This window comes from Trematomus bernacchii, unplaced genomic scaffold (assembly GCF_902827165.1).
Source record: "Trematomus bernacchii unplaced genomic scaffold, fTreBer1.1, whole genome shotgun sequence".
Classification (NCBI taxonomy): domain Eukaryota; kingdom Metazoa; phylum Chordata; class Actinopteri; order Perciformes; family Nototheniidae; genus Trematomus; species Trematomus bernacchii.
Window position 1 is genome coordinate 3710883 of NW_022987641.1, and position 126680 is coordinate 3837562.

At 39.7% G+C, this 126680-nt stretch overlaps 9 protein-coding genes across 10 annotated transcripts; 6 read left to right on the top strand and 3 right to left on the bottom strand.

Moving 5' to 3' along the window:
• Positions 1-23525: 23525 nt before the first annotated feature.
• dcn (decorin) lies at positions 23526-42925 on the top strand. The gene is made up of 8 exons (XM_034133492.1): positions 23526-23889; positions 32626-32873; positions 36347-36459; positions 37549-37762; positions 38737-38850; positions 39211-39304; positions 40065-40203; positions 41531-42925. Exons 2-8 carry the CDS (start codon positions 32645-32647, stop codon positions 41729-41731), a joined length of 1104 nt encoding a protein of 367 aa, XP_033989383.1. The 5' UTR covers positions 23526-23889; positions 32626-32644; the 3' UTR covers positions 41732-42925.
• Positions 42926-56140: 13215 nt separating this feature from the next.
• On the top strand, positions 56141-59893 carry lum (lumican). The gene is made up of 3 exons (XM_034133637.1): positions 56141-56218; positions 57161-58039; positions 58395-59893. Exons 2-3 carry the CDS (start codon positions 57166-57168, stop codon positions 58547-58549), a joined length of 1029 nt encoding a protein of 342 aa, XP_033989528.1. The 5' UTR covers positions 56141-56218; positions 57161-57165; the 3' UTR covers positions 58550-59893.
• A 7011-nt stretch (positions 59894-66904) lies between these two features.
• kera (keratocan) lies at positions 66905-68099 on the top strand. Its single transcript, XM_034133678.1, has 2 exons — positions 66905-67766; positions 67930-68099. Exons 1-2 carry the CDS (start codon positions 66905-66907, stop codon positions 68097-68099), a joined length of 1032 nt encoding a protein of 343 aa, XP_033989569.1.
• Positions 68100-70574: 2475 nt separating this feature from the next.
• LOC117484830 (polysialoglycoprotein-like) lies at positions 70575-83701 on the top strand. Its single transcript, XM_034133261.1, has 10 exons — positions 70575-70754; positions 73296-73499; positions 78352-78523; positions 78850-79320; positions 79623-79817; positions 80717-80833; positions 81027-81185; positions 81271-81473; positions 82143-82238; positions 83455-83701. Exons 2-10 carry the CDS (start codon positions 73308-73310, stop codon positions 83623-83625), a joined length of 1776 nt encoding a protein of 591 aa, XP_033989152.1. The 5' UTR covers positions 70575-70754; positions 73296-73307; the 3' UTR covers positions 83626-83701.
• Positions 83702-84566: 865 nt separating this feature from the next.
• si:dkeyp-38g8.5 (uncharacterized protein LOC568385 homolog) lies at positions 84567-86564 on the bottom strand. The gene is made up of 4 exons (XM_034133263.1): positions 86407-86564; positions 85736-85829; positions 85453-85540; positions 84567-85373 (listed from the first exon to the last, which is right to left on the bottom strand). The coding sequence occupies exons 1-4, from the start codon at positions 86477-86479 to the stop codon at positions 84702-84704; spliced, it is 927 nt and encodes a 308-aa protein (XP_033989154.1). The 5' UTR covers positions 86480-86564; the 3' UTR covers positions 84567-84701.
• Positions 86565-86863: 299 nt separating this feature from the next.
• si:ch211-244b2.4 (uncharacterized protein LOC541512 homolog) lies at positions 86864-91119 on the top strand. 2 transcript variants are annotated; one of them, XM_034133671.1, is made up of 10 exons: positions 86864-86952; positions 87830-87948; positions 88271-88478; positions 88618-88762; positions 88844-88976; positions 89093-89213; positions 89663-89741; positions 89822-89924; positions 90014-90134; positions 90377-91119. In XM_034133671.1, exons 1-10 carry the CDS (start codon positions 86937-86939, stop codon positions 90436-90438), a joined length of 1107 nt encoding a protein of 368 aa, XP_033989562.1. In that variant the 5' UTR covers positions 86864-86936; the 3' UTR covers positions 90439-91119. The 2 variants fall into 2 exon arrangements, with proteins under 2 accessions (XP_033989562.1, XP_033989563.1); XM_034133672.1 differs by having other exon boundaries at positions 88271-88469.
• A 794-nt stretch (positions 91120-91913) lies between these two features.
• Positions 91914-97348, top strand: si:ch211-244b2.3 (uncharacterized protein LOC557230 homolog). Its single transcript, XM_034133413.1, has 11 exons — positions 91914-92104; positions 92186-92225; positions 92575-92704; positions 93360-93504; positions 93883-93991; positions 94081-94159; positions 94288-94387; positions 95425-95530; positions 95652-95733; positions 96159-96331; positions 96448-97348. The coding sequence occupies exons 1-11, from the start codon at positions 92102-92104 to the stop codon at positions 96507-96509; spliced, it is 1029 nt and encodes a 342-aa protein (XP_033989304.1). The 5' UTR covers positions 91914-92101; the 3' UTR covers positions 96510-97348.
• Positions 97349-97554: 206 nt separating this feature from the next.
• On the bottom strand, positions 97555-109591 carry scyl2 (SCY1 like pseudokinase 2). Its single transcript, XM_034133412.1, has 18 exons — positions 109458-109591; positions 107497-107693; positions 107198-107355; positions 106630-106774; positions 105745-105894; positions 105427-105648; positions 105138-105254; positions 104880-105005; positions 104239-104415; positions 103713-103835; positions 103025-103138; positions 102685-102817; positions 101580-101698; positions 101391-101491; positions 101063-101132; positions 100852-100929; positions 100632-100754; positions 97555-100124 (listed from the first exon to the last, which is right to left on the bottom strand). The coding sequence occupies exons 2-18, from the start codon at positions 107671-107673 to the stop codon at positions 99504-99506; spliced, it is 2754 nt and encodes a 917-aa protein (XP_033989303.1). The 5' UTR covers positions 107674-107693; positions 109458-109591; the 3' UTR covers positions 97555-99503.
• Positions 109592-110127: 536 nt separating this feature from the next.
• On the bottom strand, positions 110128-115508 carry depdc4 (DEP domain containing 4). The gene is made up of 9 exons (XM_034133531.1): positions 115429-115508; positions 114127-114550; positions 113385-113539; positions 113076-113271; positions 112408-112655; positions 112126-112268; positions 111867-111992; positions 111661-111739; positions 110128-111532 (listed from the first exon to the last, which is right to left on the bottom strand). Exons 1-9 carry the CDS (start codon positions 115502-115504, stop codon positions 111333-111335), a joined length of 1647 nt encoding a protein of 548 aa, XP_033989422.1. The 5' UTR covers positions 115505-115508; the 3' UTR covers positions 110128-111332.
• Between the last annotated feature and the right edge of the window lie 11172 nt (positions 115509-126680).

Consider the following 126680-nt stretch of genomic DNA (forward strand, 5'->3'; position numbering starts at 1 on the left):
AAGTTATGTAGTTGCCTGTTCCATGAATAAACAAGAAAAAGTAGCTTTGAGATGATTTTATTGCCAAAAACTGACGTGTTTTTTTGCTAGTGCAGCATATACCTGTGGTCACTCTTTCTGTCTCACAAAGTTCCCATGCAGTAAGGTTTTGTAAACGTGCTGATATAAAAGACTTAGTTATTACATATGAATGTGTTGGTAACAAAATGTCCACTAGATGGCAAGAATGTATAAGGAAATAGTTTTGATGTGTGCCACCATACAGAAAATATGAGGAGCTTGAATGTGACTCTTTTCCCAGTCTACAAATGAGAGATTGTAGAAATTAAAACGCATATTCGTCAGGAGGTTTATCTTGTGGTGTGGGGGGAGGTATATTTAAACGCTTACACCAGACTGGAAACTCAGCTATGCTAGCACAACACATTTAAACACTCATCGAAACACAGGCATGAGTCATTTTTGGAACATTTTGGGGACTTTTGGGGACTTATTTTGCAATAAAGTGAAATTATTTGACTTAACCACAATCCTGAAAAAAATATTACATAATAGAAAAGAAGAAGTGAATAAGGGTTTTTCCCCGATTTGAGAAAAGCAGATGAAGGCAAACGTGGAGAAAAATGCATAAGCCCATGTGGAGGTGTTTAGCGCTTTTTCTCTCTTTTCCCCTCTCTTACTCGCTTTAATAAGTTCACTCAGCAACGTGGCACTGCACCCATAGGGCCTGGGAAAGAGGAGCAGGAGGAGGGGGACGAGAGGGAGGGCTGGGAGAAGGGAGGAAGAGGAGAAGGGGGGGTGAAGAAGAAGAAGAGAGTGAAGGGGAGGAGGGAGGGCTTGAAGGATGGATCCAGGCTCCACTGGCTCAGCGCGTGTCCAGAAGGGAAGAGCTTTGGCGGGGCAGGGAGCTCCCCAGCACCTCCCTACGGTCCAGCAGGACCAGGACCCTGTATCACTGCACCACATGTCTACCTGGATCCACTGGAATCCTCCTCCCCTCTTTGTGTCTCCTTTTACTCCCTCTTCCTCGCTCTCCGTCTGTTTTTTCTCTCTTTTTCCCTCGCATATTTTCTGCTTTTCGCTCAATCACATTAGATTGTGTGCATGCACTACCTGCGTGCACACAGTCGTCTGGTGTGCGTGCGTGGGAGTCTCTTACGTAACGATCATGTGAACTGCTCCCTTGACAGAGAATGAAACCATGTGCTCATTTAAGTAGTTTGGCAGATGGTGAAATTATTTGTGTTACTCTGAATCCTGTGCTGGATACAGTCTGATATTAAGCTTATCCCGACAGGAGGTGTGAGGGATTGGTAGTAGTAAGGGTGCACACTTATTACCACCATCTCTTAGTTTGTTTTTGTGTCAGTGTATAACCCATCTGCCAGAGTTACCTGTGTTCCCAAGCTTTTATTCTCTCTGGTTGTCTATTTTCTGACCAGAAGAAACACAAAATTCAAGCCTTGTTGAGTTTCTTTTGTTTTAATGCTGACCACGTTCTTACAGGAATTAGAGCAAGAAAGTGGGAACACACAAAAGGAACAGAGGGGAACAGGATATTAAACCACACCCTACATGAGAGCCAGCGGGACGAACAGAGAAGCAGACAGAGTTGTGATACTATTCAGCTGACATTCCTCTCCTGATATTTTTTATTCTTAGAGGCCTACTTGCCATGATTCATAAGGAGCTGGCAATATAGTTTATATTTCTTCATTAAATGTGTAGGCCCAAATCGACGGCTTGTTAACACGAATACTGTAATTCTAGGAGGTAACTGAGAGACATTTGAACTTGTTTGCTGCAGCTAGAATTGTATAGATAACTCATAAATGGGAAGTTGATTTGTTGGTACGGTGGCTGTGATTGACAGTATGTAATTTGTGGCAGTTCTTTTACATACAGTAATTGAATACAGTTTTAATAAAGGAATAGAAATACAGATTCAGTTCTACTGTGTATAGATGATTTCCCATGTGTGTCTCTCTTTTTCTCTTTCGCACACACATTTTTCTTGCTGTCCTGTACTGTGAAAACCTCCCAGTGACTTATTTCAGCCCAACCCAAGATCTACACCCAGCTATCTCAACCAATTTAGCCTTAAACTTCAAATCAAAACAAGCCTTAACTGTAACCTCGAGCCTGAACTCCAAAGCTGGGATTGACACCAATGACCTCATTCTTCACTCAAACTAAAACTTAATGTCAAAAGGATATACAAGTCCCTGTGAAGGGTTAAAATGGCTGACTGTCTCCTTCTCACAGCAGAGTGCTATTGCATGTGTGAGAGGGAGGTGGCGCCTGAGTTAGCCGAGAGAAAGGGGTGAAACGGAGAAGGGAAAAATAAGGAACAGAGGGAGGGGAGAATGAGAGGGAGGAGGGGATAGAGAGAGAAACCATGGGAGCCAGAGGGACCTCAAGACACACACACATACACCAACAGCCCATCATCTGCTCCTGGTCTGGACCTGCACTGACAAAACACACACACGCACACACACATGCAAATACGCACAGGAGCATAGCTTTTACAGTTTTCGCACAAGGTCACACAAGCACATGCGTGGAAATCTATTTCATCCAATTGTACTGATTTAAATATACAAATATACAAAATATACATTTAAAAAAAGATATCCAGTGAAGTGTCCACTGCCATTGCTCGCATGCATGCACACGTTGTACACGTGCACTCTGTTTTCAGGGGCTCCACAAGAGGGCCTGCAGTATTGTGTTCCTCCTCTGTAAGGCAGCACAGCTTGGTAAGGCAGCCCGAGCAAAAATAAGTCTCAAAAGCTTCTCGTTTGAATCCCCTATATACTTCAATCAGCCATTATAGAGACGGAAAATCATTAAGATAATAACTGCTGTTGAGATGGGTTCTGCATTTATCAGCTGGCTATTTAGAGAAAGCAAAGCATTTGTGGGAGACTGTTTTGTGTGGGTTGCATAATCATTCATTTTAATGTGAGATATTGTAAATTGAAGGAGACTGGCTTCAAAAATGATTTCAAGTATCAAAGAATCTTGCAGGCTTGCATTCAAAATGTTATGCATGTATTTGGAAGTAATTCAATGTATTGCCTTAGATTGACATAACATTAAGTTGGCAACTCTCAAATTGATGGCTGTTTACCATTAAGTCAATATCTGTTTAGCTTAGATGTTCCTGTTGCTGGTTTCTTTGTGATTGTTTGCACAGGGACTCCTGCAAAATAGAAATTACTGAATGTGCATGGAGCCATGCTTAGTCTGAGTTATTTTTATTAGGACAAGGACGATGTTGGTGCTTTCTTGTAACATTTTGCATTTATTATTCCAGACTGTACTGCTGCACATTTATATTTTAACTTTCCATTACATCTTGCATTTTTTGCCAACATTTTGATTGCAATGACCTGTAAGAGCCATTGTACAACTTCCAAGTTCTGTTTTTCAGAAATCCTGAAATAATCAGCTAAAGACTCTCCCCTTGGATCAACATCAGTTCACATCAGGTTGGTTTTGAGATCAGAGAATGTGTATTCGCTACTGTTAAAGTATTGTTAAAAGGATTTCATTCGTTTTTAGGAGAATGAGATATATTTACACATTCATTTGGAAAACAAAAACATATGATAGTGTGGTCGACTACATTAATGAAGTTTAGGCAACTTGGGTGTTCCACAGGAACCTGTGTTGGTCCCTATGCTGTTCAACATTTACACTATACAAGATGCAATATTTGTCAAATACATCTTAACTCAGATGATACTGTTCTTTGTTGTCTTGTAATAATTAGTATAAAACCACTTGATATGTTTAAATATTCAGAGGGCCACTGATTTGATAACATTATATTTTGTTACTGAATATGAAACACTTGATTAGGAAGTATCAATAATCCACCTAATATGTCCATCCAGTCTGAACATCTTCTGCTTGGATTTGCTTTATTCTGTCAGGCAAAGGTTAATCTTCACTTCCTAAAAATTCCTGTCTTTACACTGGCAGGTCATTTGAAACGAATAACCCCGTAAGCTCTTCAGGTGTCCGGCACACAAGGAAAAAAAGTAAACCACAGACGGGCTTTATTGGCATTCCACTTGGTGCTCGTAATGAATTTTATAAGGTTCATTAATGGACCAACTTTTAGTAACTCCTATTAAGGAAGAGTGTTTAGGTTTCAGAATCTCATAAAATCTCCTTATCTGGGTCATCTGAATGAGCCAATGTGTGTTGTCACAATCAGTTGTCACAAACAGTCGGCAATTCAGGTGGTCTCGGTCATCTCACTTTATTGTCCTCCATCATCTGTCTGCCCCAGGCACAGGACATGCTAAAAACCATGTCACCGCAGGAAGCATATCCCCTGTTTTTTCAGCTTCCTGAGTTGGCTACCATGGTTACACCCTTAATGAAAGTCTACACAGGTTAGTATGAAGCAAACCAGGTCACAAAAAATAAAAGAGACTTAAATAGTGGAATAAAGAGGCAGAAATTGAAGAACAATGAGCAAAGCCAATACATAGTTAAGAAGGACTTTTAATGGTGCTTGTGTGTTCTGAAGAACTTTTCCATGCTAAGCATGCAGACATTAACTAAGCATTCACTGCTTGACTCGCATTTTTACTGATGTCTGTTTTGAATTTCAATGAGCAGAAAGTAAGGCAGACAAAGCCACTAGAGTCATTAAAGGTTATACAGGGAAATAAAAACTATCAAAGACAGCTTGCTAACTTTATTCTGGACCTCGGTATCTGCAGCACAATATTATATGACCCAAAAACAGTAAAAGGGCTTTACAGTAGTCAACAGATATCCGAACATCTGACATGAGAGTTGATTCCACTTCCTGTTCTGCCTCTAATTTCACTGCCATAAAGTGAATTAGTAGCACAGGGAACAAGATGGCAAATTAGAGGTGATTCCTTTCTCTGATCACAGCGGTCATATTACACAGTTGCAGTGGCGAGCCGTGAGCTTTATACCTAGGCCCTCTGACCCCCACCCCTTCCCTCGAAAAAAAGAAAAAAAAAAGAGTTATTACGTCACAGCGTATACTTCAGCGGAATATCAAAACAACGGCCCAGGGTGCAAAACGCATCAATGACAGCGACCCTCTACCACACAAAACAACACCTGTGAACCCAATTTGTGTTCTTTGACATTGAAAATGATATTGCATTGTGTTTGTTACTTTCGTTGCAGTTGTATGTCTTAAGTGTAATTTGGCATGGTTTTATTTTGAAGGCGAGTTCACGCTGTTGACAGGAAGTGGTTGTTGCTATGGAAACAAGAAAAGTTTCACAGCGGGCGGAACTTGTCATCTAGTCCGCGATAATAAAACCCACCCATTTAGAGGGAAGATATGATTGGTCAATTGTACTGTCATTTGACATTACTCTCTCGTTCAGTTACTATAGCGGGCCCTCTGTGAATCGCAGAGAGGGCCAGACGAGCTTCTTTCATGTAACCCACATTCAAACAGAGACTGAACAGGCAGATTCGAAGGATTTATTTATTTGGAAATGTTATTTTATTAAATCAAGTTTTTTTTCGGTAAAACTAATGAAAAATATAACAAAAATAATATTAAAAAAATATATATTTAAAAAATATATATTTTTTTTTAATGTTTTTAAATATTTTTTTTTGGAATATCTTAGGCCCTCACAGAGGGCCTAGAGGGCCCTGACGGCTCGCCACTGCACAGTTGTTTTGTGAGCAGTAGGGGAGGAATGTGACGCAGAGTGAGGAAGGTTCGTGAACGAGAGGGACTGGAGGCTTTGATCAGATGGAGGTAAGTTTAGACACAAGAAGATACGATACAAGGGGGTTGGTGTGTAGTATGAACATACTCTACTGTTGAATTACCTGGGAAATTGTATAACAATTGTCATGGCTTTAGTGAGACTAACACATTTGCTATTGTGTTAACATAACTGCTATATCACCTGAATGTTAATATGACAGACATAAGAGTAACGGGAGGATTTAATGCATCATAAGGCAATCTGTATAATTACATTAAACTAAAAGGTTAGAGATTTACCCAATGCTACTCACTGCTAATGCTATCGAAGCTAAGATCCTACAGACATGCTAGCAGCTCTGCAGAGCTTTGAGCTAAATGCTAACGTCAGTGTGCTAATATGCTCAATATAACTCCAACATGCGAATGTTTAGCAAGTTTATCATTCCAACACTTGACTTAATGGTGGATCTTAATGATAAGTCCAACCAATTATGAAACTAGTTTGTAGCTAATTTAATGGGAATTCATTGAATATACACATTTTGTTAAAACCCCAACAAACAAACATGTCCGCAGAGTCACTTTGCTAGTCTACATTTCATTGCTTATAATTATAATTGTAACAAGATTATATTTCTTACATGTCATAAAATATTTTTTATATTCAGAGTCACATTTGGCAGTTTCTGTTCAATTCTATTAAAATCTAGGTAACACTTTTGTTATAAAACATTTGGCGCCATCAACATATAATTCCTTTTAGTTTCCTGTTTGTAACTTCCTCTATCTTTCATATTTGACTTTGTAACCCCGATTTCACACATTCAACAAGTTCATGATAACTTTGATCCCCTTTCCAAAGGTTAACAGCTCTTGCTGTGTCAGCAGGGAGTGAAGCTTCTCTTGGCAATAACATAATGCTCTTAACTATTCATCAGGGGGAAGGTTTCCAGGAAGCAGATGGAAGACAAAAAAACACGTGTCAAATGTTGTGACTTGTAACTTCTTCTGTGGGCATAAGGCCAGAGCAGTGAGTGAGTCCCGAACTGCAACAAAGTCATGACATCACACACTTTCTGTAGTAGAAAGTCATATTTTATTACAATCTTGTTTCCACTAAAAAGAAAACAATCTGTTAGTTATGACAATGCAAATCAATGTGGCAGGTCCTGTCTTATCCTTCAAACTATTGTAGGCTGCCTTCAACTTTAGCATCTTTCACAATATCACGTTTAAAGAAATGTCAGTAAACAAATAAAGCCTTTGAAAACAAAGGACTTACTGCATCTCATTGTTTAACAACTGAAAACGTTTCAAATTTGTTTTTTTGACACTGTCTGTTTGTTTGTTACTCACAATAATTATGTTTTACGGCACTGAGGAACACACCAATTACAGTGAAAGTGAGATGATTTATGATTGTTTGCGAACACAGCAAAGTACAACAGCCAACATACCATAAAAGCTAGCGAGCCTTGAGTAATGTGCATTATACGGACAGGCCAACTGCTTATGCCAGGTTATGTGAAACAGTGACTTGTTGCCAAAAACTTAAACAGCAGTTGTACATAAATTCACAGATACTGAACATTATTTAAATCTGATAATTTTACATGTTTTGGGTTCAAATGTTGTAGCCAAGTTTAACATCTGCCCATTTGTCTTTTAGGCAAAGAGATGTTACAGAAGGATTATGGAAAACACCCCAATGGGTGTCCTCCTGGATGTCTTATTTCTCACGCCAATTTACATTTACACATTTAGCTTTATTGAAAGTAGTTCAGGTCCAAACATACAGTTTGTACTTTCTACGTTTCCCTATTCAGATCAGTGGAAACATAACTCCCATTTGGAGGCTTTAATCAAAACCTTTGTTGTAATGCTGATAATAACACTTATACGTAATCCGTTACACATACGTTATCTGATTTGAGTCTGTCAGTTTTGGTGTTGAAAGTGTTATGCTCTTTTAATGGCTTTCTGGTGTACCTACACACGTATGTTAATGGTTTGTATAACATTCTCACCCTGCAGCATCTGAATCTGTTTAGGGTCTAATCACCTGTTGTATCCTGATTCTATAGAATTTGAATCAGAACATGACATTGTCTGGCTCCATTGCCATCCATTGCCTAAATCTCTCATATGGTCAAGGCCTCTCAAAACAGCTTAGCCTGAAAGATTGCAAAATGGGAGAATTTAGAAGAGGAAAACGTTGAATTATTTAAATGTATCGCCTTAGTGAATTTGTTGCATTGTCAAAGTGAACTTTAATGTCAATTTTGCAGTTTGTGTGTACAGACAGAGAGATCGAAATACTGTTTCCCACAATCCTGAATATAAAAACAAATGTATATAGAATATAAAATATAAAAATATGTGTGCAAATATGTATGTATACACAGTCAAAGACACATTTTTACATGTGCACACATTAAGAACTAAATAAAAACACAACAATAAATATATACAAAATAACAGTCACTTCAATATTTTGAGAATGTACATTAGTGCAGATTGTCCATTGAATGTGCAAAATGTCCATTGAATGTGCAAAATGTCCATTGAATGTGCAAAACAAATGGTTGCAGAAGAGTTAAACAGCCTGGTAGAGGAGATATAAGCATAACCACCCTGCCCTTTAAGGTAATCCTGTCTGTATTACCAGACAGCCAATATTAAGGTGGAAACATTGTGACCACACCTCTGCTTTTGTAGATGGTCACTCCAAAGAAACATAAACTTGGATTTCAAAATGTAAAGTATGTGGAAAGAATGGGAGTCAGACTCTTGAGTAAACTTAAAGAGATCCAAGAGAAACTGAATGATCCTCTGCCCTGCCGGTCTTTTAAGAGCTATAATATCCAGATTTAACCAGTCAGACAGAGGTTCTGGATCGAAAATGCTGGCCCAAATGAGTACAATTTTAGTTTGTGTTATTGGATTCTTACCCTCTGATTCCCTGCCATACGTTGGCTGCTGTAGCACCAGTGAGTTGGTCAGAGATGGCAGCTCCCAGAATATTTAATTTCATCCAACACTGACTTTTTTTAAGTTTTGGATTGTTCGCTGCCTTTTGGAAAGCTTCATGAGAACACTGGAGAAAAGTTTGACTACATCTCGTCTGTTCCATGCAAAGCTGCTGTGCCATTGACCACAGATAAATTATCATGAGTCTGGGATAGAACAGATGTGGCCGACAACTAATTGGCTCTACTAACTCTCTCTCCGTCTTTTTATCGTTTCTTCCCTCCTGTTTCGCCAACTCCCTGCCTCTAGCAACAGCGTTAATTTCTACTCTGCACCAAAATCAGTGTAGTATTCATCACTTTTTGTGCTGACCTTAACATGTGTCTTGCACATTACAAGCTCACAAAAGCTCTTTCCATCTGCCAGTGAGTGTTCCCTCGTGTCGCTGTACAAACTGTTCCTACCACCTGAAATGTATTCATATGAAATACTGAGGGCTCCTACCAATTCCTTCACTGTCCCGTATGAGTTGCGGAATTCATGAAGTGTGGACACGTGGAGCAGTACGTGAGATAGGATATCACTTCATAGTTTTGGTATGATGTCACCAAGGAATTGGGAGTGAAAAAAAATGTCATGGTCGGTTGTGCTATGAAGAATGTACAAAAGGATGTAAATTGTATCACCAGGAGTAGTAAATAAAAAAAGCAAGTGTTTCCTGTTTTTGTTCACTTTCTTCCCCCAGAGTCACATATTGTCTTCAGGTTCCTACCACACGCTAAAGAAATAAACTTAAAAGCTTAAAAGGGAAGTTGGACTGCTACTCCTCTGGCACACACAATGATAAATGTGGATGAAACAGGAGAACCTTTCTGAGGATACAAACAGGGCCATCTGTCTGTCTTAGTGTCAGTCTGACTGGAAATGGGCCGCCAACGTATACAAAGGAAGTGTTTTGTCTGGTGAAGAGAGTTACCCGGCACTCTCTGTTCAATTACGATCAACGCTGGCACTTTTAGACTCATGGCTTAGATTCACAGTGAAGAAAGATGGTTGACCTTCTATTCACCAAAATCGCTGACACATGCTACTCCTGCCAGGGGTGGACCCTATGATGATGAATAAGGGACTATGTAGGCCAGATACCACATCTCAACCTTTTGGTATGTGGTATCATGTCTGAACAAGAGGCAGGAAAAGGTTTGATTGAGTTTGAGAAGTTTGGATATTGTTGTTTATGATGGGCCAAATTTAGAAAAAAGTAACTGCAGTTTCCTTGATATTTTATTGACATCAGCAAATTAGTTAACAAATCCTTTGCGCAGAAGTCTTCAGGTCTATAAAAAGATCAAGACAGGCTTCACTGCCCATGAATAATGGTTCAACATGTTTGGTAAAAGATGTTCCATTGAATCTGCTATGATTTTAAACCAAATGTAGCCAACGCTATGCCAAGTCAGTGATAAAATCAATAAGACCTTCAGTGGTCTGCTCTCATTAACCAGGCAGGAACACTAAAACCCAACTTCCAGAATCCCCCTGAAATGGCAAATTTAAAGCCAAATAAACTAAAGCATCCACAGAACTCCTGAGTCTCGGTTGCTTTTAAACCTTTTGGGACCTTTCAGCTGCTGTGGTTCTGATTTCTGAGATCCACTGTTGATACTTCTAGGAAAGAAGAGGCGGAAAAGAACATAGCGATCCAAAAGTCTGCAATCGCAGGATACTGACGCAGAGGTAGTAGAACAGGTTTATTGCAATGTCAGTGTGAATGGAGATTGGTTGGAAAGGGGGGATGACTGGAGAGAGAATAGAGGTGTGACGACAATACTAAATCGAATAAACATATGTTAAACTATTACTTCAAAGGTTGCAGGTTTTTTCGTTGTTTGGTAAGCACGAGCTGCAACTTGATTCTAGCACTGTTTCTAATATCTTGATCATTCAGTGTATGTCATGGAAAGGATGAGCTAGAAGATATTACTTTGTTAACTCGAGGGGTTACTGTGTTATTTTCCATTTGTATTATAATTCATTGTTTACAGCCATTCAGTTATTGGAAGAAACAATGTGTTCCTCAAAAAATCCTCCTGCTGTGTTGGCTAGAATCTTCGTTCCAAAGGGAACGTATGTTGTTTTACTGATTCAGGATCATTTGTCCTTGTCTTGTTGACAGCATGTTTATAATCCATGTCCTGCAGCCATGTTCTGTTGGTGGTACAGTGTTACATGGAAAGCTGCATCTGGACGTCGCTGGAAAACACTACAAATATTTGACATTTTGAGAAACAACTGGCTAGCCTTTCACACAAACATCTGCACTGGCCAAACAGGACTTATCTCTGTTGGAACGGTGCATATTGCTCAATATCATCATCCCTGTGTCAAATGGGAACTTTTTCAATATATTTTGTCTGTAGTTTCATATTTTGTGGTTAGAGAGAAGGTTTGAAAAAAGAAACATACTTGGTGACTTCATTTAGTCTCTTGTCACTTAGTATTTCACATCTCTTTTCATAATATCATCATCACATTAGCTCTCTTTAAACCCATAAACACTCACTCATACATACTCATTCGCCATCAGACACAAACCAGTCCTTGTTAGGTACGAGTGTTTCTGCCATGCTGAGCCGATGATGCCATGCTGGGGTTTGGCTGCTAATGTCTTTCCCAGTCAGACCTTTTGTGACTCAGGCCGGCCAAATGACACCCGAGAGCTTTGGATCGCCTGGTGAAGACATCACCCATTTTAAAGTCTGAACAGCCTGAATGTTTCCACTGAAGCACTCGTATAGTCTCACTATATTCCAACGTTAATCTGCATTATAATAAAATCTGCATTCACACATAATAGGCTCTGTCATAGTAACAATGGCACATTTCAAAATGAATGAAACTCAATAACCTTCTTAGCCAACATCTCAAAAATATTTTTTGTTTTTAGATTTGAGGGCATGGAGGCTTTAATACATTGTAATTGTTTCAATTGTATGCCTACTACTTTGCCCCTTTCACTTAACAAAACACATCTGGGGAAAAAACATAAATCAATCAATCTGTGTAGTCAGTAAATCTGATCCAGGCTTTGCAGAATCAATGCCATTCGATCGTTTACTGCATCAGCATTATTTTAAATCATATCAAATGTTTTGCTCAACCCTTCCACATGATAGCTGTTGAATAGGAAACAGATTAACCCGGAGAGGACAATTTGAATAGAATGATGCAGAAGGACTGGTAACTCTCTTTTAATCTGAAGATCATAATGGTCAATTATCAGATTCAATTTAAGGAAAAATGTATTTGTTTTAAGTCCAAGGGGGAGAAATAAAAAAACATCTAAAGGGAAATATTATGTTATAACAGTTTTACGAGGTGTATTTGAATAGCATGCTTTTTACTGTGTCTTCTGATCCGTATCAACACGGGTCATTAATGAATTCACTTTGGCAGGATGCTCCGATTCACAAATGACACTGCTACTAGCAAACTGCAACCACTCATCTTTCTGCACTGATTTGGCAGCTTGTTTAAAAGCCTTCACTCTAATTTTCACCATATGTCCCTTTTTATTTGTATTGGCTACTGCTGCTCTTGCTATTAGCAAAAGCCTTTGCGCATCATGTTTGTATTTCAGGCTACAATGCTGAGTTTCTGCAGCACGTCAAAGTGCATTACTCCCTTCATTTTTGATACGTGACGTGAGTGATTCTGACATAATTTGTCCTGTTCAGGTTGATTCCCCACCCTCCAAAAATGCTGATTTAGGCTCTTCCTTTGCTTACTCATTATTCTCTGTCATGATGGATTAATGCAACCTCTAAATAGGGTCCATCATTTAAGTCTGGATTATGAAGAATCATGTCCGCTTCGCTGACACTGAGGAAAATACCTGTTTGAACATGCAGACAAAATACATATAAAAACGTTGTCCAAGAGAATAAATTAGCTGCATTACAGAGTAGTGAGGGAAATACAGCTGTGGACAGGATGGTCTGTGTTTCTCCCAGTGTTGAAATTAAATTAAAACAGTAAAAGACCCGAAAATAGCCACAATATAAGGAACGTTTTAATGTTGAGAAACTCACAGCTGAAAATAATTCAGCTTCTTAGTAATAATTTGTGAAAGACTGGAGTGTTTCATTACATAGATGTAAAAATAAATAAAGTGCCTTGATGCTTTGATGGTTGGTGATTTCAACAGCTCATCCAAAAGTGAAGGTCCAATCACAAAACATGTGTCTGGTGTTAGGTAATGGTAGAGGAGTGCAAAGTGAAATGTATCCCAGGCTGCTTTTAATCATATAAAGCTGCTTCCTCAGTCAGTGATTAATTTCCATCACAGAGATCTGTAAAGCATCAGTTGTTGTGCCTCGTGAATATAGAATATTCAACTTTTCCAAAGTCCTATAGGCTTCTATGAATATAGATTTTCCATCCTTGTGTATAATTGTTGACGGTTTTGGCAGAAGCGCCCTATTAAACCGTCATATAGGCAAACTGAACTGAGATACACAGTTTGGAGGATCAATAGCAACTGTAAATGGACCACAGTTTTAACACTAAACTGTACTATGTTTCCATAACATTTAATTATAACATTTAGGGAGAATGTATAGATAAGTAAATCTCAAAGCTTTCATTTAAGAACTTGCCAGCTAACATAAACTTGAAGTCTTTGTTGGCAGACAAGGGAGCTGCTTGGCCGGTCACCTCAGCACAGTAAATCAGAAACAGACTGAAATGGAAAGAAAGAAAAATGCCCAAAAAACATATCCAAACCCATGCAAGAGATTAATGAAGTCTTGGGAAGGCCCAGTAAGTCCTTGTACGAGCAGAAACTTGTGTTGCAGCCCTTCACTAACTCTAAATTGCAGATTTGTGGACATGGGTAATGAGAAAATGATGTGCTGCCACAGTAAAAGAGTTATTTGACAGCAGCATATATTCCACACCAAATGTTTATGTGTTCATCATATAAAAATAGGTAACTGGCAGCTAAGCTTATAGGGGAATAAAGCAGTTTAGGTCAAAGTGACAATTAGGGTTTGGTACCTCAAACCACAGTGGTTAGAATTAAAGTTACAGACGTTTTTAAAGAAGAAAAACAATTGGTCCCTTTGACCTCCACTTAAGGTCTCTCACAATGTTTAAGTGTTAAGTGCCTACTTTTTATTGTGTCTTCGACATAATCCTCTTGTGGTGTAAAAATAAATTACATAATAGAATATATTCCTTTTTCCTGGAATAATGGCCTCAATGGTTTGGAACAGAAAAAGTCTATGGTATTCCAAAACCGAACACCTGCCAATGGATGTCTGTATTTTCGTCTAATAAGCCTAAATTCCTCCACTCTGCATTTTTATAAGTGGTAGTCTTGTAATAAAGTTCCAATATAACACAATGGGCCCTTTCACACGTCCTTTGGCACGGATCTTTCAAACTTTTCAGTTTGATTCAAAGGAAATATTACAGGTGTGAAACCTTTCACAGACGACGGTGAGAAACAAACAGTCAAATCTTTCCAATGGAAGGGAGTGATCTCGGTCCGTTTTATTATGAAATGAACAATGGTTAATTTATTTTCTAGATGGACTTTTTTTATCAATTGGGCAAGTATAGGGAGATACTGTTCACATAAGTTTTGACAGGAACAGCAGGTATGAATTATTCCTTTAGATTTAATGTATACAACCCAACAAAAAGTAAAACCTTGGTACTGACTTTAGGGTGTAAAAAGGCCCAATAGCATCCTAACTGCTGAGTTTTTCTTTACCGTAGTACAGTGTTTTTCAAAGTGGGGGGCGCAGAGGCATGACAGGGGGGGGCGCGAGAGACCAGGAGGAAAAATGGTTTTGAAAAGAAAAAAAGAAAAAAAAAGAATGATAATTTGAAAAATTATTGATTCGAAAATAATATGATACAGTACAGTACACGTACGTTTGGGTCTCTGTGTTTCATTCAAGCTCAGCTCTGTGTGTGTGTGGAACAAGCCATTTTGTGTGCGTGCGCGAGCGAGAGAGAGAGAGAGAGAGAGAGAGAGAGAGAGAGAGAGAGAGAGAGCGCACCGGTACCGGAGATCGTTGTTGTTAGCTTCTGGTGCTAGTGAGCTAGTGGCCAGGTCTCAAACGTTTTGGTCATGATTAATGTAAACAATGATTTCCGAGGCACACGTTTATATGATCATTATAGTTATAAAAAAATAAGAGAATAAATGAAAAACAGGTATGAAATACTATATGACAGTAAAACAAGAATAAAGTTTAAAAGGGGAGTGATTTGTAAAATATCCATAAAGAAAAAGTAAATCTGTTTACAGTTCTGTTTCATATGGGTGTTGAGAGAGGTCTCCATAGATCTCTTCATTTTGCTCTCAAAATGCACCAGATTGATGCTTTTAACTTCAATATTTAAAAAAAATCTTCCCGGGGGAGCATGTCCCCGGACCCCCCTAGAGGATGTTAGGTCCACTCCCCACTTATAAAAATAGCACTTTACCCCTGCTTACACCTACATGCCGTGAGCTGATTATCGAGCCTTCATTGTAACAGTCGCGGGTGCACTGTGTATGTGCGTGTGGGGAGTGTTGCAGTAGAACATTCCACTGTAGCGCCCGGTACATTAATGGGAAACCCTAAATGTTTGAGCACCCTCTATGAAACCTCAAGCTACCCCACAGCACCCCCAAAAGAAATCTCTGGCACCGCCACTGAGCCTGCAACCCCGTTTTGAAGAAATGTGCAGTGCAAAACAGGCTCATTGCAGGCACTAATGCTGTGATAAGACACACTTTGCCAAATATCAGCATTTTCTGAGTGGCAAAGTATTATAATTTATTGTTCTAGCAAAGGGATTGCACAATTGTATCTATTTTTTTGACCACACAGACTTATGGAGCATTGTTTTATTATCACTGTTCTGGCAAAGGAATGCTCACGTTCATATTGCTGTATTTTAATAAATGTTAACTTGGCCCATTACGTGACTATTTGTGTTGGGGGGGCCCGACTGTTTTTTTTCTCCAAAGGGGGGGCCTGACAGAAAAAGTTTGAGAACCACTGCCGTAGTAGGACTTGAGATTTTAAATTGGGCCTTATACAACATATACTGGAATTTTATTTCATAACTTCAGAGGAAGTAATCCTCCTTTAAACTGTAAACTGTTATGTGTATAAATGCAGAAACCCCTATTTCTGGCTATTATTTGATCAAAAAAATATCTTTGTTTTAAATAAAGCCTGTATTGTTGTCTATAATATATTTGATGAAGAGATTTTTAAGGAATTAAGAGCTTGCAGAGACATCCAATATAACATTATAAACACTCATCACATCAAACAAGAGCAGTCATTTAATGAGGTGTGGATTTAATAATCATTAATGGATTTATTTCATACTGATTCATGCTCATATCAAATTAATAAGATATGATTTGGTGAATCTCTTCATGCAAAGGAAGAGTGCATTCCTTTCTGGTCATTTTAATAAGACTGCATTTGTGGATTTAAGTTCCAGCCCAGCCTTGCAGCGTATTAAGACGGTACATGTTGTACACCCACTCCCTGCAGCTTACATTCAAAATACATAAAGGTTTGAACTGGCATAAAATAAGGCTGCAAAGACCAGGTAATAACCAAATTAATAGAGTGGGGTTTAGAAGAATATTACAAAAGATCCAAATAATTATGAAGAAGTAACAATTAGTTTTTTTGCAAAGTAGATTTTTTAAATTGTGGTCATAGGAAAGAGTCCATTGCACAATGCAAATCTGCTCTTGTTATTCATAAACCTAATCCCACATCCCCATTTCAAAACCATGCAATTACATGAAATCAGTGCTTTAATGCTATAATATATAGCTGCCAGACAGCTGTGTTTGACTAGGTATTTATAATAAGACTATCTGAATGATTGCATTATGTGAAGGCTGCACTGGGAAGGCAATAACATTATGAAGACTGCATATTAACTAATGTTTGTTATTATTTTGTTCTTTATTCTACAGAGTTAGTATGTACATGCTCAATCTATAATAACCCATATCCTTCCTCTCTTTTTCAAACCGTGAATCATAATTAATCTATATTTTAATTCTACGCTGCTCAGTGGCCCGGCAGCTGTGTTTGCGTATTTCAACATATCCCTCTCCTTTATTATAGGGTGCAATGTAAACTTGGCCGGTTGGGAAGTGTTCCCTCTTTCACTTTGCTTACCGCCGAGCAGGAGTCTGTAACCATGGAGACAAAAAGTCCCGTCGGCCCTGAATGGCCACGTTTAAACCAAAACACCACTTGAGAGTGTTTCCGTCGCCTGTGTGCCTTTTTCAGAGCCATGTGGGGCTCAGGGGTGAGTGAGTAGGGATAATGAATGACAGAGTAGCCTCCCTGAAAAGGTTTTTCTTTGTGTGGGTGTACATTATTATGACAATAGGTGATGAACGTTTTCTTGGGTTTAAAGAGATGCTATTCAGCTGTGTTGTCATCATGATTCTCACACATTCAGTGGGGTTTATTCGGGGAGCCATCTTAAAGAAAAGTGCATGGAACAAAGTGTCAGACCTGTACTATTGCATTCACTGTGTTTTCAGGCTCCATGCCAGTGTCCACTTTTAAAGAAATTGATGCTTTGATACTTCTTTTCACCCATCAAAGAAAATGTTACTATTTCACAAGAGAAGAGAGATTGGTTTTTTATTCTGCAATAATGGATTATCAGACTGACATCAGTGTGTTTATGTAAAACCAGAAAGTGTATATACCAAGTTATAGGTGGGATATGGACCCTACGTATAACTTGGTTCCTGTCCACAGGAAGCTGTTCCTTGTTGGACCATGGACCTCTACTTTGTCTGATTGATCATTTGAGATGACTTTTCTGTTTATGCCCACTCCAGGATTACTGTTTGATTTTTTTCAGTGCTGTACAACCTTCCAAAAGGGAGGTCCCCAAAATGAATGTTCTGTTCTGGTGCCCCCACAATACCACAAACACAAGAATATATGTGGGTGTGCTTTTTTGTGTCTTTGTGTCCCCTCGTCTCTGTAAGGAAAGTCTTTAAAGTGAACTAAACTGACGGGATTCCTTAAGTGTGATTATCATATGAATAAGTATCACACACACAAGTAACACACAGTCTCACTCAGATGTATCCAATAGGTCATTTCCCACAGTACCACTAGCCCAGATCCCAATTGTTGGCCTGTCACTGCCATCACTGGTGCCTCTACTCTGTATGTGTGTTTGAGCAGTATGTGTGTGTGTGTGTGTGTGAGCATGAATGTCTGTGTGCAAGGTCTGTTTAGTCCATTACGGCTGAGACAGTCAGAGATGGGAATGACAGAGCTCCTCTGCCTCCCTGCTGGTAAATTACTTAGAGAGTCTGGGATGAGATTTGTGTATTCAGACTGCACTCAACTTTAAAGGCTTCCGTTGGTTTGTCATTGAGAAAGACATATGGGCTATTACAAATACAACTTTTTTTAGTGGAATGCTACACATGTGCAGGTTTACTATAAAAGTTATAATGCAGGAAAAAGGTACTAAGGGTATTTGGCAATTTTTCAGAATTGTAGAAAAAGCATGATAAATGCAAATTGTGGTATTTGGCAGAAAAATATGCAACTAATTGAACCTTACTTGGTAACTGGGGACTCCATTATGAACCATCTGGCTTTATGGTTTCACACATGCAGCAATGCAGAGTCCATCACATCCCCCTTCACTGGTAAATCAACCACATCAAGGCTCTCCTTGCACTGACTCTCTAAATGAAACATAATTTTAGCTCATAATGGTGAAGTCAAGTCAGCTGACCACAAATAGCTGGGTCATTCTGGGTATATGAGAACATGACAAGGATTTTTTAGTTAGTGACTGAGCGGGTTTCACTGCTGTCCTGTTACAGTATTTTGACTCTACAGCAATTTAGAAAAAAGGGCTTTAGATGGTTTTGCAGCCAGTATGTTCACATACAATTGATATAACATAGATGAAAAAACAAACAAACGCCTTCACTTCATCCATGGAGCTGCAACACTATGGTTTTCACTCACAACTCATTGCAGTATATTGCAGTTGGAATATACTTGGTTATCTCCACAGGATTTAACACGATTTTATCAAGGTGCACACATCTATATGAAACACAATTTTTCCACTTACAGCATTAGAACTGCTGACACAACTAAAGGTGTTTAAACAAGTTGTTTATTGAGACACCCCCCGGGGCTACTTCTTTTATATGAACCACACCCGTTACCCAACTTCCATTGATCAAACCTGTCCAGACCTCCAAACACAACCAGTAATTCATTTTTTACATCACTATAAATATTTAGTCATTAACATTCTCATAAATCATATCACTTCATAGGGCTTCAATGGATGACTTTAATAACCCTAAAAGGATTTCTGCCCAATCTATTGTAAAGCACTGGTAGAGATGGAGCTTGCATGAGAACGATAGGAAGTGTTGTTTTGAATGGTCCTTCAGTATAGGTTGATTTTAGAAAGTTTGATGTTTAAGTAAGAGAAAATGAAAGACATTCTCCTTATACATAAAATAAGTTGTATAAATGGTGGGCAGACGGCCAAATATTAGATATACAGTGGATGTATAGGTGCGTAGATATAGCCTCCCTTTTCATTAAATTGTGTGTATGTGTGTGTGGGCCTGTTGAGTGATAGGGGCGATGAGTTGAATGTAAGTCTCCTTTACAAGCATGTCGGCACAGGCAAACAAACCTACAGACGTCCCCATATGTCTCTATATGTCAACGCAACTGTCTACAATAAGATCACTGCAATGATTTTTCACTTTTGGCAAATCCTTTGAGGTATACAGCAAAACAAAAAGATGCTGGGGTCAAAACTTGATGGGACCCAATGACCTCCCTCTGAAACCACTTTTATTCTAAGCGCAGGTAATAATGCCTGCGAACCCCAGCTCATCTCTCCAAACTAAACTTAAGGCCACCTGAAATCCCACTTTCAAAAAAGTAACTTTTTTTTACTCCATCACTTATAGGTATTTTTCTGTGCTGGATTAATTTGTTAAGCCCTGAGCCTGTTTTTCAGGTCTCAGGCTCGAAAATGACATTCCCAGAACAAATGACCATATGTTTACTTCTAAAAGGGGTAAATTAATAATATTTTTTCTCAAAGTAATGATAAACCTGTGAGTTGGATGTAGAAGTGTCAGAATCAATATAGATGTTTTTATTTTAAAGTACATTCAGATTGAACATAGTAAAAACATTTAAATTATAGTGTCCGTCCAAAAATAAAGAATTACTTATAGTGAAAACCACCCTTGAATGGTGGGATAGTAGACTAAAAGCTTTAGGAATCCAAACTATAACATATAATAAGTACCCTGTATCAAGATTGATGCAAAACAAGTGACATTTGACCTTTTTAGAGAGATTTAGAAAAATAAACCACTTCTGGGGTCATTTGGGTGCATTTTCCATATCTCTGGCCCCCCTTGTTCGATTTTGATGATTGACATCTCTTTTTAACCGTTAGAGCCAATAGAATCGAGGGGAAGTTCCTAAAATTCATCTAAACATTACCCATTGGTGAATGAGTGCTGCGAAGCCAGAATGCCAAGGAACCGGAAGCTGCGATACACTCTGGTGGCTACCATTAGCAGCTAATTTAAAATCTCCGATTTTTACATAAAAATTGAATTATGGATTATCAATAATTTTTTCAAAGTGACAGACACATTGGATTAACCTTCAGCAGCGTTTTTATCGTTTTAAAGCCATTGAACACGACTTTTGATCAGAATAACAGCTAAAGTGAGACGATCTCCTGTGTTTGCTCCGTAATGCTACGTGTTGTGATGTCTGTGTTTGCTTCCCCTGTCGCGAGTTCTGATTGCTCAGTGATGATACTAATACCTATATAATCTGTGGAATCTCAGCTTTAATCGGATATCTTGTATGTGCAGTTACGATAAGTAATAAGGCTATTTTTACCTTGAGTTCTGTGCCAAGTGCGTTAGCATTTTTTCGCTCAGGGGTCATTTAGACGCTTCTTATGAGACTTGTGTTTTGTTTTGGTAAAAATAGTTTGTATTGTCAGTTAGCTGAGTTTCTTCCCGTTAATCTGGTATGACACATTAATAGGTTTTTAAATATTAAGAAGGGGGCTCTCGGGCTAAACAGGTTTCTATTTCTCTTAAAAGCTCTATTCAAATATTTTTGTTTCTGCAGTGGGATATAATGAGAACAAAGGTGTTAGCTTTAAGAAATGTGTTTGTTCTACAACACTTTTAACGGTATTTTGCTTGTGTCTGCCTGAGGGAGGTCGATCATCAGTTTCAACAACAAAGACTCTTGTTCAAGGCCCCCCGGTTACCAGGAGGTCACAGGTTAGATTTCCATTATACCTCTGTGTCTCCACAGCAGCCACGTCTCATGGCAAAACTGCCTCCTCCCTCTATTATAATAGGCCTGCTTTCCATCAACTGCCAGATAGTGAAGGATCCAGACCTTTTTCCCTCTGAATCCATTTTTTTGGTAAAATATGCCAGGCATGATCTCATAATTTTAGTTGGACACCTGGCTTTATCCAATACTTCATATCATGCTGTAATCCTCCTGGACTCTGACCTTTTTCCATTCTTGTATTTTCCTCTTCTCGTTCCATCAATCTGTTGACCCAAATCAAACTTCTCTGTCAAGGTTTCCTTGAACCCTCGACAAATGCACTCTAGTTAAAGTCATTATTTGGTACAAAAAATCGTTAAAAGCAAAGTGCTTATCTACCCAAAAGAGTAGTCTTTTTGAGACAGAACTGGAGCGCTTCGACACACTTGGGGCCACCACTTGTGTGGTCCCCTCTTTGCCTTCTGCCGGGAAAAACTGTCAAGTTGAGGGAGGAAAAGCAAAACAGGATGAAACCTGCTCTTCAGAGTGAGAGCAAAAAGCAGAGAAAAAGCTGATTAATTGAGCATCTGAAGGAAGTAGAGTATTTCTTTCATGCTACAAACTCATCCAGTTATTGTGTTTTTCATCAGTGTTATCAAAATCCAGGGATCAAAGGAAAGTACAAGAATAGAAGTGCTGAGACACGGATTTGATCGAAGTAAACAATCTGAAAGGATGCAGCCGCTTCAATTACTGCTGCTCTTCATGGTTAGATAACCTTCTTGTACTGCTTTCACTCATTTAAAAATAACTCTATTAGACTGGAACAACAGCAAACAGAGCCCTGCTGTAAGATAACAATTGGTATTGTGTTGTTGCTGCTATAAAAACACCTTTTTGGATCAAATATGATAGGGAATTGTCAACTCAACATGGCTTGACAGGGCTGCATCCGACTTTGTTAGAGTTATCAATGCGGAACTAAATCTGGATTAACACAAGAATAATGATTAGTGATTTGAAAGCTATAACCATGTATCATAATTTCCATTCAAAGTTTTATGACCCAGAAGAAATTAAAACAAAGGAAGCAGATAGAGGCAGAGACTTGCTCGCCAACTGAACACATGGCTGCTGATGGAGATATTGCCTAATGCCGAAGTTAAACTTGTGACCTGCCTCCAACAACACAACACAGTTTCTCTTAACACTTAACTTCCTCCAGTTTCCACAAGATGCGGTTCAATTGGGGCTTAAAACAGACCCCACTAAGCCCCAAACACTATACCTTCTCTGATGACATCCATCCTTGACAGGACCAGTCCAGCAAGTGCAATATGCAGCAACTCTGCTTATTCAAGAGTGAAAATAATTAAAAAGCAATATCCCCATGAATTACATCCATATTGGTTTCTTTCGCACCTTGGGATTTAAGTTCAATACTAACTTCTGCTGACTTGACTAGAAAAGTTGATACAGACGTCCATGGTGCCCAGATGATGTATTTCTAATACTTTGAGAATCCCCTTACAATGCTTTTACTGTCACTATCAGGGTAGCATTAGTGGTTTTGAGTTAAATGTCTGTACATTTATTGGATGGATTCCAAAGAAAATAGGTACAGACTTTCCTGGCCAACTAAATTTGAATAACTTTTAATATTACCTGACTTTTCATTTAGGGCTATCATTACAATTAGCATGATAGGTCCACTTTAATTGTCCAGTACTTTGGTTTTGATGAAATAGCTGCAGAACTGATGACAATCTCATCAACAACAGATGTACAAACTAAAATAGTTAACATCAGCATGTTAGCATTGTCATTGTGAGCATGTTAGCATACTGACATTAGCAACACTGAGCAGCCTCACAGAGCCGCTAGCTTGGTTGTAGACTCATTAACCAAAACAACAATCTTTCCCTAACATTAACCATATGGTAGTTGCCATGCACATTTTCCAATAGCAATGTTCTGTTGATAGGGTTGAAGAAAAGAGGACTGAGAATGAAGCCTTCTACCTCCCACAAAGTCCCCAAAAGTGCCTAATGCTCTGTTTTGGGCAATACATTCCAAGAGAACACCTAATCAGGATTTGGGGAAAGGGGTTAAAACTGAGATTGAGGCTTCCTGGGAGGAAGTGCCACTCTCAATAGATTTGAAAAAAGTTTGTGTTTGTGTGTTGTCTTTGTTTTTTTCCCTGGGGGTATTCAGTAAAGAGGTTGAATGAGTATGAATGACAGAGTGTGAAAGAGGGAGAAAGAGTTTGTGTGCAGCGTTCTCTGCTAAGCTCCACACAGGACCTATCATTACCAGATGTCACAGTGAGGGTGGCTGCCAGGCGAATCACTGCTTATTGCTTTAAACTCCGTCTCTCTGCCTCTTTCTCTTCGGTTCCTTCCTTTTTTCTTATTTTTCCCTCTCCCTGTCTCCCTTCTCCTGCCCTCTCTCTCTCTCTCTTTTTTCTCCCTCGTTCTCCATTTCCAGCTGTTTTTGGAGCACACAGCAAGAACCAGGGAAGTTCTCCACCAATTGTTTCTGTCCTCAGAGGAGCTTGGCGGTCGGACCCTCCCTCCTTCTATCTCTCTCCCCTCTCACTCCTCTGTCTCTCTCCCCCTCTCTCTCCTCCCCTTGTTGTGACAGAGCACACCTGCTTGATCTTGGCTGCACGCGCTCTGAGTCCAATTACCCCATAGGCCCTCGCAGCCACTTCACAGTCTCATCCCCCCACTCGACTGGATTTTTGGGAGTCAAGCTCATCTCGCACTTAAACTATCTTTGCCTTGTTTCAACTGAGAACAGGTATGTAACTCCTTTATCTCTGACATAAGAAGAAAGTATGAGTAAAAGTGGGTGAAATTAGTTTAAAAAAAAAAAAAAAAGAGATTTAGAATAGTCTTAAGAGAATTCTGCTGTAAGGTGACCTTTTTTATGACTAAGTCTAGTATTCCTGATTCAAAAGTCAGACTGTTTGCTGATGATATGTTATATGATTTATGTTTGTGAAGATAAGAATCCTTCTTTTTCTCTTTGTGTAGTTTGTTAAACTGGGATTGAGTATGTTTGTTCCACCTCTTCATAAACTCATGTATGTATATTACGTATATGTTGCCAGGTCTTGTTCCCACAGCTCTCTTGGCTTTGAGATGAGAGACCTTTAATCATTTCCAGTCCAATCTGCATACAGCTCAGTGAAAAGAGCAGCGGCTATAGTGAAGGGGGTGTGGTAGTGCAGTTGATGCTGGTACCTCACTCCTCTGCCAAAAAACGTATTATCCTGGCCCGTCGTTAATCTGCAAGGTATTCAACGTTAAGTGCCAAATGATGTGTTCAGCTTTTATTCAGATAGCATTTATAACTTTGTTGCTTTTTATTAAAAGTATTTGGACACAGTGTTTGTTGATTGTTTGGATGCAACCCATATGGAAGTGCATAGTTTTGTGAGTGTGCTGTTTTAAACATGGCACTCTGATTTGTATTGCTTACATAAAGACAAGGGTTTGAGTGAGAGGAATGCATACAATTAAGATTCTAGAGAGAAGACTTTAGTTGGAAGTTTGGAAAATACTTTTGTTGCATTTATTTGTTCCCTTTCTCTTTGTTTAGCTTCCTTTCGTTCTTTTCCTCCCTTTTTTTCTTTCCCTCTGGCATTCGTGCAGTCTACAAACAAATGAGAGGGAAAGAAACTGAAACAACAATGAGGATTTATTTGTGTTTATTCAGCTCATAATTGCTTGTCAGGACATTGATTTGGAAAAAGTAGTTTTTCCTGCTTCTCACACTTTCCATGTCAGCAGTTCACTTGAGAATGCAACCAGACGGTTCTTACCCCAATCTCTTATCTGTCTGCTCTGCGGCCCTGTTTCTTCTCAAAGTCAAGCTGCCCACCGTGGCGTCGGCTGCTGGGTTTTTCACAGGAGCAGAACAGGAACTAAATTGCTAGGAGCAACATAAAGTGAGAGGCTTTGAAGAGGCAAAAGAAAAAAAGCTGTACCTGGCAACGCACGGTTCCATTAATCCCGTAATGGTACAGCTTCCTCTATCAAAGAGAGGACTGAAGGCTTCCCGGCAAGCCACCACACAACTCTTAGCTAACTCATTACATCCTCTTTGCCAGAAGGGAAAAAACCTAATAAGGCTCAGCTGCTCTGAATTGAGTGGAGTGAAACTGAACAAGGGAAAAAGTGAGACAAACAAACTAGAATGCAAAAGTGGGACTTATAATAAAATACAGACTATACATGAAGGCATAAACACAGTTCTGAAATAAACTCAGAACAATGAAAGTACTTCAGTAGTTTATACTTCTAAGCTGAACTGATGTTTAACATTTAAACCAGAAATGAGTGAAAGGAAGGTTGGAAGGAGACAAGGCCCAGATTTGCTCTCAAGGCTGAATTTTTTTCCATCTGGATTTCAACTCTCTGGGTCAAGAAGAACAATGGAATTGAATGGGCATCAGCCATGAAGGCTTTTTCCCCCATTGCTCACTGGAATAACAGAAAGTTCCACATGTCAATCTTTCTGGCCAAAGGTTTAAAGGTCAGACAGGGAAAGAAAATACCATACGCTCGGGGAAGGAAGGAAAAGAGCACAGAAAGGGAGTAGGAGATGGAAAGAGAAGAAAGGTTGGGCAGTTGGTCCACGTCTGTGCAGCGCAGACTGTTGATAATGGGACTGAGGTTGATGGCAGGCCGACAGCTCTTCTCATGGAACAGCTGAAATGTGGTTAAACCACTCGCTGGCTTTCTCATGCCATGGCTCCAAACAACAAGAATGCTTTAGAGACCCTTAAATGATCCTTCAATAATAGTTATGGCTCTGACACTATTTTTCTGCATGAAGAAATGTTACTGATTGTAGTATCTTGGGCATTGTTGAAGCCAAGAACATCCAATGCAAACATACATGGGAGCTTGGATGGCTATCTTCCAGACAAGATTGATTTGGCCTCTCACTCCTATTACAAAAATGCGTTGGCTCTGAAATTGTTTGTTGGCCGTGTCTTTGCATATTTTCAGATACACATGTTCTCGCTTATAAAATCCCCTGATATATCAGACATTCGTTAAAGAAGAAAGACCACTGACTCCTCACACCACTGCCAAAAGAAGGGCTCGTGAACTCCCTTTTTTTACATTTCTACATGAATATTGATCAGGCGTTGGTGTGTAACTGTGTGGGAGGAGAACTCATATTTATGTGCTGATGGGTTAACAGGGCCACACGTGTTTTAAACGTCCTGTGGCCTTGTAAATACCTTTCAGTGATTCATTGCTGACAAACACTCAGCAGAAGCAGACTCAGGCCAGAGAAGAGTTGGAGAGGAGGGGATGGAGTGGGGAAGGGAGTACAGGATGGAGTTGGTGCCTGCTTTATTTTTCTTCCATTTAGTTGTTAAAATCAAGACATCCCATGCTCAAGTCTCTTTCTTTCATGCTTCAGAAGTGTGAGTGTTGATATGGTAAACGTTGTGCGGATATCTCATTCATTTTCTAAGCTCGATAGTTTCAATGGAAGGCAGTGACAGAGGAAAAGTGACAAAGCAATGGAGGGGAAATTACTTTACTCCCTCATGCGAGCCCTGCTTCCTGTCTGGGAATCATTAGTAATGCTGGGGCCAGACATGGGGGAAAGTGGAGAGAAGGGATGAGACAAAAGAGAGACACGGGAGAATTGAGAAGGTCGCCGACACCACAGGATATGTCAACCTCCGCCCATTTTTGTTCTTGGTCCGACTTGGGATGATGAATGGCAGGTTTCAGTGACGCGAGAGAAGAAGATAGAGATGGTTCGTGTTGCATTTAACACACATCCTTTTCTGGGATGTGGTAGATTGTAAATCTTTTGAAAATACAGACTAAACTTTCTCACGGCTGCTAGTGCTTTTAACTTTTTGATACATATTTTCTATATCCACCATAGTTCCACGTGCAGTGCTTCAACAGGCATCGGCTGACCATTTGAAGACCTTTCAAATGACTACAAATCCTGTTTCATGTCACCACAGCCTTATTCAGAATTAGACTAAAATAAAAGATGAATATTTATTCTTCTGCATGTTTATGTACTCCATTAGTGGGAATGCAGTGTTCCTGCTACTTTTGCACTGATTATTGTCAGCCCAGTTCTTTTGAATAAAGCCTGTCCCATTTCCATCTTGTAAGGTGTCATACGGTCGTACCTTAATGTGATGCTCATTTCATAAAAAACTTTGGAGATAAAGACTTTAGAATGATAGACTTAATACCCTACCCTTAGTAATACCCTATACCCAAATAGTAAAACCACATTGTAAATCTTTACAGGGTGAACATAAATACAAATATATTAAAGTTTCATCTCAATATGTAAAATTTAGGAAATGGTAAAAAAAAAGTCAGATCATGTTTATTCTAGGCTGCAGGGCACACACATTGTAACATCAATGTTAGACTTCCAGCTTTGCATAAGGATTGCTCTGTTATGGGATAAAAGGTATTCCCCTTATCGTTTTCAAAGACATCTTCTTCAAGGGGATAAGAAGTGCTGATACTGGAGAGATGAAGTGTGTTGCAAGGTCAAGTCATGTTCCAGCATGCTGAGTTGGCAGCCCTCGCTTTAGCATGCTCTCACACACACACACACACACACACACACACACACACACACACACACACACACACACACACACACACACACACACACACACACACACACACACACACACACACACACACACACACACACACACACACACACACAGACACAGACACAGACACAGGTGTGAGGAGTCTTGTGCTCAGTAGATTCTTTAGGTGTGTATATATGTGTGTTTCTGGGGTAGGGGGGCATCATTTTAAAGCAGCCCGTCCCGCAGGGCCAGGTGTGGCTCTGGAAATGAAAGATCCAACGCCCTGGGCACAGCAGGTTGTCTCATGCATGGAGGTGCATCCCAGCTGTGAAAGCTGCTAAAGGTCTTGAAATTCAGGTTTTGAAAAGAAAATTGAATTTGACCATAACTCCTTGTTCTCTGTTTGGAATTAGAGTGACCTTCATGTTCACAGGCACGCCTTGGTTGACCGTGTACCAATTAATTCACAACTCTTATGTTCATACATAGCAATCCCCTCAATCTCCGAATTCAAAATCCCTTAACTCAATTATATGTATACCATCTATAGTTTATTCTGAAGATGTGTTCACAAATTGTTAGATATTGTCCAACTTTTTTTCGGAAAATCCCTTATACTCCCTTTCCCTGAGTTTATCTTGAAATCTGGCTTTAATCTCATCACGAACAATTCCTGGTCCTGATTATGACTCATAGAGTAGCAGTAATTCTTGTTTTTGCAGTAATTCTGCAGTCATTAAATGCCCATAGAGCTTAGCTTGAGATCACTCTCGTTCGGTTATCCTTTGGCCTGTCTGGATCACATTAAAAGCTGCTGAAGCATTTATGGACAGAGGTTGATGGATTGATGGCAGCACACATGGAGGGTCATTTGAAAATGCACATGTGCATGTACATATTTATGTGCTTTTGGCCATGGGTCAAAGCAGGGGGATAAGGTTCAGTACCCAGGGGTGAGACCTCTGGTATATTGTATGCATTACTCTTCCTTTAAGCAGAGCTGGTACTCCGTCTTTGAAGATAATTCTGAATGTTCCAACCTGCAAGATTTGCCAGATGTGAAGAGTTCATACTAGTAACTTTTATCAGAAGGGATACACTGGCTTTCAAATACTTTCCAGAATTGGCAATTAATGTATTATACTATAAAATAAACTAATCTGGCAACCAAGCAGGATACAACAAACAATCAAAGGGATATACAGTCACTTTATTACCCAGGATTGTTTTGCATCCCTTAATCCATAACGTCGGCTGCCAAGTCTGCAGACAAGGTTTTTGTTTGATTGAGCTTTGGGCTGCGCTTCGATAAGAGAGCCTGACACAGCCAAGATTACTCAGTCTGCTGAAGACTGGAACAACGTGTACTCTGGGTCTACTGTATGTTCAGACCGGAGCTTTGTTTCAACGCCCCCTAAGTACTTCATGTTCCCAAATGGGATAAAATGGCAAAAGCTTGCATGGAAAACTGCATCTACACTTCAAACACTGTCTGACACAACTCTGGGCTCTTAGTGCCAACTTATGAAATCACCTTTTTGAATGATTTTCATTTTTTTCCGCTTCATAGCAACAGAACAAGAGTAGAAAAAAGAAACATTAAGAGCCAGAGCTATCCCATCCAACACAACTCCCCTCTGAATGGAAGTGATTCCAGGCTTTGTCATACTGTATGCAAGCACTGTAACCACTAGACTGAGCTGTACAGTGTGTCAAAGTGGTGGCTGTTTTGTGGACAGGAACTATAATTACAGCCTGTGTAGAGAGTCCCTCTGAGCCTTGATCCCATGACCCTATGTGACCCTAACCTGAATATATACTGCATCAGCACATCTCTTTCTCTTGCTTTTCTCCCCAAAGTCACACACTTTGGAACACTTTTAAAAATATTTAACCCTTAACATGTATTAGTTCAATCAATCAATCAATCAATCAATCAATCAATGTTTATTTATATAGCCCAATATTACAAATGTTACATTTGTCTCAGTGGACTTCACAGTTTGTACAGAATATCAGTATGACAATACGACACCCTCTGTCCTTAGACCCTCACATCGTACAAGGAAAAACTTCCGGAGGAAAAACCCCACAGTTTAAAGGGGAAAATGGGAGAAACCTCAGGGAGAGCAACAGAGGAGGGATCCCTCTCCCAGGACGGACAGGCGTGCAATAGATGCCGTGTGTAAATTGAAAAGATAATACATTTACAACATAGGTAGTCCAAATGTTTGGAAATGCATGTGTCTATACTGTAATAAGAAGATGAATCCACAAGGATATCCATCCAGGACTTATGATCCAGGACCACAGCAACAGGCACAGCCACGACTGAAGATGCAGGGCTCGCGATCCAGGACTCAGGACCACAGCAACAGGATCAGCCACGACTCAGGATCCCGGCGTAGATAGACACCAAAAAGAAATGTTGGGAAGCTGGGTTATTCGGAACATGAGAGTACACAGGTACAGACAGAGAGAAGGAAGAAGTAAGGTGTCCCCCGACAAACTAAGCCTATAGCAGCAAAACTAGGGGCTGAATCTAATCAGCCCTAACTGTAAGCTTTATCAAAAAGGAAGGTCTTAAGCGCACTCTTAAAAACGGATAGGGTGTCTGCCGCCCGAACACAAACTGGAAGCTGATTCCACAAATGTGGAGCTTGATAAGAAAAGGCTCTGGCTCCCATTGTACTTTTAGAGACTCTAGGAACAACCAACAACCCTGCATTCTTGGAACACAATGCCCTAGTAGGACAGTAGGGTATAATGAGTTATTTAAGGTAAGATGGCGCCTGCCCATTAAGGGCTTTGTAGGCGAGAAGAAGAATTTTAAATTCTATCCTTTGTTCTATAGGGAGCCAGTGTAAGGCAGCCAGAACAGGAGTAATGTGGTCCCTTTTCCGAACTCTGGTTAGTACACGTGCTGCAGCATTTTGAATCAACTGAAGCCACTTAACTGACTTCTTGGTACACCCTGATAATAAAGAGTTACAATAATCCAGCCTTGAAGTAACAAATGCATGGACTAGTTTCTCTGCATCGTTTTGAGGCAAGATATGCCTGATTTTTGCAATGTTACGTAGATGGAAGTAGGCGGTCCTTGAAATTGATTTTATGTGGGCGTTAAAGGATAAATCCTGATCAAATATAACACCAAGATTCCTTACAGTCTCACTGGAGGCCAAATTAATGCCATCCATAGTTAGTATATCTTTAGATAATTTGTTTCGTAGATTCTTTGGGCCGAGTACAATAACTTCAGTTTTGGCTGTGTTTAACATCAAAAAGTTTAAAGTCATCCACGTTTTTAAGTCCTTAAGGCAGTCTTGAATTTTATTTAGATGATTAATTTCATCAGGCTTGATTGATAAATATAGTTGAGTATCATCCGCATAACAATGAAAATGTACAGAATGATTCCTTATAATATTGCCTAACGGAAGCATATATAATGTGAACAAAATAGGTCCAAGCACTGAGCCCTGTGGCACTCCATGGCTAACTTTGGTTTGCATGGAAGATTCATCGTTGACACATACAAGCTGAGAGCGTTCAGATAGATAGGACCTAAACCAGCCTGAAGTTTGACTCATTCCTACAGTTTACACATATAAAGATGCACACATAACTTGTGCACTTGATTTCATGCACTTAAAAACCAAATATCTTTGCTTTATTCACACCGATAAATATGCAGATATTAGCTCAAATGACAGAAAGTGATCAAAAATAGCACAAGCTTTTCACCCATGCACACAGTCCTTATAAACATGCCCAGAGTCCCTTTCAGCTCTGGCCAACTAATGGTTTTGGATCAGTTTCATCATCTTGGTTATGATTTTCAGGTCAAGGCCTGCTGCAGACCGGATTCTCCCAAATCATTTGTTAGCAGCTGCGGGTAAAATCCGCCCTTCAATTATTGTGGCACCAAGAGGGAAGTCAAATTTGGCTGAACGCATGACAAGCAGATTGCTGGGTCTTTAAGACGTGTGTAAGGTCAGGGAGTTTTGTGGATCTCTACACTGAGTTTCAGAGGGTGTGTCGATGTATCAACTGGTCTGTGGCTGTGTTAAGAAATAGAAGACAGCATACATGTAAAGGAAGCAGGACTCTCCCAGTGGCTCCACTAGCAGAATAGAAGCTAAGGACTTTAATGGCAAATAAATGACTACTGTGATTCATTGCTTTTGGATAGAAAATGGAGCACAGTGGTGTACAGTGGCAGCCATGACATTTCAAATGATGAATCCCCTGTGTATTGAGTGTAATAAAGCCAATGCAGATGTTATGCATCAGTCAGTGTGGTTTCTATGTCCTTTGCCAAAGAAAGTGACATTCACAAATTGTATTATGGTATCAAGATAAGTTGGTAGCTAGTAAATACAATGCATTTTATAAAAGATTGAAAGAGTTAGCTTAAAGTGAGGGATTAATACAGAAATATAACATAACAGTTCAAAACAATTGGCATTATCCATAGGTATGGGCATGACCAGAATTTAACCCAGACCATATTACTTTTTGAAACAGATCTTTTTTGTTTGCTTTCTATTTCTTACTAACTTTCATTTGGTGCTTCTAGGGCTTGTCCCTGTGGACAGAGTAATATTGTGTAATTATCTCATTTTGGTTTGCGCTAACCCACGCTTAATCTGCTTTGCCTTAAACGGACCAGTTAAATCGCTTATTTGACCACCCTCACAAAATTGTTGCACCCAAGTGTTTAACCTTCCAGACCTCAGCCCTCCACCTCTCACCTCTGCCCTTTGCTTCTATGGACTTCAATAAATGTCCTTCTTCTCTCTGCCCAGTAAAATGAGAAACAAACAGTTAAGAAGAGTATCGTATTTTCCAAACTAATCATAGACAGACTAGTTTGAAAGTGTATCCACCCAAACCTTTGAACTGTGTGCTCTCGTCCTCAGGCTCCCTGCTCGCAGCGCCATGAGGTCGGCCTGTCTCTCTCTGCTCCTGGTCACCGCCTGCTGGGCCCTGCCCTTCCACCAGTCCGGCTTTTTAGACTTCATGATGGAGGACGAGGCGGGATCAGGTCTGTCTGACAAGACAACAGATGCCTCTCATCAGGGTCCTTCAGTCCGTGCCTCGCCAGAAGGACCAAAGTGCCCCTTCAGATGCCAGTGCCACCTGCGAGTGATCCAGTGCTCTGACCTCGGTAAGAAACGGGACCCCCCACTGAAGGTTCATACGGTTGTGTGTTTTCCCAAACATCAGTCATCTTGATCAATCGTAGCTCCTTATAGCCCTTCAGCCGAGTCTATTTTCTCAACACGCCTTCTTCCAGTTTCTTGTCTAAAGCAGGCCTAGATTTAGCTTGACAATTGAATGGAAACACAGCTTATGTGACTTTATTTAAATAATGGTTGAGAAATGCAACAACCTTCTTGTTCACATCCATTTCCAATAATGATTTCAATGAGCTCACTTAAATGGATGAGATGGGATGAGGTCAGACCAGTGTCTGCAGTAGTTGTATTTTACTTTTATAATTCAGAGTGACATTAATGTTTTAAAAAGAGCAGAAACTGACTAAGACCCAGACTTAACAAATCGCTCCACCGTCCACCCAAAGCCACAGGATCATTCCGGAGGTATGTTATGTCACGCATAATTGCAAAGTCCTCCAGAGAACATGACTCCGATGTTGACACCTTAAATGCTAACAGATGGTGTGAGACATTTCACTTCCTGTAACAATTACATTATTTGCCCATTTTTGCCCAAACAGTTTTTTAAACATTGTTGGTGATTGAAGGTTAGATTGGGGATTTGGAAAGTCCCGAACAGTCCCCAATTTTAACAAGCTTATTTCCCAATGTAAAACTTACTCACCAAGGTTGAAACTCTACAATGACTTTGTCGGCTTTTTAATTCAGCGCAATCACAACAATTTACTTCAATGTCATCTTTGTTGTTTGGGGCTTATGCACTCTGTTTGTCTACAGCTTGAGTCATCTTATACACTTTGTCATAGAAAAGTCCCTGACCTCATTTATTATTGTATAAAAGTGCTTCGCTTTGCAGTTGTGTTTTTTGGCTTAGCTTTAATTTGGAAAGGATGGGCCACAGACTTTAAGGAGGCAGATGAAGGACAGAAGGGAGTGACACAGATGGATAAATGAACAAACTAAAAAGAGAAGTAGACAGACATAACCAGCTCATAACCTTCTGGATTAATAGGCCTAAAAGGGCCGGGGTTGAGACTGTTAAACTCAGTTAGGCAGGTGGCGCAACAGTCAGAGCGACAGACAGTTGGAGAGAGTGATGTTCAGGAAAAGGCCGGTTCCATTACATCAGTCCTCCAGCGGGCCCCTGTCAGCAGCAGCACTTTCTCCACAGAGCTTTATTCTCAACTCATGCATCGGCATTATTGGCTTCGTGCCTGCATCTGTTCCCCAGACCTGCTGGCCCGCACGCAAACACACACACTCGCACAGGATTAAAAGTTATATGTATATATTAGGGCACACACACAGGCCTGGGCAAGACAGAAGCATCTGCTCACCATCCCAACGCACCCTCTTGTCTTTGTAGATTTTTCTGAGTTAGTTTGCATCTGGCAGTATGACAGCTAAAACATTCAGGGTAGAAAATGTAGCCTCAGGTTCCGATTAGCTTATATTTGCCAACTCTGTTAGAAAGAGGTTCTAATTATACACAGACTGGCACAACTGCTTAATGTCAGTTGTCTTAAACTTACCAAATGGCACAATCAACAGCCTCACTGGTTTAAGAGTGATAATGGAAGATGTGTAGTATAAATCAAAACGTACTCATATCCCATGAGGCAAGCAGGCCATTGGTGATGCAGCCATTAACTCATCTTTCCCGGACACAGCGCCAGACAAGAAGAGGACATTATATAAACAATGTCGTTAATGCTTGAAAGTTTCCAAGATGGCTAAATGAGTACAGCCCAAAGCAATCATCACTTGATTTCCTAGTCACCTTTTTTAAAATAGAGTGATTCATAGTGACTATAGTAATGAGTGCCAGACTTAAGGTCACGAGCCAAGTGGCTATCAGCTGAAAAGTGAGATGCTGACCGAGACATGACACTCAACAATATTTATTTGCACTAGTCAGCTCATTTCATTGTTGTTAGAGTGTTATTTGTGTATGTGTTATATACTGTAACCAAGGGTTTGTACTAGAAGTACAACTGTAGGTCTTTTTAATTCTTTGTATTTTTACTAAATGGTGAGAGTAGGTCAGGGCTAGGGTTAGTTTATGTTGGAATGTCATTTCGAAAATAATTGTATCGTTTTGGTGTTCGCAAGATACAGATAAAAAACGGGTGAAAAGTAAAAGAAAATGTGAGCATCAAAAGCTGAGTCTTACTTTGAGAGGAACAATAGAAAACAAAGTGTGTGCAAGTATAGAGGTAGACAGTGTGGTGCTACAATAATGGTGGTGACCACAAACAGCTGTGATGGTTTGTGGGTCATCTACTGCCGAGTTGGAAAGGCTGACAGAAAAGCAAACGTAGCTGAAGGTATTGTTTGGGTGACTGAGCAGAAGTCTTCACAAGCTTTTAGGACAAAATGTCTCCAGACGTACGTATGTGGACTGGAGATGAACAATGTAAGCTTCTTTGTTAAACAGTTTATTCTACGCCTATTCCTCTGAAATGTAAACTGCCCATTATGAATCTCTGTGTATTTTTTGGGTTACCACGGATGCAGACGACCATTCACCGTGACTCCCAGCTGTCTTCTTTCAATGTTTTCTAAAAGCGATCCACTCAACCAAACAGGCTTCACTACAGATGCCATTTTCTGTGTCACATTAGCCATGACGTGACTTACTTACTCCAAAGGAAATGTGTTTTAAGGTCCATTTCCACCATCTGTGCCTTAGAGCACATCAAATACTTATTTGGTCCCTTTGGAATGTCATTATAAAACCCATTCTTTCCTAGACTCCCGAGATTTTATGGAGCATGCTACGTTGACAAAGCAGACTTTGTTATTTCAAAGTGTCGCTACTGTGAACTCAGTAACTATTTTTCTGCTCATCCAGGTTTCTTATTCTCTGTTTTTAAGGGCTTTAAGTTCCAGAAAAGTAAGAAAGTACTTAAACAAAGCATTAAATATGTATAACTTAATAAGCAACAATCAAGGTAAAGTTCAGAAACTTTGGTAGTGAGCTTTTGATCAGATTTAGGCCAACAACTAATCTCTCACTCAAAAAATGTCATCAGATTTTGTCTTGAATGGTACTTGTGTTATTTGTGCACGAAATATTTAAAATCAATAACTTTTCATTTCAAACTAATGTGAAAAGCTATACTGTATAAGAGCTATCTCTCAAATGAATCTCTGCAACTGGTCCAACTTTGGCAGAACATTGTGTCAATTCTCAAATTAAAACATTGAAAATGAAATATATATAGACCCTTTAATATACAATGGACATGATTTACAGATCTATACGTCCTTAGTATTTCGGTAAAACTCTACAACTGATGAAACAGAGCACTAAATACTCTAATCATGATCATAAAGATGAGTAGGTAGCTGTTTAGTATCCATTTTATGTTGAAATCAGAGTGAAGTCACCACCAAACCTCAAGTTTAGTTTCCCATTCTCAATCATTCTGATGTCTGTAAATATATTCACCATCAGGTCTGAAGGCCGTCCCTGAGGACATCCCAGCTGACACCACCATGCTGGACCTGCAGAACAACAAGATCACTGAGATCAAGGAGAATGACTTCAAGAACCTCAAAGGACTACATGTAAGAGAACTGCCATCTGCATATGCAGAGCTTCCTGTCTGTGTATCAGTCCAAATGTTATGTAATGGTTTTTGTATGTAACCTTTAACCAAACTGCAACCCTTTATCAATATTAACCTTCATGATCCCCATGAGGAAACATGTGTCATTATTCATTTATTAGGTTGTTCTTAACGGAAGAGTAAAAGGGCAAAGCCTCATGGGAAATAAAACAGATTGATGATGTCCGATTTTGTCATCATGAGAAAAAAGTTGAAATGTAGGAGTAGAGTCAAATGTCAAACATCCAGCTTTTACAAAAGATTCATTTATTATACATGTACTGAAAAGTTTAACTTTATTCTCTGCATTTCAACTTTATTCTCGACATGCCTGGCACCACTTATTTCTTACTACATAATAACAGTTTTGTGTACCGTGTCGTCAAATATTTCCGGAACAATTGCTCATTTCACAAACATGGACTGCACTTCACCTCCCATCCCAAATTATTTTCCGTCTCCTCCATATATCCTCCACTCCCCCAGTCACCAGGTGCATGGAAACTATTCACCCGTAGGCCTTACACCCTAACGCCTCCAAACTTCTGGAGATTTCCTGCTTGCAATAAATACCTCCGTCTGACGGCCAGGGCTGTTTCCTCTGTAATGTAACTGGCCTCTCAAGGGAAGGGACCACATACTTCACATTTCCTCGTGTGAGAGTCCTCTGAAAATGCTTTAGGGATAACTCTGGAGTGGACTTGAACTCGACCCTCAATCTTAGGACAGCAGCCTAGCTCAAAATGTCCTTTTTTGCAGAATCTCATCTGGAAATAATTTTTCTTTTACAGCCCCATGGTGCATTTGCAGCAGGAAATGTTTCTGAGTGAAAGACAAAACATCGAAAGCCGTTTAAGTGTAACGTTTCGAAATGCAGTTCATATTCCATAACAATGGAACAGTACAACACTGTGAATTCAAATAAGGAACAGACTGAAAACATCCTTTTAAATTCCTGAGTGTTTGTACTCCCCTGGAGAGTTTTGGAGATAGTGGTAAAACTCAACAATATACTAGAATCTAATCGCCCTGGTTTTCTTCCCTGAAGGCTCTGATCCTGGTGAACAACAAAATCAGCACTATCCACCCCAAGGCTTTCAGTCCTCTGTACAAGCTGCAGCGTCTCTACCTGTCTAAGAACATCCTGAAGGACATGCCCGCCAACATGCCCAAGAGCCTGCAGGAGCTGCGCATCCATGAGAACGAGATCTCCAAGATCAAAAAGGCTACCTTCCAGGGCATGTCCCATGTCATCGTGATGGGTATGAGAAAAACAATATTATTTTTGCAGATATTTATTTGGATAGCAAGCCGTTTCAAGAGGTGAGAGTGTTATTCTTCAGCAGCTGGTCACATCCCCAGATGTATGTCTGTGATTTTAAGCACGTATACACTTCAGTGAAAGTGGTGAAAATATTTACATAGATAGAACCAAGTGTTTCAATTTAAAAGGAAACTCCACTGCCAAGTTTCTAGTAGTTTCATCAAAACAAGATTCCCTTTTAGCCTAAGTTAAGGGTTGTTCAACGTGCTACAGAAAAATATTGTTTGGATTATTCTCAAATGTATACATCTCTACATATACTTGACAGTGCTTTAGATATTTCAGGGCAAACAATGTACCCTGTCAAATGGTGAAAAATCTCCCTGGGGCCCTTTAAAAGCTGTGAAGGATAAAAACTGTCATTTTAGACAGTGTTTTTTGTATATATTGTTCAAGTGCATCCTTGCATGTGAATAGTACATTTGATTGATTGAAGAGACCAGAAGAGAATTTTGCCTCATGGCATTTCAATGTTGAGACAAGATTTACACCTAGCAGTCTGGAAGTGATGACACTGCAGCCTGTTAATGTGTTGTTTTGTAAGAAAATGTGTTCCTCCTCAATCCTTTTTTTACACTAGTCACTTTGATAACTCATCTCTAACTTCTTGTTTCACAAATTACCAGTTTCATTTAGTTATTGCTCAACTAAAGTGTGGATTCAATCATATTAAATGCAATGATAAGATAACTTTAATCCATGACCAATCAGGAAATCTGGCGTGGAGAAAGGCTGCGTTGCAAAGACAAGCTATTCTGTTGCCCAAGACGTTGTTTACTCATGAGTCAGCTCTTTGTTTCCGTAACACACCCGGAGAGGGATAAACTTCATAGACGTGATCCGTTCCGGCTGTTCTCTCGTGTTTCTCTTCTTTTTGCTCACAATTCTTTGTCTTCTATTCATTTGTTTTAGAGCTCGGGTCCAATCCTCTGACGAGTGCAGGAATCGAGGCCAATGCTTTTTCTGACCTGAAGAGGGTCTCTTACATTCGCATTGCAGACACCGGAATCACAGAGATCCCCAAAGGTAAAGCGCTCAATTTTATTTCCACAATTAGTTTGGCCTAATACAAATTGTATCCATATAGGGTCGACTAAAAGCTTTATATCAACAGAATGCATGGTGGATTTAAGTCCACAGCGAAACTAGAGGCTCAACGTAAACAAAACAAAACTGCATGGTCATTCAAAACTAGCCTGTCTTGGGGAGGGAACATATCTGGTGTGTTTGCTTGAATTATACCTGAAACCCCAACCCTAACCCTAACCCTTGGAGCTGAAATGTAATTCCAATTTCCTGTTTATACATCAAAGTCACTACATAATGTAACTTACTGTAAGTCATCTCTCTGTTTGTCTTGTTAATCTTTGTCTTGTGGGTTGCCAGGTCTGCCAAGCTCTCTCTCTGAGCTCCACCTGGATGGAAACAAGATCTCCAAGGTGACCGCTGGCAACCTCCAGGGCCTGAAGCACCTGGCCAAGTAATAACAATTATGATTCTCTCTTAATATATAGCATTATTAATTCATTATAAAAATGTGATTATTGAACTACTTTTAAACAGCTGTCACTGTGGTGCCAATGTCATTGGGCTGCGGGTGTGTGTGTGTGTTCGGGCTGGGTTTTGCTGTGTCTCGCTGTCTCGCAGACGGCCACTGGGCTCATGGGGGGGGGGGGCAGGAGCTCCAACAAGCCGTGTAGGATAGAGAGTGAATACACATACTATACAGAGATGCTGTATGAGAAACCAATTTGATTTTGGAAAATTGCACAATATAAATCTATTTTAGTAGACCTCAACAATGGAATTATGATCAGTAGAAATGGCCATGACATGGGACCTTTAAGGGCTAAACACAGTTTTTGGATAATCAAAATAACTGGTTTGCTCAGATAAATGTAGACTCACTGTGTTTATAAGATTACTGCTCATTGTGCCAAAGATAGTATACCGTTCTTGAACAATGAGGGCTTTGATGCATGTGTGGATGTTGGAGAGGATATGAGCCGAGGATAGTTTTTATTTCCCCTCTCTCATAATAAAAAATACACTGGGAAAGTAATGGCCTTAATGACAGCTGTAATTCCTTATCTTCATTTCCTCAGTTTGGGGATCATTTTGGCAGCCAGAGACATGTCATTAATGTCTTCAAGTTCCTGGTTTCTCAACTCGCCCTTTTGTTCCTTGATCTTTTACACATGGCACTTTTCCATGTCTCATCTTTCGCATTTTTCCCGCAGGCTGGGTCTGAGCTACAATGAGATCAGCTCTGTGGAAAATAGCACTCTTGCTAACGTCCCCCACCTGCGAGAGCTGCACCTCGACAACAACGCTCTCACCACTGTTCCTGCTGGCCTGTCCGACCACAAGTACATCCAGGTGTGTACTGCATTTTAATTACTGTACTTGTATATCTGCTATTAATCACGGTTTAAATAACAACAGCGTCACAGGAAGATTGGTATCACAACCATTTAGTTCCAGCTAATTACCTCTGCTCGAGCACTATAGTTACATGTGTCATTATATTACAGTATAAAAACAGTCAGCTCATTTTCTCCCCTCTCAACTATACTGGAAAAGTTTACTTTGTTGCTTTTTTGCATTTGATTTGTTTAGGTTCACACTGCCCGATTACAAGTCAACTAAGGCTTTCATAACCAAAGTCACATGGATTCATTTAGTTTGTTTTTTGGGTAAATTGTTGGTAGCCAATCATACTAAATTGTTACAGATTTTGACAGTAGGGGGGAGTGTAAACAGACTTGGTTCAATGCCCTTTAGTATGGCCATCCCATAAAACCTTTTAAAGGGAAATGTCATGTTGTTGGCTCGGAAAATATATTCACTACTGCTGAACCAAAACTGCACACCTGTCAGGCTGTCAACCATCTTTTTGTGGTTATTTTGTGAGGTTTTAATTGCATTGTTCTCAGCAGTCATAACTAACCAAACTATGGTCAAAAACAATAGTTTGGAGAAATACAGTAGGGCCTAACAAAGTTGTGCTGAACTGGATTCCCCCCCTTACAAATTGGGACAATGAAGTAGTCATATCAGGTAATACTAAAAGACAAAGGGTTTATATCTGAATGTCTGAATATTTGAAACTCGAAACCAGCATTTTTTTAAAGTACGATGTTAAACCAAACTATAATATCACATTGTAATATCAGGACAGGCCAATAAACTAAGCGTTCTTAGACATGGAACTATTTTTCAAGTTTTTGTGATCTTTTGCATACATTAAACCATTTTTGTTGTTTAAGATGGCGATTTTACTTTGCTATAACTTTTTTCAATTGCATAGTTGTCTGTTTTTGGACTTCTGACGCCTTTGGAATCTGTAATTAGCATTATATTGTCAGCCCCAGTGAGTTTGTGGCACTTCCCTCCTTTTGTTCTTATTTCCTTGTCACCCCCCTTTAGTGCGGCATGATTAAGGCTACTGTGCTGCAAACACAATGCACAGCTGCTTGGTTGTTTTTAGCCATGTTTATATATGTTTTTTATGTGCTTCGGTTTTTAAAAACATGTAGGCTTGCTTGTTCTCAATGTGAAGCAGCATCAATCTTAGTCATTGTGAAGTTTTCCCACAGTTTTAAGTTAAACATTATAGAGCTATATTATTCAGTGGTGACATGTGATTATCTTCTACTTCCTACTCAGTGACCAAAGGATGTCATTATTTAAATCCCTTCTCTAGGTGGTCTACCTCCATGCCAACAAGATTTCAGCTGTGGGAACAGAAGACTTCTGTCCTCCTGGCCTCAACCACAAGAAGGCCATGTACTCTGGCATCAGCCTGTTCGGCAACCCCGTTCCTTACTGGGAAGTCCAGCCCATCACCTTCCGCTGCGTCTTCGACCGCTCCGCCATCCAGCTCGGCAACTACAGGAAGAAGTAGAGCGTCCCGCGCGCCTCCGCAAGGATGTGTGTGTTTGTAAATGATTGTGTGAAAGTTTTCTAAGTATGCATGTTTGACTAGAGCCCCACAACACTGACCCCCGGCAACACTGCCTCCCCAACAAATGACAATGCCATTATTCACAAAACTTTAGTGGACTTAAACGCAACATATCATTTTGATTGTAGCTTAAAGGTTGGTGCAACAGTACACGGCTTACAGCAAACACCAGCATACTACGGTGATGCTCTCACACACAGCACATCATTCATAGAAACAGCTAGGCAAGCAATAACATTGCAAATATGTTCTTGCATACATGTTATTTTCATTTAACAGATACATTGAAATACAGAGGTGATTTTTAACCAAATGGGAAATGTTTAAAAACCTACTTTAAGTCAGCTTTCTTGACCTTGAGCCATTGTATGAATTTTAAGAAACCTGGCCTGTAGAGCAGGCAGCAAGGGGTTAACTTGTGTTTTAAAATACCTTTAACAACTGGTATACTAGAATGTACTAGATATTACCTGTGTACTAGGAATAGCATTCAGAGTGTATTATTACCATGCTGCACTCCTTGAAAGAACCTAGAGTTTCTATTTGTATTGTTCTCATTTCAAGTAGGGATAAAATCAACCGTGTCTTCTATCACATTGTGATTTCTTGTGCTGATTTAGTTTTGGGTGTTTTTACATTTTTTCTTCATCACACCTCCTATCTTGTTCCTCCTCCTAGTGTATGTTGTTCCATACAAAAAACAAGGTGAAAATAGCTTATAAAAATGTAGAATAAACCATATATGTTTTAAACAGAAGCCATTCCCAAAGATTTATATGCATGCTCTTGTTTTCTTTCTTGCAACTTGAACCTGATGCTTTGTGGAATCCCTTGTTGATGCTTGTCTGTATCTCACGCTAGTTTCCCTGTCATTTTTTTTTTCCTTTTTCAAGAATAATTGGATGGTGTATGTGGACCGGCATGCCCACTGCAACAATGTTGGTGTGAATGTTGTATGTATAGACGCTGTATATAAATGCTGTATAAAAAACCTCTCGTTTTACTTAAAAGGCACAAGCACTTACCATAGCTCAGACTTAATATATCAGCAACAACGGTGTTCCTCTTTTTTTCCGGAGCAGGGGCTCCAGCTAAGGTGTCCTGAACAAAATAAAAATACTAATGGAAAAAGTAGCCGTTTTTGATGGATGTAATGATCACATTTAATTGTGGATGATGTGAATGATGATTTTTGCACCTGGTCACTGGATGGTGCCACAGTAGCTACAGCGCTCAAAGAAAGATGGCTGCGGCTTCCTGGCAAACAAGGTCAAGAGGAGGCACAGGTAAAATGTACTGAGGAACAGGTGAGACATCTTGACGATAAAGAACAAACATATTCATTAGGTGAAGGTGCTTCAGACGCATAACTAGCTTTTCAAGTTGAAATGTCCAATAAGGTCGCCATGTTTGACCAATCAAAAATATTCAAATGTTTAGAACATTTCTTTTTTTATTGCCGAAATATGGCTTGTAACAATTAGGCACCATGGACACTTTTTACAACCAATTATCAATCATTTATACTTATATCAAACACTATGTCTTTTAACTAAAACACTAGTTCTTCTGTTAACAATACGTCACAATTAAAGGTATTACAACATTGAGACTGTACTATAGGTCTGATTCTACATTCTATATACGTACAAGGGGGCCATTGCTCAATTTTATGGGCTCATTTTATCAATTTAACTGAGACTTAGCTACCTTTGCTGCTATAATTAAATCAGCATTAAACAATACATTAATTAAATATGTGTAAATTACACTGAAAAAAAACATTTTTCATAAAATATGAAATGATATAACAAATGGTTAACAACATACAGTACTTATTCCAAGTGCATCCTCCCATTTCCTTTCTGTATTCCCTTATCCTGTGTTGGGCTCAGGGGGGTGGAGCCATTCCCAGCATGCATTGGCCAAGAGTCAAGATACATCACAGGATGTACTGTACACATTTATAGGACACATATGGATCTATATATACAAATAGCCCAACAACTTGTTCAATTTAAAGTCTTCAGTCCACCATGTCTATTGTTTGGGAAATAAAACTGACACATGTTGCTTCACACAGCTTCTATAATACACAATCTTGCTGTCACTGGACAAGGTGAATTAATGAGCCACTCAGAGATTCACCCATGTAAAACGGAAAGTGAAATGGTTGGGTGGAAGGTCTAAAAAGAGTTCTAATTTATGGTAGATTATTTTGCTTCCAGCTACCTCTGCAGGCTCTTATTCATTTTGATGGGTTGTGTGGTCTGAGGTTAAAACAATATTTGCACACAGACCATTCCTGGCCTCTGAGCCACCAGAGATTTATAATCCTTCAGTCATTTAAAAGACTGTAATGGGAATATTTAGGTTAGAGAAGAAGGAATGGAGCTCCCTTTAGACGTGTGGTGGTCGAGACTCCTGCCTCTGGAAACAGGTTTTATGGTTTACTGATTGTTTTATTATATTGCATTGCATGGCTTAGAAGTGACAAATGTCAATAACATGGCATCGGATCAAATGTATTATTAAATATTTGTTCTTCTTAATGGAGCAGTTGATACCAAAACAATTAGTACATTACTGCCACCAACTGTTTATTCTGAACACATTCCTTTCTGTTTCTTAATTTATCATTTGTCACTATTGTTAGACACACACACATAGACCAACCAAACACATTCTCATGTAAGAAACCAAAACTAAAATAACATTTGAGTTAATTATTTATTTAATTAATAAATGCTTGGCTAGAAGTCGTAAATGATTTAATGTGTGTCATAAATGAAGACATTATAACAGATTTTGTATTTATTCTTCAACTTAACTGATACAAATAAACAGTGAAAGTTGGCACTTTTGGCCCTCCATAGAACTGCTTTCCTTACTAAACATTATTGGTGCGTGGCGTTAAATTACGTATAAACAAAAGGCATAAACCGTATGGAGACTCTAAAAAAAAAGAACATTTTATGAGTTGTGATTGGCTCAAAATTCTCCCCCTCTGATATGTTTTTTTTTCAGACCACGACACAGTGAAAAGCATCAGTGTTTGAGCTCTGGCTCTCATCCCAACACCTCAGTTTGAAAAGCAACGTGAATGTACTTCAATCTGTTGCCCCCATGTGGTGGCTATTAGTATAGCACTTAATATTCTTTGTCTCTCTCCCCCTTAAACACACACTTGCAAAAGCCATTGCAACTTCATGTCCTCAACAGACGTCTATCTTTTCTAGACCATGAGCACTTACACTTATTACTTTAGGCCCATTGCCAGTATTTGTGTGTGTTGGTACATGTAGATTGAGGTTACTGCGAGGAGAAGTACTTCGAAAAAAAATTCAGTTGTGTGCAAATATGTATCCATCACCTTAATTCGTAGCATATTTGCACATGCTGTACACTCATTGCTTAGTGTGTTTTCACATGCGCATGATACATGATAGTGTGTGTGTGTGTGTGTGTGTGTGTGTGTGTGTGTGTGTGTGTGTGTGTGTGTGTGTGTGTGTGTGTGTGTGTGTGTGTGTGTGTGTGTGTGTGTGTGTGTGTGTGTGTGTGTGTGTTTGAAGTGCCTGTCTTGTGGCATTTATGAAACCAAAGAAAGCTGGGCAGCTTCACCGTGTTGAAAGCAAAGACTGGTGATCCTGCCAGAGAGCATATGTGATACACATTCATGCAGAAGGTTATTTAAATCTGCAAATCCAAACTATCTTATGCAGCCTACACACCAAAGCCTGGGCTTACCTGTCTATATATATTAAATTATGCAATCAAATTCTCCTATCAACACCTCAAAATGTGTTAAGCCCTGTTATTACTGTGTTTTACTGTTGCATTTGAAGAAAAAAAAAAATGTTATGATCATCCCTTAATTTAGAGATTGTAAGAAGATCCAGGATAGAGATACAGGTAGTTTAAACACAAAGGAATAATTGTGTGAAGCAGATCTTCTCGTGTGATTTTAGTGTCAGCACGTGTGTGCCCATGAGAGACAAGGTGAGAGAATCACTTGGCCTGCATCGAGATGAGCCTTTAAGTTTTTAAGTGCAGTGCTTACCACGTGCCACATGGTAGGACAGAAGGTGATGTCTGGCTGCTGTCTGAGATTTTATTAGAGGCCTCTCTGTGTCCGTGCCAAGAGGTCCAAGAATATCCCTGTTTGCAAATATGCTTGCTTAGGATCTCCATCTGTGTGCCTCTGTCAGAGCATGTGTAGCCCTATGTGTATCTTAGTTGTAAAGTTTTTTTTGTCTGCTCGTGTGCTCGTATTTATGTATCTTTAAATGTGTCTGTGTGTATCATTGACATGGAAGTTAAATTCAGAGAGGATAGTTTACACTGCACTCTTACAAGTGACAGATTGTTTGACATTTCAGTGTTTCTCTTTATGTTTTATCTATGTTATATAGGCTACTATATATATTCTTAGTTGATTTACTAGTTCTGCTAATCAGCCGTGCAGGAACGTTCATGTTTTTAACTTTAAAATCACCAAATGGTAATGTTTTGTTCAAATACTGACACTAACTGATTATAAAACTAATGCAAACATAGACATGAGATAGAGTTTAACATTATTGCATCCAGTTAGCCTAAATACTCATTCTTATGTCAATAATTCTTAGCATAATATGCAATAAACAATGTTTACTACTGGTTTCTTGATTGCAGACAGAGAATGACAAAAGCAGCTTTTCAAATCTAACCCATTTTTCGAGGGAAGGTGTGGGGGTCAGAGGGCCTAGGTATAAAAGTCACGGCTTGCCACTGGTCCCCGGTGTGTAAGGAGACTCACAAAGTGTCAGAAAATACAACCCTCTCTCTTTTCCTCTGTACACACATCTCTAAAAACGGGGGTACAATGGAGCTGATCATGACGTCATTACTAAAATGTGGGCTGGCTTTACGTTGAACTCCTGGCAAAGTTCCGCCCACCGTCCAACCTTTCGTCCCCATGTACAGTCGGCTAGCTGAATCCCCTCCTGCAGCTGTGTGTCTGTGTATTCAGCAGGATGTCTATGGGAGGGACTTGGAGTAAAGTTGTCATATATATAATACATACAATTGCACTGTTCTAGCGGTAAACACTGAATAAAGAACACGTCAAGCTATGTGCTGTATCAGAAACAATGCGCAACGTGTTTTGGAAGTAATATGATCTTTGTTTACATTGGTAAGCATTGCTAACACTCAGAGCTAACGCTGTACTGGAGAGAATATGTGTAAAGAAGCCGGATGCAAAAAAGGTACTCACCTTGTGGTAAACTCGCGAGAGAGAAAGCTTTTGAGCTCCATACTGTTTCAGAAATAATCCTTGATGTGGTTTGGAACATAATATGGTGTTTAATCAAGGCAGCGTTTAGCTGAGTTTCTGCTGGTAGAAAGCCTTCTCTTCACAGAGCTCACCGCTTGCATGCAGAGGCTCAAAAGGGGCGTGGCCAGCAGCAGCTCGGGTTACATTTAACGCTACGGACCCAGAATCAGCACTTTTGTAACAGGGCTGAAATAGAGGGGTATGAGGCATGCTACAACGGGTGATCTGTATATATGTATAGATATGGCCCTGTTCAAATATAGCATAATAGGTGAGCTTTAATATCCATAAGTCCAAGAGTTTAACAGACCTGGTAACATTAGCCATGTCAACTTTGACACTGACGTATCGTACACGCGGTTCCGTCACGTTGAAGCTTGCCAGTGGGCGTGTCTGGCGCACGACCAACAACCAATCAAATTAATCTCCCGCCCCGGACACACAAGCACGCAGTTTGATTGGCTAGCGCTTGTACTGGCATATGATTTGATTGGCTGGCGCTTCCGTCGACGCTTGAAAAGTTGAACTTTTCTCAACTTTCACCGCGAGCAACGGAGGCAAAGCGAAGCAACGGAACCACAATTCAGTTCGGCAAAGCGTGACGTCACCCCATTCAAAGTGAATGGGAAGCGTCTCCGTTGAAGCATTATTTTGTATCCGTTCAGAAAGGATGGAAGTAATCATAAATGAAACATGAGTGGGTTTATAAGTATCCATCGCCAATTTGTTCGAGGATGTCATCCATCATTTCACATTTTTACAAGGAACTCAGCAAAATGACTGTAAAAGGACAAATCAATTACGAACAATGATAAAAGCCAGTCTGAATATGGCGAGAAAAACAGGATGACTAATGTCTGATGTGTGGTTCCCAGCCTCAACAAAGTCAAAGGCCACCAACCCTCAAAGAAAAAAACCTACTCTGCAAGCAGTGGCGGCGCCAGAGCATTTTTGTTGGGTAATCTATGGTAGGGCTAACCCATACAGTGGTGGTGCTCAAGTCAGTATTTGCAATGTAATTACATACACGCTATATCGCCCCCTTGACAGTGAAACGCCACGCGTGAGGTTTAGATTATTTCCCTGTCTCAATCAAAATGGAACTGTATGAAATAAAACGGCACATTTGTCTTGTAGTAAATAAAAAGGGATCACTGTGAACGTGACGTATGATAGTACACGTTGAAGATCCAATGGGGATACTGAATGGCGGTTTCGATTGATCTCAATCAATAAGGCATGACGCAGATCCAACGTTGCGTTGCTCTGATTGGCTGTAGGTCTATACAAATTGCATTCGGAGGCATTTTGATCTGACCGCGGGCGCTGATATTATAACGCCAGAGAATTTCCACACCTTTAGTGTATAAAACTCCCCCACTACTTAGACTATTCCTTGCACCCCTCTTATAGCATAAGCCCGAATGGTCTCAACCATATTGCATCAGTAACGTGCACTTGTTGTTACAGCAGGATCAGTTTGTGTGCTGTGGACACGACCCGTATATTTTCGCAATCCGTGTTCTCAACATTTAGCATTTTGCTTATTATTTAATTGAATTTGCATCACTTTTCATGGTGGGGCTAAGGTGAGGCTAAGCCATTTCTTGGTATGGCTGTAGCCTACCCCAGCCATACCCTGGCGCCGCCACTGTCTGCAAGTTACAGATGAATGGCACAATGTTGAATGTGCAATAAATGTGCAATCTCTTCTTACGTTTATCCCAGGGTCTCGTCTAATTTTCCAACAATTCCATTGAATGTATAAATCAATAGTGAAATCATTAGGAAACAGTACCTTCTGTATTATTGGTAACTGTCATAAAAGTGGAATTATACAACAATACTAAACCTAAACACCACAATATCATAACAAGTAATCCACCAACTGTCAAATGAATTTCATGCATTTTTGCTTTATTTTGCAGAAAAGAATTAAGTAAAATAACTCAGATAACTGATTATCTAAAAACCAGGCACCACCTGAAAAAGCTGTGGATTTTGTTATAAAAATGCACAGATTTACAGAGATGTTGATTCTCAAATCAGCAGCACTGGCCACTTCCCATTACAGGAAGTGATTCGCTTGATTTTGAAGTATATTGCCTAATGTTACTTTGAATCATGTCAATAACATTGCAGGTCCTTTTTCTTTTTTTTACATTTTTACAACAACTTACAACCAATAAAGACTCTGAGATCCGAAGTAACTGTAAGAGGAAGGTTGCACATTTCTGTTGAATACTGCTTTTATTATAAAGGCCTACTTTGGCCATCGGAAGACAAAATAAAATGGGGAAAGAAAAGGTCTAAATCTATCTAGGTCGCCCCTCAAATATTTGCCAAGCATGGGAAACAGTTGTTTCCATGTTTTGTTAATCCATGGATTTATGTTCTAATATAACTCATAACTTGGCATTACTATGAGTAAATTAAACAAGTCAAAGTTGAGTACACACAAAAGTATTAGGAAAACAGTGACAAAAGCCAATGTCTGCGTCTCGACTAATGGAAACGACGTAAGAGCATAAGGCAGACATCAACAAATTGAAGGAAAAGTGAATAAGCAAATGACAAAATGTCTGTTTCCCAGACTGCACTCTGCACAATTTAAGTCTGGCTTCACACAAAAACACTTCCAGTAACAGAGGTAAAAACACCCAACCTCAAAAAATATATATTTTAGGCAGTTTTTTTTTATTTAAAAGCAGAAATGTGAAGTGTGTCTGTACCAATGAGAGCTGTTTTCATTCAATTTGAAGGGTTTGACACTTCTTTGGCCCGAAATGATCAGGGAAAGCAGGGACATAGGGTTGTTTATTTGGAGAAGTTATTATATTTCAAATGAATTAAATCAAAAAAAAAAAAAAAAAAAAAAAAAAAAAAAAAAATCCACTTGTTCATGTATTTTATACATAAACATGTGTCCCCTCACAAGTTTCAGGAAAAAAGATTCTCTCTCTTTTTGTCCTGATCCATTTATATAAAAACCTGTCTGAAAATGAGCTGATCAGATTTTGGCCACTTTATGATGTCATAACGATTTTTTGGCTTGTGTAAGCATTAGCCAAGTTAACCCCCCCCCCCCCCCTTATCACCTGAATCTCCTCCTATACCCCTTTCACACCAACGGTGTTTCAGGGCCGGTTCGGTGCTGGTGCTTGAAAAGCACCGGGTTTTCCTGTTCACACCGCAGCGGAGCAGCGTCATAGCTCCGGAATCCGGTTCGTTTCGAGCACCAAAATGTTGTCCGTCTAGAAGCAAGAACCGCATACGTCACGCTTACGTCGGAGGGGGGCGAGATTAACCTGAGCTAACACTTACAGTAAGGCGAGTACGGCAAATAAAAGTTGTAACAAGCAGTAGTGCTGAGCAAAGTGACTAGAACGCAACCACACACTTTATAAAGTCAGGCAACACTAACCAGGCTTCGTGTGATTCTGTTTATTTGTACCTTACTTTGACCATCCGTTCGCTGTTATTGATCATTGTGGAGAGCAGGCAGACATTTTGTTTGTTATTATAGCAGCTATCGGATGGAATCAATACATGGGCTGCACAGGTTGTCATGTCCGACTATCACAAGTAGAATCATAATGAAAAATACGTCGGTAAAAAGCCGACGTAGAAAACTGCTTAGCAAGTAGTCAGTTTAGCTTCGGTTGCTATGCTAACATCACCCATGTTATACCAGAGAAACTTTCATAACAGCGTTGTGATGCCAAACAGCGTCAATTCAGACTGACACCAAACAGCGTCAATTCAGACTGACACACATTCACTTAAGGGGAACTGGGAATATGTATCAGCTGCTTGTGTGACAGTCAGACAGTGAATACTTTAGAGCCGTGTGAGCTAACCCGGAGCTAACGGGAGAATACACTCCCGTTGAAGAGCAGTCAGCACTGCAGCGGTCGGTAAATGCCGCTGAAACACATTAATAAACAATGAACCACGGCACTCTGGAGAAAAGTATAAGGTTGGAGAAGTCGTTATTTAATTTAATCTGGCTTCGTATGATTAAAAGCAACGCAGTCCCCGGCCCGTTGTTGTTGTGAGGTGAGCTCCGGCGTTGGGGAGAAACTCAGCGACGTAAACTGTGACGTCATGACGCAGCAGCGGCAGCACCAGTCGGGCTCTGAGCGGTGTGAAAAGAGCCGGTGCTAAACCGAAGAACCGGTTCTGAACCAGAAAAGCTCTAGCACGGAGCTTGAACCGGAGTTGCGTTGGTGTGAAAGGGGCACTAGAGCACCTTTAGTACTTTTCACCGTACTTTTCGCGTTTAGTTCCGTGAGTACCCCTTATGTCGCGTTCACACCAAAAATCGTACTTAATCTCGGGTACTTTTACCCCCATTTTTAGAGCCCGCTGGGAGAGCGTACTTTTCTGTGGGTGAAAAGTGCCCCAAAAGTGCCCCAGTGCCTATTGGCTGGGCGAATTGCAAACCACGCCCGTACAACTCTGAAAATGTTGTGTGGAGACGCCATTGTTTTTCCTCGCTACAAAAACACAACGCTCCGTGCGTTGTGTTTGTTTTTGAAAGCAGTTATGGCAAGCATCAAGAAATGATGAGGAGGTGTCGGCGCTTCTGGAGATCTACGCCGAGGACGCGACCCAGGGAATGCTACTGAAGCCAGTTCAGTAGCTTTCACTCGACCTGGGAATTGTGCACAGCCGGCTAAATATAAAGAAACTCAGGACTACAAACGGCGGATTCAGTGGCCAACGATGACTACCACGACGAAGGTAAAATCAACTACATGCACTGGGGTTTTAATCTGCACAATAATGGTCTCAGATGTACTTTTATTTGCTCAGTAGATCAAGCTAGCCATGCTAGGCTGGATAGGCTAACACCGGCCCCGAGCTAGCTACATCTAGCTAGCTAGATATTCTCGGCCGCTCTGAAAACGTTTTGACTTGTGAATAACTGTGTAGTGTTTCTGTAATTTGCTTCACTAACTCATGGCACTAATCGTCTGTTTCAGGCGAGGATGGACAACTCTCGGGATTGGAAACAAGCGAGCTTTGCATTCTAGATCACAGCGCCTCGTCCTCCTTACCAGCAACCAAACGCAAAGGTACACACACTGTAACTTTGTCTTGAAAGAACGTTACGCATCGAACTGATGTTCACAATCATGTTTATTTCATAATATTCATCATATTTTATGTTTAACTTGCCTCAACAACATTAAACAAAGTTCAAGCATACATGAAGCACTCTTCAAAAAGGAACAATCCTCCGTGTTTGAACCTCTTAAATCGCTGCATAGCCGATTTATTTGGACTGGATTATCCCAGAGAGGCTAAACATTCTTTATAACACAGTTTCAGATTTGTGAAACCTTTAATTCTATTTGTGAAAATACAAAAAAGAGAGATTTTAGTGCTTTTTCGCATCCTGGCCACATTAGACCAGGTCCTGATCTACCACTATACCTAGACTCATCAAATCTGGACTGGATTATCCCAGAGAGGCTAAACATTCTTTATAACACAGTTTCAGATTTGTGAAACCTTAATTCTATTTGTGAAAATACCAAAAAAACATTCCTAGTATGTTGTAAAACTACATGGCGACTAAACAGATCTTGTATCTTGCTTATTTTCCCCTCTTAGGAAAGCGGACACGGGATGCGAATTTCTTTGACACCGCCCAGGCGTTGGAGGACCGGCGTGCCGTGGTGAAAGAGTCGATGCACGGGGATCAGATGGTGCTGTTCACCAAGGCCCAGGAAACGGAGGACAAGATGCTCACCAGTTCATTTTATATTATTGTTATTACTGTTATTATATAGTCTTGATACAACTGACACTTTATTTTATATTGATAATGTTAATTTACATGTACAACTTCTATTTTATTTACATTAAAAATGTGAACTTCTATTTACTGTTAAACAGATCCTGTAGCTTGCTTATTTCTCCTGACACTTTATCTTTAGTGACCTGTGTAGCATCCTATACATCACATGTAAGTGATTATTCTGATACCATCATGTTTCATCGGTTATAAACTGGCAAAGCTTTATTTGTCATTTATTTATCATCAATGTTGCAACCTTGTGGAGGAATGGCAGGGGCACATACACAAATATGATAATTTATATCATTTTAAATATTATTTGACCTAAAACTAAATGTTTTTATGATTGTCCTCTGAGGAGGACATGTGGATTTGCAAACTTTTAATTCCCCCCCCCATTTTACACAACACAAAATGGAGTCCACTATGGGCCGAAACTAACATGTATGTTTATGGCAGACGGACGCAGTGGGTCTCAGGAAGATATATATATATACTAATAACGGTGGGTTTGCTGCTGAGCCGATTTACTGTGCATACAACACACCTGGCACAGTTTATTGTTATTATATTGCCACACTGTACACTATTGTAATGTTGCCTGTCTTGACTGGAAAATAAAAGAGAAACAAGCACTGTACAAAAGATTAGCTTTATTGTCAAAATGTTTACAATTTACACGCTGTTCAGATGCCTCATAAAGCTGGGTCGCCCGTAAGGCAGTCCATTCGTCCCTGTACTCATTACTTTCACAAAGGTTATGTAATATGCAACATGCTGCCACCTGGATTGTGATCTTGTAGTCGTTTCTTTTCATCAAGCACCGCCACCTGCCCTTCAGTCTGCCAAAAGCGTTCTCCACCACCACTCGTGCTCGGCGAGTGCTTGTTATTGTACGCAAGTTGCTCAGGCTGCATTAACTCAGTTACAAAGCTGTATAACATGAGCACAAACAGCACAACTTCAGTCGACTCCATCTCCATCATGTCTGAGGTCGGAAGGTAAACAACAGACGCCTAATGTACAGCGAGTGGGTGGGCGTCGCAGTATACGCGGGAAGTTTTTCTTCTTCTTCTCTTGTTTTGCAGCGGATTGCAAACAACTTTAAGGTGCATACCGCCACCTACTGTACTCGCCGTGAAGTGGTTTGTGGCCTGCCAGTAAAGCCAAAGCAGAAGAAGAAGAAGTGACGTCAGCGGCTCATTTGCGTAATCTTCCCTCAGGGAAAAGTACTCCGGTGTGAACGCGATCTGTACTAAGTGCCCTGGGGTAAAAAGCGCCGGGGCTCTTAGTGCCGGAACTAAGTACAGGAAAGTACTTGGTGTGAACGCGGCTATTGTGTTCTTTTTAACCAAATATCTCTCAGAGGGGCGTGGGGAGTGGCTCCTTATTTTCATCTAAAGTAAAAGACATAGAAACAGAACTTTTGGAACAGGGCTGAAACAGAGGGGATTATGGGATGCTGCAATGATCTGTTTGGTATTTCGAGCAAAACACTTAAGAGACATGTTTTGTATATATCTGAGACCTATAATTTATTGATGAACTACATTATAATAGTGACACCTTTAATGTGGCTCATTAACTTGAATTAAAGACAAGCCACATTCAATTCTGCCCTTTACTATTTCACACTGGGCAAGTAGCACAAATATACATGTGAATTCAAAAACAATGCATGATTTGGATATTCACTGAAGAAATAAAACCTATGAAGAAATGTAATACCAAGCAATTTGACGTATATATTGTTGAAATGTAATATATGAGTATAGTAAGATAAGTAAGATAACAAACCATCTCAAAACCTCCGTAATTAGATAATTTGCATGTTTTTGGTGGATGTCTTAGGTCACCTTTGAGGGGTTTTAAACTATTAACACAACAATATCAATTAGTTTCCCACATGGCCTGTGGTACATTGACTCTAAGTCCACCTATCACTGAATGTTAGTGGAGAAGCAGGCCATTGTTATACTTCTGACAACAACAATTTGAGAAGCATTAACTTGCTTTCATATTGTGGAGGTTTTTAGAGGCTCTGTACTTACATGACAAACAGTTTGTTCTGGTCTTCAAACAGCATTCTTTTTTAAGTGTGAGGGGGCACAAAACAAAGTGACTCACAAAATGACTTGCAGTGATGTGATGGATTATCCTCCCTACACCATTTACAAGGAACTTATAGATCAAATGTGTTAAATGTCAATAAATCAACGTGAAATGTCATAGAACTATCTTGGGAAACCGAATATATTGAGTTAGAATGTGACGAATGAACGTTTTTCATACAGGAGAAATGCGTCCAAGATGGCGTCCAAGAATGGTATGTGAGTAGAGTAACAGACCGCACTGCGACCAATGCAATCCAGACGTCAATTCAGGGCATGCTGTGCTGGTGATGGACGTCCACCAACAAATGGGAGAAACATTTGGTCATTTATCTCCTCCACCCCCTTTCTTAACTGTGCCTATCTGATGAGTAGAACAACACCCCCGTGAATTGTGGTCATGTGTATCTGTATTTGTGTAGATAATAAAGAGGGTTTACAGTATTTAACAGAAAGCACCTATTTTGATTGGCTTTAACTTACATTTCCGACCTTACAGTTCCATTTATTTGGCAAAAACAGAGAAGAGGCAATGTTTTCCTTCAAATGTTATGAACTTCTTCTCTGGCTGTCTTACAACCTTTTGTCATATTTTCCAATGCTTTATTGACGAGTCGAGAGGTACAGCTGAATGTATTTCTCTTCAAAACCGGCTTATGGGTTAAATGGCTGCCAGAGATCGTTTTCACATTTTTCCATGCAAAGCTTCTCCAACTCTTTAAATTGTTCCACAAACAGTCTCCCCAACTGAACCCGAGTTTCTGCTTGCACACACTCCAAGGTGGTTGTTTGGAGGACAAGTACCAGAAGAAGAAGTGTACCTCATCAAGAAGTGATTGATCTGTAAAGGTGATAAACATTGTAAAAGGTGAAGGTGTTATTTAGAGCATCTTACTTGTTTCGTGTAATAGTTGTGTTCTTTGTTGCATTTTGGCTAGTTAACAGTAGTTTTTGGATGTTGCTTGCTCAGAAATCCATACCGATGACTCCTTCAAATTATGTGACGACCTGACTAAAGTTGAAGCCTCCCCTCCTCCCTCTCCTTCTCTCCATCTACCCCTCGCTGTCTCTCCTCCCCCTCCCTCCTTCTTTCCCTCTGTGTTTTTCTCCAGAGACCTCCAGCTTTTGAACACCACACTGTCTTACCTACTGGCCTTCCACCCCACGCACACAAAGATAGAGAACCACAGGTAAGCTTGCATGTGGTTGCATGGATTCATGAGTTCCTGTTTGATTGTTTCTCTGTATTTCTGTTTTCCGGGTGAGATTATCAGCTGTCACTGTCAGGCTTTTGGGTAGTGGCTATTGCTGAAACAGAGAAGGCAAAAATCCCAGTGCATGGAACAAAAAGAAAAAACATTTTAGAAGTTTGAGGATTTGCATAATGTTTCAGAAAAAAATGTGTATTTAGCTAGATCTTGCATGTTTATACAGATCTGCAGTGGCTATTTAAACTGTTTAATAGTTTTCTGTGACTTTGGGGAAGGATCTGTTCTGCACTTGGATCCAGTTTCTGCATTTTTTATGTGTCTGGAACTAATCAAACATGTTCTGCATTGTCTGCAGGGTTGATGTTGTACAGTCATGATCCTAAACTAGTTATATGTCTGATTTAAGTTGTTTATTCTGTTGGTTTTCTTTGTTGTTTATAAAATGAAAGGATTAACATCCCTGTATTTAGTGCTTCATACCATCAACATATGTTTAACGTGAGTGCATTGATGTACGTATATCTTTATCATGTACTACTCAAACATCTGTTTTGCATTATTGCTCAATAGCTTGTTTGTGTAGAAATGTACCAAGTTGATAGATGAAGTGCTGCAGATGAAGTAATGCAGTTAGGTTGAAGCTGCAGCTGCAATGATGTGGCTCGACACAGATAATTGAATCAAGAAATCTTGCACTCATTGGACTCTTTTGTGTTATAGTTTTATTTTATCCTTCATTTTTTAATTTGATGCATTAATACATCCTACTTTGGCTTTTACTATGAGGCTTTTATAAAACATATCCATTAATTAGGGTTAGGGTTCAATGCTGTTATAAGTTAACATTTGTTGCTTTTGACCCCTCTTACCATTCTAACATATCTTCTGCTTTCACTTTCCTTCTGTCTGTTGGATCTCCAGAAGTAATGTTACCTCTTCGTCTACCCCTGTTGTTCCTATTGGTCAGTGTGGCCCTGTGCCAGTATGATGATTATGACTACCAACCTGCTTCCCGGTATGGGCCCTCAGGACCTAACTGTCATCAAGAATGCGACTGCCCATACAACTTCCCGACGGCCATGTATTGTGACAGCCGCAAGCTCAAGTTTGTTCCAGTAGTCCCTTCAGGAATCAAGTACCTGTACCTTCAGAACAACCTGATAGAAGAGATCAAGGCAGGAGTGTTCGATAATGTTACCGATACCCTTCGCTGGCTGATACTTGACAACAACCAGATTACCAATGCTAAAATAGAAAAGGGCACAATCGACAAACTCAGTGCCCTGGAGAAGTTATTCTTCAGCAACAACAACCTGACAGAGCCAGTCATCCCTCCCTCAAAGTCCCTTGACGAGCTGAAGATTATGCACAACCAGTTGTCCAAGTTCCCTTCTGGACTGTTGAGTGACAAGGAGAACTTGACCTCCGTCAATGTTCAATACAATCAGCTAACCTCTGATGTCATTGGGGGGGCATTTAAAGGGCCGAAGAAAATGCTGTCCCTGGATGTGAGCCACAACAAGCTGAAGAAACTGCCGGCTGGAGTGCCCGGTTCACTGGAAATCCTCTACGCTGACCACAACGAAATTGAAAGTGTTGGAGCAGGGTACCTAGGCAAGCTTCCCTTGCTGCAGTCCCTGAGGATCTCGCACAACAAGCTGGTGGACTCCGGAATCCCTGCAGGAGTGTTCAACGTGACTTCACTGGTGGAGCTGGACCTGTCCTTCAACCAACTGAAGTCCATCCCTGAGATCAACGAGAATCTGGAGCAACTCTACCTCCAGGCCAACGAGATTGAAAGTGAGTGGAAACTCTTTACTCTTGTTTGACTATTTTTCTAAAGGTGCTTTGTGGATCTCTTTTCATGTTATGTCTACATTTAGTATGCCTCACAAAAGGTTTCCTCATCATAAAATGTGTAAAGTCTACTATTTGGAATATTTGAAATTGTGAACTGTTTAAAACCATGTATGCTAGAGTATGGTCGTCCTATTTGCTTTCTTTGCAGGCATATTGCTATGATTCTTTGGGCGTTATTGTCAAAGCATACCTTTTGAAGCCTCGTATAAGAGGTTTTGATGGTATATAATAACTTTTGAGTAATTTGTTTTTCTGCCAACATCCACAACCTTCTCTCCATTTTATTTGTTTGCAGAATTTGACCTGACAAGTCTTTGCAAGTATGTGTCGACTACAAGCTTTTCCCACCTGAAGCATCTGCGTCTGGATGCTAACATGGTCACTCACAGCAGCATGCCCCCTGAAACCTCCAACTGCCTGCGCGTGGCCTCAGATATCATATTTGAATAAGGACCTCCCTCAAATCTATGCCCTCTCCATGACCCCCTCTCCACTACGATGACACAGATCAGTCCAAAGGCTTCTGGATTCAAATGATGTAATATCTGTAATGTCATCTTCATCATATTAATTCATATCTGGAATTAATCAAGAGCTGGGCAAATTTGAGATACAATATATGGCAATACAAGCTATCAACAATTTGGCAACATATCTCACCAAACATGCAATAAAACGTTTGGATTCATCAAACATCGTACAAGAATTTGGGATATTTGGCTCAAGGTATGATGTGTGATCTCAGTGTTCTAATGAACATGAAGGTATACAAAATACAAACAAATGTAAAAATTAAAGGACCAAACGTTTTATGAATAAAAATGTATTCATTTACTTTGATAATAAACACACACTTTACACATTCCAAACTTGAATTTGGTGATATTGAATACAGACCGAATGGAGTGAAAAATGGCTCCAATGTCTTAATTCAGTCGTCAATCGTGATTTTGTTGTCTGTCTTGTGTGTTCCAATGTTAAGCATGTATAATACAATGTGGGTACAATAATTAATCCATTGCTGTGCAAAGGACCAGTAAATAAAGGACTGCGTTCTCAGATTCCAATGTATAATGCCTGATGTAAGAAATTATGAGCAAATGTAAAGAGCAGTTACATAGACGTATCATTTGTAAACAACTTTCAAAATACCAGTGTTTGTTAGTCGTGTCTGCCTTCTTCATAAATGGTGCATTGGCTGAAATACCATGTTTTCTGAATGATTGACTTCTTTGAGCTATAAAATAAAACAAATCGATAATTAAACCCAACCAATAAACATCCTTAATGCCCAAGAGAAGAAGAGAAGAATGAAGGAGACATGCTTAAAAAACATTGGTACTAACCTTGAAACGACTTACTCTGCTCAGTTAAACCTTGAGGTGATACTGTAGGAGGTTTTTCTGGAAATCATGTCAAATGTTTCTTAACGTGAACTCATTTCTAGCTGTCTACTTTTATGTGCATTGCTGATTTGTATACATTTGCATTACCTGCATGCAACCAATGGTACCATTCTTTTATAATAAACTACAGCTTTTGCAGTTAAGGCGCTTTCATTGTTATGTTGTTGTTCACCATGTTTAAAAATGGCTTCTTATTAATACAACTTGGCAGCAGTGTCATTTGGGTTGATGTTATTAGAATAATGTTTTTTTGAACGTGATTTTTTGTGTGGCCTTTGACTTGGTAACCGCTCTTGGATTTGCTGTGAGGAAACCAAACAGAGATCAATAAACTATGTTTCCAACATATTTGTATGATGAATAAATGTTGAGCATGTATGGAAACAAATTTGTGAAGTCATCTCATTTTATTGAGCATAAACATAATTAACATTAAGGATTGCCCTGTACATTTAATGTATTTGCTTATCTAAATGTACTCAAAATATACTTCTAACAATAGTTAATGTTTTTTGAATAATGGTTTATTAATTGTTGGTAAAGCAAACATTAATTCTATATAAATCCAAAGATTATAAAAGAAACATATATATTTAGCTAATTTAATAAAACTATTAGTTATGCAGGCTTTATAAGGTATGTTTTATTAAAAGTTGTATGAATTAACCAAATGTTAGTATTCTTTGCATTAATGTCCCTGACCACACAGTGAATTTGCTGTACCCAAACCTTGAATAATAATAATAATCGTATTGCTCTTCAATGGTTAAACCTGTAGTAGGAGTTACATTATAAAACCAATCTCTCACAGTCTGCTTTTAGGAACAAGCTGAAGCCAAGAGAAAGCAGCCAACAAACAAAACAACAAGTTAATGGAGAATACGTCCATTACTACTGGGCATGATTATTTCCACATTACTTCTTATCCTGTAAAGTGTGCTTTTTTTGGCAGCTACCATCTTCCTTTCTGGCCTTAATCTTTGAGATTTACAAAAGGAAAAGGCTTTTTAAATGGATGGAATATTTATTTATTCTCTATAAGGTCTGTTGTTTATTTTTCAGGTATACAGTTTACATACAGGGCCCAACTGTTTTCAAGGAGTCATACCTTGTGGCTTTCCCCTGTATCACGGTTTGCCCATATTTACATTCATGTACTGTAGTTACAGAGAGAACCTATGATCTGTCCCCCATTTCGAAGCTGACGAATGAAACAAAAAAACAGCTGGTCCTGGAGGGATGCAGGGGTTGCAGGGTTTAGCACATAACCGCAGTTATAAGCTTTGTTATTTCAATGAAATGAATCTTGGATTATTCTTTGGCACAAATCAATTATTATTTTTAGGAGCACATTAACAAATGTGGTGGTCTGTATTTTGAATATTTATAACTTCATAAAGTTGTCAACTCTTGCTGTGGATTGTTACTGTGAGATTTAGCTGCGGTTTAAAACAAGCTATTGTGCATGTGGCATTGTGTTACTTAGTAATAATGGACACTAAACTGGAGCAACATTCTTCATCAGAAAAAGACTCTGGATTATGTCAAAGCCTAAAATGTCTGCTATTCATTATTAGTTGATGTCTTCCAAACAGTATCAGTGTCCAAAAAGTCTGGGAGCAACTGCAGACTATTCTCCTAGTTTTGTACTTCTGTAATCGTAAGATTTAAATAACGTTTTTATTCCACAGTATTGAAAGACAAGACGTTAAACTGACTATTTCATAGTCAATTTCTTAGGATGTATTTTTTGACATAAACCTGTCACTTCATTTAAAGTATAGATTGTGCCCTTCCAAAACTGTGCACCAACTGAAACAATTACCACTAATTTATGTTGATGTGTACCACATGTGCTGACACCACTAGTTTCTTCCAAAAGTCTTAGTCAAGAGTTCCTTACTAGAGCAGACACTATTTAAGATGGTTAGTTGATTCGATTCCTGGCATTTATACAAATTATGTAAACGGCTTCCAGATGTCCCATTTGATTTAGGCTACTGCTAGGTGTTTGTAATTAGATCCAGCTGTAGGGTTGAGTTTCATTTTATTTTGACTCGCTTATGTAAATGAAAGTCGTCTGTCTTTAAGGTGCCGAGTGGTCATTTAAATACCCAACACTTCCTTATGCCATTTAATACATCTTGGGAGGTAAAGATATTATCAGTCTACTCACAACCACTACCATTACAACATGCTACATGTTTGTTTTAGCAGCTTTCACATTTCCCCTGTTTTAATATGGTCATTCTACCGATCTCCAATCTAGGACCATTTCCTCCTCTTCCTCCTGTGTTACCCTTATTTAAATCATGAGTGCAGCTCCTGCTGCCCGTGTCTAGACAATAAAGTCCTTTTATAAAACCTTAAACCTCACATCCTCCTGCTTGACGATAAGTGAAAGTATTATCAGCTGTTGAAGACTGGCAGCCAAATTCCAAAGACCCTCCTTTAGTCCAGACCACCTCCAGCTGTTCTATCTTTTTTACCGCTGTTGTTATTATTATTCCTTGTCTCTAACTTGTCTTTAGAGTCTCAACTCAGACGTTTCAGAATTGCTGTTTGCTATCTCCCTATCTCTTGTACATTCTCATCCTTTTCCCTTAAAGTTTAGACAGATGTGTATACACACTGCTGGAGAACAGTGACAGATAGAAGGAGGGGTGTCAGCAGCGAAGCGAAAGATTGAAGCAACCCTAACCCTAACCCTGGAGGGTCAATGACCGCTACATAAAAAGAAAGAGCTAGAAACTCCAAACTTGGTACACACAAGCAGGGGGGAGACACATGCACGCAAATCAAATGTGTTGATTGTACCACTTACCGTTCCGCTGTTATATGAGGATCATACCTTTTTGCAAGAATGGGTTTCAATGACCGCTACATCAAAGGAAAAAGCTAGAGGCGCCAAACTGGGTACACGTGACAGGAAGGAGGAGACCATCAGAGACGCCACATTTCATGACTCTTGCACTCACCGTTGGGGAGTTTTTTTTTTTGTATTCTAACCCCTATTCCAAACCCTAACCCTAACCCATAAGGAGCTGAATTATCGAAATAGGTTAAAGGCTCCACGTTTACTGGAATTACACATGTCCATGATATTTTATGGATAAGCCAATATAAAACGAATCAAGTAGAACTTTAGTATTGCCTATCTTTGATAGTGATCTGGGGCTCCTGCTCTACCGCACTAGACAGTGTTGTATTTCGGAGCTGTTTCTGGTATTGACCAGGTGTTCAAATTCTCTACAGTGACAGTCAATCATATATTATCCCTTATAGGCATCATGGGAAAAACTGCAAAAAGAAGACATGTGTTTGAAAAAGAAATGAATTAATCCACCTGTAAAAAGTCTGGTGTGAATGTCTGAATGAAAACCCCCCTAAGCTCCTCTGTAACTTCACCTGACAGCCTACAAAACACACCGAACGGCCTGTGAGCTGAAATGAGCCATGAAATGGTCGTGCACCCATCCCCCCCCCCCCCTGCAAGCCCTCCTTCCTTTGTCGACCAAATGGTTAAGTTGGGTGGAGTGACAGCAGATTCACACTTAACGCCACACTGATGACTTCACATTTTACAAAAAACAAGGGGACAAAACAAAAAGAGGCGGAAAAAACTGCTGGGCTGGCAGAAAAGTAGACAACACCATTTCTGAAAGGACATCCCAACTCTCCCACAATTGTCCTCCCACAGACAACACATGCTCCATCCTCTTGGTTCAACTGGTGTCCAAGGTGCAGCCTTTGGGGAATTAAACTTACAACAATACAAGTGTAACAGGGGACACTCATCAGAGTTCATTGGAAAAACAACAAGAACCAAACAGCACCTGACTGAATGCAGACCTCTCACACCTGTTTGGGGAGCAGGTAAACGTACATACTTAATACATCTGTTTAAAGGCTTGGGCAGTGCAGTTTTCAAATGTTTTTTATCTGAATTATCTTCATCTTTTGATGTGCTGCACCTTGCTAGCATCTGTTCCAGTACTTGCAGTTTAAATGTAAAAGGGGTGAAGGAACCTTGGAAATTAAAAAAAGTATTTGAAAGTGTTTATGGGCATGTTGTTACATGCCGTTTTTCTTTAATTTGGTCTAGTTTATGAATTACAATGCTTAATGTCCGGACATAGATAGATTGATAGACACAATTGTAATCAATCATTTTGCTAAACTATGGCTCAAGTGTATAAATAACACATATCTTGGAAAGTAACTTTCACAGCCAAACCAGTTATTTTCCACATTATAATTATCCATAAACACAGTTACTTTCTCAGCTTTATAGGCAGAAAGCCATGTGAACTTTTCCAAATGTTTCAAAGTCATGTGGATTTAAGTAGAGCCTTCAAATGAAACCGATCCTGCAAAATGTATGCAGTTAATAATGATTAACATAGCTGGCTCGGACACAAAGCCCCTTGCAGGAAATCAGCATTATCATATTCCTCTGCATGTGTTACTTCTCAGTCTACCAGGCAGATTGTAGTCAAGATTTATTCATAGTAATATATATTTATTTAAGATGAGATACATAAAGCCCTGAATGACAATTTTCAATGGTTGGGATGTTCAATTTTAAATCTTCATACGCATTATTAAAGAGTTGTTTGTTGTAAGACTGGAATAAGTATTTGGTTACTTACTATTTAGTTCCCTGTAAAAAACAGATATGTCTCCTTTTGGTGTAATTGCTGACTAATTCATGATTGAATTCAAAAACGTTATTAAGGCTGCTGGTTGGCCATAGTAGTAGAGTGGCTGAGTTATTGGTAATAGAGGCTTCAGGCTGTCCTGTTGCTTTTAGACTGAGACTATTAGTAGCTTCTGCTGCCTGTCTGCAAACTGGTTTGAGAAAACATAATCTTATTTAATTGTTATGCATTCAAAAAGCAATTATATACTTTTTACTTTCAGAAAAAATGATTATGGATATCTCTAAATAACTACACATGCTGTGATTAAAAGATAAAGAAATGGAGAATGGCATGCAAGGAAGTGAGGTTTACTGTCCTAAACAGCCAAGATATTTAGTACAGTAAAGTTTCCATTCATCTTAATAGGAATGTGTCTTCAAAGTACAGTTTCTCTTAATGTGCGGAGGGCAATCACCGTTCACAGACACACCTTGGCAAACAGAGGAGGAGCTCTGATGGGATTGCATGGCTGATCATGGATAAGTGTTGCCCCTATCCTCACACAACTCAACTGGGATTATCCTACTACATTCAAGCCTTTACCGGCGTCATCCCTTGGAATCAGCACGATCTCATGCGAGCATGTTTAAAGGTCACCAATCCTTACGCTGGCTAGTTTCTACATACACAATTTGCCAGGTCAGTGTGCAGTGAAATCCCCAAGATTATGCCTGACCTCCCTCCTATTAAACCATCACCTTACATGTCTGAAGACAATGTTTTGTAGTTAAGCAGTCTTTCATCTTAATGCTTTAGCAGTATTCTCTCTCTTTCAATGTAAACTAAGGTATTCATCAAAACAATTTACCCCTAACGCTAACAGCCAAATATGTATGATGCCCCACTTGTTACGAAAAAAGTAGGTTTGACTAAATTGAACCCCATGACAATTCAAAATGCTGTTGCATTCAAATGATATTCAGTATAAAAGGGTCCATCTTTTTGACACAAGTGAGGTCCATTTAAACATTTACACCAAATCTGACCCAAAATGTATCAAAGTAAGGCCATATCCTTCCAGGTGAATGATGGTGATCATGTGCTTAGAGTCTTGATCTAATTGGCATCTCGCTGGCATTCGGAGACAATCCTCTCTGCACCACAATTATAATGAGCTCTACTTGTTGACTTTGTGTACATTTTAAAATCTCTGTTGACTGCAAACAAGGTCAGACTTTACAACTTGCATAGATTTGCAGGTAAATGAATCCTGAATCCGATCGCACCTTGAACCCTGGACAAAAGATTAACAAAGGACACCAAGGGCCAACAAAAAGAGGACGGGTTGTGAAGCCAACAAACAAAGTACACTTAGGCTTGTATTAGCCTGTTTGTAAGTGGGCCAGGTCTTGGCTTAGCACATTATATACTAACATGGGATTATGACCTTTGATCCTGAGAGAATCTCATTGGCCAGGGGAAGCTTTGGTGTCATCATGAGTCACAGGTTGAATGAAAAACGTGTGGTACAAATACAGAGAGGAGAGAGGTACAGCCTCATCTTTTTGGACTACGCCCAATAACTTGCTGAGGAACAGCAACACAGGCAAAAGGGACTTTACCAAGTTCAAGGTAAGATGGGTTTTTGGAAAGCAATGGACAATGAAACATCTGTTTGACATTGTTAGTAGTTTAGTAGAAGTTTGTCTTTCGACAACTGATTGGATTTTACCTTTGTGGAAGCATGGATCAGGCTTTTATTATTTGCTCCACATTTCGTATCCCAAAGCTGTGTCAAGAAGCTTTGACTGCTGTACAGTGAGAGAACAAATCTTTAAAAGCAGGTGTGCCGACTTTGACTTTGAAGTGCGTCCATCCTTGGAAAAGTGTGGCCTACCCCAAAATGAGTTCCAGACAAACGTTGAGTGCATCAAGAATGTAAACAAGCACCAGATGGCAGCTGAGATGAATCAAGAACATGCTTATAGATGGTTGGAACGAAGATGATAGCTGACTTCAGATTATGTTCATTTCACCACTCTTTTTTGTTTTTACCCTTCTCTGTTACATAGCATTGATTGTATTGCACTCTTAGAACTTTTTGTACCCCTGTTTATAGTTGTAGCATCAATAGCATTGTTGTATCAGCTGTACAAAACAAAGCAAGTGGACTTCCAGATCCATTGTAAACGTAGCTATACATGTTACGATGAACGTCTATTGAATATTGTGCATCTTACAACTGACATGCTAAACCTGAGCTTCAAGATTGTCCTAATGCAATTAAAGTTGACCTGGCTCTGCATCCTGTCTTTTAGCTCAGTTTGTCATTGGCAGGCAAGGCAATGATCTTAAAAAAAATGTGTTACCTCGCTCTGTTGGCACCTGCCATTGGAATTGAACTATAATGACATTAGTGGTAGAGCATGTGAAATGTTGCTAATTTGGGCCAGAGTTTAACTAATTTTGGATGTGTGCTAGCCGTATGATTAACAGCATTTAAAGTGACTGTTTTTCATATTTCTAGAGTGAGAAAGGCTAATCTAGGATCAGGATTCTCAAATGCAAACAAGTATGGGTCATCAGTTACAATGGGGTTATGATTTCTTAGGATCTTATCTGATCCTCTTTACCTTGGATGTCTAGCGCATTCAGATGTCTATTTGCCCTAGTCTGTCTTAAAACCTGTGTAACACAAGGTAGCACATTTTTGTCTATAATATTTTCTCTCTTTTCCTCATAGATTTGGAGGAAAAATGGCACTTCTCCTGGGCCTTCTCTGCACCTTGTGCCTGGTTGGGCAAGTTCTTGGCCAGGACATAACTCATGAGGAATATTTGGCCCAGATCCAAGCCTGCCCTCAGGAATGTAGCTGTGCCCCCAACTTCCCTCGTGCTGTCTACTGTGACAATAAGGGCCTGAAGAGTATTCCCCAAATTCCTCCACACACATGGTATCTTTACCTGCAGAACAATTTAATCGAAGTGCTGTCAGCAGATGCCCTTCGTAACGCCACACAGCTGCGCTGGCTGAACCTGAACCGCAACAAAATCACTAGTGAAGGAGTGGAAGAAGGTGTCCTAAGTACAAAGCCTAACCTGGCGCACCTCTACATGGATGACAACCTCTTGTCCTCTGTGCCATCTGCCCTTCCAGCCAGCCTGGAGTCTCTACGTCTGTCCCGCAATCGCATCTCCAAGATCCCTCCTGGTGTCTTCATTGGTCTGGATAAACTTAACCTCTTGGACCTCCAGGCGAACAAGCTGATGGATGATGCTGTGACCGAGGTGAGCCTGAAAGGTCTAAACAACTTGGTACAGATCAACCTGGCCAAGAACCAGCTGAATAGCATGCCTATTGGCTTACCTCCCACCACTACCCAGCTTTTCCTTGATGGCAACAACATTGAGAAGATCCCCGCTGGCTACTTCAAAGGTTTACCAAAAGTGGCCTTTCTGAGGCTCAACTACAACAAGCTTGGCAGCAGTGGAGTTCCCAGAGATGTGTTTAATGTCTCCAGCATTTTGGATTTGCAGCTTTCCCACAACCAGCTGACTGAGGTTCCCCTCATTCCCGCTGGCCTTGAACACCTTCACCTCGACCACAACAATATAAAAAGTAAGTCGGACATTAACCAAAAGCACCTACTGCTACTTGTTTTGATGCATTTATTGTGTAGATACATAGTGGGTTCGTTCTATGTGTCAATTAAATAGGATTGTGCATCAGAGAGGTATCCTGAAATGCTTTTGTAAGTCATTTATTGCCTTTGTTTTTACAGGTGTAAGTGGCGCAAACATCTGTCCTGTCGCCATTGAGACTATGGAAGACTCCGCCAACGAAAGTGTTCCTCGTCTGCGCTACCTCAGACTGGACGGCAATGATATTAAGCCACCAATTCCCAGAGATGTCATTCTGTGCTTCCGTCTCCTGACGTCCATTGTCATCTAAGATCGAAAAATCTGCATGTTCTAGGAAAATTCAAATTTTCTCAAAAATGGTGATTATCTGTGAATATGGCATGAGTCATATTTGCACCTATGAAAGTTTCTTCAGTTCCAGATACTATTTACATTTTTCAGAAAAATTCTACAAGGAACATTTACAAGGAACAAAAGATTTAAAAACGATTGGCGCTTTGTTGACCACTACTTGTGCCTTATGTTGGTGTAACATCTTTACATACAATTCAGAATTACAATCTGATTATAATGTAGCATGACAGTGATTAAGATGGATAGGAGAACAAAATGTGTTAATAGCAAGTTGAGGACTCATTATTGTATTATTCTTTTTTATAATATTTCAGGAAAACCTTAGCTTTATTGTAGACTTGAAGCCAAATCAATGTCTTATTTACTTTGGACAATGCTCTATTTTGCAGATATGCATATTTACCATAGATAATAATTAGATTTCATATTTTAAGGAAATATGTAGAAACCTGTGAATATTCATGGCCAAAATCCATAAAACAAAAGCAATACATGTTTATGTTTTTAAATGTCAAAACGTATTTTTTAATTTTGGTAATTATTTGTCTGAATGAACCGAGCAAGAGATTGTATTTTATTGTCTTCATTTGAATAAAACATCTGAAAAAAACATGAGAAAATGCCCTTGTCTAATTTGTCATTTTATGTACAACTCCCTCATTTAAATTACCTTAAAATCAACCTTAAATATAAGAAAAATAACACTATTGGTGGTATTATGTAGTTCTTTAACCAAATTCTACTTGAGATATAACATCTTAAAACATCATTAGGAAATTAACATACAGTATATCATCATCCACATACCATCTCAAACCTGTACACCAGTAACAGCAAACTCCTATTATATTTGTAGTCTGTCTTAAATGTTAAATGACTTTTCAAGTTTGTAAGAAATTCCCCCTCTCTGGGGCTTATGGGCAGGGGCGGACTGGCCATTGGGAATACCGGGGTTTTTCCCGTGGGCCGGTCGGACAATTCACTAGCACCCCCCCCCCCCCCCCCCCCCCCCCCCCCCCCGTTGTCAATTGACTAGCGGTACCGAGTTGGGCCGGTCGGCCGGTCGAGTTTCCCGGGCTGATTTTTAGTCCCAGTCCGTCCCTGGTTATGGGGGTTGAACATTTATGAAAAATGTTCGCCACATTTAAGATGTGGTCAGAGAACTGCCATTGTACCTTGTAAAGACTCCATTATCATTTTCCATTGTGCAAAGAAAATACATTCTAAATAAATTTTTTAACATTTGATATATCCGCACCGGTTGATCCAAAAATTACCTCTCAAATATAATCCATGTTTCTGTTGGCATAACAATTTTATCTCAAAGTTCATTACTAAGCTTCTACATAGGGGATTAACTCGACAGACTTCTCATGTCTTTAACAATGCACTCTGTATGGATATTTGTATTCAATGCTTGGCAGAAGAAAACTCCATGAATATGAATCCCAGCCTATATGGCGGGTGCAGAAGGATTTCTGGCTTTCTCGCTACGTCCTTTTCCCCTCACTCATCAAAAGGTCTAGAGTTACCATGGGAGGGAAAGAGAGGAGTGGGCAGGTTGAGACAAAATCGTTGCCAAATAAAGCTGACAGTGCAAATCTGGGCAGTACTGTGTGTTTCTTTTTTGTTTTGTTTTATCAATGCCAACTGAAGACAGTCTATTTAGCATATCCTTGAACACACCCACATTGGTACAGAACTGGAAAATAAGTACTTCCCGAGGGGATCTTCCTCCCTCACCCCGAAGAAGTTCATTCTCTGTCATGTCATGGTATAGTATCCCACGACTGAACTACATTCTGTAGGTGAGCCACGACCTTAAGCAAGCAATGGGGCAAAGAGAAAAGCAGCTTCAACGGAGAGGGAGGGCAGAGGCCTTTCTCCAAGAGGGGACTTCCTCTCAGCACCATGCTAACAGGGGCTCCTCACAGAGCTCCCATTGTGTGCTAGGGCCCGTGGATCCCCCCCATACATGAAAGCAACACATGCCAGAGTTTCACTTCAGGAAAAGGCGGACAAATATTTCAGTCTGATTGAGCTCTTAGAAAAATAAAGGATACGCTTGTAAGGGATAAAAAGTTTTTTTGCCATTGGGGGGGCCTTTGCTCTCTTTTTCTTTCTGTGTCTGGTGTCTGTATATATAACTGTGTGTGTGTGTGTGTGTGTGTGTGTGTGTGTGTGTGTGTGTGTGTGTGTGTGTGTGTGTGTGTGTGTGTGTGTGTGTGTGTGTGTGTGTGTGTGTGTGTGTGTGTGTGTGTGTGTGTGTGTGTGTGTGTGTGTGTGTGTGTGTGTGTGTGTGCGTAGTGTTTAAGGGGGTCGTGCATGTGGGTGTACGGTATGGGGTGGGTGCACTCTGACTGACCAAAAGCAATCTGCTCTGGTCCAATCGGTCTCAGTGCCTACCTTCACACATAAGCAGCAGGGCACTCAGGTCTGCCTAGCGCACAGACCTACACCTACACACACACACACACTTGTCACACACTTCACACACACACCCTCCCCTCGTCAGGGCACCCTGCTCGACCTCTCACCATTGGCCAAATCCCGGAGCCCTCAGCATCTCCATCACGGCTGAAGGGACCATTCGGGAAAGCAGGAGACAGAGGTAAGCGTTCTTGGTGTATCTTCATGCTGGCTCAATGGATCTTTGGTGCAGGGGATTAGGCAGGCAAGAGAGGGTCTACTTGCCCCTCCAAAAACACAGCTATTCAGGATTTGCAGTGGATTGGTTGTTGGTGCAGCAGCTTTATTTTCACTCAGGGATTCGCTTTGGTGACTTAAATGTGGAACTTTGTTGTCCTTTGGCAATAGCAGTGGTTGAAATATGTTCGATGGTAAAAATAAAATGTAAGTTTCAGTAGATGTGATTCAGGTGTGCGTGCCCGACAGGTGTCTTTTTTTTGGGTTGTTAACAACAAAAGTGACACTGAACTATTTTGCAGTTTTGACAGCTGCAGCATTGATTTGACATAATATCTTATCATGCATGCATTTTGCCTCAAGAGATTCTACGAACTTTTCCCTCAATTTCTGCTTTAAAAAAATGGTATATATTTTTTTTTAATTAGCTCCCACTAATTCCAGAAATTGTGCTGATAATCTTATTTGTAGTTCATATTTTTTTAAATTAAGATTTATTTATATGTGTCACTTACTTTATCGCAGTTTTTAAGTTCTTTTAGGCCTATTAGGAATACAAATAAACGTGTTGGCAGTTTGTTGTTCAACCTGTAGCAACAGGATGTGTGTGAAATGTGTTTAAAGGTAAAGACGCTAGAATGAGTGGATATCAGGAATGCCCAACACGGAGCCAAGCATAACACGGAGGTAGTCCGGAGGCTACACTGATACACACACATACACAGTTTGCACACACAGCACACTGTGATGGCCTGTATAAGCACACCTCTGTCTCCAGTATAGTCCCTCTTTCAGTGTAGCCATGCTGGATTTCATAGCCTCATGACAGAAAGTCTATTTCAGTGTGGATGCTGACCAGTAAGCACACCTTTTCTCAATAGGGTGCACTCAGTTCATGTTGGTCATTTCCAAGAGATAATGACAGGAGTGTGTGCATCATTAGTCAATCCATCTGATATCAACAAAGATTTGATTCATGACTTAAATAACCTGTGCTGGTCAGTTTTTTTTATAATCTGTCCTCATCCCAAAAATAGCAGCAGAGGTTTCTTAATATTCTCTCTCTGAAAGATAGGTGTGTTAAGACAGAGTGTGCATCTGTGCAAGGATGTGTCTTTTAAAGTGTGCGTGTGAATGTGTGTGCGTTGTAGCACCCTCACTCCTGAATGAAGCTTTTCCTTGCAGCCGTAACTCACTGCCATCCTGTCCACAAACCTCGGTGGAATTTGGAGTTTGAGTGCTGAGACAGGCAGCCACCGGGCCTCATAAAGGCCCTCTGTAAAGGGTGAGGGGTCGAGTTAGCATAGAAACCTGTCTCTCTCTCTCTCTCTCTCTCTCTCTCTCTCTCTCTCTCTCTCTCTCTCTCTCTCTCTCGCTCTCCCTTGCTCTCTCCCACTCGTGAATCTTTTTCTCACTCTCTCCATCTAACCCTGAGGGCCAACACCTTGTCCACATCTCTTCTCTTCTTTCCTCGCTCTCCGTTTCTCTGCCCCGGCCTAGAGGACTCTCTTTAAACTTTTTTTCTCGGATTTGAAGTCATCTATCCCAGGCTTGCAGTCGTGTAGTTACACCAGCTATCAGTGTGCTATCAAGTTCCTCCACTGACAGATGATTGAATTCCTACGCACAATGTTTGTGGTGCCATCTCATTAGGCATTCATTAACTTGTGCTAATCGTGTAAGCACGTTCCACTAGGGATTTTTGAACTCAACCAACCTCACTAAGCTTGGTAGATCTGTGCTGCTGAGGAAATTAACAAGATTATGACCAGCAGCTATCTGGGTCAGGGTCGTGCAGTAGATCTGCACCCAGTGAAAATCATACATGCTCATTTGAAATGCTAGTTGAAAGACCTTCTTGTCTGCACACCTCAAGAATTTTGTTGAATCTGCCAAAACCTTTATGGTGTTATTAGTAAAAAAAAAGACTTAACTGTGTTTTATTGGAAACAAAGAAACCCAACATCTTTTTTCTTTTAAATACATTTAACGCCATCACCAAAAGATCCTGCACTGAAATTATATTTCCTGAAGACTCATTAATGGTCCAGTGGTTTCTTATCAGATCAATTCTGACTTTTGACCTTTGACACGTCACAGGCGAGCACTGATTTGAGCCAAGATGGCTGCTCCCTGGAACAGTGAGCCTCATATTTCAATCCCTCCAGCTGTCTTCACCTCAGTAATGAAATCACTGACCTTAGTGTTGTGAATCAATGTCAAGCTGGTAGCATAGGCTGGTTGTACATCCAATATCATGAAGACATGCCTTGTTGAAGCGCTTCTGACGGGGGCGGAACAATGTTTTAATACCTTACTCAATTATTACAGACTATATTTTTGTACTGTACAAGTCATGTTTATATATCTTGAATTTCTGCATGTTTGTTCCTTTTTTACTAAAGCATTAAGACACATAAGACAAACACATTGAAAAATGTTTTCAACTGTACATATTTAAATAGACGTTCCCTGTTTGACTTGAAGTGTTTCTGTCTGTGTCAAGGTGGACGACAGTATGAGGATGCTTGTGCGGCTCGTTTGGGGACTCTTCGTCCTCAAAGCGGTGGTGGCCAGCCCCAGAATTTCCCGACAAGCGGACTTGGACACATACGATAGTGCCAACTACGATGTGGATCTAGACAATTCAAATTTGGAGAACCAAGATAACTATGACTATGAAGAAGAGCTGACAATTGATGATCCTCAGGTAAGAAACTGTATCGATCGAAAGAAAATGTATAGGCAAAATATTCAAATACCATGGCCCTCCATTGTACAAAGGCAACCATTGTGCTTTCAACGTTCACATTATCTAATATTCATATTCCTCCACTGATTTAGAAATCGGCCTACACATTAGTCTACGGTTTGTTTTTGGTCACCCGGCAGTTCAAGTAATGAGATGCGTTTTGGCTTTAACAATGCTAATTGGGATTGACAACAGATGTATGCAAAACAATTTATTCATTGTAAAGTTACTGGTGAGTCTGTTTTATGCTGTTCAATCCATGATGCATAGCTGAAGGACACTAGTTAACCCTAACCCTCTAACCATAACCCTAACCCTAGTTGTTCTTGTCACCAATGCAAAGTTGAATAATCACTGGAAAACTTGTGAAGACAGACTAAAAATATAATTGTTTCACAACAACATGATATGTTGCAGGCTCCTCTAACTCCCTTCCTTTAAGGATTCCATCTAATTACACAACTCTGTAATATTGGCAATAATCTGGTTGATTTTTAACTGAGTTCAGCCGGTTCATAAAGCAGAAAGGCATCCTGCTGTTGCCATTTGGAAAATGGACAAAATGCTGTCCAGCTTTGTGCACTATTGTGGCCAAAATATTTCACTTTTATACCTTGGCCAGCCACCATTTAAGTTATATGCAACAGAGTATCTACAGGCTGAATTATTTTGCATCTGGAGTAGTTTTCATACCTGGAAGGAAACCGTATTTATGCCCCAATGATGGATATCTTTGGCTGCAAAATGTAAGAAATATTTTGATTTGTTTTTATGTTTGTTCTTTGTTGTTGGTCTGTATTTACAAGAAACACAGGAAACACAGATGGATTATTTTGCATGTGCTTGAACTCAAGGACTCCTGTGCTCTCTGGGACTTACTTTTCTCATTTTGGTTCAAGCTCCGTAAAGCATAACAGCTTTTTAAAAGATGAGTGCAGAAGAGAGGCAGAAGGTTTGATGGATTCCACAAGTGCCCTTTAAATCAGTTCAAGTTGAGTTTGATGTGGCAATGCTGCAGGGCATGCTGGGAATGCAAGCTTTAGCCAAATGTCATGTTGCCATTTATACCTCTTTGTAACACGGAAATTAGTCCAAGGCAATGTCAAGATGTTGGATTTTCAACAGGCTTTCTCTTAGCCAGGGATTTAACTTGATGTGGATAGCACTCACACCAGTGCTGTTATCTCAGACCAATCCTACAATCCAATGCATTTTTAGCAAATATGACAAGATCTTGAAAAGCAAACAACATAAAGCAGTGAATTATTTCAATCCACTGTTGCAAAATATAAAAACGTTTGCCTTATTTTCAAAATGATAAAAATATGTTGTGCAGAGTTTTACAGCTGCGTGCCACACATGGGAGTGTTCAGTGTGGAAAAGTTATAATGTGCTGGGAAATGGTTCTGATAATGTCCCTTTGTTTAACAAGCCTGCAGTGACACAGCACATTGCCACAATAATTCAGGGTCTTTGGGAGCAGGAAAGGGGAAAACAATACCATTAGAGTTATAGCAATCTTCCCATGTTGTTTATCCCATTGAAATAACAAAGTTTGGACTCATAATTGCAGCCTTGCGTGTTGAGAAAAAGCGTGTTCCAAGGACATTTTGTTTTGTTTCGCATAGATAAAGTGATAGGGCAGCTTCAGATATACTGGTTGCTTAAAAAGAGCGAGGATTAACCGGATTTTATTCACACACACACATGAGATGTCAGGGGAGTGATGAGCTCCATGCCTCTGGAATGCTGACTCTTTACTTTCCACATCCAGTCCTCTGGTGGTATTTCTCGTCTTTCTCCTCAGAGCTTGTCTCTTTTCAGAAAGGTTAAGGCTCATCTACAATGTTAGCCAAGCAAATCGTCTTCAGTCTGCTGCATACAATGGTCTCTGCAAATGCTTTCATCACCAGTTTTATAATAATTTAGATGTCTTATATAGTTTCACACATATTTAGTCATTTTGAACTAGACTTTAACACCTCATGTATTAAACTCTACATTAATGTCTGAAGCTGAGGTTTGTGCTGCTGTTGTTTTGGATTGCTAAGTACTGTATAGTAAGAAGCCGCCTAAAGTTCTTCATTTGCTCCACTTGGAAAATAACTACATAAATACAATGTTACAACATTATCCATAATTAACAGTGCTTTAATGAAGTGTTCTTTTTAGATTTTGTTTATTTATATTGAGAAATCATTCTTAATTGTTTCCAGGATTTGTCTCCTCGAGAGTTATATGAGAGGATTGATACCCCTCTCACATCTGTGGGTTAAATATGAAGCTACATTCCGTTAGCTTAGCCTAGCATAATGACTGGAAAGAGGAGGTAAATAGCAAGCTGTTCTATGGTAAAAAAGGTATCAAAACCTGACTCATTATCACAATATTAAGTATTTGTTTAATCCGTACGAAAGTGTAAAAACAACTTTACATTTTTAACAGCCTGGATTTTGTCTGTCATCAATCTTCTACTCGCCAATAAAGAGAGTAAGCATATTTCCTGTGCAGATATTACGTTGGCATTGGCCTTGGGCTGGAGAAGTTAATAAATATGGATGAAAAGGTGCCTTTCATTTTCTCAAGACTTCATATGCATAATTAGATTTTGTACATGCTGTGCAATATCAGGGTGAAGAACCATGAGATGGTTGATGTTTATACGCTCATTTCAAATCACATTTTTCTGTGATGATCCATACTGAAGCAATCCGTTCTGTCATTTTTTTTGTTGATAAGGAAACAGCTGGTGTAGTGTGAGGATTTTATGGAAACTTCACTTTTTGTGCTGAATGCACCTACTGATTGGTACACTATATAGTACAGCAGTGACATTTGGCGTCAGTTTGATGCTCACATTCAACGTCTTTCCCTGTGCATTCTGTATTCCCATGCTGTTTCCAGAGGGTTTTTTCAATATTTTTGGTTGCCAGCGTCTTCTTTCCCCTCGGGTGTAGATGTTTGCTTTGGGGAAAGGGGGAAATGAAGGGGAGAGCTGCAGCGAGCAAACTGTGTGCAAGACTTTTCAAAGGCCTACCTTGTTGTATCCCAAACTGTGTCTCTGCCAAGCTTTAAAATATGACTGGACATCTTTTCATTGCTGCATTTAAAGTCTTTGCATGCATTTACCAAGTTATATTTGTTACAACCAAGCACTTGAAGGTTGTACTTTGTAACGGATTATTTACTGTATGTCTTGATATACATTTATTTTTGATACCTCTTACCTACATCTGATTACCGCGGTTGAAAGCAGCTGAAAGAACTAAAATATGGATTTGTGCAGCTACCATGTGTGTCTTGGTTCCACAAGGACCATTCCGTTTTTGGAGGGTTGAGTCAGCCTTGTTGGGCTGAGAGTGTCAGGTATTACCTGTGGCGGTGTGTGGGGGTTCAGCGCCCTCGCCTGGAGAGGGATAGAACTGCAGGTTTTATCTGAATGACTGTGAATGCGATTATAATACCAGATGGATAAACCTGAAGCTTTTAATGAAGAAACCACAAAGCACGGTGATTCATCAAGCTTGGTTGGTTAGGCAGAGCTGTCTTTTCATGTATTGCCCAATATAAAACATAAATGCTGCAAAGCCTTTGTTTATAAAGTAATATTTTGAGGGACAAAACATTAACATGACGGCAGGTTGTATAGTCCTTAAGTTTATCTAAAAGCACCTTAAACTAAATATAACCAGTTACTGTAAAATTAAGCATTTTGGTTCACATAATATGCTGATAAAAACCTTTCTGAAAAGATTAAAAAAATATATTTTGTTGGTTGAATTTTTTGTTTATGTCCTCATTGACAAAGTGATTCCTATGCATTCCTCCATTTACAGTTCTTAACCATGTGAGAATTAACAAGAGCTCCAAACTCAATACAAAGAAAGTTTCTTTGTTGTGGCATTCATGGCAAGAAGATAACATATCTTTCAATGATTTGTATACCTGTTGTTATGGAAAATACTATTAATGTACAATAATATATTAAGTATGTGTGTGCTATGAGTGCTAATGGTCAATGGCAAGTAAAAAGGTCCTTCACTTTTATCACGTTGGTACCCAGCAGGTGTTTTTTTACTACACAAATGTTTTTTCATGGAGGTTGTATCTGAGTGGTTATTACTTTCTAGACTCTGGATAAATCTGCGCACTTGCCTGCCATCTTGAGGTAAAGATGCTAATGGTCTCATGGTTCTTTTTGTTGGTCCTTGATAACATTGATGTGGCAAGTTGGACTGTGTCACACAAGATCCTAGATTCTTATTTCTGAAGGCTTCTTATGTTGTTTGATTTCCTTTTTTCCTTCTGAGTGTTATGAATCAATTGTCTGCCTGCTATGATTCAGTTTCCCAATACTAAGTAATAGTAAACAGTTAGTAACACTATGCAGTGCATAACGTCTATTTAATAAGGGGGAGACTGTCTTCATCTCTTGAAATCACTTTTAATGGATTACATTTATAATTGATCATACAGCAGAGCTATCACCATTATGTCATTGGCTACCAATGTTCAGTGTATTTCCAGTGTATTTCATTTCTTAATTAAGATAGCATTTTATACTTGACCAAACATTGAAATGTCTAGGTTAGATCTGTTCTGTAGGCACAACATACAACATGCAACATACTGAAAAGAGGATAATATTTGCTTCTTTAAAGAATATTTACCAGAATCAGCTAACATGGAACAAGCACACAGCCATGTGCTTCCTTGACTAGTTTTGGGGTTATTATTTGATGTACAGAAAAATAAAAACAGTTAATATCACTCATACATTTTTGACTCAAAGCTGCTATCTTTCCCTCAGATAGAGATTGGAACACTCGCACCTGACTACAACTACCCTGTAACCGAGGCCTCAGAAGAACAAGTCGAAGAAGAGGAAGAGGAGGAGGAGGAAGAGTTGCCCCTGACACCCCAGCTCGTTCCTCAGGGTTCAGGGGGCTCTGGGGTTCTCATGGGCCCAAACACACAGAAAGGTCTGAAAAAGCACACACTCGTAAACATAGAGTTCAGTGGGTGACAGAGAGGGCCTTGCTCTGGTCTATATGGAGTTGTAAAAGGACAGCAGCCAACGCTCCTAACAACGATACTCTAATCTATTCTCTAAACTCTTCTTCAACAATCATCTTGTCCATGTGCATGTCTTCCATTTAACTAGCTGTTATGGTTAAATGTGTCCTTTTCAATGACTTTGTCCATTTGTCACCAACCACTTAACCTAATCATCACTGTTAGCTCCATGCCTGATTAATGTTCTGTTTCACCTGTCTGTTTATTAATACCTAATCTTGTCTCTAACAAGAGGTGGAGCTGCGTCTGACGCCCATTGACATCCTTCATGTGTCCGGGGATTTTGGAGGCTCGGTAGGGTCCGGGGCCTCGGGAGCTTCTGGGGCTTCTGGGTCTGGAGGCTCAGGAGACCTTCTGGTCTCTGGTGGCTCAGGGGGTTCCGGTGATATTGTCTTTATCTCCGGAGCCTCTGAGGAGCTCCACAGCTCTGGGGGGTCAGGGGAATTCTTGGCATCAGGGGATATCTTGATATCTGGGGATCTCTCGGGCTCCGGGGATCTCTCAGGCTCTGGAGATATTTCTGGAGCCTCTGGAGATCTTGGCTCTGGGATTTCTATTGAATTCCCCCTGGGCTCTGGGGCCTCTGGAGACCAGTCTGGTTCTGGGTTCTCCGGAGATCTCCTGATTTCAGGGGCCTCAGGAGGCTCTGGGGTTTCTGGGGACGGTGAGTCCGGTTCCTCAGGGATAACATTGATATCTGGAGGTTAGTATGCCTGCCAGAAAGGCTTTTGGCAACTCTATTTCTTGATGTGTCTAAAATCACCTGTCATACTGATTGTCTTGAATTCCATTTAACTTCCTTTTTAAATGTAGTTAAATGTTGATTTGTTTGCCTGAAATCATACTTTATTGTTTCTCTTTGTACGTTTTCATAATCACGGTGCTCCTAACCTCATGTGTAATCAAAAATCTGGGTGTGATTGATTAATGGGTTGATTGATTGTCATCTGATCCCTCCACCTTCCTAATCTCATGTCTCCTAACCCCAACCCTTACTCTAACAAGAGGAGGAGCTGCCTCTCATTCCCGAGACTATCCCTAGCGAGGCATCAGGTGCTTCAGGGGAGTTCTCGGGAGCTTCAGGAACCTCAGGGGCCTCTGGAGATCTGGGGATCTCTGGATCCTCTGGGGCTTCTGGTGCTTCTGGCTCTGGAGACACAGAGGTCCCTGAGGTAACTCTGGTACCTGATATTGATAAAGGTCAGTATCTAATCTAGACATATGTTTAAGGCAAGGTTAAAACAAAGGCCATACCTGACACTCAAATCGGTATTTCAAAAAGTCAGTACTTACCATGAACAAGGTGCCAATGCCATGGCTGAGGCAATGAATCTTCTTATGAACTGGCTTTGCTTTTTGAGACCAGCAGCTACAAAGGTACCCTGTGGAGTTTCTGACCAACAGTAGTGCTATAGAGAATGTGTTTTACGAGTAGGTTTCTGAAGCTTGTTTCACACTATTGTTCTAAAGAGGAAGCATTATGTTGCTTCAGGAAATTCAGTGAGGAAGAAGACTGCTAGCCATCTAACATGTATGTAAACCTTCAGTCCGCCTTGGTGGCAATGGGAGAAAAAAAATCCCCTTAGACCGCTTTTTGCAAATGTTTTATGAGAACGGTCACTAACATATCATTTATTTGTCAAACCTGAAGAATACACTACATGCGTTTTGTATGATTACCAGAAACTCCACAAGGCACCTTTCAAACGAGTTTTTTAGAAATATAAATGCTTAGAACGGTACATTCAAACTTAAGCAATGATTTTATTTATGTACTTTTTTTAACATAATTGTTTATACCAAGTCCAATGTTGTTATCTAGCCTTGTAGACATTGGGGCAACTTACACCCTAGAGATGAAACCGCATTTGGACTCGCTTTCTCGAGCATTTTGTGCCCATCACCTCTCATATCATTAACTCTGACAAAACGTTTTCATTTAACTTCCATTCGTCAGTTAAATGCCATAACCGCTTGGTTCACACTGCAAATAAACTGTGTGTAACTTACCACCGTGGCAACCAGTGGGCTACTGATTGCCAGTCATGTCCATGCTGATCTAACCTGTTTCTTTAACACCTAATCTTGTCTCTAACAAGAGGAGGGGCTGCTTCCGACCACACCAGAAACCCCTCAGGAGGGTACTGGTGGTGTAGAAGGGTCAGTGAGCTCGGGTGAACCTGACGAGCCTGATGAGCCTGAGATTGACAGGAAAGGTCAGTATTTAGATACACAGAGAAGAATGATTAAAAAAATGTCCGTTCACTTTGGAACTTGTCAACACCATGATATCCTGAATCCTCATTTGATTGACTTGCCCTTTGGATAACTGTCCTCTGATTATACCTCTTACTTTTTCTTATTGTATTACCTCCCTCTTCTTTGATCCTTCACATGAATGTGCTCCAGGTATGCCCACTTGCCTGCTGTGCACGTGCCTCGGTGGTTCGGTCTACTGCGATGACTTGAAGCTGGATAGTGTTCCACCTCTTCCTAAAGACACCACTCACTTCTACGCCCGCTACAACAGAATCACCAAGATCAACAAGTCTGACTTCGCCTTCATGAGTACGTTTGAAAGAAAATGTAGAAATGTAAGACAAGAGATTTTCCGAGCCAAGTATTAAGATGATGTTTTTTCACATCCTTTCAGACAAGCTGAAGAAAATCGACCTAACCGCCAACGAGATAACGTCCATCGATGAGAGAGCATTTTTGGGTCTTCCCGAGCTGGAGGAGGTGTTGATTCGAGAAAATCATATCTCTCAGCTGCCTGCTCTCCCAGAGACCATGAGCTTGATCGATGCCAGCCAAAATAACATTGGCACCAAGGGTATTCACAAAGAGGCGTTCAAAGTACGTACAACTCCAGCCCCAGTCAATGAAGGCCAATGTGTCAGTAGTTATAAGGTTGTTTATATGTTAACGCTTGTATATTTGCACTTCCAAGTTTATTATTATGTCTTGAGGTGCTAGTCTTGGTTTAAAAAAAACAAATGTAATTACAAACATATTCATATAAATATGTTTGTCGTATCTAGGTTTAATAATAACATTAGCTTATATAACATCATTTGATTTGATTGATTCTCCAACATCTTTATACGTTATATCATTTGAGAGTATTTGATATTTTGGTGTTCTTTACAAGACATAATTGTTATCAGAGGTGGGAGAAGTACCCAGATCATGTACTTACGTCAAAGTAGAGTAGAGTGTAGGAATACTCTGTTACACGTCAAATCCTTGCATTGAAAATGTTACTCAGTAAAAGTACTCATTCTGCAGATTGCCCCATTTTAGAATAATATATGATATGATTTTATTATAATTATTGATGCATTAAAGTGTTGGTAAAGGTGAAGCTAGTTTTAACCTCTGAATTGAAGTGGAGTGGAAGTACAAAGTAGCAGAACATATAAATACTCAAGTAAAGTGCTAGTATCTCAAAATTGTACAGTGCTTGAGTAAATGGTTGTTTATTTTTGCACCACTGATTTTTGTATAATTGATCTTTCTATCCAGGATATGACCGGCCTGTTGTACCTGTACCTCACAGACAACACCATTGATTACATCCCTGTGCCTCTACCAGACAGCCTGCGATCTCTACACTTACAGGTACATCTGCTTTGGCCCCATGGATCATCAATTCCCATCAATGGCCAACACTAAAATACTTCGTTTTATTTACATGTTTGAATTTGATATGAAAATAAGGGAAATGAGAAAGCAATCTGGAATAATAAATCACAGGTTATCTTCACCCACACAGGTGTTTTCACTTTGGTCTGATTACACCTCTTCTCTTGTCGAAGTGGGTGGAGCTATAATGAAATGACATGATGTCACTAAACTTCACAAACCAATAAGAATGGGTTTTGCCCTAACAGGTGCAACACAATCAAGCTGGTCAGAGGGATGTCAAGCACTCACACACAAGTGGTCTCATTCGGCAGATTGAAAACACCTGTGTGTGGGGGGGGGGTCATGGGATAGCCTTTAAGAAGCTAACTCAAATGAAAGAAATCCTTCCATGCAGTTTCTCTGCACTGAAGCTGCAAGCACTTCCTGAACAGCCCGAGAAACCAGACGTATTAATGCCCCCCTAAAAAGAAAACACTGAACGTTTTTGACACTGGTATCCTACTGAATCCTTTCCAAAAAGCTTGTTTAATCTGTTCAGGTTCTGCTTTCAACAAACAAAACAAATTGACCTCGATAGAGGCCACAGGCCAATGTAGTCATTAACCATTCAAATAGATTTGTATATTAAAGTGTTGGTGGAGTTTCACCTCCTTATACTTTTTACCTCAATCTTTTACAGAGTATGTAAAGTTGTGTTGGAAAAAACTTCTCTGATTTAAAAGGAATAAATATGAAAATATAAATATATATTACACATGACTTTCCTGAATTTACAAAGCTGTGAAGGTTGATGATCAAAGAACTTAACCTTTTACCACACACATTTGATATCTAGCTGAATGACTGTATGATATACCAGAGGAAATAAGCAGAAATGATCCACATTAGAGGGAATGAAACTGCCTTTTTTGCATAATAACTATTGGAATCTATTATAATAATTGGGTCATTTGACAATTTTTCCTATTCTTCTAGAGTAACAAACTACTTTGACTTGGGGAGAAAATAAAAGTATTGCCTATATAAGGGGCTAAAAGTCATGGACTTATGTCAAACGGCAATATAAGGCGATAAACCCTGCTTTATTCTAATCTATAATTATTACATTTCTCCATGATAATATGATTTATCAAGAGTTACATACGCATTGAGATGTATCTCACTATGTATCTTCCTATCTTCTACACAGCGTAACAATATTCAGACGATGCACGAGGACACGTTCTGCAACCTGAAAGACTTCAACTACATCAGAAACGCACTGGAGGACATCCGTCTGGACGGCAACCCCATCAACCTCAGCAGGACCCCGCAGGCCTACGTCTGCCTGCCCCGCATCCCCATCGGGGATCTCATCTAACCACAGACACAAACCTACTGTTGCACACGGACTCACACAAATACAACCACATGCACACATCTTTGTACATATTGACACACCAAAGCCACACATGCAGACATGCTAACTATTTATCAATACTCAAAATTAAATTAATTGCAATTACAAACTCATACATGCTGCTGACCTATGGATTGGTAAACATTTGTGTGGAAATGTATGTTCCATAAACAACGAACAGATTCTGGTGATCAAGCACATACATACTGCTCTATCTTTCTGTTGTTTTAGATTTTTATAACGCAACGTAATGAATTTGTCACTCTCATATTCCCTCATCTATCAAAATGCATGTTCACACACATAAGAACTTTTTCATAAGCCAAACTGTTTCGCAATTTGATTTATAGAAAACAATAGGCAACATTTGGAGAAATCAGTTTATTAAAAACCCTCAAATGTCATGTATGTGTCTGTTTTAGTGTTTGTTCATGACTGGCAAAAACAATACAACCAGTAATATTTTTTAATGTTTTGTAAAAAAATAATATTAATATTAATGACAAATCTAACACTTTTGGAAATGTATACTAGCATAAACTTATTGAAGCTGGAGCTTAATGGAAGGTACATTGAGTATCTAATGCAATAAAAGACGCATTTAAACACAATCATTTGTTGTAAAGTCTGTACTGTAATATAAAAATATATATTCTGAAAAAAAGATTTTTTACATGAACTGCAATATTTGGTATAATTCATTTCAGAGTGATGTTTAAACCGTGCACAATAGCCAATACCAAAGACTCTAATGTCTAGAGTGGATCAAATAAAGAATATTGTTTGATTTGGGAGGGGGGGTTGTTGATTTTTATTGTGGATGGGGTTAAGAATAATGCTAATAGCTTGCTATTGTGTGCTCTGTATGGAATAACCACAAGTGAATAAAGTTGTTTTGAAGACCTCTCCAAACTAGGAGTGGCTCAACGTTTTCATTAACGGTGAATGTACATTTTGATTTGTATGGACTTAACTAATTTACTACTGCTCAAAAATACCTTTCTCCATGGATGTGTTGTGCAGAGAAGCCTCATGAATCAAAAGTTTTCAATAAGTTTTTCAAACAAGTTGAGGAACTGCTCCTTCCTGTCTGTGACATCTGAGTCTTTCCGCTGGCTGCTGTCTTCTGTACCGTCCTCAGTCCTTTCTCTGGGTGCAGAACGTCTCTCCAGCCTGGCTTTCTCTCTCTCCAGAGCCAGCCGGTCCTGTCTCACAGCCTCCTTGTCCTTGTCCAACATCACCTTCTCCCTCTCCAAAAGGGCCTTTTCTCTCTCTATGATCGCCCTCTCTCTTTCCAAAGACGCTCGCTCTCGGTCCAGAGCGGCGATCTCCCTGTCCAGCACCGCCCTCTCCCTCTGTAGCACCTGCTGCTCCCTCTCCATCACCCGTTTCTCGCTTTTCATCAAGTCTCTCTCATGCTCCATCTCTTGCATGATGCTTCCGTCCTCCGTGGCATCCTCATCCTCGTCTCCGTTCAGGGTGACCTCAATCTCAGGCCCTCCTGCGATGGAGGCCATAGAGGAGCTAGGTACCATGGGTATCTTCCTCCTCTTGCGTTTGGAGATTGAGGGGAAATTAGCACTGCGGGCTAAGGCCTCGAGGAGGGGGGTGTCGCCATCCAGCCGACCCTCCATAGCGTCGTCCATCACGTTGAAGAAAGGCCAGCCTTCAGGGTACACTTTCACTCCAGCTGGAGGGTTCTTTAGCCCCTGAAGAAGAAAAGTTAAAAATCAAAAACGACATTTGTAAAAGTGCTTGATAAATCTATGGGGTTCTTTGTTCCTGTACCTTGTATCTCTTCTTCAGGTTTTCCCATTTTTTGGATGCTTGAATATGGGTCATCTGGTAATGCAAGCGCATATGTTGTAGGATTGCCCTGAAAAAACAACACACAAAAGCATTAGAGCTAACACAATGAGTTGATTTATTCAATATATATCGAATATTTATTGAGTCGATAAATCAATAAGTTGTACTATTATTGTTTTTAATATATAAATGCCCAAATGTCACTGGTTTTAGCTTTTTTAAATATGAATATCAACAAAAACGTTTAAACTTGATGTCCTACCTCCATGCCCACATGGACGTATTTCTCTTTCCAGAGAAGAGGTTATTATTCTTGACCCTCAGCTTCACAAAGTCTTCAATTTCCTTGACACTCACTGAGGGAGAGAGAGAGAGAAGAACATTGTTAGAAATTACTTCATGAGGGCTTTTGTAAAATATAGAGATAAAAACTGAAACCCTCAACTCAAATCAAGCATAAAAACGTATTAAAAATCAGTTTTTTTTAATGCAGTGTGCAGACTGCATTACAACTGATTATGAGCAGTGTCACCCTTAATTACACAACGTGTACAGAATACTGGAGTCCATTCCCTTTTTAATTCAATTAAAACATAACACCATCTCAAACTGTAAAAAAAAAACTCATTTAAAATGAAGTTAGCAGACCATACCTCAATCTACTGTGTATTCATTGGTGGCCCTCATGGTAGGTCTACTATGCTCACTTACACAAATATTACATAACAAACACAACCTACATACCAGTGTGTAGGCCAGTTTAAATAGCCTGCGTGTATTAACCATATTCACTTGTTATTGTTGAATTCATTCTTACTTCTCGGGCACTTCAGCGTGGAGCCCACTTGCTAGGATGCTAGGTGCCCAAGCTAACTCTCATTATCTGTGAGTTAGTTTGAATAAAACATGACTTTTTCTGCTGCCTATACTTACTTTTATATGTGTACTCCACGGGGCACACTTTATTATAAGTGGTGCTCGTGTAATCGTGATCTTCGTTTTCCATGTTTCCCTCGTTTACGTTCTTCGTTTAGTGCCCTTCGTAGGAAAAGACGGGAAGCTACTTCCGCCTTTAGAGGGACCTTATCTTCTTCTAATAAAGCGCGTATAGGGCCGTATCAGCGCAACATTGCCATCTAGCGGTGTGGAGGTTTAGCATACTGTAAAATATAATAGTAATATTACATACAGTCCAGCTGTTTTTGCTCTCCCACGCAATATTTGTGAACCTATACAGTTTACAATAACACTTTGAACGTTACATTGACATTGCATATTGTTTAACTGTTTTAATGTGTATTCCTTTAAGTTATCACCCACTTTATTATCATGCATTTGTAGTTCAAATCAGCAGTCGATCTTGCTATGATTTCACATCTGCATTACCAGCCTCTCGTCAAACAGCGTGTGGGAGTGGCTGTAGGCTATATATAAGTTAGGGAAACGAAAGTGTTAGATAGAGAATGGCGTCTGCCTATCGTGAGTACTTTTTTAACATCATTATAATAATATTCATACTATAATAATATAATATAATGAGTTAATTATGTGTTTTTGTTTTATCGACATGCTTAGGCACCCTTTTGCCCTCTTAAAAAGAGTGGCCACTGGCCACTGTATGTTATTATATGCAAAATGAGACATTTTGAGTTGAAATCAAAAAAGATTAATAGAAGGCTATATGCCACGTTATATGTGAAACACGATGAAAGTATTACCTCGCAATCGGACAGTCAGACACAGATTTATAAGAAGTGGCGATGATTGTTTGAAAACTTGACATATCAAGTTTCAGTTTCGTTTCTTGATGACCTCTCTGTTCTACTGAAGCCCAAACATGTATAGTAATAATCATGGTTTACTTTCATTTCTAATTTACTAGTTAAATTAAATTCAGGGTTATTATCTTTCCTTCATTAATCTATACATTATTTTTGCAACGTGTAGAATAGATCATGGCCATACAGCATAGGCCTACTGGATGTGATCTAATGATCCAGCAGGGGGCAGCAAATAAAGATAATAAGTCATTTTTTTCAATATTAACTTGCACTTTCTTTTAAACTGTGTTTTAAAATGTACTTGAAAGAATATCTTATGGCCCTTTATTTAAAAAAACGAATAATTAAAAATCAAACTTTGATTAATTGTTTACCATTTCTCATTGAACAAATATCAGTACAGAAAACAATTGCAACATAACAACTAAAAGTGTCCCCACTTTTCACCCTTAAAGGATAATGATCATGTTCAGTCATTATCAATGGGAATTTTGTTCAAGTGTTCACCAAATATGTAAACAAAGTTTGATGTGTGTTTTTCATTCTCAATTATTGTTTTGTGCCATTGTTCCCAGTTGCTGACGAGGAAAAGCCCTCTAGTGACCCTGAACGTTATGACTCCTCTGAGGCGGAATCTGACGCCAGTGAAGAGTCTGGCAGTGTCAGTGATTCAGATGAAGGAGATGGTTTTCAGGTTGGAGAAGATAATTGAGTCAGCATCTATTTATTGCACATAAAGCCACAAGAGGTGGATCCATTTAAGGCCTTACATATCTTTTAAGGCAGATGTTATTTGCACCCAGGTGACTTTAGTGGAACATGCTAGTTGTATATAGCTACATTGGCTATTTACACCCTGGGTGCACTGTTAAAATGTAATAAATACATTATTGGCATATCATGGATTTTATGCTAAAGAGAGTTTACTGCCATGTTTGACACCCTCTATTTTTCACACTGATGTAGAACTTTACTTTATTTACCAATTGAGTGATTAAAAATCTTTCCATTTTCAGTTGACTGGGAACGGGCCCTGCAAGTATTACAACAAAGGCCGGTGTCGGGATGGTGAGAGGTGCTCTTTCCAGCACGTCTGCCAGTTTGCCCTGACAGGAAGCTGTCGCTACAGGTCCAAGTGTAAGCTGAACCACCCCACAGGCGGGGGGGAGCCCTCGGGGGCCAGCAACCGGGATTCAGGCCGATCTACGTCTAGTGGTGAGGAAGGTTAGTCCCGATTTTGTTCACTGGAATTATCTTATCGACTCATCAATTAGTGGTTTTGAGTCACTACAAACGTCACTTTTTACTCTGCACACTGTCATTTTTCAAACATTTTAATTCTACATTTTGTCTTTTTAACCAGACTCAAAGCTCACTGATGGTAGATGCTACCAGTGGCAGCTGAATGATGGAAATGGTTGGATGGATGTTGCTAATGATCACATCCTCGAGGCCCAGTATTCGCTGCCTCACTGCAAAGGCATTAAAATCTACAACACACCATACGGGTAAGAGATAACAATGCAGTGCCGAAACATTTTCTACATCAAAAACGGTTTAATGATTGATCTCTCTGTCTCTGTCTGTAGGGCAGTGAGTATAGATTTTAACCGGATGAGACTGGATGGAAAGAGTCTGAGAGTGAGACGTTTGGATGATGGAAACACAGTGTGGATCTGGTACTGCACACTGGGTCGAAAGTGGATCAAGTATGGAGACAAGGTAGATAGAATTAAACGATTGGACCTTACTTTTGTGTGCAAAAATACAACAAGTCCCAAGTTTAACATTTTATCTTCTTGGTCAATTTGACAATGAATACTTTTTTTTCTGGACAGGACTCAAAGGGCCAGCCCAGTCCTGTGAAGAGCTCTGACATAGAGAACAAGTTCCAGAGTAACCCAACAAGCTCTGTCACGTTCAACGTCGGTGCTAAAACCTTTGAGATTAAATTCAGAGGTGAAGTATACTCCAAAAACCTTCACCAAATACACATGTTTACTAAATCCATATGTAGAACATTGTGCCATTGGGAAGTACACACCCCATGAGAAATCAGGGTCGTGTGCACACATTAAAAGCAAAAGTTGTGATAATGAAGTCAGGAATATCCCAACAAGAATCTAAAGATATAGTGGAGGACCGGACTGCAAACCTAAATAGAAAACTATTTCTGAAGTGAAATACTTCCCCGGGAGTAAAAACCAAACAGCAGTCATTGAAATGTAAATACAACTGTAGAATTGAATAATGTCATTAAAACATATCAGCATTCAAATGTGCAGAAGTGTGCTCTTGAATGTGCGTAGATTACCTACAATCAAATCTATGTGTGAACTGGATTGTACATTGGCCCAATGTTAGTTTCTTCTCAGAAAGCAGTTTTATTTTATTCTTTTTTTTGGCAGAAATGCGACAGGTGTCCAAAAAGAAAAAGAGAAAAGTAACTCGTCGACCACTGTTCCGACAACAGCCCGCAGGAGCACAGTGAGTCTGGATTGTGTGAATAAACCATTTCCCAAAGTCAAACCATTTCTTCAAATTAATCCAGAATTTTATATTTACAGAGCTTCTCAAGCACCATTAGCTTTCCAGAATCTTTCTGTGGGATCCAAACCAGAGTGGCAGTTTGAGGGGAACAGTGGAGCGTGGCATGTGTTCAAACACAGGGCAAGTTATCTAGTTACATTAAGCTAAGAAATGTTATCTGTCTTTGTTACGAAGTGCAAAAAACATGATGTTTCAAATGGTTTCATCAGAGAGGAACGTCGACTGAATGCTCAGTAATCAGTGATGAGATCGAGAGGAAGTACCAGCAAAACACCCAGAGCAGCATGACCTTCGACGTGAAGGGACAGACCTACAAACTGGATTTTGCAGGTAGTTCTTTTTCAAAAACTGTAAGAGGACACATTTTTTTTACTGGTTAACTATTTACTAATAAGTTCTTGAGTTTATAAATCGTGGTTTGTTACTAGGAAATCCTATAAAATACATGTTCCTGCTAAATAAAGCGTGAAAAAACAACTCTCCCTGCTATAATGAACTGTAAATTGCTTGAATAGTAATCCTGAAACACAACATACAGTAGAGCATTTATTTGTTTTATTTTCCCTCTGCAGCGATGATCCAAACCAACCTGAACACCAAGCGTTCACGCAGGATCCAACGTGTGCTGGTGTGAGAATTAAAGGAGATTTGGAAGAGCTCAAGAAGAAAATCTATAAAACAATTGTGCAATACCATATTTATACAATCAATTCAATCTGAGATGTGTTTATTTGGGCTATTTGAAGCAAACTTAATCATTGTTATTAATTGACGTGGCAGTACATTGGCGTCTTTATGAGAAATTGTGTTTATAGAAGAAATAATTCAGGATAAGATGGAATGATGCCAAAGAATCTTCTTTTTTTATTTGGATTTTGTACAAAAAAAGCTTTGAAGTTTACCAGCTCACCTAAATGCTGCCTGACAAGTTTTACCTCAGATTATGGATACTTTACTCATTTGCCTTTTGCAGAATATTACACACACACTGTAGAAATACTTACTACCATACTATAAGATGACATTACAAATGTTAGCTTAATAAGGAAACACCCTCCTGGAATGATCAGACATATATTTCATGTTACATAAATATGTTATGTTACAATATAATTGATTGGTTTGGATATATGTCTAATGCAAATTCAAGGTAAATAATAATAACCTTTTTTAAGTGTTTTATAAAAGTCAGGGGGTTACATTATGCAATTTAAATATGTAATTATTTCTGCTCAAGATTCAAACTATTGGATCTTAAGGTTTACTCTACTTCATACATATGCATTTCCCTTCAATAAAAATGGATCCAATGTAATATTGTTTGTTGTTTTAATATTTTGAAAATGCACTATGGTATATCGACAGCTGTGTTATCCCAAATAAATCCCTGTTGACAAAGAACACAAGACATAAAAACTTCACTTTTAATAATATATGTATATATGTGTGCATACAAAATACAGATGCAGCTTCCTCAAGTGAGATTAAAGTGTAACCAGATGTGGGAAGTCACTAAATTCATTAATTCAAGTACTGTACTAAAGTACAATTTTGAGATACTTGTACTTTACTTGAGTATGTCCATGTTATGCTACTTTATACTTTTACTCCACTACAATTCAGAGTTAAATTGTGCACTTTTACTCCACTACATTTATTTAATATCCTTAGCTTCTTTGCACATTTGGATGAATGATGTGAAATATAATCAACTCTTAAATCAGACTTTAGTTACACCTGGAGTAAATTCACAAGCGAAGCTCCCTGCAGTATATTCAAACTAGCTACACCTTTACCAGCTTTGATAACACTTTAATGCATCAATCATTATAAAACATATCATATTATTCTAAAATGCACCAATCTGCAGAATGACTACTTTTACTTTTGGTACTTTAAGTTTAGTTTGATGCTAATACATTTATACTTTTACTTGAGTAACCTTTTTATTGCAGGACTTACTTGTTGTAACAGAGTATTCCTAAACTCTGGTACTCAAGTACAAGATATGAGTACTTCTCCACTTCTGAGTGTGACCTCACTGAAAAGATCATGTTGTTATTTTCATTCCTGGTTTTGTTGCGTGAACAATTCACGTGCAATCTGTGCGTGATAAACCTGCCCTGAAACGAAAGTGAAAGAAAAGCTTCTTTAAAAAGTAAACCTTCACATCGGTTTCTGAGAAAGAGATATTAAAGTGGATTTAATGGAACTATAACGTTTCAGTACCTTTTTTTTCTTTTTGTTTCCGTTTTTGAAACAGCCTTGTTGTTATTGGGACAATATTTCCTAACATCATGGTGAGTCTTCGTCACGGAATCACTTAGATTCTAAAAGTGTCTTTGTGATGTGAGATGAACATATTTGTTTGTTTCTCACAGGAAAATGCTGACGAGATGAACCATTGGCAGGAGACTGCAGGTTTGTATGATATTTAGAATTCCTGAACTACTTCTTAGTACCTGAAGTGTGAATGTTAGCCTTTCAGCTAACTGCTTCCTATCAGGACTGTCGACGTTTCCAAGAAACAAATACTTCAAAAATTGGACTATAACATGATTCAAAAGTATGAAAGAGTGATACCAGAGTAGATATGACACTGATAATAATGACATATTTCGATGAAGTCAGACATAACTTGGGTACTATTTTTAACCTTTCGACTAACTTTGTTAGCACACTAGTGTCAAACATTAACCTGAGTTGTCAAAGCTCTTTGTCATCAATAGAGCAGATAGATAATGAGATCCCATATGTTGTTGTTTTACAGTCAATGGGAAACATTATGAGTGGCAGCTGTCAAATGGACATCTATGGCTGCCAATCGACAATGACCATTTGATCGAGACCCACTACTGCCAACCTGGAGCTAAAGGAATCACCATCAACTTCAGCCATATGTTAGTGTTTTACTCATCTGAGATTTACAGTTTTCAGCATTTTTTAAGTCATAATTATTAAATATATTATACGTTTGAACAATTGTTGCAGCCTGTCATACAGTATTTAGATTATTATTATAATTTTTTTTGCATTTTAAGAAATTATTTGATTACAACTTGTACATAAAATAACTACATAACAATCCACAAATCAGGAAACATAAAAAAAAAATCATGAAGTGGTCATTGTATGTGTTTTGTGTTCTATAACTCACCCATTTTTGCCATCGGTCATCAAAGACATGATTCTCATTGCTATTTTTTCCATTCCTTAAATGTAATCTACTAGATTTTTCCATTGTGAGTTGATTAAGTTATTATCTTTTAACCAATTCCTTGTAATTTGTTCAATAACTGCTATTCTTATTACGAAAATAAGTAGGAATCTTTGTTTTTCCTCTGTCCTCTGGTAAGTTAGTAAATTCTTGTTTAGAGAAATGCCAAAAACATTTCTCTAATTGTATTTAGATTCTTAAGGGAATAAAACTACATTGGTCATGAGGATGGTGACAAATGATAGATTACTCAGAAGTATGTGGTGTTATAACATGCCGTATAACATCGTTTTACAATCCAATAAATATCTCAAACGTAATCCCATGTGTCTCCACAGGAAGGTGTTCATAGACTTTGATAAACTGCTGACTCAGAATGTAGATCTGAAGGTGCAGAGACTGAGTTTCCTCCCTCAGGGCCAGACGGAGGACGTAGGCTGGTACTTCAGAGATGACCAGCTGTGGCGTGAATTTGGATCCCAGGTGAGGGAAATCCCAGGCAACTACCATTACATTTATTCTAGCTGTGGAAGAAGTATTCAGATCCTTTAAAGTAACAATGCAGCAATGTAGAAATACTCTATTGCAAGCCTTAAGTAAAAGGACACAACAAAACAACGACATGTAGTCATACGCAAATCTGTTTTAAGGTTTTGGACTTTCTATCCTGTCCTTACATTTTGGTGAGATATAAAATTATTTGAACATGCATTGAAAAAGGAAAATAATCACATAAGTGGAACTAATTGAATCAAATGTGGCCCTGACTATGACGTAAATAAGGTAGCAACATAGTAAAGTCCAAGTACCTCAAAGGTTTACTTAAGAACAGTTTTTAGTAACACGCTTTTCCTCCCCAAGAGGTCCTTGACCATCAGCAGTGGAGATGTGGAGCGTCAGTTCACTCTTAACCCTCGAGGGTCTTTCAACTTCACAGTGGGCTCCTCAAGCTACTCACTCGACTTCTCAAGTATGGGATATTTTTTATCTTTTTACTCTTGAGAGCTCAAGAAATTCAATATATTTGTCTTTATTGATCTAACCGATTTTATTCGGCAGCCATGACACAAACAAACTGCGTCACAGGCCTGCGCAGAAATCTACGAAGGCGTCCAAAATTAACTTCCAATGCAGGGAGGTGAGACTTTATCTGTAGGAATCATAAACTTATATTTGACTTGTTTACATGTTTAAATATACACTAAATATGACTAGAGAGGGAATTTCAGTAGTTAAACCCTGAATAAAATATGTTTTTCTCTGCAGCCGTTCCTCCACTTCAGCTTCCTCCTCCCAGCTCACAGATGGAGGCTACAGGTGGGAGTTCATGGGAGACGAGGGTATATGGACTGAGTACAATGCACATGTAAGTAAGATTTCTAACCATTTTTTACTTTCAGCCCGAAACACTAACTTTATTAGTTAGGATTAGTTGAATATATTTAAAGGTCCCATGTCATGCTTTTCCGGTTATTACCCGTCCCCTTGTGTGTTATGTAGCTTTTTCTGCATGTAAACGGTCTGCAGAGTCACAAACCCTCAAAGTAAACCCTGTAGCGAGTAAAACTCTAACACAGAAAAGACCTGTCTGTGCTGCCCCAGAACGCCTTGTTGGAGATTTTTCATTGTCCATTTTTTTCTTCCTGGGTATAGTGACGTAACCATACCCAAATGGACCAATTGGTCCAAATGGACCAATCCGCGGAGCCGTTACGTTACGTCCGCGGATTGGTCCATTTCTCAGCCTGAGACGGCGGGACCCGGCGAGGCTGTGAGTCTGTGTGTGAGCATACACAAAGACTCACAGCCAGGCTGCGGGTGTGTGCTCGGGCTGGTTTCGGGCTGGGTTTCGCTGTGTCTCGCCGACCCCACGCAGCAACCAGGAAACCACACCAGTAAGCCAGCTCACACTGTCCACTCCTCGCAGCAGCGAGCCTCGCAACGTCCCGCCAACACGGCACCCAGACCCCACGCAGCATTCTCATCTGTTTGTCATTTTCTGGTTGCTAACGCCATTGTAACACATAATCACTGATGTTCCGCTGTAACGGTGGTGGACTCATCAGAACAGAGTGGGCGAGCTGACCAATCAGAGTACACTGGGCTCACAGGGAGGGGGGGGCAGGAGCTCCAACAAGCCGTTTAGGACAGAGAGTGAATACACATACTATACAGAGATGCTGTATGAGAAACCAATGGGATTTTGGAACATTGAACAATGTAAATCTATTCTAGTATACCTCAACAATGGAATTATGATCAGTAGAAATGGCCATGTCATGGGACCTTTAACTTGTCTGATGAATAATGTAACAGTTACAGCGGCATCTGGTGGTCAAATTACAAATGCTTGGACTCTGCTTCCCTCTATTAAATGGACCTATGTTTTCTATTTGTGTGTAGGTATGTTCATTTGATAGCGCTGCCCTTGAGAGACAATACCAGCTGAATCCTCAGGGCCAACTTCCCTTCAAGATCAGAAGATTTTCATACACGCTTGACTTCTCTAGTAAGGAACACACATACAGCTACACAGCCACTGCTGCTAAACAAAACAATCAATCGTTTTGCTTTTGTAGAGGAGCGCAGTTTGAATTGCCATTTAAACCCTGTACGCTTGTCTGTCCAAGGCATGAGTCAAGCCAATGACACTATCGGGACCAGGAGAGCAGTGAGGAGGACTGCTGACTCTGGAGGTCAACAGGACAGCAGGTCAGGAGATACATTTCACCCTTAAACCACCACCATAATAATCCTTAATAACCTTTGAACACATACCATACTTCTTATTTGAATTAACCAAAGTCCCCTCATTTGAAAATATACTATATTAGAAAGTAATTGCAATTTCAGGGGTACCTCTTAATTAATACTATACTTCACCTTCCTAATAATTCATTTGGTTTGTGTTATTAAGTAGAAAGGGGTCAAAAGACAAACACTGAAACCCAATTACACGTGAAGTGAAATGTTCCTTATTCCCTTCTCATTTGTAAATACATTTTCTGCTAGACTCATGTCTCTGTCTCTTATGTGCCAAATCTGCCTGGCAACACCAGCTCATTTAATGTGGCAGTAATATGTGAACAGTGTATGCTCCTGTGAATATGTTCCACTTATATTATTCTATTCTGCAGTTTGGGCACTTCACCACGATGGCAGTTTCAGGATATCGGTGGAATGTGGAAAGATTATTCAAATTCCAAAAGCAGCATTTCCAGTCAGGACATTGAGCGGCAATACCAACAGACCCCGTCAGGCTCCATGAAGTTTACCGCCAACAGGTTTAGCTATGAGCTAAACTTCTCAGGTGTGCTAAAGCTCTGTTTTGTAATGTCCCCCTTTCAAAATAAGGTGGTCATTTCACAGTAATGAATCATTCTGTTTATCAGGAGTCTAAATGTGCATTGATTTCTCTTTTCGCAGCCATGACTCAGAAGAACATGTCCACAACCACCACCCGATCAGTGAGGAGACTCACCCAGTGACTGGGACGTCAACAGATGTAGAAGTCGTCTTAATGTAATCCTCACACTGACCTTACTTCCTGCCTCAGGTTGTCTCTCAATAGAATTATTCTGCACTGATTTTCCCAAACTGTCTTTCATTTTTCTTATTGAATGACACAATAATTACTTTAAACATGAAGTTGTCAGGGATTTTTCATATTGACTAATTTAACTTATCCCCTCTAGCGTCTTATAGTGGCATTGCTCTCTATGATTAGATTTAGAAGCTTTGGTTAGGTTACTTTAAGACATCATAAAGATACGTTTTTGGGGTTTTAATCAGGTTGCGTTCAGATAAAAGGGGAACTCCACTGATATGACATTGCTCTGTCTGTTTACAGGTATTGGGGAGCACTCTTGCTTATGTGGATAATGTTGTATAAAGCTATTGGGACTCAAAATATAAGTTAAATCTGAACAAAATTGACTCGAGCGATGTAAAAAATTGAGTCGGTTGGCGCTAAAGACAATTTAAAACATCTTGGGGTGTGGAGAACTTATCTTTGTTTGAGGCTTCAGCTTGAGGCTACAATAGCAGCAAGTAGTAGCATAACACTGCCAAACCTTTGACCAGAATGTCAACCGCCAAGTTGCATTGTGGGTAATTTAATCACAAGTGCGTGAAATAAAAAAGAAATACCTTGTGTTCTGCTGCATCAACTAGGATTTATTTTTGTTTAAAACTGTCCGGCAATATTATAGCACAGACATACTGAATCAGGGAAGTACTATTAATGAAAGAAAAATACCTCTTTTTAGCATCCTAACATGTTTATGATTCATGAATACTGTCTTTTAATCAGGGTTCTTTAAAAAAAGATATATATATATATTGTTTACCTTTTTTACCTTGAACCAACAAGTTGACTTAGATGTATATTTAAAGCTGTCTGCTAATGTGCATAAACATTTCAAAATACTACCATTTCTGCACTTCATTTCTACATTAAAGTGATTTAAAGTCCACGGTCTGATGCAGTGATTCAAGCCATCACACAAATAACCAGCAGCCTTTGAGAGGTTAGATTGTGTACTTTCCTTTATATGTACAGATTTTCAGTGAACCACCTCAGAGACCGGCACCTCAACACGTAATACAAGGGCAACACTACACACATATCGACAGCAGTGGTATACAAACAATCTCATAGAAGAATACGCTTTCTGCTTTGGGGTTCTGCTAGGATAATGTGACTCACAGATCACATTCAATTGAGATGAAATCAAAACCACCACACAATTTACGCCGAATCACTGAGACATTTGTAGTCTTGTATGACAAAAATTGGGGAATGTAGAGTCAAATTCACACTGCCATGCGGATTGAAGGAGCTCACCTTGTCAAAGAGGCATTAATACACAGAAACAAAAAATGAATCCAGTAACAAACAGCGTATTAACAATCACTGTGAACACACTGTGACCGAGGTTCATCTAAAAACCCTAAAGTGGTGTAGTTATCTTCCAAAATGTAAGATTTAGAATGAGTACACATTTTTAGAAATCTGACAACACTATGTCGTTTTTTTTCAGTCGGGTGGAGATTAATGTAAGGAGCCATTCCATGTTCACGCTTAACAACCGACGAGGATTATTGCACCAACTCATCTAAGGCCTCTCAACCATTATCACAGGGATGTAAAAAGGCCCTCACAGAGCAACCCATCTTTAAATAACTATATCATATATACACTTCTTCATAACCAGCACTGGTCCTCAGACAGCTGAAAATATATAGCAATCATCTTCATCATTGTATAAATTGGTCAACAGGAAGGAGGATATGGAGACGCTTATAAACTTCCAAATAGTTTTTCACTGGAATCTTTATCGGAAAATAAGCTAAAAATCGAACTTTAGATCTTTTGTGGTCAAGTTCAGTAACATGCGACAAAGCAAGTCATTTGAGAAGCAAAGACAGCGGATTAAAAAGTGAAATTATGAATACTTGAGTAACAGATGAGTGCTGTCCGTCTAATCCTACACATGTACCCATGTAAGGCACAACAGCCTAAGCAGTGCATGTGGTCCTTCACGTTTGCCTTTAGCATTAGCATCTTTTTAAAGGACGCTGCTGTAATAGCTAATCCACACATCCTATTCCACTATAAGACACATAAATCGTCCATACTGCATTTACCAGAGAACAGTAACCCTTCCCTTTTCAACATGCTTGCTTGGAAGTCGAGAAACAAGCAAATAAGAGCATGTTTTGCAGCTTTTGAACCTGATGTTGAAAGAATAAGACAAAAGGGTCAAACTGGATCATCAGTCCACTCGGAGGTGCTGCAGAGACACAGTTACCATGGAGACGGACTGCAGTGGGGCTACCTCTCCCATCTAAACTGCGACTGTTGGGCTTTCCATTTTCCTCCTTTCAGATTGTCTCTGGAGGAGCTTCCTGGATGCAGATCAGTGCTACTCTTCAAGCCCCCTCCCACTGGGCTCTGACATTTATTTTTAAGCCAACTCTCTGATCCCTTTAGACATGCAGCCAATCTTAAAATAGTCCAGAGAAGCAATAAAGATACAGCAGCCTGAAACTGAGCAGATGTGAAGCCACTTTTTTCCTTATTTTTCTGCCAATTTTGAGGGGTGATTCAGCCACTCAATCACTCATGATATGAACACAAAACTCTCCTGAATTAACTGAGTTGGGATTCATCTCAACTCACGACGTTGGGACGCCCGAGAATGTCAAGTAGAAAATCAGTAGGAAACCGCAGCATGTAAAGAAACACAGCTTAGAAGAATTAGTACCCACCCCAGCCTTTTGTCCTTGTGGTCAAGTAGAAATTGAATCAGGCGCAGGTTAATTTGCCAGCCGAATGTGAGCAGAATTTATACTAGATCATGTTTAAAAATACACACAGCAACACCCTTGATCGGATTTGAAATCTTCACATTCAATCAGTCTCTTGTTCAAGGTTCTCTTATCCAAAATTACTAAAATAATATGTTTAACCTGGCAATCTAGCCGAACAAGTCTTTCAGATCGTTGTTGACAGATGCGCTATGTTTAATTCCACTTTGGTTCAGGGGGCTGGGGGCAGCAGCGGAGGGTGGAGCAAAGTTCTGCGGGCTGAAAAAAGGGTTTGCTTGCATCCCGAAGCTGCTGGGCACCCCTCCCATAGCAACAGGAGCAGCGTGCATCTGAGTCTGAGCGTTCTGGGCCGAACCAAACTGATTGAGCCACGGGGCGTTGGTGCTGGGCGGGGCCATTTGGTTGAGGGTGACTTTGGGCTGGCTGGGTTTAAAAAGACTGTCCAACGCTGACAGATCTTTATTGGTCTGCCCGATGGGTCCTTGACTCTGCGTCAGAGCTCCGAAGTTGGGGGTGCTGGTGGTGGTTGCCATGCCGCTGTAGAGGCCGGGGCCCGCAGGACGCATGCCCATCCCCATGCCCCCTGCCTGGAAGCCCATGGACGGGTTGAAGCCGTTGGAGACTGGGACGCCCATGGAGCCGACCATGGGGCCGGGGGAGGGGAAGGCAGCGATGGTGGAGCCCTGCACTGGGGAGGGGCGAGCCGTGTTGGCCAATGAGAGGCTGTTTAGCGAGGTCATGTTGAGCAGGCTGCTGGTAAGATCTTTAGTCTGCAAGAAAAACAAGATGCGGGTTTAAACTCATCAAGTGTTTTATAAGGAGACCCTGAGAGGCAACAGAGTATGACAAATGTTGGTGATATATTGTTTTTGAGTCAGATTTAATTATGTTTGTGGCTTAGGAACGGATGGAGAAAGAAGAGTTTCGCCTGCATGATTTTGTACATATATTTTGTGAACACTAACCCCGGCATGGAGAAATCACCTGGAAATAAACCATGAGAGATTTCAGTCCTATTTATGACATGGGGTAGTGGTGCAGAGCAAACACTTATCAACTAGAAAAATGAAAAATGTTCCCCATACCAATTTAATTAAGGGCTTTAGAAATATCATGTAGGCAAACCTTTTCTCACCTGTACTTAAGTCATAATTAGAGGAGGGAAAACTATTTAGATCAGTCTTAGAAAAATGGATTTCCACATTTGTCTTTCCCTCAGTTGCCTCTCCGTAGTTAGTTTTCTGTTCTTTGTGCACATAGATGTTTTGAGGCGTTACCTTGGTGTTGGAAGTGTTGGCTGGTTTGATGCTCTGAGGCGCTAAAGGCTGCTGGTTCCTCAGCTTGACGGCCTGCTCCTGCTCCTTAGCCAATCGCTGCTTCTCCTCCAGAGTCAGAGACATCTATGCGGGGTGCAAAACAAGAGAGACCGTGGAGAAATTAGACTGGTACCTAAAAGGTGGACATTTCTGGATATTAGGTATGACATTGTTTGCATACTCTATTAGGCTGTGGGGCGGCTGCTGCAGGTCCATTCTCTTTCCCGTTAACCCCTGAGGAGCCGAAGATATCATCAATCTGAAAAAAAGACACATTTCAATTGAATCTTTGCACCACAGAAAGGTATAAAACAAGAACTTCATTGTAAAGAAATTGTGTTCACACAGTACTTTAAATATAACCTCATGTTGTCATAGAAACACCCTCTCACCTGGTTGCTGCTGTTAGGAGGGCTCTTGTTCATCTCTGTCTGGTTCCCTGGGTTTGGGATGTTTATACTCCTGTTAGAAGAGACACAATGAACTGAATCAGGAAGCGAAAGGATTTGAACGGAGGCATTCATAAGAGCATGGTTAGTCATGCCATTATCATATTCATGTGGCCAGGATCAAATGCTAATTGCTTTCTGAGACAGATCCATTACCCCAGATGATAGTTTGTATAAAATCCCCATTAATATGTATAACCATTTCAGATTTAGTCAGAGAGATTCCAAAGGAGGATATAGTGGTGGGTGATTCATTAAATGCGACACGCACCTCTGCTGCTCCTGCATGCTGTGCAGCTGCTCCAACTTGGTCTTGTGTTCGGCCTCCATCCGATTCAGCATTTCCCGAATGACCGCCATGAACGAGTTAAACTGGGATGAATTGGACAATATTACATAAAAGGGAACAAACTTTATGCAATTATGCAGATGATCAACATATGTCGCATGTGTGTTATACCTGGCTAAGGTTGAGGTTGTTGTCTATACTCAGAGAGACCAGGTGGGGCAGGCTCTTGGTGGCAAGGTGTTCTTTGGGGATGCCCAGCTTCTTGTGGCTGAAGGTGCACTTATAGATTCCTACAAGAATTCAGAAGTCAAATAACCAATCATTAAGTGTTTAAAATATGCCAGTCAGTAGTGATGCACACAGGGACATATATGTGACTTTGTATTTGTTATTATCTACCTAGCAGAGGTGGGAGAAGAGATCTTGTAGTTAAGTAAAAGTAGAAGTACCAGAGTGTAGGAATACTCTGTTACAACTTGTACAAAATCCTGCATTCAAAATGTTACCCGAGTTAAAGTACAAAAGTATTAGCATAAAAATATACTTAAAGTACCAAAAGTAAAAGTACTCATTAAGTGTGCAGATTGGTCCATTTCAGAATAATATATATGATATGTTTTATAATGATTGATCATTAAAGTGTTCTCAAAGCTGGTAAAGGTGCAGCTAGTTTGAATGACTTTGTATACTGCAGGGTAGCTTGTGAATTTACTCCAGGTGGAACTAAAGTCTGATTTAACACTTGATTATAATTCAAATCATTAATAAAATGTTGAAAAGTAACTAAAGGTATTAAATAAATGTAGTGGGTAGAAGTACAAAATAGCCAAACAATTGACTTAAGTACAGTGCTTGAGTAAATGTACTTAATTACTTTACACCACTGCTTTCTAGAACGTTTTAATTCAATCGCATGTTAATAACAAAACGTCTATTTAGAAATGTGCATTTTTCTCCAAAACTGCTTCAGGACATTCTCTTACTTTTCCACCAACAAATCTAAAAATTACAAATATCTCAATTTTCTAGATCATTCAAATTCAGCTAAAAGAAAGAAATGCAGTAAATCATACTTTATCTAAAAATGTTTACTTAACGAAAGGAAGCTAGTCCAACATATTTTTATAACAAACTGTTTGAGGACTTTTAGATGTCTTCTTCACTTCAATTTGACATCATGATCTGTGTGTGGCTGTTTTTTATCTGAGCAATGGCTGACAGATCAGTTTATCTCTAGTAGACGTTGAGTGGAGTGTGGCTTGTCCTTTTTCTTTACCCAGAATCCCCATGAGTACTGCTGGTTCTCTGGAGGGGATCTGTTGTAGGAAGGGCAGGATCTCATCGATGACGTACCACTTGTCAAGATATTCCAAAATCTTCCCCAGACACACCAGGGAGTTCACTCGTACCTACCGATAACATGGAAAGATACTTAAAACATCTAAATACATTTGAAACTCAAACATTTCAGTAGTTGGTAGAAGAGTAGAATAAAGGTGTTACAAAGGGACAAGGTAAACAGTATAGACACCTAAAAGGAATCACTATAGAAAAACTATTGTTGCCTGGGAAACAGTACAAGCTGAGAGCAGAAAATGTTGATATTGGAGACTCACAGCAAGTGAAGAGGTCTGTAGGCAGGCGGATTTGATTCGAGGGATGAGAGCGTTCTTCATGGACGGGTAGTCAATCAGGTTGGCAAACGTTGGGATGATGTTCAGGCACAGCTCCTGCTCAGCCATGGATAACACACAAGTTAGGAAATCTGACATTTATATGATGCCAATTAGGGCTGTGCAATTAATCGTATTTTAATCTCGATTACGATTTTGGCTTGCAACGATTATGAAAACAACGTAATCGAAATAAAACGATTATTATTTTTATAAAAAAAATGTAAAAAATGTAATTATTATTATTTAAAAAAAAAAAAAATGTATTGGTTTTTCAGTTGAATTATACTTAAAGTTCAGGGTAATCAACTGTTAAAAACATACTGTTCACATTTTTGTTTCAATAAATGGATGTTTTCAAAGTAAATGGATAATCGTTTTTAATAATCGTGATATCAATTATTGACCAAAATAATCGTGATTAGGATTTTTGCCATAATCGCACAGCCCTAATGCCAATGCATCAAATCTAACTCTGCTCTGAAAAGCAGCATGAAAACACAATGATGCCATGTTCAGTAATTGATTTAGTGTTGACTTCTCTGTTTTACAGGGTCTCCAACTGCCTGAGTTTACCTGAAACTCAGCAAAACGTCAAATACTAAGCAGCCCTACCCCCCCCCCCCCATACCTGGATCTGTACAGAAGGCGCTTCCAGGGCTCTGTAGACCATCGGCAGCACGCTGTTCTTAATCTCCTCTGAGGGGGTCTTGGTCAACAGCAGGTCCATCTTCTGAAGGAATATCAGCAGGATCTGCGCAGCACAGCGACTCAGTCAGGAAAACAAAAGCTCATGATGTTCTCTACATATGACTGAAGTAGTAAATGGAAGAGGCGGGGCTATAGGTGGCTTTAGATGAGCATTAATTTAGACAGACAACACAAACTAGTGACTGGAGCATATTCACAGCAAAGACCACTCACCATGTTACTAGCCTGAAGATGCATGGGAAGAGAAATACAGAGAGAGACAAGTCTTGATAAAGTGACAGACCAAAGCCAAACAAAGCATGCTCTTTAGATATATTTAATCAAATCCGCAAAACAAATGCCAAAGGGGCGAAATGATCATGCAAAGATTTAAAGAGGGAAAGCACATTCTAGCCAAAGCTTACAAACAATAGTCATTTGTAACGCTTGTTTCTGTGAGGGTGTACCTGAATGGGCTCCTGCTGCTTGAAAACAGGCGTGAGGTCGGGCATGATGAGCCGGACGTACTCCTCCTTGGTGCACTGCTCTGCGATCAGCAGCACGTTGGGCAGCACGAAGGGAACCATGTCCGGGTTCACAAACTCTGAGGTCAGAGCCGGAAGGATCCGATACACCACCACTCTCTGAGAGACAGGAGTGGGTCACAGAAGCCATGAAAGAATACTCAGACTGTAATACTGTATGTTCATGATGAGTTCTCAAGGGACCACATTAAGGGAAGACAAAACAGGAACTAAACATTTCAAGAAACTGTGCAAGAAATGGACTCACAAGTGCATGTTTTTGTACTGTGCCAGTTAACACACAACTAAACAGAAATAGAAGCACTGAAAGCATCATTACAGTAACATCAGTTATTCAAAAAGTTGGACCTCAAATGGATCTAAACATGCAGTACCCATTCAGTAAACACATTTAGAAAATATTGCAGTTTAGCAAACACTAGATGTTCTTTTAAAAGTCCTGATATAACAGGGAATGATAGGTCTGAAATCAGTAGGCCTTTTGGCTATTTTTATAAAATTCCGATAAACACTTTTGACCTGATAAAGGTTGCATTCCCTGTACAAAATGTACAATCAGTTACCTTGGGGAGTTTGGGCAGGACTTTAGGGAGGCCTTTGTAGAACTGGGACTTCTGTAGATTGTCTCTCTGGAAGAGGGAGTCAAAGTACTGCAGGGTCACAGCACCCACGTCGTCAAAAAATGGAATCTGAACAAAACACACAAAAACAGAACGAGAAAAATGTGTCCTTAAAGAAAATGCAGATCAAATTAGATATCACCTACATAAGCACATACGCTTTCTTTGTATCTCCAGACATGTAGTGCCAACAATGCAAACCTTGGTCATCTGATCAGCATCCGGTCGCACGTTGGGTGTGACGCTGAGCAGCATCTTGACGTGTTCCCGAACCTCCTCTGGGAGCTTGTTCAGCACTGCTGGACTTATGCTGCTCAGCTGGAATTGAAAAACATAGACGGAATGGATCACAACAGAGATGAGAACCAGTGTTTTAGTCGCAAAAGTAAAAAACTCTTGAGATATTCTTAAAAATCTAGTCATGCAGCAGACTACTAAATTGGCGGGAGCTCAAGTCCTCAGTAGCTTGTCCTGAATTAGCTCCACCCACCTGGTCCAGTTGCCTGCTGAAGCTCTTGAATATGTCGTGCTTGTTGACTTGGAAAACAGGCTTGCCCTCGTTGAAGACGGCATGCATGACCACGCCCAGCGAGTACATGTCGGAGGCGGAGTCACAGCTGACGGACAGGATGTACTCGGGGGCCAGGTACTCAGGGTTAGGGAGGGAGAGTGGGGGGAGGTTGGGCTCCCACTCTTTACATGTGTACTTAGGCTGAGGAAGATGAGAGAACATGAGGAGATAAAGATGTGACAATACTCCAAGATGTTAATTTGGTAGAGCATTCAAAATCAAAGTGATCCAACACACCTCAGCGTCTGAGGGGTTGTTGGAGGAGATGCTGAAGTCAAAGCCCATGATCTTCCAGGCTCCGCTCTTGTTCAGGATGATGTTCTCTGGACACAGGTTGCCGTGGACCATTTTCACCCCGCTGTGGAGAAAAGACAATCCCTCGGAGATCTGAGGGGAAGGAGGAAGGAAAATGTCAGGGTTTGGTGTTAAAGGGTGAAACCGTTTCTGTTATAACTACAGGATTAGTACATGGTTTCTATGGCAGTCATCACTTCCTTATCTTATATAAGCTGTGGAAAAGGCAAGAAATCTGTAATTAAGATCATATGGGAACACATGTGAGAACATAATGAGGACTGATATACTTCAAGGAGAGGCGTGAAATGGAGCTGGTACAACTGTACTAGCATATTCATTCATATTAGACTTTCCAATGCAGACGTTCCAATTTAATTTAGCCACTACTTAGGAATCACCGTTTGATGGAGATGTAAAAGCTTAGAAATTCACAAGTTGGGTTTGAACAGACGTATTTCAGTTCATAAAACAAAGGTGAAAACTCTTAGGCTTGTTTTCACCACAGAGCATCCTTCAGGCCTCTAACCAAAAACCCATAAAAACCCCACTAACTTAAGACTTGTTCGTGCAAGCGTGTTCTCATTTAACAATGTTTCAGTATACATCTGACAAATGGACACTAAACCAAAAACTAGAACTAAACTGTTATTTGCCAATGAGCAACAGTGTACACATCATGTATGGCGCAGTAATTACAGATGTTGATGATTACCAAGACGTTTATTATATACAAAGCAAATCATTGGCAACAAGTCATCCAATTGGCAACATATTAAGATAAGCATGTGTTGCAGATTAAGCCAGCTAACCTGTCTGCACTCTCACCTGCAGCAGTCCAAACTTGGTCTCCACGTCGTACAGTTTGTACTCCTTGATGTCGGTGGGCAGGGGGGTGGGCAGGTTCTCCCTCTGGCCCAGCACGTTGGCCAGACTGGCAAACACGGGCTCCGTGCAGAACGCCAAGCAGTCTCTGAGGGCCACACAGAAAATCTACATCAGTATCATTTGAAACAACCGCTTTGTAAATGTCGAGTTATTCCTCAACAGACACTTAGAGCAACATGAGGAAAGGCAAAACAGAAACATTTTGAATGTTGAGTTTCCCTAGGTGTAAGTTTAAAAGAAAAAGTGGCAAAAAGAAAGTAACTTAAAGACAGCGTCAACCTTTTCTGGCCCTCAGGGGCATAAATTATTCAGTCTGCAGAGTCTTTGATCATGACAAGCTCCTGCTCACATATGCACAAACAGAGGCAGGCAAATACATTTGTTATGCAACTTTGTCAAGCCTCTCTCTGAGGTGTGACTCTTTCCTTGGTTTGTGTGTTTGTGTCAGTGTGTGTGTGTGTGTGTGTGTGTGTGTGTGTGTGTGTGTGTGTGTGTGTGTGTTAATCACCGTGACTCTTCAAGAGGATGCTGCACAGTCAGGAGACGGGGGTGACGCAGTCTGGTCAGCTGTTGCACCCCTTTTTTCAGCGAATCCACAATTTGGTCCTTCTCAAATTTCTGATACTTATCAACCGTCTTCTTATCAAACACAAACACTGCGACTTCCTGAAGGGATAAAGAAGATCAACAAGGGACTGAAATGAGCTTCAACAAGGCACACAGCACATGCTTAGTCAGATTGTTCACATTTAAAATCAAACCTTTATGAAAGGGGAGTGGGCAGGGGGAGGATATCAACACACAAACCTGTTTGGTGGACTTCTTGGTGCCGTTATAGATCCTCCAGCACAAGCCAGGACCCCCGCTGGCAATATGTCGTCCAACCTCAAACTCCCGTGTCACCGGGTTGCCCATGACAGCGCTGGTGACATCTGCCGTCACCTTGGTGACGGTGCTTTTTAGCTTGTTAAGCATAGACTCCATGTTCACGCCTGACCTGGCAGCTGAAGTGAGAGTGGTGAAAAACAGTGACAGAAAAATTAAAGAGGTACAGAACTGTCAGTCAAATGTCAGCCAAAGTATTTTCAATCAATGAAAGAGGCAGCTTCATAATAAACCTTTCTAGCTCAGCATAAGCCTTTAACATTCAGTTTGACACACACTTTAAGGCACCTGCTTGAATTTGCACATCAGAGTGCCCACTGGCTGAGGAGAATAAACACTGCAACAGCACAAGCTGCCCTCTGAAATATAAAGTGACTCAGGGCAAACTAAGCAACACACCCCACGTTAAGTCCCTCTTTCAAAATACTTCAGAGTGACTTGAAAAGCATGTTAGGCAACAGGAAGCCAGACAAAAGAACATGGCTGAGAGTAATGTAGCCAAATCATTTCATCGTGAACTATTTCTTCAGGGTTTTCTAGGACTTTGATGTTTATTTTACTGCACTGCAACAAGGCTGAGTAAGCTACTGACTATACATTGAGATGCACACAGTACTGTATGCATAATATATTCCTTACAGATTCATGCATTAATAATAATATTGAGCATCCGTATTAAACGGATCAACAAACTCTTTATCAGAAATTGACGGCCCTTGCCAAAAGCCACCCCAGCCAATTCTGTTAATAGAATCCCTGCTTTTACTGTACTTCTAACATTGTATATAATGCTGATATACAGTATTACCCTGCACTTCCCTAAGGCTCGGACACTTATGTATCTCAGCCATTGCCAACTACTGTAACACTACATGAACAGCAAAATTGAGGGTTCACAGAAATATGAAATCTATCAATAAGTCAGTGTGTTCTTAGTCTTCGTCCTTTTGTACATTTCTTATAACAGCCAGATGTATTTAAACCTAACACAAAACAATATAGTGCAAAGAAGTAGAGCTGTGCTGAGAGGGATGCAAGATTTCAGGTCTGATATACTAAATTGTAACAGAAATCATAATAACACTGCCATAACTGTGTCATTGCTCCTGGTTTGCTGTGTGATGGATAGTGGGTGGTCTGCAACCAAAAAAGACAAACCAAAGGAAACAAGATTTTCTAGATGCAGATCTATTGGTATTAAGCCCAATAAATGAACCATAGTTGATCAAATATTTCCCCTAGCATTAGGCTAGATTTAAAGATTTAATCTGCAACAGGTTTGAAGGATGTGCAAAAAAGCACAACGTCATTTTGATGTCATATTACACGTACCACCTGTCAACATTATAATCTGCCCAGACAAACAGGTAGACTGAGCAGCCTGTGCACCTGCACTGAGCCTAACTAGCCCAGTAGCTAGCTAGCTAGCTAGCCACCAAGATACCAGGCAGTTTATTATTACGATCTTACTAACATAGTTATGATTTGACAGGGTATTCATTAGGTTAAACAACAATTTCAGCGACCGGTTGAAGCATTTAAATGGTTTATATGTCGCTTGTCAGGACTGTCACGTTTGATTGGGAAATAGCTGTATGTTAGCTAAGTTAATCGCCTTGTTTAGCCTGTGACTAACGCATCAAAACAAGCCCCGCACTGTGACGCTAAGTAAGCAGTTATTAGGTACATGTCCTCAACATATGTGGCTTTATAAGGATGACATCGTTGCAATATGTTGGATACCGTGAAAGACTTTTACACCAAACCATCGCAGTAGCTACCTGCTAACAAGCCAACAATGCGCAAGTACAGTGACGATTCTGTCATTACAAGAGAGGTGGCTTCAGTCCTCACTGTCCCTCCGACAGCCTCCAGAAACATACCTTATGATGAAGAGAGCTCTCCGTTTAATGTCTTGTTATAAGAAGACTCTCAGCTGTCAGTAATGGCTGAGAAACACAGCCCCCATGACTTCACTGGCATACGAAATGAAGTAGCTTTAGTGCGCTAGTAGTGAACGAACAACCCTACTTCCGGGTTGTCAGGCTCAACGTCATCAGTTTTTTGATTATCTATTTTTCAGGCACTCCATTAACAAATATACTTTGCATACAATCTCGTGATTCTGTTTTCACAAACGTTCCAAAAGATATCACAGATTTGATGCACATATTTATGGTATATTAAAGCCCCAGAAAAACCTATTAGTTGTATTAATAGCAGTAACAATTATACGTTCCACACACTGCAAGAAAACGCACAAAACATTATATTTGGAAAGATACAAAATATGAACCAACACTGAGAAAAAAAGACTGATATGACAAAACTGACTGTTTCTGATATTGTGTCTTGATTTATTTTACATGCAATGTAACTTGACACATGGGCAAAAAAAAATACATTAGAGTTGTTTGAGAGAAATTCAATTAAACTTTTATTAGACGTGTTATTCAAACATAAAATAAAGCTTGTTTCAGCATCATAAAGTGCAATCCAACATGATTTCAGTGTATGTAAAGAACAAAAGATACTGACTGAGATAACAACTTATGCAAGACCATGGCTTCATTTATTAAAATAATGCAATCAAAATGATTCGTTACCAAAGATTAAATAGGTTTCTTAAAATAATAGTAAGTCATTATTAATTACACATCTTCCATAAAAAGGATCATTGTCCAGCTTTCAAGTACAATTCTAAAAAGTTACAATTAAAAGGCAATTCCATGATAATGGCACTAAAAGTATTCTTAAAACCCCTGAAAATAACATGTATTAACCTGATTAGCCTGGTACAATATTGCACCCTAGCAATTCATATTAGTTTTCATTCTTAAAATCTTTAAAGAAAGATCTGTCTTCATCTCTAACAAAAACAATTTAGCGTTCAACCTCATTCAGCTACATTAGTGTTGCATTTCCAGTATTTCCACTAACCACACAGCCTGCTACAGTAAAACTGGGAGACAACAAAGCCTCCCATAATATGGTTATTCTTGATTAAAGTACTCAGCATTAATTCTGCAAACCACAGCTCCATTTCCAAAGCTTTTCCAATAACCTATTCAAATACAGTCTCCACAGCAGGACCAAGAAGTACATCAATTATTTCAAAAGCTGTTCAACACTTGCAGCCTGAAAACAGCTGGCTACATCTGGTGTCCGATCACGCTTAAGGGTCATTTTCTTCAGTAATCCCTTCAGTTTGCATACACTACATTCTACAGTAATACCAGGACAATCCAGCACAGAGAAGCAAATGCCCTCAGTAAACATTATTCAACTTACAACATTAAATCAGCATCATGATTCTACAATTAAAAAATGGTTACTCATTTGACACATAATGGCAAATGCAACAGATTACTACCCATGTTAAGGCATCTGATGATAAAGATGAGCTGACAATGGATTATTTATAGACTCGTGCAAACTATTCACAACTATAATTAAGCTTTTGACTTAAAATGCGATTTTCATTAGATAGATAATGCATCTATTGCTACAAGAATGTGACCAATGTGGGATAAAAAACGTGATGCAATATTTGCAAATAAAACCAATATTGTAGGCCTCTTGTAAATTAAAGGAATATATGGAAGTCATGCGTTATTGCTCTAGTAGCATCATTTGTATTGATTTTGGTACACATTATACAATTATTATCATTCTTCAGTGTAAGCGCTGTACCACAACAAACTAGGGTTGTGAAGTGCACCTGGGAATTCAAACCAATAACCCTTCAGCTGTGCGTTTTAGAAGGTGCTGGAAAGATGCTGGAGGAAGACCACAGGGTGATGTTTTTCAAACTCTTTGAGCAGCCTCCTCCTCTCTTTGACGGGAATGGTTTCGCTCGAGGCAATATCATGAAGAAGTTGTTTTAGGCTGTGCAGAGTGGTAGCCTCTCGCTGATCCTCGTACTCCTCTGGCGTCACCTGCTGGCAGAATGTGAACGCTGCAACACACAGAGGGGGTCATTTTTCACGTACAACTAGAAAATGTATTTGGGTTATTTCATGTGATGTTGGAAGGTGTATTGTTAACAAGAGTGTGCACATTTATTTAAAGTTGTATTTAACTTACTGGCAATTGAGTCAGGATCTTGGCCCTGCTGCATTGTCCTCAGTGTTCTCCTCACAGATTCAACAAGGGACGTAGGAGTCTGTATTCATTAAGGGGAGAAAGGATTATTAAAATGATGTTGAAACAAATGTGAGTAATTTTTCAACTTTATTCAATTACATCAGAAAAGCATGTTAGTGATAACTGATCAACACATTAAAGTGTACCTTGATGAGCTCAGTGCAATTGTCCATGAGGAACAGCACCAGGGTTTCGCTTTGGTATCGAGTCAGTTCAAGATTCAGGACGATTGCTCTCTGAAAAGTGCGGCACACCAAGGCCCTGTTATCGATCTGAAAGGGAACATATCACAAAGGAAACGGTGATTCAAACACATTTTCCACTGATTCAATGGTGGATATAATACTACAAAATAAAGTTTGGATTAGAACAAAAAAAAGCAGTTGATCAATGTAAAAAAAATACCTGTTTCTGCAGACGGCAGGCATCTGGGTGCGCTGCTGTGGCCATGAAGGTCAGTAGTCTCCGGAGTTCGTCTCTGACGCTCGTCTCTAGCAGCCGAAAACACAGCTGAGATGCTTTGATGGCATCCTGCACCTTCCCCTCATCTGGAGAGACACAAGACATGGTGAGGACAGGGGATGTCAAATATAAATGATCTCTACGACGGATTCATCTTAATGGACGGACACAAAGAAAATCACAGTTCACAATCACATAAACCATTAAATCAGTGTAAAGTCTCACCCAGCAGTTTCAGAATTGCAGCATGTATGTCCAGGTAGCGTCCTGAGAGGAGTGGATATGTTTCCTGTCCACTGTAGTACTTGGCAATGGTGTCAAAGAGCAGTTTCTTTTGGCTGGCCACGTGCTCCGCCTGGTCGTCTTCTGAGAAGGTGCCACCTTGTTGGCTGAGCTGTTCCCCAGCAACCACAATCAGCTGATCTGGAAACAGCTCTAAGCAGTCTGCTGCTGCCGACAGCCACCCATCCAACCTGAAAACCATGAAAGAGAACAGGTTTTTACTGTGGAATTCAATGTACGGTTTGAAGTTCAAACACAAATCAATTCAAGAAGCTGTACAAAATAATATATTTTTGAAGAGTTAGGGTTGGTACAATGAACATGTGGTAATTGTTGGATTTATCTTTGATTGACTTTGGGTTGTACATAAAAGCAATGGTGTAGTAAAATATTTAAGTAATGGAGAAAGGTATACTTCTTTCTACTCCCGTTTGATTATGTAATATTTTGTTTTTTTATATTGTTTATGAGAATTTCTTGTTGATTTCATTTGTATAATCTTTCTGTTCATTATTTGAAAGAGATTTAATAAATACAAATCTCAGTAGATTTCTCAGTTTTTTTATGTCTACTTTGCAAAAGAATCCTGCAGTATTGATGGGAGCACTGACTGGGGCAGGTGCAGGCTGTCGGGAAGCTCTCGGTCCAGGCAGGTGTTGGAGATGACCAGGTCCTGTGAGGCCAGAGGAGCTCTGCAGGCCTTCAGCTGACCTCTGGCAGGAGAGGTCAGGATGCAGTCCAGCATGGGCAGCTCTACGATCTGCAGCAGCTGCAGCAGAGTCTGCTGCTTCCAGACTTCATCCACCACTACGGAAGAAGGAAAGAGGTAAAAATATAAGGAAAAAAAGAATATTGGTCAACCATTAACTGTCATAGGCTGTTGTTCTCCATACTACTGAAGAAAGAGAACTCTATCTTACCAGCTTTGGACAGAAAAGCAGCAGCAGTGTGAGTTGTTTTTAAAGATGGAGACGAGGCTGGGTGCAGGTTGATGTTCCTCAGCAGCCTCTCCACCCTCCGATCTAATGGTCCCACAGCGAGGGGATTACAGATCGTCCGCACCTCATTCAGCCTTCTGAAACAACAAAAAGCATGATGGAGCTAAATACAGGGTTCCCACACATTTGAATGGTCACAGGTTAAACATTTGTTATGACTTCTCAAGGACAAATAATACAACTTTCACGACAATTCACAGCGTATGAGTACACATATACAAACAGAATTGCATATTGCACTTCAAATGTTTATTATGCTATTAAAACATTTAGATAATTGTTTTGATCTCTAAGGAGAACTAATATTTCTACAGGTTTGAAATTCAAATTTCTAGCTTTTTCATGATGGTGGGAACCCTGTTTTTAACCACTTAGGTCTATTTAGAGAAGCTGAACCTTGATATAAAAAGTAAGGATCTTTTGGGTATGTCTGTTAAGGCTTACAAACACTATTGAATTGAATAGTTAATTATGAAGTTGTTTAACTTCTGATGGGATTATTTACTCAACTTCAATGCTTCCTTTTTAGGAAAAAACCTGGCAAATACATCATAAAACATATAATAAAATCAAAGAAGCTATTAATGCTGCCAATATCAATATCAATAGCAAAAATGGCTTCTACACTGCAGAAAAAGGACAGAGAATTTAAAGTAAAGCCTACCTGTAACTCTTCTTCCTCTTTAGCCCCTGTTCCTCTGGAGGCATGTTTTCTGTGTCACTATTGCACTCCTTCATGGCAGAATTGGGTGACACTTTATATTCCAGAAAACGGTAAAGGCTGCAGCTGCTGTCCTCAAAGGTCACGTCTTTGTCCCTGCGAAACAGCTTGGTTCCCACTGGTTCGAACACCTTGGCTTCCATCAGAGCCTGGCACAATCGAGCAGCTTTGAGGCGAGACACTTCACTCGTGCAAAACACCACATTCTGCATCAGATAGCTGAGGACGGCATCCACAGCGTCTGAGCCCGTGAAACATTCGGCATGAACGCGCAGATGCCTTCTACAGCGGCGCACCTCCACCTGAGTCTGCAGGGCCCGGATGATGTTGTGCCACAGCTGGGTGGCCCCGAAAGGCCCCGAGAAGCCTGTTAGCAGACAGAGGGTTAGAGGAAAAGGGGACAAAACAGCTTGAAAAACAATTACAATTTACTAATAACCATGTTCTGTGTCAAACTAAAGGTGAACATGAAAAGCAAATACTGCATTGGGGAAAATAAGATATGTAACAAGGTAATGACATAATAAATAATGACCATTACTCGAAGTTTGCTTACTTTAAAAATGAAGGTAGACCAGCAAATGCTTTAACATTAACAGTAGTTTGTACTGGCATATTCATTGTTGCTTTATTGGAAAACAGTAGTGTTACAGTAGTGTAGTAGAGGATTTACTCAAGTACTCTATGTGCAACGTTTAGGGGCTTGTACTTTACTTAGGTATTTTTAGAGGGAAATCTTTTACTTGTCTCCACATTAATCTGACAGCTACAAGTATTTCATTTACAAATTACAATTTAATGTGTCATCCAAAATATATGATGAGCTAATAAAAGCCGATACTTTTGTTTTAGATTTAAGAATTACAACAGTTACTTACCGTAATAACAATCTCATAACATGGTAACATGTTTACCTACTTTTTTTTAAGGTACGTAAAGCAGTCACACTTTTTCGAACAACCAGTACTTGCTACACTTCGCTAAAGCTACTTTTAAAAACAGGACAAAAACTTCTGTGCACCATATGCTGACACCTTATGCAATGTCCCTGAACTATTATCCATTATACAATTTACCAAATCTATTTGTACATAATGAAAGGCTGACAACACGACCGTTGGGTTATTATGTCAATACTGCACAGCGATTTTGCATTTCTTATACACGGCTTGTGTGGTTGTATTCATATATAGGTAGAGTTATAGCTATATGCAAACGTATTAAGCGTAAGTGCTCAAATCTTACCATGCTGTATATTTTCACGAAAACTTCTCGTTTGGCTGTTCAACCTTCTGAAACGAGGAGTCAAATCGACCGCCATCACCAGAAATGCGTGACGTAATACGTTTGAGAAAGAAGACGGCGCACGTTCTTCTTCTTCTTCGTCTTCTCTCGGTTTTTGGCGGATTACAAACAACTTTAAGGTGCATACCGCCACCTACTGTACATGAGTGTGAACCATCATATCATTCCATCTCTTAACTCATGGACGTATATCTATGATCTATCTAATCAAAAATAAATAAATAAACAAAAAACATAAAATAAATAAAACAAAACAACAATCTATGATCTATTCTAACCTAATGTTAAATTCTTTTTCCTACCCGTTTCACTCAGAAAGGTAAACAGTGCCTTTGGTAGCTCTTACCCTCTCCTTTTGTTCCCAGAATACCAACCACATTCAACTCCCTCTCTGCCTCTAAAACTTTATCCTTTAGTTTTTCTCTTTCAGCTTTATAGATGTCACAATGTAACAAGATATGTTCCACATTTTCTTTAACTCCACAGTTCCTACTTGTCACTGTCACTTTTCCCCATGCTATACAGCGTACCATTCAATGCTGCGATTCAGTCTGAGTCTATCATGATTTCCTCCCTTCTGTTTCTTTCTTTATAAATATGAATTGTGATTGTCTTTTGAACTTTATGATACTCTTTGCCTTTCTGGTCTTTCTCCCACCTTTTCTGACAGATCTCCATCCCTTTTTTCTTAATTACTGCTTTTCCTTCTCCTTTTCCAAGTTGAACTGGTAATGTTATTTCCTTTTGTAGTGCACTTTTTGCTAATTTATCAGCACACTCGTTCCCTTTTACCCCCTCATGTGCAGGCACCCAGCAGAACTGAAGATCTATACCACCTCTGTGAAGTCTTAGGCTATGATTAAGTTCTATGAGAATGTCTTCTCTGACAGTTGTTGTTGACTGTATGCTTTTTAATATGGACAATGAATCTGTGCATATCACCACCCTATCTGGTCTGACCTCTTCAACCCACTGTAATCCTATTATTACTGACAGCATTTCTGCTGTATACACTGATAATTGATCAGACGCTCTTTTGGAGATCGATATTTTAAAGTCTGGGATGTATATACCAACTCCAACACACTCTTCCTTGTTCTTAGAACCATCTGTGTAAATGTTGAGGTAATTGTAGTACTTTTCGTTCAGGTACATACTCGTTTTAATTCCCACTTCATTTATTTGCCACTTTTTTTTCCTTTCTATGATACTCATATCTATGTTAGCTTCTGGGAAAGCCATGGGGGAACATTGCTAAATGGGGTTGCTTTGGCAAACGTGATGGTCTCCACTCCATATGTCCTCATTCTCTCCTTACTTGTCCAGCCAAACCTACGCCCCTGGAACTTTGCATATTCCCAGCAATTCTGTAATATTCTGTTTGTAATATTTTCCTCTCCACTTCCTTGTAGTCTGACCCAGTATGATAGAGCAAGTTTCTCTCTTCTGATCTCCAGAGGTGTCTCTCCTGCTTCTATCAGAACTGTATTAATAGGGGATGACTTTATCGCTCCAATACACAGCCGCAATGCTTTATATTGTATTCTATCAATTTGTAAAAGCGATGTTTTTGCTGCTGCTCCATACACTATACAACCATAGTCTATTGTGGACCTCATAATTGATCTGTAAATCTCTATTAATGCTTGTTTGTCTGCGCCCCAGTTGCATCAACAGCTCGCAATAAATGTAATACTTTTTTGCATTTTGTTTCCACTTGATTAATATGCATTTTCCATGTGTATTTGCTATCAAACCACAGTCCTAGGTATTTGAACTCATTCACCTTTGTCATTGGAAGATTATATAGTGTTAGCTGTTGGCCATCAATATTGCGTTTATTTGTAAATACCATGTAGCATGACTTGCTTTCTGACATTTTGAATCCCCAGTTATATGACCACCTCTCCACTTTTTTAATTGCTCTAGCTATATTCTCCATTACGTATGGGGCATTTCTTCCCCTCATCCAAATAGCTACGGACAGCGTTGAAAACGACGGCGCACGTTTCTTGTTTCTGTGTCACGTGGTTTGCCACTATTGCTGCTGCTCCCATACCATACTTTACATTATTAAAAATACATAGCCTATTTTATTAAACATAAGCTATCTTAAGTTATAGAACATATATCAAATATTTGATTAAATACTTAAATTCAAGTACTTATTTAATTTAAATACTGTTAGTCCTGCACAACCCTCCAATATTTTTGCACATCTGTATACAGAGCTACCTCTTTCTGCACAGCTTTTCACTTTTCGTAAAACAATCCTGCACGTATTTTCTTCTGAATCTTATATTTCCCTATATTTTGTATGTTATTATAGTTTTTTTTTCTCCTAATTGTATTAGTTTTTGGCTGTTTTTCTAACAATGTATCTTCTTTAAATGTGTTTATGTCTGCACCATTTACACCGTGGCAAATTCATCATATGTGTAACCCTACTTGGAAATAAACCTGCTTCTGATTCTGTTCTGAAACCCTTCTCATGTAAACAACACCCCCCCCCCCCCTTGCTTCTTATTCTTCTTATTCTAATCATACAGCATGCTGCTGCCCTCTACAGGGAACAACACGTGGGCAAGACCCTTCAGCTTCTAATGTACAGTATATTCATTATCTTATAAATAAGAAGCTTCAAATAGCCTTATATTTTCATTAAGAAAAAGAAGAAATAAGATGATTAACCAAAGTGTGAATTAACAGTCGTTCTTTTTTTGCTTTGTTTTTTTCTTCCCTGTAGAAAAATATGCTGCACTGTCTCCATCTGCCTAGCCATCTGCGCTTTTGTTTGTTTGTGATGTTTATAGAGCCAGGCCAAAGTGACCAAGTTGTAAATACAACAGAATAATAAAACATTATTGTGACTATAGTATGTTTAAAGGAAAACACAATAATGTTTTGATGTGATTTTGATGTGATTCTACAATTTAGGGTACATTCCATGTCCATTGATGTCCATTGATGATAATTATAATTATTCTAAAAATATAATATTTTGCCTATTATTGGAAACATGTTATAATATCACACAAACATTATGAGCATCCTATGCTTTATTTAGCTTGAAATGTGTCATGATGTTCTTAAATTGTCAGTTTTTGCTATGTCCGTTTTTCAGTTGAGGGTGTCTTGGTTTCAAAATAATGAAGAAAAACCATTAAAGTAAATAAAAACTATTATTCATTTATTTCAAAAGTCTAAATACTAAAGAATAATAATATTTGTTTAATTGATTTCCTCCTTTAAATAATTTAAATATCTTAATGAATGTCCGCAAAAGTTCTGTCAACTATGTTACTAACAGAACTCCCCCCTTTAACTCAAAAATTGTTTGTCCCAATACCATGTCACCAGCATCACATGATGCCATGTTCCTCTTTGGCAGACATTTTGAACACACTATGGTGATTGTCCTCACATTTTTTACAATATTTTATGTATAATAGCACATTGTCAATGAGTATATTAATTGACCATCAACAATGTTACGTACATTGTTATGGTTTACAATTGTTTAATGATTTTAATTCAATTATATGTTCAAATGTGATGTTAACCTGTTCAAGAAAATGACATGTGGTCATCCAGGCAAGGCCTACCATTGAAATGATGGGTCAAAATAGGGAAATTGTCAACTAGGTTACCTGTCAACTAAGTTACCCAGTACTGTAATAACTGTAGTAACTTAGTTGACAGGTAACTGACAATTTGTATGACATGTAGACATCATTACACATCATTATCAATTGATTTTTGCACTTCTGCCTTGAAATGAACATAGTGCTGATGGTTAATAATGTGTTCAGTCAACTATGTTATTTGCGTCAAATGTTTGACTTTCATTGTCAACTATGTTGCACCTCATTTTTTTTAATTAAAAATATCTAAAATAGTGCTTCTGATATCCTTTATTATAAAACGGACAAGTAAAATCAAGCAATCTGATTGGTTCTTAGCCGTGGTATACTGAGCGTATACCACGGGTAGAATTGTAAGTTACTTTTCACAACAACTCAGTATCCCTCCGCGTCTGAGATAAACAGTATACAGTTGGGCTGAAAAAACTGGAACAAGAAAGCAGCGGAGAAGTAACGGGGCAGAAACCCTCCTTTTTACGCAACGGTCCAGACATAGACATCAAACGGCAAAAACATATTCAGTGTGCAGTTCCTTTGGCATTAGGGCAGGGATATTTAGATACTTTCCAAGGTTTGATATAATGAATTGTGCTACTTTTAAAGCAAGCAACCATGTTTTCAAATCTGTAATCAAAAAGGTCCGCAAAAACATTTAAGATTAACTTCGAGGGGGGGGGGGGTCTTACTATGGAGGAGTGGATTGAGGAGTGCCTATCTCCAGAACAAAAAGCACCTAAACGACGACATGTAGAGCTACGTGAAGAGCAGGTAGACCAACTGGAAAAGGATCACCATTCAAAAGCTTTCTGATGCGGGTCTTGAAACAAAGCAGAGAAATGATGACCGTTAGTGGCCACAGGTGCGAAAGCTCTCTCCAGAGCTACTGGAAGCCGAATCTCGGGGACCGGAGAAAGTGGAGCAATATTCTCGCCACGCAAAGCAACAGCCTAGAACAACCTCAGCCTATACAAGTAACCACGTAAGCCATGCTACTGATGCTGGACAGTTTTTCAGTGGGTGCACAATAAACGGCAACATACACTAATGTAAATAAATAGCCAAATAATGGATCAACGCTCTCTGTCTAATATGTTCGCTAGTTGTTGTTAGCAGTGGCGGCCGGTGGTCTTTTTTTTTGGTGGGGCTCTTGACGTACCGTAAGTGACCTACCCGGGGGGTCCGGGGGGTTTCCCCCCGGAAATTGTTTTCGAGAAATGACCCCTTAAATGATGACTTCTGGTGATGTTAGAGGGGGGGGGAAAGGAGAAATCGAGGCTTAAAAATATGAGAAGACTGATCAATACCTCCATAATCTTCAGTGTGGAAAATATTATTTATCAACCTCAACATCTACTACTTTACCAGGAATTTGTGTTCTCAGAACTGGTCTGTTTTTTTTCTTTCTTAAAACTGTTCATGTTTTATGAACCAACACCTTCACCAAGTAGCTTTACAGTGAACTGCATGTGAGATATAAAATTAATAGCATCTTTTCAGTAGCATTAATTATAAATATTTAAGTGGTTCAATACAAGTCACTACAGCATTTCAAACTGAACTGTGAATAAATGCAATTTAAAAAAAATAACCACAGCACAAAATGTCATAAATTGTGTTTTTTCTTTGTTTCTCTGAGGATTATTTACAAACAGGCTTATTTACATATAGCAATAACTCAGAAATGAAAAAGCTACATCGTCTAACACGAACAACCAGTTAGCATAATGATAATATATGTGTTATGTACAATGTAACTGGCAAGGCTAGAGCAAGAAAGAACATAAAGTTTGCAAAAGGTTTAAATAACTTCAAGTATCTGTCTTCAGATTACGTGGAGGTTTTAGTCCGATGGGAAGCAGATTTTAAGCGACACCGAAGATAAACCAAAAATGTGGTGGAGCTGCAAACCGTGTAGTGTTGCTGGGACAGAACAGGAGCTATAACCGTTGGAAAATACATCACAGACAATGCAACAAACGTGGAGACAGAACAATCACTTCTGTGATAAATGCCCACTTATTAATAAACTTCTAACAACCATGGGAAACCTCCTCTCTACATATAAAGTGATATCCAAGCATGGGAAACAAAAGACAGCATTTACCTGTTTGCATCCAGCTAGCCAAGCCTTTCTTGTGTACCAGCTACTTGTGAAGCCTCGTGTATAAATGTTGTCTTTTTCACGAGATTGCTGCGATATATTCAAATCGGGTTGGTCCGGTGCAAGGTCTTTAAGCAACAATTTATCTGCCAAACTTCTCCTTTCGAAAGGATTGGAGATTAGCTCTTGAACAGAATTAGCCGGGGACCGAGGTCCGGAGACTCCACCTGCACACGAAGCCATCCTCATCAACTACTGCGTCAACCGGATACGAGTCACTGTCCAAACTACTCACAGACTGCACTGGGCGCTGACATTGGCGCCTGGTGACCGTCATCTTTGACGACGCTGATTGGCTGAAATTATATTTTCGCGGCATAGTTTACACGTTACAGATAGCAACAGTCAGCTGCTAGTGGCTGATGCTGCACTGGTTGAAGGCTCCTCTCTTAGCGCCCAGACGAGAGAAGGTGCATGGGCAAGGCCAGGCAGGAAACATGTGACTTATCAGTAACTTTAGACATCGTAACACAATTTTAAACGAGATTTTATTGTAGATTATACATTTTACTGATACCAATTATATAATATTTACCTTGTTCATTAAAAATAAAAATAAAAACATATATTTTTTTTTAAACATATTTTTTTTTTTTTAATTTTAATTTTAATTATTATTATTTTTATTTTTTTTCAATATGGGAAGAGGTGGGGCGGCGCCCCTAGCGCCCCTATGGACCGGCCGCCACTGGTTGTTAGTGTTGTTGCATAGCAACCACCTCGCACTATGTTTCGTGCAGAAGGCAACAGAGGGACTATTTTATTTTGAACATCATTATTTACTAAAAAAACTATTTAAATTAGAGTGTGTATTTTTCTTTCATATTGCCACACTTGGTAACCGTTTTATAAAAGCAATAGCTCACTTCAGGCCGTGATATATGCTCATTATATCACAGCTAAGGGGGTTGTCGACCCTCCGCTTCGCGTCGGGCCGAACCACGCCCCTTAGCTGTGATATAATGAGCATATACCACGGCCTGTCGTGAGCTATTGCTTAAGTATAATGTACATCTACACAGGTTGGAGTTTTACAGTACATGACATCTCTTAAAACTATCAAAATTACCTATATGGTAGTTTTATAATAAAAAATATCCCTATCCTTAATGACAGTGCTGAACATATCACATGAAAAAACCAAACTTTAATACAATTATTTTTTAAACTTTTAAAAATCATTGGATATATGGTAGAATAGACTCAAGAGCCTTTCAAATTGGATTTTACTTGAAGTGCAGGACTTAATCAAATGATTGTAATGACATCAAGTTTGTCCGTAACATTTACAAACTGAGTAGTGAAAACATCCTTTCCCTTAAAATAAAAAAAAAAAAAAAAAAAATGTAAGCTTTGCAACTAGTGGATATGTTACACAACGGCCCCTACACACGGCGGCGTGCGTTGAAGCTTCAACGCTTCTGCCCATTCACTTTGAATGGAGTGACGTCACGCTTCGCCGAACTGCATTGTGGGAGCAAAGCGTAGCGTTGCTCGCGTTGCTCGCTTCAAAAGTAGAGCAATGTTCTACTTTTGAAGCTTCGACGGAAGCGTCAGCCAATCGAATCATATGCCAGTACAAGCTCTAGCCAATCAAACCGCTGCTTGTGTGTCTGGGGCGGGAGATTCATGTGATTGGTTGTTGGTTAAGCGTCAGACATGCCCGCCGGCAAGCTTCAACGCACGCCGCCGTGTGTAGGGGCCGTCAGAAATATACTAACTTGAACCACTGATTGTTCTATTGAGAAAGAACACTTTTTTTGTACTGTTTTGTTGATGTCAAATGTACCCTAAATTATAGAATCAGATACAAAGTCAATTTAACAAAAAACCTTCTGTTCTTTCAACGATTGTTTGCCTAATCCAGCCTAACATTTCCCCGTAAACCCTAAGAATCCAATATGCACACAGTAGACATTTTTTCTTGTACTAGATAATGACTGGATTTTCATGTTACCATATTGTGCCTGGTGTGATCTAATTTCCTTCATAATAATTGTACAAATTGAATTAACAATGACTCTACAGAAACCTTGTTAAACATATTTACCAGTGACTTTAACTCCTCCCATGCCACAAGGTGTCTATAATGTTTGTACTACTGTCTGATAACTCCATTGTTACCTACCGTAGAATAAAAAAAGTCCTTTGTATTTTGAACTCAACTTAAACATATCCTCTAAATGGTGTGTGTGTATGAATTGTATGATGTAATGTGTGTGTGTTATGTTATCTTATCTTATTTGCCAGTTCCAAAGACACATTGCCATTATATATACTTATAAAACGGACAAGTAAAATCAAGCAATCTGATTGGTTCTTAGCCGTGGTATACTGAGCGTATACCACGGGTAGAATTGTAAGTTACTTTTCACAACAACTCAGTATCCCTCCGCGTCTGAGATAAACAGTATACAGTTGGGCTGAAAAGCAAACTGCCTGCAGTTTGCTTTTCAAACTGGAACAAGAAAGCAGCGGAGAAGTAACGGGGCAGAAACCCTCCTTTTTACGCAACGGTCCAGACATAGACATCAAACGGCAAAAACATATTCAGTGTGCAGTTCCTTTGGCATTAGGGCAGGGATATTTAGATACTTTCCAAGGTTTGACATAATGAATTGTGCTACTTTTAAAGCGAGCAACGATGTTTTCAAATCTGTAATCAAAAAGGTCCGCAAAAACATTTAAGATTAACTTCGACCTCCGGGGGGGGGGTGTCTTACTATGGAGGAGTGGATTGAGGAGTGCCTATCTCCAGAACAAAAAGCACCTAAACGACGACATGTAGAGCTACGTGATGAGCAGGTAGACCAACTGGAAAAGTATCACCATTCAAAAGCTTTCTGATGCGGGTCTTGAAACAAAGCAGAGAAATTATGACCGTTAGTGGCCACAGGTGCGAAAGCTCTCTCCAGAGCTACTGGAAGCCGAATCTCGGGGACCGGAGAAAGTGGAGCAATATTCTCGCCACGCCAAGCAACAGCCTAGAACAACCTCAACCTATACAAGTAACCACGTAAGCCATGCTACTGATGCTGGACAGTTTTTCAGTGGGTGCACAATAAACGGCAACATACACATTAATGTAAATAAATAGCCAAATAATGGATCAACGCTCTCTGTCTAATATGTTCGCTAGCTGTTGTTAGTGTTGTTGCATAGCAACCACCTCGCACTATGTTTCGTGCAGAAGGCAACAGAGGGACTATTTTATTTTGAACATCATTATTTACTAATAAAAACTATTTAAATTAGAGTGTGTATTTTTCTTTCATATTGCCACACTTGGTAACCGTTTTATAAAAGCAATAGCTCACTTCAGGCCGTGATATATGCTCATTATATCACAGCTAAGGGGGTTGTCGACCCTCCGCTTCGCGTCGGGCCGAACCACGCCCCTTAGCTGTGATATAATGAGCATATACCACGGCCTGTCGTGAGCTATTGCTTAATTATTACATGGTTTAGTTGAATACTCGATTCTGATTGGTCAATTCAGAACACGTGACACGTTGTTAATCCAGAACAGACAGACCGCTGTCAAGGATTTATGACCGTTGTTAAGGACGCTCAAATCTGCAGAAAGAAGTCTGGTCGATTGAACTGTATACAGTTTGGCTGAAAAGCAAACTGCATGCAGTTTGCTTTTCGAACTGACAAGACAAGAGCACCACATCGGGTCAGTGCCTTTCCATGTTGTCTGTCCTTACACACACATTAGCGGTAGCGATACAACTGTGGCAATATTGTTTTCAGATGTGTCATCTGCGAAACCCCCGCAAGAAGAGAGGATCGAGGACAGAAACGTTGATCTCAATATCCCTAAAGATTTCCCATTCACCATGTCACATTGTACTATTAATGGAAACGTTCAGGTTAATGTTAATTACAGCTAAGGCTCAAATGCTAACATGCACAGAGTTAGTTGCTATCGAAGCAGTTCCTGCCGTTGCAACAGCCTAGTTCAAACATCAACAACGGACTATTTTTCGTAGCGGATGAATGTCATTTTAAATCAGTTACAACTATGTTTTTAATCATTAAAAACATTTTCTAAAACAATAAAAGCATTTCAATTAATATTGGGAGTCATATCGTTACTTTGTTGAGAATGTGGCCATGTAATAAGCGGGATAATGTGCAGCGACGCGGTCATTATGGGTAAAAGAACACCTTCATGCCGATCTAGATCCCTCCGCTTCGCGTCGGGCTCCTGATCTGCCTGTCGGTGTTCTTTTACCCATAATGACCGCGTCGCTGCACATTATCCCTTACTTATTACATGGTTTAGTTGAATACTCGATTCTGATTGGTCAATTCAGAACACGTGACACGTTGTTAATCCAGAACAGACAGACCGCTGTCAAGGATTTATGACCGTTGTTAAGGACGCTCAAATCTGCAGAAAGAAGTCCGGTCGATTGAACTGTATACAGTTTGGCTTCGAACTGACAAGACAAGAGCACCACATCGGGTCAGTGCCTTTCCATGTTGTCTGTCCTTACACACACATTAGCGGTAGCGATACAACTGTGGCAATATTGTTTTCAGATGTGTCATCTGCGAAACCCCCGCAAGGAGAGAGGATCGAGGACAGAAACGTTGATCTCAATATCCCTAAAGATTTCCCATTCACCATGTCACATTGTACTATTAATGGAAACGTTCAGGTTAATGTTAATTACAGCTAAGGCTCAAATGCTAACATGCACAGAGTTAGTTGCTATCGAAGCAGTTCCTGCCGTTGCAACAGCCTAGTTCAAACATCAACAACGGACTATTTTTCGTAGCGGATGAATGTCATTTTAAATCAGTTACAACTATGTTTTTAATCATTAAAAACATTTTCTAAAACAATAAAAGCATTTCAATTAATATTGGGAGTCATATCGTTACTTTGTTGAGAATGTGGCCATGTAATAAGCGGGATAATGTGCAGCGACTTGGTCATTATGGGTAAAAGAACACCTTCATGCCGATCTAGATCCCTCCGCTTCGCGTCGGGCTCCTGATCTGCCTGTCGGTGTTCTTTTACCCATAATGACCGCGTCGCTGCACATTATCCCTTACATAATGGACAATATAATATTCTGAATCTGAGTCTGAAATGTGTCTCTATTAAGAAATAGGTCATTTTTAAGCATGTTTACCTATATTTAAGTCACGTACAAATGTGTAGCTGTCAATTTAGGTACATTTTTCTCTGTAAAGGCAGCTACATGTTTCTCAATGTTGACAGACCTGTTCTCTCCCTGTTTAAAACCAGGAATGTATTCCCAGGAAGCAACCAATAAACTGTGATTTATAGCTACCATGTTATCAACCCTCTCATGTACTTACTTTGTGTTGGACATACAACAAATGTTTTTTTTATGAGAAGCATTGAA

Bases quoted from the DNA above. Each gene is read 5' to 3' on its own strand.
- lum (XM_034133637.1), top strand. From the start codon at position 57,166: ATGTTACCTCTTCGTCTACCCCTGTTGTTCCTATTGGTCAGTGTGGCC. The intron at 58,040-58,394 runs GTGAGTGGAAAC...ATTTGTTTGCAG, and splicing joins CCAGGCCAACGAGATTGAAA to AATTTGACCTGACAAGTCTT.
- si:dkeyp-38g8.5 (XM_034133263.1), bottom strand. From the start codon at position 86,479: ATGGAAAACGAAGATCACGATTACACGAGCACCACTTATAATAAAGTG. The intron at 85,830-86,406 runs GTAAGTATAGGC...TCTCTCCCTCAG, and splicing joins CGTGGAGTACACATATAAAA to TGAGTGTCAAGGAAATTGAA. The intron at 85,541-85,735 runs GTAGGACATCAA...TTGTTTTTTCAG, and splicing joins ACGTCCATGTGGGCATGGAG to GGCAATCCTACAACATATGC.
- dcn (XM_034133492.1), top strand. From the start codon at position 32,645: ATGAGGTCGGCCTGTCTCTCTCTGCTCCTGGTCACCGCCTGCTGGGCC. The intron at 36,460-37,548 runs GTAAGAGAACTG...TCTTCCCTGAAG, and splicing joins AGAACCTCAAAGGACTACAT to GCTCTGATCCTGGTGAACAA. The intron at 39,305-40,064 runs GTAATAACAATT...TTTTTCCCGCAG, and splicing joins GGCCTGAAGCACCTGGCCAA to GCTGGGTCTGAGCTACAATG.
- kera (XM_034133678.1), top strand. From the start codon at position 66,905: ATGGCACTTCTCCTGGGCCTTCTCTGCACCTTGTGCCTGGTTGGGCAA. The intron at 67,767-67,929 runs GTAAGTCGGACA...TTGTTTTTACAG, and splicing joins CGACCACAACAATATAAAAA to GTGTAAGTGGCGCAAACATC.
- si:ch211-244b2.3 (XM_034133413.1), top strand. The intron at 94,160-94,287 runs GTGAGACTTTAT...TTTTCTCTGCAG, and splicing joins TTAACTTCCAATGCAGGGAG to CCGTTCCTCCACTTCAGCTT. The intron at 96,332-96,447 runs GTGTGCTAAAGC...CTCTTTTCGCAG, and splicing joins CTATGAGCTAAACTTCTCAG to CCATGACTCAGAAGAACATG.
- depdc4 (XM_034133531.1), bottom strand. From the start codon at position 115,504: ATGGCGGTCGATTTGACTCCTCGTTTCAGAAGGTTGAACAGCCAAACG. The intron at 113,540-114,126 runs GTAGGCTTTACT...TTGTTGTTTCAG, and splicing joins AAGAGGAAGAAGAGTTACAG to AAGGCTGAATGAGGTGCGGA. The intron at 111,993-112,125 runs GTATTTTTTTTA...GTTCCCTTTCAG, and splicing joins CCTGCCGTCTGCAGAAACAG to ATCGATAACAGGGCCTTGGT.
- si:ch211-244b2.4 (XM_034133671.1), top strand. The intron at 88,479-88,617 runs GTTAGTCCCGAT...CTTTTTAACCAG, and splicing joins TACGTCTAGTGGTGAGGAAG to ACTCAAAGCTCACTGATGGT. The intron at 89,742-89,821 runs GTGAGTCTGGAT...TTATATTTACAG, and splicing joins CAACAGCCCGCAGGAGCACA to AGCTTCTCAAGCACCATTAG.
- scyl2 (XM_034133412.1), bottom strand. From the start codon at position 107,673: ATGGAGTCTATGCTTAACAAGCTAAAAAGCACCGTCACCAAGGTGACG. The intron at 101,699-102,684 runs GTAAAGAAAAAG...GAATTCTTGTAG, and splicing joins AGTACTCATGGGGATTCTGG to GAATCTATAAGTGCACCTTC. The intron at 101,492-101,579 runs GTATAACACACA...AATTCATCCCAG, and splicing joins ACAACCTCAACCTTAGCCAG to TTTAACTCGTTCATGGCGGT.
- LOC117484830 (XM_034133261.1), top strand. From the start codon at position 73,308: ATGAGGATGCTTGTGCGGCTCGTTTGGGGACTCTTCGTCCTCAAAGCG. The intron at 79,321-79,622 runs GTTAGTATGCCT...TACTCTAACAAG, and splicing joins GATAACATTGATATCTGGAG to AGGAGGAGCTGCCTCTCATT. The intron at 82,239-83,454 runs GTACATCTGCTT...TCTTCTACACAG, and splicing joins TGCGATCTCTACACTTACAG to CGTAACAATATTCAGACGAT.